This window comes from Sturnira hondurensis, unplaced genomic scaffold, assembly GCF_014824575.4.
Source record: "Sturnira hondurensis isolate 20B ecotype Veracruz unplaced genomic scaffold, ASM1482457v3 Scaffold0021143, whole genome shotgun sequence".
Lineage (NCBI taxonomy): Eukaryota > Metazoa > Chordata > Mammalia > Chiroptera > Phyllostomidae > Sturnira > Sturnira hondurensis.
The window spans coordinates 18,354,835-18,456,502 of NW_028093774.1; the positions used below are offsets into that span (position 1 = coordinate 18,354,835).

A 101,668-nucleotide genomic window follows, 5' to 3' on the forward strand; every position below is an offset into this window, starting at 1 on the left:
GCTTAGGGTCCCAAGGTCCCTTACTCAGCCTTAGCCACAGGGAATTACAGCTTCTGAAAGGGCAGGGCAGGGCAGGGCAGTTCCCAACAGCCACCATTACAAACCAGATGTAAAATTTTACAAGATGAGCCTATCAAGTATGGGGCTGGGACTATAAACTGTATCAACTGCTCTGTTACATGGCTTAGCTTTATCTGAAAATAGGAAGATCTGCATACCCTATGACCCTGCAACCCACTCCTAGTGTTTAGAGAAACTGATGCAGAACTACTCAAAACCATATCATTTATGAGTAATCCCAAATTGGAAACACTTTCAGTTTTCATCAGTAGCATAATAGATAAAGTCTTGGACAAGTTAGCCATTACCCTCTGTGATAAAAATAAGTAAATGATAATATCTAATATTTATAGGGTACTTTCTATGTGCTAACTACTGTTCTAGGGTTTTAAAGATATAAATGATCATTACAAATACTAATATAGAATTTACCATGTGCTGTACTAGGTACTGTTCTAAACAGCCCTCATATATTTAGTCATTTTATCTTCACACTTAACCTATAAAGAGGTACAATTATTACTCCCATTTTTCAAGTAAGAACTTGAGGTCAAGAAATTAACTAATTTGCAAGATCATGCAACAGTTAGTTGTAAAGTCAGGAGCTTGACTCAATGGAGCACGACCACTATTTATTACATGTGGATCTAAGACAGAACCTTAAGAAAAACTGGCTGATAAAGAATTAATAAGCAAAGGAAGGCTGAGGAATTAAAGAACACCAAAAAAAAAAAAGGGGGGGGGGAGAGGCAGAAGTACATGTGGTTTCCAGTCACCTCAGAAGGAGGCTGTGGAAACTTGGAGCAGAGGTTTATTTTTAATAAGAGTTTTATTGAGATATAATTCATACACTAAAATCCACCCTTCTAAAATGTACAATTTAGTGGTTTTTATTACATTTAAAGTTGTACAATCTAGTAATAACAACTAATTTTAAGACCTTTTCAACACTCCAAAAAGAAACCCATACCCATCAGCAGTCAGTTCTCTTTCCCAGTCCCCGCTCCCTATCTCCCCACCCTGGCCCCAGTCCCAGGCAATCACTACGTTGTGTTCTGTATCCATATGCCTCTGTGGGTATGCCTGTTGTGGACATTTCGCAGAAACGGAATCATAATATCTGGCCTTTTATGACGGGCTTCTTTCACTTAGCATTTTCAAATTTTACATATATCATGTATTGATACTTCATTTCTTCATATTGCCAAATAATATTCTATTGTATGGGTATACCACATTTTGTTTACCCAATCATCAGTTGGTGAGGTCCTGGCTGGGTATTTCAGTTGGTTAGTGTTGTCTCCACACACCAAGGTTGTGGGTTCAATCAACAGTCAGAGCACATGCAAGAATCAACCAATGAATGTATAAAGAAGTAGAACAACAAACTGATCTCTCTCTCTCTCTCTCTCGCTCTCTCTCCCCTCCACCTCTTCCTTTCTCTTTCTCTCTAAAAAAAAATCAATAAATTTTAAAATGACAACATCAGTTGATGAATATTTGGGTTTGTGTTGCCACCCTTCAAGGCCAGGCAGGTTCATGGTATTCGTACAGATAGAAACATATTCACAGAACTATTGGGATGTCTGGCATGCCTTTATTCATGGGTGGGCAAGCCATGCATACTGCAAGCTGTGTGTCTATCTGCGTGTTTCATGTTGTGGCCCCTGCTCCTCAGCATGGCACCCTCTGTGGCACCTGTCCCCTTGAGTGTCTCTCATCATCATTGCCCCCAACAGGGAGTCCCTACCTGTTTAAGTACCAGAGGGGAACAAAGCCGACAAGATGCCAGAACATTACATAACATAACATAATTCTGCGCACGTGAGCTTACTTCATATTATGGGAACAGTTTATCAGACCTGGTCTCAAGGCTATGAGAACACTGGTTATCAGGTCCCTCCAAGGCTATGAGAACACTGCCTCCCTTAGCTGCCCAGACACCTGGGTGAGGAAGCCAGCCTGCCTCCACTTACCATGAAGGGTTGTTTCTACTTTTTGCCTATTATGAATAATCCTGCCATGAACATTGTATACAAGTTTTTGTGAACGTATTTTATTTCTCTTAGGTATATACCTAGAACTTCGGGGTCGTATGGTAATTCTATGCTTAACATTTTGAGGAACTGTCAAAACATTTTCCAAAGTGGCTGCACCATTTTACATTCCCACCAGCAATGTACATGGATCCTAAATTCTCTACATTTTCATGAATATATACATATATATATATTTTTTTATTATAGTCACCCTAGTGAGTGTTGAATGGTATTTTACTATGGTTTGGAGTAGAGTTCTTCTCTGTAGGTGGACTTGACCTTGAACTCCACAAAGGAAATCTCTTCCATCCTCAGCCTGCACACAGGCTCTGCTAAATCTCTCAGACCCCTGGTAGGAATGGGCTCCTCCTGTCTGTGAGCAAGAATAGGCTCAAGTATTTCACTTTCACTTGACCTCAGTTCTTCACTTTCAGTTGACTAAACTTGCCAGTTCCTTGAGTGAATGGATGCCCTCAAAAAAAGAAAAGAAGTTCACAGGGTCTACCCACTATGAAGATAGTTACGTTTCCTATGGGCAGAGTCTGGCCCTGCGCATTCAGACGGGCTTCCATTCTCAGGTTGAGAGCAGCTGATTCCTTCTCCCCACTTTTCTGGATTCCTCCCAGAGAAACACTCTCACCTCTGGAGGATTCTCTAATTGCCCTGGGAGGAATTCGATTTGCCTTTGTCAGGAACAGGGATTTAGGGTGGTTTGTTTTATACAGGGGTGTAAACCCCACCCACCACACAGACTCTGACTTCTATCATTGTAACACTAAGATACTCTCAGCCCGTCCTCTGAAGAAGAGCTCTGTATTATTGTTGCTGTGTAACAGGGTAATGGGTGTAAAGACTCTTCTTTCTAGGAGGCTGGGATTTTTATAGGATTTTGAAGGATGGTCTATTGATGGGATTTTTGAAGGATGGTCTCCAAGGATACCCATGTGCCTGGCGAGTCAAGAAGAACCTAGGAATGTGATGCAGCTGGTATATGGAGTGAGGAGGGTTCTGTCATTGAAGGGGTTCAGTCATCTTTTCTTTCCCAGGAATGAGAAAGCAAGAGACACCACTGCCCAAGGAAGACACCTGTGTAGGAAAGTCAAAGGCAGGTCAATAGATCAGAGAAGAGACAGAAGTTAGTGCTGCTACCTCTGAGCCCTTTCCCATGCTGTTCCATCTGTTTACACCGCTCTCCCACTCCACCCACCACCCAAACCTCTGCCCCTGTCCTTCTGGGCCTCACCTACTAATCGCACATGATCTTGGTCAGAAAGTATCCTCTGAAGTTCGAGGCCTGGCCAAGGGCCTCTCCTTGGTACTTCCAAAACATCTTGGGCTTGCCTCCAGCATAGCACTTATCACATTCTGAGGTTATCTTTTTATACCAGGGGCTGAAAACTCACATGCCTACTGAGGCCAAGAATGTAATAAAAATAAATGAAGCAGATCAGACATGAGAATAATCCTGGCTTTTAAACAAAAACAAAACCATCATCCATTTTTCTTAAGTCATGAGGTTCCCTTGACCTGTCTTTTGTTTTCTTATGACAACATCATAGGTACATGAAACATTTTACTTCTATCATAAGAAAAACAGTGCAACTGCAACACTGAATAGCCAGTGACTCCCTTGGTATGGAAGGCAATAGGGAGTGGTGGGGACTGTGGCCCACATTACCACATGGCAAACCACATTCTGTGAGAATGGAGGCCCAGTGTTCCCAACTCTACTGGTTTTCAAAAGAAGCTGAAAACCTAGATTTTTATTAAAACTAAAATCTTTACATCTCCCAATTATTTAAATGTCTGCAACCAGGTCTGGCAGTTTTTGTTTTTGCTGGTAGGAGCCACACTGCTTTCCAGTAGAGGCGTGGAGTTGGTGTCTGCAGCCTCTGGGTTGGGATGAAATGCACTTTCAGTGGAAGCAGGGGAGCCAAGCCGGAGCCCCGGCCAACACAGTGGGAGCAGCTGGACTGACCATGGCTGCTGCAGGATTTGCAGGCCATTAAGTTTTGCAAGCTGTGAAGCATATGGAGCCTCAAGTCAAACAAGTGTTTCAAAGTCTACCAAAATCTGTGAGACTTACTAAACATTTTTGCTAATTCTTTGCTGCCTGCATGTGAAGCCTGGAACTATACTTGAAGAGGGCCTTCAGTGGTGACTATTACAGATGTGACTATTACAAAATGACGAGACAGGAAGCAGCATTAATACCAGCTATCAGCCCTACTGCCAATAAAGGAAGAACCGGAGATGCTTATCAGTGAATTATGCTTTTAAATCACCCATACAAGAGAGCATCTCCTTCGATAGCAGCCAAAATCAATGAAGCTAAAGATTTACTAGAAGGTCAAGCTAAAAAATGAAGTAAATGTGTGATGAATTTCAAGTGCTTATTAGTGTATGTATATGAGCACCAGCTTTTTATAATACCATGCCTCAAAGTTACAAATTTTAAAAAGGAGCCCTGGCTGGCATGGCTCAGTGGATTGAGTGCGGGCCTGCAAACCAGGGGATCGCGGTTAGATTCCTGGTCGGGGCACGTGCCTGGGTTTCAGGCCAGTTACTGGCAGTGGACACATGAGAGGCAACTATGCATTGATGTTTCTCTCCCTCTCTCCTTCTCTTCCCCTCTACAGATAAAGGAATAAAAAATCTTAAAAAATAATAATAAATAAAAATAAAAAATAAAAATGATTGAGCACAGACTAAATGAAAGCCTTGGTATCAGTTTCTTGGTTTAAGTTTGAGGATTTTAAATCAGATTATAGAATACTTTAGAGATCAATGCTCAATAATTATGGGCAAATGCATACCATTTGAATAGAAATTTTGTCCATTGCTCATTTAGCAAATAATTTGGTACTTACTTCAAGGCAAAGTGAACATAGTCTCTGCTCTCAAGGAACCCCCATCTACTGGGAGACCAACAAACTGGTAATTAAACTACATGTTTAATTAATGTGTATTTAAATAAATAAGTAATAAACAAACGTCTGCGACTTATTCAGAAGTTTTCAGGCATGTACAGGACGAATAGAACACTTCTGAAGGCCTGACTCAGGCCACAGACCCCGTGTGTAGCAAGGCCCTGGTCTTTAGAACTTGGGATGTACAGTATTTAACTCTGAGTCCCCCAAATTAGCACAGGGTCCAGTACAGAAAAAGCACTTGATACATTTTTGAAGAATAACAGCTGATATATATTAGTACTCACTGTGCACCAAGCACGTAAGCATTTCACCCGTATTATCTCACCTCATGTCATCACCACAGCCTTATGAAGCAGGAAAACTTGCTGAGGGTTACAGGACTAAGAAATCAGGGAGGCAGGTCTCAGGACTGTCTTCAGGTTTCTTAGAAAGATAGAATCTTGCACTTGGCAGTCAGTGAGGAATAGTGGTTAAGATCATATTCTTTGGGTTTAAGTTCCAGATTAGTCCTTTTCTATTTGTCATCTTGGGATATTATATACCTCTAAGCCTTCATATCTCAATCTGTAAAATGGGGATAATAAGAGCTAACTGTTCATATAGGGCTATTGAAAGGGTTAAATGAGCAACGGAGGAGCTCATCAGCTAACAGTAACTATTCTTATTATCCCAGTATTTTCCCGCTCAGGGTTGTTCAATCATAGCCATCCACACCCACTGTAGCTCCTTTCTCCCCAATCAGGCACATTCTAGTGGAGGATCATGTTACTAGAGAAAAGACGAGGGAGTCCCATAAGCAGTCACTTCAGGCATCAGATGGCTGCCTGTGAGCCAGGGCGCACTTGACAGGAATGAAAATGATCAATCAAAACACAGGACAGTGCTCAGGGCGAGGGGCAAATTGTTCTCCTGCCAGGCTGTTCAATAGAGAAAGGGTGGTTATCTTGGGTCTAAAGGTTGATCCCCACTGGAGCCTTCTGTTTCAAATCCCCTTAAGGTTAGAGCCAACTTCCAGAAAGAATAATTAAATCTGGGGGGAAAATGGGGTCAGCAGGTCTCAGAGTGCTTTCAAACAGGAAGCCTCGGAGCTGGAGGAGGGAAGTAGCTGACCCCAAAGCTGCTTTCCTAGCATCGACCCAGAGAATTGCTCAGTCCCAGGAAAACGATGTAAGAGCACATCTCACCAAATATAACATGACCCTGACTTTAAGTCATTACAGTCAGAAAAATTGAATCTACTCATAAATTGACATTTAAGAACATTTTTGGCTTGCTTCATAAAAATTACTGTTATATTTAGTTATCGTATAAAAACAGAGATTGCATCCATGATAACAAAGAAATGAAATACCTAAGAATCAATATCCTGAGAGATGTGTACAATCTATTTAAAGAAAACTTCAAACTGTTGTTGAAAGATTATTAATAACTCAAAACCTAAACAATGTTCCTGCACATAAAATTGTAAAGATATCAGCTCTCTCTGAGATAATTTATGATCAAGTCAGTGACAATCAATACTTCTACAAACTTTTTAAAAAGAACTGAACAAAATAATTCTAAAGCTCATTTGGGGAAAAAATAATTGAGGGGATACGAGGTCATTTTTTATTCACTTATTTATTCATTTTATAAATTCTGCATTCCCCTTGACTTTGCTTTTATAGCTTTACTAAATATTCCACATTCCATAAAGCTCACCTTTCTGAAGTGCACCAATCACCAGTGTTTCAGTATCTTCTCAGAACTGTACCACCATCAACACTATACAGTTTTCAACATCCAAAAAGCAACCCCATATGCCCCACCAGTCACTCACCTTTCCCATCTCCACCCCCACCCCACCCCTTCCCAGGTAGCTATTTATTCTATTTTTTGTCTCTAAGAATTTGTCTATTCTGAACATTTTATGTAAATGGAATTATACAATATCTGGCCTTTTTTGACCTGTTCCCTTTACTTAGCTTATCCTTTTCAAGGGTTCTGTAGTAAAGAATTTAACCTTGCCCAAACAGAGAACTGGCCTTTGTCCTCAGATTCTTGGAAGTAATCTCTAAACTCTTCAAATGTCAGGTTTAATAGGAGTGTCTTTGTTTGCCTTGGAGCCTTAGGTCATCCGATAGTCTTAAAAAGGGCATTAATCCCATTCCTGAGGGCTCCACCCTCACAATTTAATCGCCCTCTAAGGCCCCTCCTCTCAACATCATCACTTTGGGGGTTAGATTTCAACATATTTGGAAGAGAGAGTTATTCCAAAGCAGCACCCTGATCAAAAATCAGTTGACCCTGGCTGGTGTGGCTCAGTGGATTGAGCGCCAGCCTATGAGCCAAAGGGTTGCGGGTTCAATTCCCAGTCAAGGCACATGCCTAGGTTGTGGGCTGGGTCCCCATTAGGGGGCATGGGAGAGGCAACCACACATTGATGTTTCTCTCCCTCTTTCTCCTTCTTTTCCCCCTCTCTCTCTAAAAATAAATAAATAAATAAATAAAAATCTTTAAGAAACTTGTTTTTAAATCAGTTGAGCACAAACACGAAGGTTTATTTCTGGACTCTCCCTTTTATTCCATTGATCCATACATCTATACTCACACCAGTGCTACACGGTCTTGATTATTAGGAAATGTGAGTCCTCCAACTTTGCTTTTCTTACCTACATTCTTTTAATAAAAATGTTCATACATGTGCCTGAAGAGGTTGAAGCAATAGTTCATTCAACACCTGCATGGTGCCCTCCCCCATCTAGGTTCAACAGTTATAAACATTTTGTTGCATTTGCTTCCTGTCTCCCTCCAACCCCTGCTCTCCCCACCTCTCTGTACACACACACGCACCCCTCTTTATCGTTGTTGAGTTAAACTATTTGAAAGCACGTTGCATACATTTCATCCCCAAACCCTCTGGCATGCATCTAAGAATAACAACTTTATTCTTACTTATTCCTACATAAGCACAATGTCATTAATCCTCCAAATAAAATTAGCCAAAATTTCATAATGTAGTCTCCTGTAACTCCATATTCAAATTAGTCCATATGTCCCAAGAATATCTTTTATAGTTCTCACCAGCTGAACAAAAATCCAATAAGCTTTTTTTTCCTAATAAGCTTTTTATTCATTGCATTTGGTATATCTCATCAGTCTCTTTTCATTTATTCTATTACTTTTTTTCTTTATAATGCTGACATTTCAAAGAGTCTAGGCCACTCATCCTGTAGAATGTTTCACATTCTGGATTTTTTTGATTGTTTCCCTGTGCTATTTATCTCGTTCCTCTAGCTCCTGAGTTTCCTGTAAACTGGAAGTTAGGTCTGGCTGGCCTCATCACGTAATGGAAGCACTGGGAGTCGGACTGCCCCTCTATTAGAAATACCAAAGTGATGACAGCCAGATCTCTCCACTAAAAAGGTACACTTTTCCTTTTGCAGTTACTAAGTAATTTGTAAATCTAACCTTTGAAACTATACTTCAATAGAAACCAACACATTTAAAGTTTTTTTTAAAGATTGTGAAAGCAAATGAAAGACTTCTTCTAATAAGGAGGAACAGTGACGTGGGGCAGGGTCATTTTTCACTAGAGAATCAATTTAAATAAAGCAGCAATAACTAATTAGCATAATGGTATCAAAGCATAAAATACTGGTATTGCAATAAAAACATGCATCATATAGGAGAAAAGAATGTGAGTTGGTAGTTTTGATAGAGAAGAGCCCCTTTTCTGCTAGCCTAAGAACGCCCCGTAGGAGAGTCTAACTTCCGCATTCTGCTTCTGTAACCTGCTTCTGCCGTGCAGCCAATGAGAGGCACAGCACCTCAGATATCCCCAAATAAGGAAATAACCTAACTTCTGCATTCCGCTTCTGTAACCTGCTTCCGCTGTGTAGACAGGAAGGTCCTACAGGTTACAAAAACCCTAGGAGCCCTTTGTTCTGGGCTCAGAATTTGGAGATCACCCTCCTCTGGGCCCGTGCACGTAAATAAAGATCGTGCTCCTCAACCCTCGGTGTCTGGTCGCTTCATTTTTCTGTAACAGTTTACCCTGGAAATAAAATTGAGTTCAATTGTGTCACTTTAATACCAAATCTGAAGTTCAAGAAGCTTAATAAATGTTGTTAAAGCCAATTAAATTAAGGCCAGGAAATAATGATTACTTTTTGACACTTACTCTATGCTGGACATTGTTCTACACACTTTACATGATTAATTCATCTAATTGTCCCAACAACTTTATGAGACTAGATTATACACTTTCCTCATTTTGAGGGGCTGGAGAGGCAGCGAGAAAACTGAGAGAGAAGTGAAGTGATTTGTCGAGTGTTGGGAACTGCACTACCTGGTTTCAGTTGTAACTGTCCCCCATGGCTAAGGCTGAGCGAGCGACCTCCTGATTGAGAGTCACTAAGGAGACAAAGCTTATCTCCCTGGTAGCTTATCTCTCGGCCCTCAATGCTTGGTTGGTTAGTCAGTGACGAGTAAGACCCCTCAGACGGGGGGCAACCTAACCCAGACATGATCCCTTGGAAGGCCCTCAAGGAAGGACTGGGGGGGGCGGGGACGTTGCAGCAAAGAGGGAGTGATGGACCCTCCCCCTCCCCACCCCCATCACTATTCTGTCATAGCCCAAGTCCCCATTTCCGTCTGGGAGAAGCGCTTCCTGGCTCTAATCCACTTAAGCCTAAAAACCTATCACTGGGAAGGCAGTGCAGCCCTTTGCCAGCTAGAGCAGGATCCAAAGTGATGGGGCATAAGAAAGAGTTCACAAAGTCCTGTGAAGCCTGCTTTGCTAAGAGTGCTTTCATTCATATGATAAGGGTCTGAGCAGGAAATGAATATGTCTCCCTAAATTTTTACAATCCCCTTACCTGACAGACACTGATTCAGATTAAGCCCTCAGATTTCTTCGAAATGTTATCTATTGTTTGATCCTTGCCACCTTGACATTGATTGATGAGCTTTACCAGTATTCCTGTGTATTATCCCCTAATAAAAGCCATTGAAGAAGAGGTTCTCGGTCTTTCTCCTGTGAGAGACTGACCACCTCTCCTCCCCAAGCAGATCATGTCTTGGTAGTTTCATTTTCATCCATGGTGGATGGGGGGACTTGTGGGCAAAGTTGCCCCCACAGCCCAGGGTGCACAACTAGCAAATTAGGAAGCTGGGAAAAGAACCCAGGAAAGCTGACTCCAGAATCCACTATTACTAATAATACTTGTGGTTATAGCACCACAGCTAGTTAGGAATCAGCTTAGACCCTAGGTTCCCTGAGGAAAAATTCTAGCCTCCATCTGGAATACCAAGAGTGAGTAGACTGTTCCTTGAAACCTGGAGCAGCATCAATTCTGGCCGGTACTGGGCTATTTATGAGCTAGCCACTGCTAATTATCTGCAATAATGAGGACTGAATGGTGCAAGTAAGATCCAGAACAACTGAACACAAAACCCCTTCCCCCACAAGTGTGAGTAAAGTACTTAGCCTTGGGGTATAATATTGTCTTACTTTTGCAGTAGATTTGCCTTCTTAATCATGTTTTGCTGAGATGACTATTAAAGTCAGTTCCTGTACTCTATCTACCCCAAGGAGAGCAGGGGACCACTGACTGGTAGAAATGCTTCTCATGGACATGCCTCTGTGGAAAATGAGAGTGGATTTTAAAAGCTCTTCCTTACCTCTTTCTTTCAACCCTATATCCCAGGTCTTAGTCTGTGTCTTGCTGATTTCCCATGTTATTTTAACCTTGTTCTCAGTGGCCTTCTTTGTCTCTCATCACCATAGAAACCCATTCTGCCTTAAGAATCATCTTTCCTGCCAGTTTCTTGGACCTGGGCTCTCTCAGTCCTCCATCTCCAAATTACCTGCTGAATTAAAACTAAGCTCCTTGATTTTGGCTTCTGGGACCTTCTCTAATTTGCTCCTTTTATTCTCTTTTTAGAAGTGGTACATTCCTGGAGCAGAAGTTAAAGCAGATCACTGTCAACCAAAATATTAACTGTAATAGTTAATATATTTACATAGTTCATTAGAGTTGAGTTAAACACATTCACCTACATTACCTCAATTAAGTATTATAATCAAGTTATTATATATACACATACACACATAAAGCAGTTAACATGATAAGCATCTTAAGTTTGATAAAATTGAGGCCAGACTTCTGGCCAAGTTTAAAGACAACAAAGTTTTAGTAACAAAAACACAACCAAAACACAGAAAATTGAACTATAAGGAAGTCCAACAACAACGAACCTTTCAGCCAGACCGGTAAGAGAGGCAGAGCCAGCAACTGGCGGAGCAGGGTTGCGCAGGAAAACTCGGCCAGACCCACCCAGGTGTGCAGGCAGTGGTTGGCAGATCCCAGGCGTGGGGTTGCAACGGGTAGATCCAGTGAGGGTGCAAGGTGGCAGGTTGACCTCGGTCACACATTTGCGCACACCTGCACAGATAAACCAGGTGAAGGAGCAAGCAGTGAGACAGATCATGCAGGCCCCAGCCGCAAGAAGCAGCAGAGGGGACCGCCATTACCCCTCTATGACCCCGCTCCCACATACAGCATCACAACTCAGCGACTGAGTTGCCCCACCCTGGTGAACACCTAGGGCTCCGCTCCTCATACGTAACAACTGCAAACAGACCAAAACATTATGGCTCAAGAAGGATTCAAAGCCCCAGAGCCAATAACTCTAAGCAACCAAGAAATAGCCAGCCTATCAGATGCACAGTTCAAAATACTGGTGATCAGGATGCTCACAGAACTGGCTGATTTTAGTCACAAATTACAGGAACAAATGAAGGCTAAACTAATTGAAATGAAGGGAAATATATGGGAAACCAATAGTGATGGAAAGGAAACTGGGACTCAAATCAAAGGAGTGGACCAGAAGGAAGAAAAAAATGACCAAACAAAAGTATGAAGAAACAACAATTCAAAAAAATGAGGTGAGGCTTAGAAACTTTCAGGACATCTTTAAAGGTTCCAACATCCAAATTATAGGGGTACCAGAAGGAGAAGAGGAACAGCAACAAGTGGACAACTTATTTGAACAAATAATAAAGGAGAACTTCCCCAATCTGGCAAAGGAAATAGACTTCCAGAAAATCCATGAATCTCAGAGTCCCAAAGAAGTTGGACCCAAGAAGGAACACACCAAGGCACATCATTGTTACATTAGCCAAGATGAAAATGAAGAAGAGAATCCTAGAAGCAGCAAGAGATAAGGGGACAGTCACCTACAAAGGAGTTCCCATCAGACTGTCAGCGGATTTCTCAAAAGAGACCTTACAGGCAAGAAGGGGCTGGAAAGAAGCATTCCAAGTCATGAAAGCCAAAGACCTACAGCCAAGATTACTCTATCCAGCAAAGCTTTCATTTAGAATGGAAGGACAGATAAACTGCTTCTCAGATAAGATCAAATTCAAGGAGTTCATCATCACCAAGCCCTTATTAAAGGAAATGCTAAAAGGACTTATCTAAGAAAAAGAAGATGAAAAATATGAACAGTGAAAGGACAGCAAACTCACAGTTATTAACAACCACACCTAAAACAAAAGCAAACCAAGAAGACAGCTAGATCAGGAGCAGAACCATAGAAATGGAGATCACATGGAGGATTAGCAACAGGTGAGTCAGAGGAGGAGAAGGGGGGAGAGGGTACAGAGAATAAGTAGCATAGATGGTAGTTACAAAATAGGGGGAGTGCAAGAATAGTATGAGATATATAGAATATAAAGAACTTGAGACACATGGGCGTAAATGAAAGGGGGGAGATGGTGGGGGAGGGGTGTGCACGATGGAGGGGAATGAAGGGCGGGAAGTAGGACAGCTGTAATGGCATAATCAATTAAATATATTTTTTAAAAATTAAAAAGTAAATAAAAGATAACACTTGAAAAAAATTGAGGCCAAAGAAGTTGTGTCTTGACCATGGTAATACAGCTTATTGGTGAGGCTACGGCTTGAATTTATATCTTCAGACTCCCAGATCATGCTTGTTACCCTACACAATGTCATCAACAAACCTGCGTTGACAAACAGAAATAATAATGGCTTTTTTTTTCATTTAGCTTATATCCTGTGGCAGGCAGGATTCTAAGATCTCCCCTAATGTCTTCCCTCACCCCCCGAATCCTGCACATCCCCTGCATAATTCCTGGGGTTGTGCATATGATGGGACATCAGCCCCCCATTACGGCACAGTAGTCTTCCCTAGACCATAGTTTCACATACACAATTATGCCATTAAGTACCAAGATTTGCAGAAGAAATACACATAAAATCAAAGTTAAGTAGAATCTGTTTAAACCTATAGCTGCAGTTTTAGAAATATTGGTATGAAACCATGATGCATTTTCTAAAAAAATGTGCATGGATTTTTTTAGCTCTGCCCACTGAAAAGCCTTCCAAACAATAATCAGCCCCATGAGCACTCCACAGCATCCAGATTTTTTTCTCTCTAAATATCACTTTCTTGCCTAAAGGAGGACTCCTTGGGGAAGTGCCTGATTCCAGGTCTGGAGCAGGAAAAGTATTAGATGAACTGGAATATCTTGTCACACCAGAAATAGAGTCACACTGAGTGTGTGTGTGTGTGGGGGGGGTGCTTCTTATGCTGCTCAAACTGGGGTGTTTGGTTTGGGAAAATTCAAAGAGTGATAGATACACTTGAGTGTATATGCACATTCCTGTATGCATGCTATACTGCAATTGAAAGTTTGTATTTACTTTTTGTCACAGAAAATTTCAAACATATACAAAAGTAGAACACCACCACGAAGATCCATGCCCCTGTTATCCAGCTTCAACAGTGATCAAAGCTCAGGGCTATTCTCATTTCATCTATACTGCACTCACTTTCCTCTTTCCAATATTTTGAAGCAGATGCCATTTATATTATCATCTCAACAATGATTATGTCTAATCCATAATTTATGTAAAACACAATCTATGTAAAACACATACAGTCGGCCAACGGTTGTTGGTGTCAATTCAATATCAGGAGGCATCCCTAATTTGAGGATGCAGTGAAGGAGGAAACTATTCAGTGCAAAGCAGCTCAATTGTGAGACAGCACAGCTATGAGGCACCCACTGAACAGCTCTGTGGGTTCCTTGAAGGCCTGCTTTGCGGTTCTCAGAGACAGACGGGAGCTGGCTGATATGGAGAGAATTCCCCACAACATCTCTGATTGGTCTGTCCTCTTGTATATGAGGACTCCAAATCTTCAGAGTTTGATTGGCCCAAGAGGCACTGTCCTGATTGGTCAGAATGCAGCCACTCCAGTAGGCCAGAGCTGTCCAGCACTGATTGGATTGGGGAAGGTCTTGGGTCCCTTGGTTGGAACAGGATTCCAGAACCTCCTTTATAAGGGCTGGCTCAGTCAGCAGAAGGAGTGCAGGCAGGTACCTCACTGCAGGTTCCTCTCTGAAGTACAGTTTTCTGAGAGGCTTTTGTGTAGAAACGGCTGCAAGGCTGTTTGTTTAATTTGAGCACAGATGTTTTGTTTTTAACTTGAGCCGTTAGCCACCAGAAGCCCCTTTTCACTGGTGTCTTCTTTCTCGGGTTCATAGTTCTAAAAGTAACTTACTAAGGATCATACAATACCTCTCCAGGAGAATGGTTGAGGTTGGGGTCTGCTGGTAAGGGATAGCATTTAAAGAAAAATTTTGCGTGTGAACGTTTTCAGTATCCAAGAACTCTACCTTCGCCAGTCTCACGATTTCCTTTTGTTTTAAAACTCTTCATCTTTTTATTCAATGTAGCTGTCTCAGGAAGTCTCTTATATTTGGGACTCCTGAAAGTGAAATGAGACCGAGTAGGGAATAGAATAAAGCAACTTAAAAGGCCGCTCCGCTTCGTTAACGCCCCGTCATTTTGCAGCGGACGAGTGGTGCATTTGCTATTCTTAACGGAATCGGAATCGCTTATCCCAGCTTGCTCTGGTTAGATGGAAGCGAATTGTGGGATTATTCGAAGAACTACAAGTCCCAGCAGGCCCTACGACTAGGGCGCCTGCGTATTGCGCGTTCCTTCCTTTGCCTAACTAGTCCAGGAAAGACCCGCCTCTCGGTGCTGTCGCTCGCACTGAAAGCAAGCGGAAGAACATGGCGCTCACCAGGTGGGTTGTTAATTCGGGTTCTCGACGCGGAAGGGTCTGGAAGTACCCACTTTTTTCATTTCTATGTCCACACTCTCTGGGCAATGACCAGGCCCGTGGTCCCGTGGGCCGAGACGACCGCTAGGCCCTCCCGCCGGCCGTCGGGGCGACTAGGCCTCGTCGAAGCTGGGGTCTTTTCTGAGTGGCTTCGCGGGTTGAGTTTGCCCCCTCACTAGGGCCGAAAGGAGCGGCGTGGTGAATAGTTCCGTGGCTTCAGCTGCGGGAGAGTCGTACTTGCTTTTCCCTTAAGCTTGTGAGGGTGTGGAGAGCGCTCCCTCGGGTCCGCGGTTCGGTGGATGCGGTGGGGATGGGGAGGGAAGTGGCTTATTGGGGCGGAGTGAGGCGGGCGGGAGGCGACCTTCCGGACTTAACGGCTGTTTGGGAGCTTAAAGGTCTCTCTGGGCTTTGTTCCGAAACAAGGATTCCGGGGTTGGGGCCAGAGGTAGGTTAGGAATGGGACTTTAAGTTAGCCACAGTAGTGGACACTGTCTACTAATTCGCGCCGCTGCTCTGCACTTAAACTTTGGACCTTAGAATTTCTTCCTTAGGACCGCTTCCGATTTTTGTTGTTGCTGGTTGCCTTGGTAACCGCGTGTAAAGTGGTCCTTGCCTTTATGAAAAAAGATGCTGAAGTGGGAGATTCCGAGAACTTACGTAACTCCTACTAGTCCGCGACCTTACTGCCCCATCTAAGTAGAAAAACTTTCCGTGCGAACCCAATAGGGAGAGTTGAGTATCAAAGAGGTGTCGCGAGGAAAGGAATTGATTTAGCACATCCGCCTGAGCTCCCGAAACACACTTCATTCTCACACGCCCCTGTTTCCTGTTCGATGACAATTATGAATCCTAAAACTGTTTGGATCAGAAAATTCTTTTGGGAATAGATTTTTGGTGACTTGCTCTATCCTAGGGCTTGTATGTGTGCAAGAAGGAAATCTGACGGTGTTCTGCTGTAGGAAAGATGGTGAGCCAGGCATACAGATAGGAAACAAAGAACCCAGATGTTTGTGTAGTATTAACCTTAAGTGCAAAAAGAATTAGATGGAATGAGCTGAATAGAGAGTTTCCTTTAGTAAATGATGTGGGTATCAAACATTTGATTGAGTTCCCTCTAGGTTAATGAGGAAAGGTTTTGTGGAAAAGGTGAAATTTGAGGACACACCGGAAAAGTACCAGAGATGATGTGGGTATTGTGTGCCCAAAATTGCAATGGGCGTCTGCAGTCTTTATATAACTTGACTTGGGGACTGCATAGCTTCTGATTTTGCAGAGTTCTAGATGATTTCATTTTTAGAGATGGTCTCAAGTTTCCAGGTGAAGTGTTATTTCCAAAATCTACCAGGGATTAATAGTAGGGACTTAACGTAGCGATGTGTTACAGTCTTGTCACCAATGATTGTTACTAACTAAAGATTTAAAGTCATACTGGTCTGATTGTCTCAATTCAAGTGTATGAGGGGGGACCCCCCCAAAAAAAACAGAATTTAGTTATAAAAATTGTGTGTTCTTACATTTTTAAGTTTCAGTCACCTTCAAAGTACTTTCCACTTGATGCAATACATCTATTAAGGTGGATTTCCCACTACTCACAATAGTTATTGAACTTGTCAGTTTTGATTTTGTGCTTCTGCTGTTTTTTGTTTTACCTCTTCCACATTGGCCTTTGAGAACTTTTTTCATTCTAGTCTTTCTGGGAGAGAGGGTAAATGTGGAGGATGGGGCCCAGGGGGCCCTGTCGTTTTGGGTCAAAAACTGCTGAGCACTCAGCACAGTGTGCGCAGGTGCACTCCTAACTGCCCATCATGGAATGGGCCAATGCATTGAAAGAGCCTTCAGAAATAGTCACTGAACCTGAACACAGCCTCTCACAACAACACCAGCTGGTATACTGATAGAGATCAGTTCCTAGAACACTCATCTAGTGGGGGAATACTGCACTACAAGGGGTCTGCCCTCCAGAAGATAATTCCAGTTTGGGGGAGGTGCCCCCTCATAATTAAAGTTATGTATTCAGTAATATCACTTGCGTGTAATATGTTTTTTTAGTGAAGGGGAAGAAGTACATTAAGAGGTCTCAACAGTGTCACTATTGACATTTGGACTGGATAATTAATTCCTTAATGGAGCTGTCCTGCGCACGTAGTGAGATGTTTAACAGCATCTTTGGCCTCTACCCACTAGATGCCAGATACCCGCTTTCCATCTCAGCCCCCAAATCCTGACAGAATGTCTCTGGACACTATCAAATATCTCCATTGTAGATGTTTTGCCTCCAGTGTCCCTCTGTATGTCTCCTTTCTTCCCCATTCCTCTTTCCCCACCAGGAGTGTGCTTGTTTATGAGAATGTCATCTTTTATAGGGAACAACAAGAGACCCTCTGAAAGGCTAGTGTATGTTCTGACCTTAAACCAGGCCAGTTACCCATTTACTCAATTTCCAAACTGTAAAAGCTGCCTACTTTTTGATCATTTTCATGACTAGTTCTTCCTATAGAAGGTAAAGAAAAGAAAAATGAAACATAGTAAAAATTTGGCTTCTTGGTAGTTGTCTTTTATCCATCCTGTATATTGGGTATATATAATTTATATGGTTATTTATTCTCTGGACTCCATTTATTCATTCATTTCATTATTTATTTAAAGTCTACCATGTGTCAGGCGCTGTTGCAAGTGAAGGTTTTATAGTATTGAACCAAGACTACTCCTTGCTTCACAGAACTTACATTCTAGGAGAGACAAACTATAAATGAGTAAATAAATTAATAATGCAATTAGGTAGTAAGTATTAAGAATAAAGATGTGAGATGGAGTTTTGGACAAAGTGGTCATAAAACAGCTCTAGGGAGTTATAATGGAGCAGAGACATGAATGCCAAGAAGCAAGCACGCAATAAAGGTCTGGGGAAGAGTTTTCTATAATAGCACTATAATGTTCTTCGTACTTAAATAAACTGTTTTATAGCAGAGGGAGTAATAGCAAAAGTAAAGATCCTAAGATGGCCTTAGGAAAGGCAAGAAGGCTATGGTGACATAAGATGTGAAGACTGTGAAGGCTAAGAGTGAATTTATTTCTCCTGCAAACATTTCAGTAGCGTAGCCCCTGCTGCGAACTAGACAATGCCAGAAGAATTAGGGATGAAAGAAGCAGAAGGCTTGATTCCTGTCCTCAAGTTGCTTGCTTACACTTCAGTGGAGGGTGGGGGGAAGGTAAATGAAGAGAGTGTTAAAGTACAGTAAGATAGTGTTGTAGGACACAGAGGGTCTTGTGGAAGTAGGGACGTGGGCAACTAACTCAAGAAGGGAATCAGAACAGCTCCAAATAACCAAATATTTATGGAACAGAGGTTGAATGGGTTTTCGCATTTAAAGTTTATAACAGCCCTGTGATGTAGGTAGTCTTTTGATCTGCCAAAACAGGTTCAGAGAGGTGAACAGCTTATTCAGGTCAGTAAGTGGCATAGGTAGGCTTTGAGCTCTGAGCTCTCAGCCATCGCATTACCTGACATCCTCCCTCCCCACTGGATTAGATCCCAAACAGGCAAAACCTGACTATTTAGTCAGAGACCTGACCTCTTTTTCCCTTCAGGGGTGTCCAACCTTTTGACGTCTGTGTGCCGCACTGGAAGAAGTGTTTTTTTGGTGCACACATTAGATAATTGTAACACATAATCATAAAAAATCTGATAGCATTTTTAGTAAATTTACGATTATGTGTTGGGCTGCATTCACAGTCATCCTGGGCTGCATGTAGCCATGGGCCACAGGTTCCATACCCCTGCGATTGCCAAATTAAAAAAATGACAACATCCAACACAACAGGAGCTTTCTAGTGTGAATGGGTCAAAATTATACATTTTCTTGTCAGATCAACAAAAAATGCCATCTTTTTTGACGTGCCACAGAATTTTAATAACTAGCTTATGTGTGCCATAAGATGAAAAAGGTTAAAAAATGCCTGGTTTAGTAGAAAGGCTGTTTTGGATAAAAGAATGGTAAATTACATCTTTAGGCTTTAAGTCTGACCTCTTAAGTTTTATTTACTTGGGTTTTTAAAAAATATTTATTTATTTTTAGAGAGAGGGGATGGGAGGGAAACATCAACGTGAGTGCGAAACATCAGTGGGTTGCCTCTTGCACACACCCCAGTGAGGACAAACACACAGCCGAGTCATGTGCCCCAACCAGAATCGAATGGGAGATCTTGCATTTTGCGGGAATGACACCCATCCAACTGAGCCACATCGTCCAGGACTGATCTCTTAAGTTTTAAGTTGCCTTCTAAACCAGGTACCCTTGTGAAAGCACACTTAAATACACAATTTGTGTTTCTTTTTTTTTTTTATCAACCTTTTTGTTAGATTCACTTCTAACCTTTGCTGTTTTATATTGCCACTAAAATTGTTAAAAGCATGATGCACAAGAGTAAAATAGTTAAGAATAAGGCATGTGAGCAGAGACACTAAGAAAATCATATGTTGCTAGACTGTTGGCCTCTGGGAAATTGGGAATGTTTACTCCTTACCTAAAAATAAAAGCAGAAGCATAAAAACTCAATGGTTTGTCTAGTATGTGAAATATCTGTTAATTTTTGTTTCTGGGTACCATTTGCCTGCATTCTAGTCAAGTGTTTTTACTCTGTGTCTCTGAGTACTTCTTTTTTTCCAGGCATAACAAAATGACCAATGAATTCTGCCCTGGATCATCAAAAACTGCACTTTTGCTCAAAGGAAAAAGTCTTACAGGAAAACAATCTCTGGTGGCCAAATTGCAATAATCAAATTAAATATAAGAGTTTTTAAAATCTAACTGTTATTATCTTTGCTTATAGCTTTTTACCTGCACCTACTCAGCTGTCTCAGGACCAGCTTGAGGCTGAAGAAAAGGCCAGGTCCCAGAGATCACGACAGACCGCACTGGTGTCCTCCCGCAGGGAGCCTCCCCCATACGGGCACCGGAAGGGCTGGGTACCCCGGTTATTAGAGGTGAGTATGGGCCTTCAGTCTGGATTTATTAGATTGTGCTGAAATATTTTATAGCACCTTTGTAAAATAAATTTAAACCCTAGAATCTTCACAGATGAGTGTCAGTATGATAGAAATTCTGAGTGTGACCTGTCAAGACATATATTTACTTCTCTCAGAAGATTAATCTTCTTCTTAGTTATTATCATCACTGCTTTGTGATCACCAGAGAATTGTACTAGTTTATATCTCTTCTTATGCCAACTATTAAGCATGTACAAGAGAAACCAGTATACCTTTCATAAATCTAGGGATTATAGCATTTGGAAAATAACGGGAAAGTAAGAGGGAAAAAATGAAAGAATGATTTTATGTATGGATACTTTTCCCTCCCTCCTCCTCCCTACATGCACAGTACCATATAACCCTAAAGAGACAACCTTCCTCCCAGGAGAACTCCAGCAGCATTCCTTTTTCTGATTTTTTTCCCCATTGGGTATAGTGCAGAGAGCACCGACAAGGAGTTTAAAAAACAAAACTGGTTTTGCATCACACAGCGTTAGTATTTGTTTGACTCCAAGTCAGTACTAACCTTTGTTCATCCGTTTTCTTGTCTTCATTTTGAGAATGTTAATATATGCCTAATAAACATATTAGATACATTTTTAAGAGGTGTAAGAGGTAGACTCTGATGGTTGATTTGGAGGCATGAGCGGGTAGGAAAGAATCTAGAATGATCTTTTTTTGCATTTAGTTTGTTCGCAAATAACAAACTTCTTTGGCAATGCCCATCCTCCTGACTACTCAGGATCCTGTACGTCAGTTCAATACATATTCCTTTCCCTAATTCCAAGACACACTTTCCCATACTTGCCCCCTTTTTTTATCTAGGGAAAAAAGCAAGCATTTGATATTTAATTCATTTTGCCTCCCCCAAACCTCTTCTGTATCATCAAGCCTTTTTCTTCTCCCAAAATTCATTCTAACTCCTGCAGATTTTCCTCTTCCGTGTCCCAAGGAATAACTGCCCTGTGAAAAGATTTTTAAAATTTTTCATTGCCTATACCATTTATTGTTGCACCCAGTTATTTTCATTTTATCACTTTGTTGTATTCTGTCATGTGGTTATGATTTTTACACATGTGAGGGGTTCATGCCCATAGCTTTTTTTCATATGTCTCCAAGTGTAATCATAGTGAAAGAATTAAGTATTCATTGGATTGAAACTTGTTGCTCAGCATCCTATGAGAAGCCATCTGTATTCTCAGCCCGTCCCCTGTTTCTCATGCCCCCTGCCTACTGGAACTCATGTAAGTCTAGAAGAGGAATACCCAACTAGATCATGCCTTCTAAAATGTTCTGTGGGGTTTTTTTCCTCAGCTGTTCTCTGGTCCTTAGTAATATTGGAGTGTGAAGGCCCTTTTTAAATGATTTTTGTTGTTGCTGATCATGTAATTTGTGAGAAGCAGAGCAAAATAAAAGATCACCAAGGAGGCTAGTGTGGGGTAAAAAGGTAGCAATTGGTATATCTAATAAAGGACTTGAGTGTCTCTTTTTGAGGTATTGTAGATATTCATTTGGCCTCAAAGATTGCAGGTGGCAAGCATTATATTACATACAACAGAAATCTCATCCTTTCTTCCATTTCAGCATTATGATATTCAAGAACTATTAGCTTTTTAAAATCTTAACTTGACTATCAAAGTTTCCATATATCCTGGTGGAACACAACAGTTTATTTGAAAACCATACCAAAATGGCCAGCTAATCTTGAAATACCATGAGTGTTTCTCGAGGGGAATGAATGTTCTGTAGAAGAAAGCATTTTGTTCTAGGTTTCAAAGTAAAAGCTATGATTTTCTGGCAAGCTTGATAATCATATAATGCCTCATCTGCATTTCTAAAGTGCTTGTTATAGTTGAAGGACCCTAGCAAATCGGAACGTGTGAGAGATTGGTGGTCTGGGTACAGGGAGCACCTTTCTTGGAACTGCTTTAACTGTTTCTGACTAATTTGTAAGAAAATGTCCCCATCAGCTTTATTGTTTACTTTTGAAAATGCCAAACCTTTTTTTAAAGCAATTATGCAGTTATGCATATTTTACCTAGGGTATCGTATATCCATGATTTACTGAAATATTTCTTGAAGGATGAGGTCTTATAAAAGTGGTTCTTTTCATAAATTATTTTCATCAAACTCTCTCTAAATGATTCATTTAAATATGTTTTCCTATCATTTCTTAGTAGTGATTTACCCCCTTGTTTTTTGAGCTAAAAGAAAAGTACTTCTATTCAGTAGGAAATACAGAGGCTTTTTTGGGAGTCAAAAGAGCTGGGTTCAAGTTCTTCATATGCTAGCTGTGAGACCTCAGGAAATCCCCTTAGCTTTTCTAAACTTGAATTTTTCCCATATGAAAATAGGAGGTTTTGAAGAATTATAAGAATTAAATGAAGTAATATAAGTATAAATTATATTTTGTAAGTTATAGTTAGTTACTAATCAAATATTACTTTAACAAAATTATATTAACTTTCATGTTTATTTGATGTTAACATAGCTTTTTTGTATATTAAACTTCATTGACAGACTTTACTTTGTTTGTTCTACTTTAGAATCTTAGTTCTCCTAAATAATTGTATATGTAGTCATCATTAGAAACATGATATGCTTATTTCTGGTTTTCCCTGTTTTGTTTGTTTGCTTCTCATGGAATATTGAATACGAATATCATGTTATTAAAACCAGTTCCAAGAAAAAAAGCCCTTAATATTTCTGCCATAACCATAGCTTGACCTGTTCCTCATTAAGAAAATTATTTATGCTAAAACTAAAAATCTTTTCCTCCTCTTAAATATTTTCCTTAATTTTTCTGTGCTACATATATAAAAGCCAGATTCCTTGCCATGGTCAAGAAGCCCTTTTATAATTTGGTGTTTGTATGTCCATGCAGTTCGTCTGTCTTATCACCTATGTGTCTGGCCCTCTGTCCTGAGTAAGCTACCGCCCCACAGGACTCTCGTTTCCTAGAACACGCTCAGCTTATTCTTGCAGCAAGGCACTTCACCCGTGCTGTTTGGTCTGCCTAGAAGATGCTTCCCGCAGGTCCTCCTGTGACTGACTCCTCCTCGTTCAGGCTTTAGTTCACCTTACCTCTTCACGAAGGCAGTCCCAGCCATAGTATCAAAGGTAGCCCCTCTTCCTGTCTCGGTTACTTTCAAGGCATTTATCACAAAGATTATGCTTTTTATATCTTTGCCCAGTAGAATATACACTCCCCAAGATTAGAAAACTTTTATTTATTGCTATCTCTCTAGCTNTTATTCTTGCAGCAAGGCACTTCACACGTGCTGTTTGGTCTGCCTAGAAGGTGCTCCCCGCAGGTCCTCCTGTGACTGACTCCTCCTCGTTCAGGCTTTAGTTCACCTTACCTCTTCACGAAGGCAGTCCCAGCCATAGTATCAAAGGTAGCCCCTCTTCCTGTCTCGGTTACTTTCAAGGCATTTATCACAAAGATTATGCTTTTTATATCTTTGCCCAGTAGAATATACACTCCCCAAGATTAGAAAACTTTTATTTATTGCTATCTCTCTAGCTTCTTGCATAATAAAATCTTTGTCATTATTTGGTGCATGAGTAAGTATAACTTGAATCTCAAATTACTATTAGATTTTTTATTTCTTTTCAATACATAGGATTTTGGAGATGGAGGTGCTTTTCCAGAGATCCACGTGGCCCAGTATCCACTGGATATGGGACGAAAGAAGAAAATGTCAAATGCTCTGGCCATTCAGGTGGATGCGGAAGGAAAAATTAAATACGATGCAATTGCTCGACAAGGACAGTCAAAAGACAAGGTAATTCTCGATTATTTATCCCCACTGATAATTATTTTGTGAAGAATTTTTTAACTGTATTGAAATAATAAATCTCTATTTAGTGTATGTTAAAGGTAGCAATGAAATTTACTTAGGCTCACTGTAGATAGGACTTTCTAACAATATGAACATGACATTATGACTTCATAATACTACTAACCTTTTTTAAATGCTAGCAAATTTTTAAAAATATAAATCCATATCTAATTTTGCCTAAAGTATCTTCTCTCATATACTTACAAAGTACTTACATACATTGATACCTAATTATTTTATAGTTCATTTGGCTATAATAATTACACAGACTTCTTTTTTTCTTGATCAAGTATAAAACTGGTACTTGGTATTCAGATTTAGGATGGCCCTGCTTATAAAGTAATCCAAAGACCAAAAATAAAATGTACTTAAAATAATCTCATCACAGAACGGCTACACTTAAGCAAGAAACTGTTTTTAAGAAGACCTAGTTTTATTTTGTTTTTCCCATAAATAAATGCTCCAAATAGAGGTAAAAGATTTCTTCAGAGTTGAAGGTATTGGGGAAAATACTTAAAGACCTTCAGTACGTTGCTCGATCTCTTTCCTGGTTTCATTTTACCCTCTAAACTGCAGGAATGATAACCCATCCTTTGTTCCTAGTCCTGGCTGATGAGATTCTTGGAAAACAGTTATGCAGTCAATTTATATCTCAGGTTTCAACTGGGCTCCCTTGGTGTTTCTCCAACTTTTAACTCCTACTCCTGTCTGTCCTCTTTCAGCTTAATAAGGCGACTCTCCATCTATTTCCACATTCGTACCATAAGAAAATTGTCAGCTTTCTCTATCTTGTTCTAGTCTTTTAGTCTTGACTTTTCCTTTCATCTCTATAAGAAAATCTCCTCTCCTACCTAAACCTAATCTTGCCACATGTATTTTAGTGTTTTTTGGATCTCATCCCTTCCCCTTCCCTTTATAACTCCACCTTTTCTTTATTCTTCTTAAGGTTGTACTTTTCACTTCTCTTCTGCAGGCTCCTTCCTGTTAGCATTTGACTGTGCTTGCTTTTCTCATCTTTTGAAAGAAAAGTTTGTCTCTGACTACCTTAAGGCTCCCTCCACCTACTGCCAGATTTCCACCTAATTCTCTTCCCCTTCCTTCAAGCTTCTTGCAGTTGTTTTCTGCTCTCATTGCTTCTTCCCTGTGATATGGCTTCACCTTAACCAGTCTGCTGAGATAGGTCTCTGGTGAAGGTCTTTAAGACTTTTCTTCCTTACAGTGCATTCTCTTTGACTAAAGTAATTCATTCCTTGGCTGATATGTCATTCATGTGCTGACAACTGTCAAATCTGTGTCTGCACAGTTTTCTCTCCTGGGCTCTAGGCCCTTGTAATGGCAGATCTATCTAGATTTCCCTAAGTACTATCTCAAATCCAGAACTAAAGGCATAATTTTTCACTTAATCTGCCTTTCTTATTTTTTAACTCAGTGATACCTTTGTAATTGACTGTACTAAAAGCCAGGGGTCGGTTTTTTCCTTTTATTTTATTGATTAAAAAATACATTAATAATACATTCTTATGGTAAAAGATACCAGTACTTCAAAAGTATATATAGTTCTGCCTACTTCTCCCACTTCCCAGAGGTAGACACTATTACTACAATGATATATAGCCTTCCAGACCTTTGTTATGGATTTCGGTATGTACGTATATGTATTCCCACTTTATACACACACACAAATATATATACCTTTTTTTTACATGAATAAGATTTTAATACCCATAACTTCCATAGACTTGCTTTCTTTTACCTAATAGGTTTTGAAGATCTGTGTTAGTATCTATAGGTTCACTTCATTTTTTAAAAAATTTATATAGAATTAGATGGTGCACTTGTCCCCTAATTTTTTTAAGCATTGGTGGTTTCCATTTTCTTAGTTTTATAAACAGTATCTTATTCAAGACACAAATACAAACATCTTTTTGCACATGAATTTTTTTTTTAATATTTTATTTATTTATCTTTAGAGGGGAAGGGAAGCAGAGAGGGAGAGAAATATCAATGTATGGTTGCCTCTGCCGAGGACACACAATGTATCGTGTGTCCCCTGCCGGGAACTGGCCTGCAACCCAAGCATGTGCCCTGACTGGGAATCGAACCGCGATCCTCTGGTTCACAGGCCCGTGCTCAATCCACTGAGCTACACCAGCCAGGGCCCTGCACATGAATATTTTTGTGTAAAATAAATTGGACTTACTGGATCCAAGAATAATTCAGATTTCACGTATGACACATATGCCAGTATATTCTCTAAAAAGCCTTTGCTTACACCCTGGCTTGTGTGGCTCAGTGGACTGAGCACCTACCTGCAAACTGAAAGGTCTCAGGTTCGATTCCCAGTCAGGGCATATGCCTGGGTTGTGGGCCGGGTTCCTGGTTGGGGGGCATGTGAGAGGCAACTGATCTATGTATCTCTCACACATTAATATTTGTTTCCCTCTTTCTCCCTTCCCTCTCTAAAAATGAATAAATAAATAAAATCTTTTTAATAAAAAGCCTTTGCTTAACAATCATTCCATTTTTGTATGTTTCCCTCAGACTTTCCATCTGTTTAGTCACCATGATCCATCTGTCTTATTTTCTTAACACTGCTCAAGTGTATTCCCTCCTCTGCCACTTAGTTCAGCCCCTATCTTTTTTTGCTTGCATTACTGCGGCAAAATCTGAACCCATCTTCTTGGCATTTGTCTTTGCCTATCTGAGAAAACAAATACATCCATGTTTCTCTGTTTATCTTTCTCTCCTTGAGATCTTGCGCACTTGAAACCTTCCCACAGCCCTTAGGGTAAGAACCAGCCAAGCTCCTTATGGTGTACTTGACCCCTTGTTTACCTTTCTACCCTATACCCTAGCCTCAACTCTCGTTATTAGAAAACTGAAATCCCAAAACAAAAAGTCCAGTTTTAGCCATTCTATTTATTTTCAGTACAAAGTAACCACCATTGTAGGAGGTTGTTAAAGAAGAAAGAACTTCCAGGTATTCCCTATATACCATGAGGAACTACTTGCAGTTCTAGTACAGTACATTCTCTCTCGCCTTGGGAACTGCACAGCCCCCTCCTTAAAGCCCTGTGCTGAGAAAAGCCCTCCCCCTATTCTTTGTCTAACTAAACAACTTATTGCTCTCAAATTACAGCTTGCTCGTCACTATTCCAGGATGCCCACCCTGATCTTCCTTGGCTAGATTAGGAATCTTCCTCCCTGTTACCTATATTTACTGTATCATAGCAGTCATCACCTTTTGTTGTAACTATTCATTAACTAGTGGTCTGTCATTGGCTGTAAACTGTTAGAGGTCAGAGATTATATTTCCCTCTTAGGCACCTAACGTAGTGCCTGACGCCTTGACACAGTCATTCCCCGGTGTTCGTTGGAGGAATGATAGCAGTTTTCATTGAGTAATAGAAAACTGCTTCTGAAGCCAGTTAGGAAGCATTGTCTACTCCTGCAACAGGAAAAACAGATCCCTACATATGCTGGACAGACACTGACAATTTACCCTGTGTGATGGAGACCTTCACTCCAGCTGCCTCCGTTTTGGTGCATCTTTCCATCTTGGGAATAATCACTGTTTTCTGATATGCGCTGCCTCTCCTCTCTCATCTGTTAGGAAAAAGCATTTTAGGACAGTAATTTGGCATTGGCAGGTCATATGATTTTTGAGTGAAATACAGTTTTAGTCCATTTTGCATTATATTCCAGGATTGGCAACCACGAATTTTATCTGATTTCCAGAGAATAGCTGAAAGTTTTTTTCTTTCTCTAACAATCATGTATGTTGGTAATTATTTTGTATTAAAAGTCGAGTAGAAATGTTAAAACTGAACTGTTTCAGATTTCAGTCTCTAAAGAGTTGTTCCTTTTACAGTGAAAGCCTTACATGTTTGCCATAATGCAGGCACCAGAAATGAACCCAAAACTAGTAGTTTATAGAGGGTTCACTCTCGGGTTCTGAGGGAATCTATGCATGTGTAGGGATAGGGTATGAAAGCTCTACCTTTTAATTTTGCTGTGAACCCAAAACTGCTTTAAAAACATAGTCTTAAAACCAATGACTGCAAAAGAGCACAATGAAGACTCTTTTAAAAAAATGAATGGAGTATTCAGTGAATGTGAGAAGACAGATCCTGACTAGAGGGACTTTCTGGACTGTTCTAACATTGTTTTGGGCGGATGTAGTTCCTTGCTGGACTCCATGCCCTGGAGTATACACTTAAATTCTTTGTACAGGTTTTATCAGTATGTACTTTAATTTTTTAATTGGATAAATTAACATATGGAATTTTTAATGCATTTAATAATTCTACATTAACTGAGTACCCACTATGCATTGGCATTTGGAGGTCAGGACACTTCTTGATTATTTGGAACTGTCTTGAGCATTGTATAACATTTAACGTAACTGGCACTACCTTTTAAATGCCATTCCTATTGACTTAACCAGACATACCTCTCATATTTGCAAAGGCCTGGAAAGGGGAGTTGGAAGTGCCAGTAATATTCTATTTTAAAATCACTGGTTTTCCTAATTTAGAAGAAGAAATTGGCTACTAAATATACAAAATGAGTTTTTAAAAATCTTATTCAGGAAGCTGATATGCCTAGTTCTTTACATAGGATGAAAATAGTTTGTTGAATTATTGAACTTACAGTATAGTACAGATACTTCTGATTTATATCAGAAGAATCAGTATTCTTCAGAAAACAGAGAGCTCTCAATGAAATATTGATAGAACAAGAATGGAAAATGCTAATGCTGAGTGTAAGAGGTGAAGAACAGGGCAGGTTTCCAAGGGATAATATTCTAGGGCAAGTCTGTTGTACATATAAAGTAAATCCTGTGTGCAAGACTTAACAGTAATACAAAATTGAGAGGGAAACCATTTTTTGAAGTAAATTTTGGTAGAACTATCAAGATACTTTTCAATTGTAACTTGGGTGATAAGTCTTGAAATAAAAAGCCTTGGTGTTTACAATTTTCCTTCCAAAATAGTTCCATAGGAAATTTCCCATGATACTACCTAAAAGATGCCTTGAACCTCTACTGCCTCCCCAAATCCAACAACTTTAATCCCCAAATGATTTTGTATGCTATTTATTACCTTGTTCGTGTGATTTCACAAACCAGCTTAACCTAAAGGTAGTGTTTTCTTTCTATCTCTGAAGTAGGGCTATGCCATGTGGCCCTTATAGTAATAGCCTTAAACATATAACATGCATTATAATGCACATATATGTGCACACGTATAACATATATGCACATGTGTTGATAGCCATCAACATATTCTGTAAACAAGAGTATATTTATAGTCTTGTCCTTTAGTCAGTCCAGTTCTTTGCCAGCTTTCAGTAATTTAAAAAAAAATTTGTTCCACGGATGAGTTACTTACTGGTTTATCTTTTCACAAAGCTCATTTGTGCTCCTGATACCTTCAGGAATTTTTTGTATTTTTCAGATAACCGTCCCCAGCCCCTTTGCCTCCTGGGATATACTGAATTTCTTCAGCACATTCGGTTCTCTGACAGTAAAAATTGGGGTTTATGTTAATTACCATGGAGGAATCTTGCTCTTCGGATGTCCTTCACTTAGCTTTGCGAGCTGCTAGAATCTTACTGACGCTCATTTAAAGGGTTATTAACTTTGGAATACCCAAATAAGACGCAGTAAATGGCTCTTGTATGCTAAATTAGTATTGAAACTTTATGTTGAGCATGTATGACTACCAGGGAGCCATTTACTTAGAAACTCTTCTTATAATGATTGCTCTGTAAAAGTAATTAACTCCTCATAGTCTGGTATTATTTTCTAGAGAATTCCTGTATAACTTTAGATTTTGTCATGTAGATTTTTTTCATCCTGGTGAAAGATGAGACTTTTGGGGTCAGTGACTAGCTGCTTGATCTTCACGCACAGAGCCTCACTCTTCTCGACTGGAGTGCGCCTTAGGGTCCCTTCTGTAGTGCGCACTTGGAGGTTGGTGGCGCTAGCAGCTCACACATAGTACATGTTTTGTCGTAAATCGTCTCTGCTTCTTACCTGCTCCCTTGTCTACTTCCTGAGAAGAACGAGCTAGAGATTTTAGTCTCTCAACATGAGAGTTTTTTTTCTGGGAAATTAACAGCTAATAGAACATTAAATATGTTCTCACCTTCAGTATGAAATACAGCAGCACTAAAGTTCATAAATTCCTTCTTTTGTACAACAAAATATTGACTGAATGCCTCCTGTGGACCAGACATTGTTACAGATACTTTGTGAATAAGCGATTCCCCATCTGTAATGTAGGTATAATCATTGTGCCTATCTCATAGTGTTGCCGTGAAAGTTAAGTTGGTTAATATGTATAAAGCGGAAGAACAGAGACACAAAATAAGTGCTTAATAAACATCAGCTTTTATTATTGTTACTACTTTAATAGGGGACACAGATAAACAGTAAAACAGATAAATACTTTATACTGAGAGCAGAGCTTTGAAGACAGTGAACAGAGTGCTGTGACACTGAATGATTAGCTGTGTTAGTGAGGGTAGCCCGGGGCTGCCTAAACCAGTGCACGTATGACCTTTGAACTGAGACTTGGAAATTGGGAACTCACTTGAAGAACTGGGAACAACACTTTTATAAAGGCCCAGAATTGGGGAACAGCATGTTGTGTTCAAAAAACAGAGGAGCCCATGTGACTGAAGCACAATGAACGAGGGAGTGAGAGGTACAGAGGGAGGTTGAAGCTGTAGGCAGAACCGGAACAGGCTGTATATGGGTCATGAAGTGGTTTTTGTTCTGATTTAGAGTAGGAAATTAAGAATAGCATGCATTTCCTTTAGCAATTTTAAGGCATGTTGTGACAGAAAGCAATTATTGACGTAAGACTTTGACTTATAGTAGTAAATAGGGTTTTTTGCAGAAAAATTTTAAAGATTTCAGGTACCCAGAAATTTGGTCTTACATATTCATAAGTAATCCCTGATTCAAGCAGCAAAATGTAGAAAGCTATTTGTTGAATTTCTAGTACCTCTTTTTTTTTCTATAAAATCTGTCGTGTAAGTTTTTATGAACGTATTTGAGACGTATAGATGGACACAAAAGTAAGATTTCATTTTTTTGTCCAGGGCCTACCTCATCAGTGTCAGCCTGATGGAAACCATGTTGAGTCTACAAGAAATCACATAGCAGTCCTGAATTTGGATAATGGATATAAAATAAGCTGTGTATATAGAATGTATTTTGAGGAGTTTTTTTCATGTCAAAAATCTCATAAGATTTTTAACAATGGTACATGCTCCTTTTCTTACTGTGAATCGATTTAATGCCAGAAACAAACAAACATTGTAAGTAGGGTGAGTCAATGAAATTTTCCAGGCCCAGTGAATTTGGAAGTACTTGGTAACCTGACTTAAATTCTGATGAGCTCGTAATCCAAAATAATGGTGCTATAGGCAGTTTATATCATCATTAATTTCAAGTCCTGGTAAGTCTCAAATATAGGGATCATTGATGCATAAGATTTTGTTGGCACAATTTATTTGGATCTTAAATAATTTAAATGCATGATGTCAAAGGAAAGTTATTAACTTATATAGCCAAGGCAGCAGTTTGTATATTATTTTACATCTCTTTGGTTTTAAAATCTAGACAAAATATTTGTCCTAAATTTATACATTTGCTGAGAGGACATGTTGACTTCTGAAATGACTTAATGAGGTTTTTTGTTTTGTTTTGTTTTTTCATTCTCTGCTTTTCTTAAGTCTGCTTCTGTTTGAACATTTCAGGTCATTTATAGTAAGTACACTGACCTGGTTCCCAAGGAAGTCATGAATGCAGATGACCCAGACCTGCAAAGGCCTGATGAAGAAGCTATTAAAGAGGTAACTGGGAATTGCCATACAGAATTATTTTAGGTGACCTTTTACATCTTTATTAAATTCCAAACCACTCAATATGGTTTTCCATATTTCAGATAACAGAGAAGACACGGGTGGCCTTAGAAAAATCTGTATCGCAGAAAGTTGCTGCGGCCATGCCAGTTCGAGCAGCTGATAAACTGGCTCCCGCTCAGTATATCAGGTGTGAATTGTGTCTGGAAGTCTCAGTTTCATGTCAGACTTGGTTGGACTTGGGGATCCTGGTATTCTTTCACTGTCCTATTTAGTCACAATTGTAAATGCAGTTTTTAAATGATGACTTGAAGCCTGTTGACTCTGTGCAGTTGAAAGAAAAAAATTCAAGGTACCACTTTTAAGATACTAGTTACGCTATTTTCAAAATATTTTGTTTTTAGAAAAGTAAGTTACTTAGCGTATATCATCCAAACCACAATTACTACTTATGGTTTTCCACTTATATAGTAGATATTATATGTTTACATAATATTTATAAGATATATTAATATATTGGCAATGTTATATAATACAGTGCTATTATATAATAATAAAATATATAGTGTTGATAGTATTGTATTAATATTATTTATATAACAGTAAACATCCTTATTATTTTTTCAGATTTTGAGGGGTTTCACTCAATTAAATATGTGGAAAGATGAATCACAAATAGGTGTTAAAGGAAAATTGAGAGTTGGTAGGGCTGCTGCTATTATTCTTTCTCTGCTCACAACCTATAATTAATCAAAAGCTCCAAACTGTAAGTTGCCTGCTAAGAATATTATGGATCATTTTTTTCCTCAAATGCAGACCTAAAAAATAGGTACTATTTTCTAGACCTCTTATTTGTGAAATTGAACACGGTGCCATCCATGGTGGAAAATGGACAGAGATGGGTTACTAGCACTAATATGACTTGAGTTTACATTTTGCTTGTAACTCATAATTGCTGTTAGTTCTCTTATCTGCATTGCTATCTGCTCTACAATTTTCTGATAATACTTTGTGAAAGAATCGATGATGCAGTTTAGCTTAGGATTATAATTGCAGAAAAATACTTAGGGAAAGCTTGATCTAGCTATACCTTTTGTTTCATTTGTATTCCTCAGATACACACCATCTCAGCAAGGAGTGGCTTTTAACTCGGGAGCAAAACAGAGGGTTATTCGGATGGTGGAAATGCAGAAAGATCCAATGGAGCCTCCAAGGTTCAAGTGAGTAGGTGGCTTTATGGGAACAAACCACTATTCTTAAAAAAGATGGCAAAGGAGAAAAATGTACATTAACAGGTAAATGGATAAATAGATTGTAGGACTTCTATACATGGAACACTATTGAGCAGTAAAAGGAATAAATTTTAATACAATAGCATGAATGCATCTCAAAATAATTATGCTGAGTTAAACACCAGACAAAAAGAATTACATGCTGTGTAATTCAATTCTTATAAAACCCTAGAAAATTCAAACTAATCTGTAATGAGAGGAAATAGATCACTGGTTACCTGTGGAGATGGAGGGGAGGACAAAGGAGATGAGAACAAGAGGTTATGCAGACCTCTGACCAGTATGGCTCATTTGGCTGGGCATCGTTCTGCAAAGCAAAAGGTCACTGGTTCAATTCCTGGTTGGGGCACATGCCTGTGTTGCAGTTCAGTCCCCAGTTGGGGCCTTACCAGGAGGCAACTGATCAATCAGTGTTTCTCTCCCTCCCTTCCCCTCTCTTAAAATAAATAAAAATATATATATTTTTTATTTTTAAAAAAAAGGGCATACAGAAACTTCTGGAGATGTTAGGTGTGTTCATTTTGACTAATGATGGTTTCATAGGTAAATACTTGTGTTGAACCTGAATCAAGTTGTATACTTTAAATATGGATCTATAATTAGTTGCATGTCAGTTATATTTTAATAAAGCTGTTTTCTAAATGGGAAAAAGTATACTATTCTATGAAATTATAACAGAATTGTGGAGATAAGCTAGGTAGTGATGATGACAAGGTTGGCCATGTTTTAGTAATTGTTGAAGCTGAGTGATTGGTGTATTATAAGATGGGCATTCATTAAACACTCTGGTTTTGTATACTCTGTTTTTGTATGTGTTTGAGGCTTTACGTAATAAAAAAAATGAGGAGGGGAGACTTGAGACTTAACTAACTAAAAAGCTAAAAGGGAAAAAACTATAACACTCTGTGCTTTCATTTGTACATCAGGATTAATAAGAAAATTCCCCGGGGACCACCTTCTCCTCCTGCACCTGTCATGCATTCTCCTAGCCGAAAGGTAATCTTTGCCATTTGTAAAATCTTATTTTGTATTCATGACTATTAATTCAATAAATAACTTTCCATAGAATAAAGTCTGTATGGCTGTACAGGTACATTTCTCCACATTTACATGTTGGGTTTTTTTTTTTATTTGTTTTTCAAGATCAAATAGGAACCTACTCAAGACTGTAGTGTATAGTTCCAGAGTGCTCATGAAAATCTATGTAAAATATTAGCTGTTTGTTTTATTATTAACCTAACTCCTGCTTTTAATGGAATGAACAAGGCCTGCTGACATGAAGAATGTTATTATAGTTATAGGATGTGAGTACCCGAGATCGTTAGGTCTCTAATTGATAATCTGAGTGGCTTTTCTTTTCTTAGTGTGTTTTATTACCCAACAAAACAAGTACTCATCTGAAAGAAGTCACATCACTTTAAATATGGAAAAATACTAACCAGTATTTATAACTGTCAAACATACTTAGATTATTTTCTGTTTTTTATATTAAAGTTATTACTAGACTCCATGTAAAAAGGAACATAGTATATAGTGCTACTAAATAAATGGAATGAGTCTTTGCCTAAATTAGCCTTTGACTAAATTTATCCTTGTATCTATCTCCCTTTGAAGAAAATGAGTACACCCGGGTTTTTAGCTGAACTATAAATCTAAGAGTGTCTCCTCTTCTGCTCTTTTCTCAACTCAGATGACTGTGAAGGAACAACAAGAGTGGAAGATTCCTCCTTGTATTTCAAACTGGAAAAATGCAAAGGTAATTAAGTTGTTACAAAATCAGTCTCTTAGTATTAGAACCTACTGGAAAACACCCAGGAGGGAGCTTCAGCCTAGGTAACTTCAGGCGAAACCTCAGTGTCTTACTTAGCTGAATGTTTTCATAAAGGGACACCCAGCCCAGTATGCCAGGGACATGGGTACCATAGGCTCTTAGTCATCAGAAGCACATAGAGAAGGAATAGGTAGGATTAAAAAAAACACATCAGTGAAAGATAGTACTTTTTAGAAAACTCAAATTTACATATAAAATTATTTTTTAAAAAATTAAGTCAATTTAAATGATTATGTGACATACAGCGAATACTAGATATATTTAGTGCTTCAATTTTTCAAACTATTTGCTTTGCAAGCGTAAGTTAGCATGCAAGCTAACATCTATAGCATTGCAAACATAAGTTATTTAAATCCTATATATCTATTGTACTAGCTGCCAAAGCTTCCAGAAGTCTATAAAATGATGTGAAATAATCTTCCTAATCATTATTTCCTTATTTCATGATTCTGTTTTGGATGGGTGAAGACCACTTTAACCCATGGATTACATGTACTCATAAATTATTCCCTGGAGGAATTTATATACTTATCCTAAAACAAAAGAATTGTCATGTGGTTTAATTGGGGTGATTAATATGTAGGAACTATGTGGTATTTTGAGCTGATTTTGTAACACATCCTTGTGTCAGAAATAAACACCTTGGATAAGAGGTCAACATTTGGGAGTGTAGTTAGAAATTTGGAAAAACACAGCTAAGTCTGGAAGTTACATGGGTGTTCAAGCATATTCCTTGAATTGTTGAGATAGAACGCAAAATTTCAGAACACAGAATCTCAGTTGTCTAGCAAATTTTATCTTTTTTCCATTTACTAAAACTTACAAGGCTCCAAGAATCTGACAAAATATTTAAACAGTACTGCAGATTATATTACCTATAGATACTATTATTTAGTTATTTTTTCCACCTTTATGTGACTGTTAACATTTACTCAAGGAACAAATATTTAGCTATTTGATAGTGGTTTTCCTTTTGTTACAATTCACAATTATTTACATGAGAATCTATTTTCTCAGAACGTGAGCTCTGAAATCATACTGAGTTTAAATCCTAGCTCATCCACTTATTTAACTGTATGTCCTTAGGAACATTACCCAACCTCTCTATTTTAGTGCCTGTCTCTATGAAATGGAAACAATAAGGTCACCAGTCTTGCAGAGAGTTACTATGGAGGTTAAATGAGACCATAATGTGTCAAGTGCTAAACAACCCTCCACACAAAGCACTCAGTATTAGCCGCTGCAGTTGCATAAGTGTGAAGAAAAGTGTAAGGAAGAGAAGTCCAGCTAAGTGGTTGTCGGAATGGACGTATTTAAGTATAATTTCAAAGACATCATTGTTGTTCCTGTGCAACTGACATTTTCTGCCTGCGTCACACACTAGGGTTATACAATTCCGTTAGACAAACGTCTGGCTGCTGACGGAAGAGGACTGCAGACCGTTCACATCAATGAGAATTTTGCCAAACTGGCTGAAGCCCTCTACATTGCCGATCGGAAGGTTGGTCTGCTATAATTTAATTGTAAATCCTCCTGAGAATTTGTAAATACGTTCTAGGGTACCTTAAGACTCTGTTATTTTAGCTGTGGTACTGAGTACCTAGAGAACCTCAGCTGTGGCATGAGTGCCAGCGAGGGCGGGTGCTGGCTGCAGCTCTGTACCTGGTCTCAGCCTTCGTGGACTCGATTACACCCCCACTGCTGGCAACCCAGCTTCCTCACCACATTTCAGAATGATAGATTGCCTAGTAAAGACTGATACCATTTTGCGAAGATTGCCAGCTACTGTTACTAGGTTTCATAATTTTCCTCTATTTTAGATGTAGATGTCCCCCAGAAGGTCAGTAGCAGGGACTGACAAACTCTTTGACAAGTCTAATGGTAAAGACAGTGGCATTCTAGTATTGGCTGCCAATTAATATTAAGGATTAATTTGTGACTTTGAAAATCACATAAATCATGCATATGTTTAGAATATAGAAAAGTATTACATCGAGCACCCTTATAAAAATTCTGTTGTACATTAAGGTTTTACGTATCTTGAGGTGACTTGATCGATTTTGAAAATATAACCAGTTCCCCTTATGTTATTGATACTGAAAATTACTTTGGATTGTCTTTAATTTCTTTTTTTGGATTGTTTCTAAGAAAGCATTAACGAAGCACTGACTTTCAAGATTTGGGGGGTGTTGGGGGATGGTCTATAGTTTTAACTACTAAGACATTTCTCAGAGTGTAAAATCCAAGTTTGTAGTGCTCTCTAGTCAAGCTGTCTTTTAGTGGGCAAGAATCTTTGTTCTAAGCATCAACAAATCTGAATTCTGTGTAACTGCTTTCTCAAGCTGGATTTCAGTCAGGGAGTTAGATAATAGCTGTAATTTTTCCCTCAGTAGTGTCTTATTAACTTCTGGCTTCACTAACAGGCTCGCGAAGCTGTGGAAATGCGTGCTCAAGTAGAGAGGAAGATGGCTCAGAAAGAAAAAGAGAAACATGAAGAGAAACTCAGAGAAATGGCCCAGAAAGCCAGGGAGAGGAGGGCTGGGATCAAAACCCACGTGGAAAAGGGTATGGCATTCTCATTACCAAATTGAATTTATTTTGTAAGTAATATGTATCTCATTTTAGAAAATCTCTATTGATTTTTACTGCATACAAAAGTAGCATATACATAAAAAGAAAATGGAGTATTTTAGAAATTGTGTAAAAATGAAAGAGTAACTTCTCCCTTATTAAGTTGAGATAGCAAAAAATAAAGTTATATGTTTAAATGTAGGTGTTCAGTGTGGGACTACAGTGGAAGTTTTTAAAGTTCCAATCCATATACTTAAAAAAACTGCACATTACTCAGGTGATAGCCTTGGTTTTCTCTTGTTGAATTTTTCTTGAAAGTTAGAAAGGAAGTCTCCATGTGAATAATTTAGCTCCACCATATGATAAAATAACCCAGAGTTTTTCTGTCTTGTAGGCTAATATATCTCTAATTGTTAAATCTGCCTGGTTTTTTTCTCTTGCTTTGTTTAGTGGTCTGCACTGGAATGTTAATAATGAATTAACATTATTAAATGTAGAATGAGAAGAGTAATTTAATTCAAGAAAATTGTGAGGGTAGTTATTTGTTTCATTAATAAATCCTTAACTAGTACAATTTTATTCATTCGTTCAGTTCATATTGAACACCTACTACATGCAAGGTTATTTTCTAGATACAAGGTATTCACTAGACAGGTGGGGCCTGAGTATAGTAATGAACATTCTAGGGAGTATAAACAGACTCAGAAAAGTTAAGTGTGTAATGTATTAGAAGGTAATGGTCACTATGGAAAAAATAAAACAGCCCTGGCTCAGTGGATTGAGTGCCAGCCTGTGAACCTAAAGACGGCTGGTTTGATTCCTGCACAGGGCACATGCCTGGGTTGTGCCCGGGTACCCAGGTTGGGGGCATGCAAGAAGCAACTGGTGGATGTAACTCTTGCGCATTGATGTTTCTCTCCCTCCCTTCCCCTCTCTTTCAAAATAAATAAATATTAAATAAATAAGTAGATTTTTAAAAAAAAAAAACAGGGAAGGGGGATAAAAGTGCCAGAAGGAGAGGGTAGCCACAATAGGCCTTACTTCTGAGATGGTACCATTAGCTCAGAAAACTTGAAGGATTTAAGGAAGTGAACCATGTGCCTATCTAGAAGAGCATCCCAGATAGAAGAAATAGAAGCGCAAAGGCCCTGACTTGGGAGTATGCCTGGTGTGTTCAAGGAAAAGCAGGGAGGCCAGAATGGCTGGATTGGAGTGAGAAGGGAGAGTAGTAAGAGATGAGGTGCCAGAGTCATTAGGGCAAATAGGAAGAGTAGTGTCCAGATGATTTTAGCCCCTGTAAGAACATGTAGCTAAGTAAAAGTGTGAACTTTTACTTCAAGATGGGAAGCAATGGAAGGGTAGTGAGCAGAGTGATATGATCTGACATGTGTTAGAAGGCTGTGGGATGGGCAGGGAAACCTTTGGAAGGCTAGTGCATTAATCCAGATAAGAGATGGTGAGAGTAGTGAAAACATGGTCAGGTAGTAGATGTGTTTTTGGAGGTAGAGCTGACAAAATTTGCTTATGGATTGGGTAGAAGTATGAGAGAAAAGCAGGCGTCATGGATGACTCCAGAAATTTTGACTTGAACAATTAGGAACAATTGAGTTGCCATTTACTAATATTGGAAAGACTGCACAATGTAGAGGTTTGGGAGGGAGAGATTAGGTGTTTAGACGTTGACATGATAAACTTGAAAGGTAGGTACTGAGCAGGCAATTAGTTAATAGCAGTCTGGAGTTTAACCCTACAGAAGTAACCAGGATTTTAAGTAGTGATCCACTTCATTGAACCATGTATAAATGACTTAATGAAGCAAGATATAAATACCTGCCTGTTGCACATGTAACCACTGAAGGTAATTAGAAGTAAAACTTCCCTGCATCGAAGTTCTCTAAACTAATAAGAAAAAACCCAGCAGGATTCTTCTTGAGAAATGAATTAAATTTTTGAAAAGGCTATTGTTGTATATTAATAAAAACTAACATTTATTGAGAGGTCATCATGGCAGGTATCACTTGAGCACTTTACCTGGATTACCTGGTATAATCCTACAACAGCCAGATGCAGTGGTACCATTTGCATTGCATCGTCACCGTTTTTACAGAGAAGGAGACTAGGGCTCGGAGTGGTTAAGTAATGCACACAAGGTCACGTTGCCAGTCAGTGGCAGAAACAGAATTTGAATCTAGACAGGCTTTCTCCAACAGTCATGCTCTTATCTACACTATACCTTCAGGCTAGAGAGAACAGAGAAAATGAAGATAGACATAAACACAGTAGACAGAGATCATGATGCAGCCAGCCCCTATGGCCACAAGCAAAGCTAGCAGTCTTTGAATATATAAGGGTAAACTTACACATAATTTTTTTTCCTGACAGGTTATTACAAAAATTATAAAACACATTGAAAAGTAGAAAGAATTGTAAAATGAACACCCATATCTCTATCATCTACATTCTACAGTTAATAATTATTTTTAATAATTAATGTAGCTAAATTTGCTTTATCACATATCTACCATCTCTTTATCTTTCAATCCACCTTACTACTTTGGTGAATTTCAGAGTAAGTTAAAAACATCAGTACACTTTACCCCTAAATACTTAAGTTGCATGCATGATTCTGGAATTCACATTAAAAAATTAAACCAGTATACTGTTGGATTTAAATAAATTGCAAGTAAGATAAAAGGGCTGACTGTCACTACAATAAAGTTCATAGAATTTTTGTCTAAGATTAAAGATTATATTCTCTTGTTCAACATATTATTAATGGGTAATATAGTGATGAAGATATTTTCAACTCTTTCCACACAGAGGATGGGGAGGCACGTGAGAGGGATGAAATTAGGCATGACAGGCGGAAAGAGAGACAGCATGACCGGAATCTTTCTAGAGCAGCTCCTGATAAGAGGTAGGTACTGTTTGAGGTAAACAGGAATTACGAAGACTGGCCTTTGTGAATCTTTTAGAGAGGCTTAGTGCACTGATACCAGTGTTGCTTCTCTTTGGTTTGATAGCTTAATAAATTAGCACGTATTTTCTTGCACTTTACCTAACTTGTCTTAACAGAAGAATTGACTATCCATGGAAGTCATCTTTTCTCCCATCACCTTGTAGGGTCAGCTAGACTTGAGAAAGATGAGGATATAGAAAAGGAAATTCAGATCATGTTTATGAAAGGAGGTACTGGGCAGGAGGACTGTTCTGGTCTGTTCTCTTCCAATTTCAAATGATGAGACAGATTTACTATGTGCCTGTTCCTCTCGACGGGAAATAGGCTGTGATGCCTTTATTGAGATCCTTCTACATGCAGAGCACTCCAGGAAATACAGTGGGAGCAAAGCACGTTTCCTAAGAAGTGAAAATTGGTCTTTTCTCATGAGCAATCTCACTTAAAATTCAAAATGGCAGAGCTACTGTATAAAACGATTTGAGGAAATTGACAAAGCACTTTTTTTTAAATCAAGATAGCTGACATAGTTGACATATAGACAAAGCACTCCTAAGAAGCACAGAGTTGTATAGAACAGACTTCAAATAAAGTAGGGATTAGTGAAGTTTGTAGTTCACCAAAGGCTGAAGACTGAAATTGCTGAAAAGTTGAGGAAATGCTATAATATGGAGGTGAAATTCTGAATGAGGGTTAAATGCAAATATAAAACATTTTTCGCCTGGCTGGCGTAGCTCAGTGGATTGGGCGCAGGCCTTCGAAACAGGGTTGCCAGTTTGATTCCCAGTCAGGGCACATGCCTGGGTTGCAGGCCAGTTCCCGGCAGGGGACGCACGAGAGGCAACCATACATTGATATTTCTCTCCCTCTCTCCTTCCCTCCCCCTCTAAAGATAAATAAAATCTTTAAAAAAAAAAAACAAAACACTTTCTAATGATCAGATTTCAAGACTCATCCTATGAGCAGATACAGTCCATTTTTTCAATTCATAAACATGAAGATGATTTTTCTGCTGGTGGTGTTCTTCGTTGTTTAATGGCATATTTCATCTCCCTGGACAAGTGAAGTCATGGGAAAGCAGAAAATTTGAATTTAGAGTTGTGGGTAAATGTACAGTGTAGAAGGAGGAGGAATGAAGTGTGAAAGCACAGTTAATACACTTTTGGTCTGAAATTCGTAAGCCATAAAAATCAAAATAGCTCTGCATAAATTGGGCCCTTAAAACCAGCGAAGTGGCTATGAGAATTGATAACAGAAAAACTGTAAACTGGTAATTGGATGAAAATCAGGGGGTCTATAGAAATCATTTCAAGATCTGAGTTTATAGCAAAATAAATGACAGTTACCATGGTTTCATTGTGATGTAGATTGCATTACATACAGAAACAGCAGAGGAATTAATATGAATGTCAAAAATCATACTGAGTAATTCAGTCATTGATGTGCTTTCCTAAAAATTTTAACAGGATAAAAGTACTAAATGTGTGATTGGCTAAAAAAAAGAACTGATTCTAGCTTATTGAAAATGATTTGTGTGATATACTTAATTTGTATCCAGTCCCCCTCCCATCCCCATCTAATAATAGCAAATATAGACTACCCCAGTTTCATATCTCAGCATGTGTTGGAAGGTGACTGCTTGTATTTTAAAGACTTCCATGTCAAGAATGAGTCTCTTTGCAATTCTTCTCAGCTAATAGGAGGACATAAGTATAAAACCCTACCTCTTTTAATAATCAACTATCTGAAATGCTGTAAAGGCTGCCAGCCCGATTATGCATTATCAGAGAATATGTTCATGAGATGTTAACAGGACATTCATTTCCTTTGCTTCTGAGATTGGTTGTATTTTTAAAATTGAAACTCAGCTTGTCTGTGAAGGCTTCTCCATTAGTGACATTGTATTTCAAAACAGGTCAAAACTGCAGAGAAATGAAAATCGAGATATCAGTGAGGCCATTGCACTTGGTGTACCCAATCCTCGGACTTCCAATGAAGTTCAGTATGACCAAAGGCTGTTCAACCAATCCAAGGTACAGTAGAAATAGTGTCTTAAGTGTTGGTATGAATACCGATCCTTTGGGAAAAGCATATGAGCATAGCATAGATTTAGATAGGTGTGCTAGCATGATGACAGAAAAAATTGGAAGTTGCATGTTGTAAAGAGACAAGAAAGATGAAACACCTCTAATTTTGACCTTTTACAATTACCTAAGAATCGAGACTCTAGTAAAAAATGAAAGAGATTAGGTTATAAAACTTGGTTCTGGTATGTTATTCTTTTATTTCTAAAATAGAGCCAGTGTCCTACAGGAGTATCTCTTCATTTTTGTTGAACTTTGAAAAAAAGTTGTAATGCTACTGGAACACATAAACTTGGGATCTTTAAAAACTGAAATGTTAAAGGGACTTAATAAGAAAAAGAAGATAAAAATATGAACAGTGAAAGGACAGCAAACTCACAATTATTAACAACCACACCTAAAACAAAAGCAAACTAAGAGGACAGCTAGGTCAGGAGCAGAACCATAGAAATGGAGATCACATGGAGGGTTAGCAACAGGGGCGTGGGAGGAGGAGAAGAGGGGAGAAGGTAGAGAATAAGTAGCATAGATGGTGGGGAGAAAATAGACAGGGGGAAGGGCAAGAATAGTAGGGGAAATATAGAATCTAAAGAACTTGTGACACATGGACATGAATGAAAGGGGGAGGGGAATGAAGGGGGGGAATAGGACAACTGTAATGGCATAATCAATAAAACATTTTTAAAAAATAGAATGTAAAAAAAAACCTGAAACTGTGTAAAACTGGATTAAAATTACTCAGGAAACCTTATTTCTAGTACCAGTTGTCATTAACTAGCTAGGACACAGTACGCTGAAGTAGTGTATAGTACCTTTGTGTTTTAATTCATGCAACATTGGTTATTTACTCTGCATGACTAAGATCAAAGATAGGTGTGCCTTTGCCCTCAAAGAACACTTAAGACTACTGGAGAAGATGACATGTGTATATAAATAAAGACGAGGCAGACTGTGTTAAAAATGTAGAAGTATAAAGTTCTACTGGGTGTAGAGGGAGAAAAGTTGATTGTGACTTGGAGGTTTTAGAATCTGAAGGTAGTGCCCAGACCTGTATAGCTCAGTTGGTTGGACATTGTCCTACAAAGTGAAATGTTGCTGGTTTGATTCCCATTCAGGGCAACACACCTAGGTTGCTGGTTCAGTCCCTGGTCAGGGTGCATTGGAGAAGGGCAACTGGTCAATGTTTCTCACATCATTATATCTCTACCTCTCTCCAAAAATAATTAAAATCCTTAAAAAAAAAAAAACTAGAGATAGCATGAGTAAGCTCTTCTACTTATTAAGTTACTGGATGCTTTTTATATTGCAGGTATTGTTCTTTTACTTATATTATCTTACTTAACCTTTACAAAAACCCCATGAGTCACACTGTTATTACCTGTTAAAAGATGAGGAGATTGTGACAAATAAAGGTTTAGCTAGTAACTAATGGAACTCAGATTTCAAACACCGGCAGTCTTGACTCCAAAGCTTGTGTTCTTAAACATGCAATGTCATCATACCAGTCTGTGCAAAGGGGATTAGGAATGAAAGCTCTGCATAAGTAAATATTTGACAGTCACCCCTTACAAGCTTAGGTTTAAATGTTGTGATGAAAAATTTCCTAAATATATGAAACAGGTTTAAGATTTTCATTATAAACTCTATTATCATGCTATAATAGTGATGTTCTCGGGCAGTTAAGAGGTATGTTACTCTACATCAGGGGCCATATTAGCCTCCTCGCAGTTGCCTTCAAAGGGCTGAATGTAATTTCAACTCCTTAACAGTTAAGGAGTAGTTACATTCAGGACTGTATAAATGTAACTATGTAATGTAACTATTCCTTAACTGTTAAGTAGTTACATTTATACAGTCCTGAATGTAACTACTCCTTAACTGTTAAGGAGTTGAAATTACATTCAGCCCTTTGAAGGCAACCACAAGGAAGCTGATGTGGTCCCTGGTGAAAATGAGTTTGACACCCCTGCTCTAAATAGCATTAGATGTTTTAGTTCTTTCGTCTTCTTGCTTCTATACAAATTGAAATTGTCAAATAGTTACTTATACTAGCATCTCCGTTTTGACTACTTCACTACAGTATAAGACCAGTTAATGAGTCCCTTATCTAAGGACACAAAGATGATTGAACAAAGGTTTATGGACATTTTTTAATAAATTATTTTTTTGAGTTCAATTGAAAATGTGAACTATACATGTAGTCAGATTCACATGAAGGTAGTCTTCACGTGTAGTGAGATGGAGCTTTTAATAATAATACATATACTTTTAATGTCCTCTTTTTCCACAGGGTATGGACAGTGGTTTTGCAGGTGGAGAAGATGAGATTTACAATGTTTATGATCAAGCCTGGAGAGGTGGTAAAGACATGGCCCAGAATATTTACAGGCCCAGTAAGAATTTGGATAAGGACATGTACGGTGATGACCTAGAAGCCAGAATAAAGACCAACAGGTATCAAGTAAACAGCTCAGTTCCGGTGTTTGCACCAGTGAGAACAAAGCATTTCATAGTCCTTTCTTTTTCCGCAGATTTGTTCCCGATAAGGAGTTTTCTGGTTCAGACCGTAGTAGGCAAAGAGGTCGAGAAGGACCAGTTCAGTTTGAGGAAGATCCTTTTGGTTTGGACAAGTTTTTGGAAGAAGCCAAACAGCATGGTGGCTCTAAAAGACCCTCAGATAGCAGCCGCCCCAAGGAACATGAGCATGAAGGCAAGAAGAGGAGGAAGGAGTAGACACACCTCTTCATAGTGAATGGACTATTATCCATAACCCTAATGATGCAAGTCATATGGGGGAACACCTTGTAAATGGGCCAGATACAAACCAAATTTGGGTATCATACCCCAGCACTACTTTTTACTACGGGAGAAAGGGCGGATGGAAAATTCTACTTTGAACTATTTAGTTTTTTTAAAGAGTGAGTTGTGTTTGTGTTTCTCCCACCTTTTGGCATTTATAGAACATACTGTCCCACACATGAAATTAAGACCACTTCCTTTTGTTTGATGTTAGAACTTTGGGGTTAATATTTTGTGTAAGAATGACAGCTTATAAGTCACCCCAACCACAGTGAGTAGAAGGATGTTCACATACTGGAACTGTCCTGCCAAATGATGTTTGCCCTGTTGTGCTGTTTTAATCTGGAGTGGGGAAAATTAAGCGCTTGCTTGGTGCACCTATTTGTTTCAAATAAAAACATTTAGACAAAATTTTCAGTTGTGTTACTTTATTTAATAGGCAATAATAGCCTCAAAAATCTTCATCAGATGTTTGATCCCCTTGCAAAACTTTTGGTCTCTGAGCTTGAACATGGAGCTGAAAAAAATCAAATAAGCACTGTAAAGAAAGGCAATGTCTGCAAAAACATTAAAATTGAAAACTGCTGCCCTGACCAGTGTGCTCAATTGGGTTGGATATTGTCCTGCAAAGCAAAAGGTCACCAGTTCAATTCCTGGTCAGAGCACATACCCGGGTTGCAAGTTTGGTCCCCAGCTAGGGCACCCAATCAATGTTTTTCTCCCTCCCTCCCTTCCCCTTCTCTAAAAATAAATAAAATCTTAAAAAAAAAAACCTGAAGACCGCCACCTTAAGGTTGCATTTTTATTAGGAAGTCAGCACCAATAAGAGGATGTTCTTTGCTCCTAAGACTCCCTAAATTTCAGTTAAAAGTCGTAAGTCAGTTTGACCCAAGGTCATATATATAGTACCTGGAAAAGCCAGGATTTCAACTCTTGGCCTATAAGTAGACTGCTATGTCCACTGTTTGGTGTTCTCCATGCTTGCCAACCACTACAGGGTCTTCCTTTATTTCCCTCCCCAGACCTTTTAGAACTGGGCAATCTACCACCACCTCCACCATTCTTAAATCTCCCCAAATTCCAGTCATTTAACATTTCTGACCTATTTCATTGACACCGAAAGCTCATGATATAATAAAAATACTTACTTTTACTCCATCAATAACATGACTGTCCTGTTGTAGTGCATTCTGAAGTTGTTCTTCTGAAGAAAACTGAATCCAACCCATGCCTCTGTGAAAGCCAGTCTCTTTGTCCTAAAAATTCAAAATTTAGGAAAACAATCATGAACTTGAGAGTTTCCATAAACTCCACGTCAAGCTACCAACTTTCTCATTTACCAAAATGGGATAGAACATTTTCATAAAATCAAAAACCTTAATGTATATTCACTCTCCTAGTTACCCAAAGCTTAATCCCTGTGTTACGTTGATCATATCATTTTCTCTGCTTTCCTGCTGCCACTGAAGAAATGTAAGAATGAGTTTTCTGTGCCGATACAAAACACAGGTAACAGCAATAGTCAAGGGAAATTCTGATCATACAAAGTATTCTTGTTTCTAGCTTCCTCACTTCTAGAAAGGAAATTTAGGCTTTAGAAACTTGTTATATCTCAAGTGATTCTGAGACCAATCACCCTCACCACCACATTGTCTCATACTCATAAAAAAAAATAGCTATATATAATATCCTTATTTACCTAGTTCCAGAATTCTGGTTAATTTCAACAATTTTGCTACTTAGTACAAAAGGCAGAGTGATTATCACTCAGCCTACACACCCACAGAAAAGAGATTCTGGTGTGCTTGGATTTACCCTGCCCCCACCCCCATCAGCCCTACTATGTAAAGGACAGATACCAAGATGTCTACCCACTCAATGTACGTAATCAGTCTTGTTACAAAGTCTTACCATGCTCTGCCCCCTCAACACCAAACTTCTAAAAACTGCCCTCATACTTCAAAAATAACCTAGGTGTTAACCTAAAACACAGGGAAAGTCTCTAGTAATGTCCCAGTGATTCACTCCTTCAGGTAAACAGGACAATCTCTAAAGCACTCTCCTCCACCTTTTGGAGACAAGGCCTTAAAACTTATTTGTGTTAAAGCTTAGATACTACATATCTAAAATGGGAACCTGGTTTTCTAGATTGAAGACAAAGAATTTAGTAAGTAATTTTTTTTCCTGTCACATTTTATTTTGGTTTAAACCTTTTGTTTCAATCTAAGATCTGTTAAGTATAGGGCCTAAATTACTTTGTTTCTACTTTTGAGAGGGAAATGGCAACCAAAAAATAGCTGTAACTTTTTTTGGAGAAACTTTAAGAAGCACATTTCATACTCTTTGTAAAACTGTACAATTATTTAAGCTTATAGATTTTTGTGTCCATAATACACACACCTCATTCCTTTAAATCAACAGTATAAAATTCCACTGTATCAATGAATTAATATCTACTTAATCCCACCAATGTACATTTAAGTTTTTTCCTGTTATAATACTATTAGACAACACTGGTTTGAACATTTTTACCACACACTTCTGTAGATTAAATTTCCTAGAACGAGAACTGGTAAAACAAAGCAAATGCAAATCCTTATTTTTGACAGATTTTCCCAAACTATCCTCCCAAAATGAAGGTACCCATTAAACTTGACAGTTTGGGTGCCAGTTTTCCTACACCTTCGCCAGCACTGGATATGTAATCCATTGGATTCTGGAAGGCAATCAACATTAAAGCGAGAGGTGAGTACTTAATCTAGGTTGATACTTGCCATAGCCTTTTCAATGTCATGGGCAAAATAGGGGGTAGTTTTAGTGAGGCATGTGTAAACTCTACTCACATCATACCCTGCCAAAAAGAGTAATTTTGGAAAGCCACAGAAAAATACAGCACAGGATAAAGTAGAACAAATTATAGATTAGTTTCTAAACCCTCATGAGAAAGCAAAGGAAATGTATAATACTGCAGTAGGCAGAATTCTAAGGCAGCCCATGACCTCCACGTGCCCCACCTTGTTACCCCTGTATAATTCCCACCCCTTGAGTGTGTGTGTGTGGGGGGGGAGGACGGGAGAGGGGGAACCCGTGACATTCTAACCAAAAGAATGTATAGCAAAAGTAATGGGATGCTGCTCCCTTGATCAGGTTATATGGCAACAGTGATGGGGTGTCATTCCCATGACGATAAGACTATCTTAGCAGAATGGAGAAACTCCCTTGCTGACTTGAAGGAAGCAAGCTGCCGTGCTGGGGAACAGCCTACCGAGAAGCCAGATAACAAGAAACTGCAGGCGAGCCCTCCGATCTATGAGCTGCCTCCAGCTGAAAGCCAGCAGGAAAGCAGATACCTCAGCCTGACAGTTGAAAGGTGAGTTCTGCCAACAGCGTGCAGGAGCTTGGAACTCAATCCTCCCAGCTGCGCCTCTGATGAGAGCAAAGCCGCAGCTGCCACTCGGACTGCAGTGATCAGACCTGAGCAGACGACCCAGCAAGACTGCACCCAGACTCCTGATTTACAGAAACCATGACAGAGTATATGTATGTTGTTCTGAGCCACTAAGTTGGTGGTAAACAATTAAACAACAATAAATAACTAGCATAAATGCCTACGATAAAGTTTTTTTTTGCTTTTTAATCAGTATCACCCACAATTTTATCAAAAAAGACTGAACAGCTTCACTCCATTAGACATTCAGATAAGTTGATTGCTCTGACCAAAAAAAATAATCATCAGGAATTAAAGGATAACATTACTAGTGAAAAAAAGTAATACTCACAAAAGGTAGAGTGCACTTTCGTACATGGCCAAACTGTGCGAAGTGTTCTCTCAGCTCACCTGTATTAGAAAACGTATTAAAACTAGTTAATACATTTTGTATCCACCATCCTACATTGTAGATAGAAACCAAAGGGGGTCCTAGAACCCCCAAAACTTCTTGTGAACAAGAGCTACTCTGCATTTCCTGTAGCCTTAAGAGTTAAGAGGCAGCTAAGGTTATTGCCCATAAAGCTGTAATGTACGAGATTTGGGGAGGTGATGCGGTGAGGACACGGACAGAGACAAATTGCTGAGCTGACTGTAGCCTTCATACCCCAGGTACTGTGGTAGGTACAATGGATTGTACTCCCATCACATAGGAGACAATTACAATACAGAGCGTCGCTAACTACATTAGAAATTTCCAAATGATATCTGAGTTTATCTGCCTTTCATAATTCAAAGTTTATACCAGCTTAAATAGTGGTTTTCTAAAAGTTGAGTTGGCCCAACCTGCCCTTCCTGCCCTCTTTCCCACTGATGTACAGCAAAAGAAATTCTGCGTATGCGCCCTGTGGATTCCCATTTTGCAGGTCATTCTTTTTCCTTGACATGTCAGTAATCCTATCTCCTCCTGCCTGAACTGTAACTACCCTTCAAGACTGAGGCCAAATACATACACTGAATATTGTTTTATTGGGCTTCTACTGCAATACAAGACAACATACTAGCCCTGTGAGGGCTCAAAGATGAACAGTGGATAATGTTAAAGACCTCCCCCCAAAAAAACTGCGTGATTTCTTTCTCTTCGGAACTACAGTACTTGTACTTTCTGATTTGCATTTATATTATTTGCTTACTTCCCCTAGTTCCTTTAACTTCATTGGTTCAATAACTGCCTACATTTGTTATTTGTAACTCTCCTCACCTCCACCACTACAGTGCAAGCTCCCTAAGCATTGAGTCCACAGTGATTGAGACGCAGCAATCAGGCGATATTTGCTAAATGGATAAACGTCTAGGAATCTTTCAAAAACCCAAAAAGACTTGATTTCTGAAGTGCTCTAATAGTTGGTCAAATCAGTTGGCAAGATCATAATCTCACAGAACATGTTACTGGAGGATAAACAAAACAGTGTTAAATACACATGTTTTAAAGCAGATATTAAAGCTTCAGAAAACAAGCACTTCTAAAACATACTAGCTCTGGAAAATAACCTTTCCCCCAAATTATCTACAATTTTTATGGAAAAACAGCTACAAGCTCCAGGAATAATGCCTACCATAAAATCAATACTCCTTAAATACTTGCTGAATGAAGGAAGGAAAGAACGAACTTAAGAGCAACTGTTTCAAAGTGGAATGTTATACAGAGACTTTTGGAAGGTTTAAAACCAGCCCATTGTGGTCTGGGATCTGGTATTTGCAAGATGCTGAAGAAATCCCTGAACCTTTCCACAGTTCCATAAGGCCTAAACTAGACATATCACTAGGCGTGGTCTACACCCGTAACATACTGAAAAGGTGGGACACAAACCCCATCCTACCTCCCATCCCACAGTCACAAAAACTTACCTGGGTCACAAATACTAAGAGAAGCATAACCCCTGTTCCACTGTTTAACAGAGCTGGTCTGATACATGGATTATCTACCAAAGTGACCACAAGCAAATGTAAAATTTTAAATTGTTAAAAATGCAAATTGTAAAACTGCTTACTTGGTAAGCAAAGGTAAAAACCTTATCTCAAAACAGGAGCTGACAAAAATCAAAGTTGGTGAGGGATTTCAGTGCTGATTATTCCCAACCCTCTATTCTGCAGCCTATGCCTCTCCCATGAGCTTCAATTTTATAAATCGTGAAAACTACCATGTATTTATTCTGTATCTAGCACAAGTCCAGGCAATTTACATATAAACTCACTTAATCCAATCAACAATCTTAGGAGGAAGATACCATTGACTTCATTTTATAGTAACTGATACGCACTGGTGAACCCTTTACCCAAATTAACTCCCGTTAGTCAGGTTACACAACTATGAAATGGCCAAGTTGGAATTCTAGCCCAAGCAGTATGGCTTAAGAGTGCACTTCTCAACCTATGATACACAACATCCTTTGTCCAACTGCCTGACGAAGACCTTAAGGGGTTTTTCAAACTCAGCACATTTAAACTTTACTCATCTCCTTTCGAATTACTTCTACATTCTAACCACGAAATTCACCAACGCTAAAAACCTGGAATTCATTCCTCCGCTTCCTTCCTTCTGTGCTCTACCCGCCTTCAAGCCGGCCCGAGAAGCTGTCGATTTTGTTTTGGAAACATAGATGAACCTGACCTCTCTACCACCACCACCCTAGTTCAGGTCCTCATCTTTCAACTAAACTACTGAAACTGACTTTTAGTTCGTCTCCTCGCCTCTGCTCGTGCCACTTCGAATTCATCCCCTACACGGTAATCAAAGTAATTTCTTCGAAATAGTAAATCTTAAAAGTTTCAGAGTAATACGCCTTTTTCCACCAAAGCACCCCAAAAGGCAGGAGACCGTGAATTCGTGCTCCAAGAGTTCAAGAGACATGCCTAAACGATTAATTGCAAAAATTCTGCTGCTTGGTAGGCTCAAAAGCAACCGCAGCCAGCCTCCTAATTCAGCACGCTGATTTAAACACTCCACAGGAAGGACTCTTGAGGATTGCTCAGACATAAAAATTCTGCCCCCGCTACATCTCCCTCACTCACTCGAGGCTGCGGTCCAGGGAATTTTTCTTACAAAAGCAATGGGCCGACTAGCATTCGTCCGCAGAGCCGAGGCTGTCCTAACCACCGAAGCCGCCATCTTTAGATGGAGGCACGTACACGACCTGTGCTCGTGACCCCGGAAGAACCTGCCAGATTCAGAGCACGGAAATCTGCTTCCGAGTCACAGGACGCCGACCGGCGAGATGGGAAAGATGGCCACGCTTTTAGGCTCTGTGGCTACTTTGGCGACTGAGCCGGGGGAAGACGCCTTTCGGAAGCTTTTCCGCTTCTACCGGCAGAGCCGCCCCGGGACCACAGACCTGGGAGGGGTCATCGACTTCTCGGCGGCCCAAGCAGCCCTCGGCACGGGGCCCGGTGCCCACAAGGTACGGAGGTAGCGCCGCACGCCTGCTCGTGGTCTTGACTCGCTTTCTGGATTTCAGTGTTCTCCTCACCTCTTACCGCGTACAGACTGATTGTTACCAAGCGATCCCAGACCCCGTGGGCACGGAGTTGAACTGCCCACAAAACGCCACATTTTGACGGAAAGAGCTCTGCTACTGGTTCCTCCACGCGGCCACTCGTTGCTATGCTCTCGATCAAAAGTGTCTGGGAATTGGTATCTACTCCTTCCATTAACTTGCATTTCTACTTATGTTTGTGTAAATTACCGAAAGCCGTATGCGTAGACGTTATGGGTAGCGCTCTGCATCTTGAAAGAGCCAAGTACCCGAGTAATTCCAGACCTGGGAGGGATCGATGTTGTCAAGCTATTGCTCGTAAAACTTCTGGTACTTGTCTGAGCCTTCAAGAAAGAAGGCATTGCAAGACTTGGGTAATCTCTCTAAATTGAAAGTAGAGGGCTGCCGAGTCTAAGCATCGTCCGTTGTTTCTACCTTCCGCCATGGAAATTAAGAAAGTATCATGGGGGTCAGGGGCACAGGGAGAATCACAACTGTAGTGTAATGTATATGTATTTTTTTTTAAGATTTATTTATTTATTTATCTTTAGAGGAGAAGGGAAGGAGGCAGGGAGAGAAATATCAATGTGTGATTGCCTCTCCTGCGTCCCCTTGCAGGGAGCTGGCCTGCAACCCAGGCAAGTGCCCTGACTCGGAATCCAACCACATTCCTTTAGTTCCGCAGGCCGGCGCTCAATCCACTGAGCTACACCAGCCAGAGCAAATATTTTGTTTATTATTTCCAGAGAGAGGGGAAGGGAGAGGGATATTTTTTACAATTGCATTAGCACTGAGGATACCCGAGCCCTTAATTTGCCCTTGGTATTGTACCCAGATGTCTGGATGAAGCATTCTTTCCAAGCTTAGTAATAGTTCTCAATAAAATTGGAATGCCATAATACCACCATATTTGTCTAGAGCTCAGCTTCTTAAGAAACCTCATTAGCCAAAATGGTCTTATCAGTATAACATACAGAAAGTCTGCACCCCAAGAATAATACACTCAATTTGTGGGATAGCCCTCAGGTCCTCATTCAGCAACTTTTGCCCATACTTGACTATAATGCTTAGATATTTTTAGAATGTAAGTCACCTGAGAAGGTGACATCCTGTCTAGCATTTATCTAAAATAGTAACTTCTCAATAAATACACTATTGAGTATTCACTCCTCACCCCCCCCCAAAAAAAAAACAGACTGGAAGTAGCAAATTAGAGAAGAATGTTACTATCTAAAGACCTAATGAGAGCAGTGGAGAAAGTGAGGAAGGCAACAGAAAAACTATTAAAAGCTTAGAATTTGGTTCAATTTAGTATATGATAGGTCCACAAGTTTATTTTGAGGGTATTGCTGAATTACAGTGCACTATTAAGTGTGGTCTGTTTAAGAAATCATCACAAAGTATTTAAAATTAAAACATTTTATTAGCCTCTAGGTACCTGGAAAAAGTTAGCTTGGTCAGGACTCTCAGAGAGTTCCAAGTAGCTATTTTATTATACAAACTAGTTATATACCAGCTACATGTTGGTATTTTGCCTGGAAATCTCCACACTTGGTGGAGTTAATAGGGTAAGAGAGCATATCTCTTTGAAAGAGAACATTTGATGTATTCTAAGGCAAGCCAGACCCTAAATTTATTATTCATGAGAAGAGTAAAGCTGTTTGTGTTTTTCTCCTAAATGTCCTTTAATGACTTCGTATTGAATCTCTTAATAATTTAATGAGCCATTTGTAAGATGCTGTACATGCAAATAAACTTCATCAGGCCCTCAAAAACTTAATTCCTAATTCCTAATTAACAAAGGCAAAAAAGGTAGGAATGTCTATTTGAAGTTTTATCTAAAAGAGAGCAAATATTACACTTTTAGCAAACAGGGTTCCCAGTGTTTTATTGATACATTTGTTTCTGTATGGTTAAGAGTGTTCTCTTTCCATTCTGTCACTGTCCCCAGCAGGGTGTTCCTCATAGTTTTGTTTAAACACCAACAGTGTGCAGATGCCTCAGAAGCATCATTTTTAGCCCTAACCAAAGTAAACAGCATAGTGACTCAGAGTATTCCAGTATGCTTTGATGACCAGAGTCCAATAAGACATCACAAACGTGTGGTATCATAAAAAAAAGTAGTCTTAAAGGCCAAAATCAGCCTGCTTCTCATTACTACTTAGTTTTGTATAGCTCTCAAGTATTTGTTAGTATATAGATGAGGAAACTGAGGCTCTAAGAAGTTAAGTGACTTATCTAAGTCTTACCAAGTAAGTAGTGGTACTAAGTTTAGGACCCCAGACTTAGGACTCCTAACTTTGCCCCATACCCAAAATGTCTGTAAAGGTCCGCGGTTCTCGGAGTTGACCTGTAAAATAACTTTAGCCCTCTGACTTGTTTCCTTCCTGCCAGGTGGTCAGATCTCAGCTAAGTGTGTCCTCAGTCAGTGACCACGATGCACACAGAGCAGGACTTCAGCCAGTCAGCAAGTGGCAAGCTTATGGACTCAAAGACTATCCTGGTGAGTGCAGCAGACCTAGAAGGTGGAATCAGTTTGTTTGTCTAATCTGAGAGGAGGCGCTTGTACACCAGTACGTAGACCAAGAAAAAAGTAAATGCATAGAATGTTCCACTACCCAACCCCTCCTAAATTCTGCATCATCTAAGAATTCCATTTATTTAGCACTCCCAAAGAATAGAACAGAAGTCAGCAGCGCTGCTTATATTACAGAAAGTGGCCCACCAGACACAAATCAAAAACTGACACTGACTCTGGGCTCCCTGCTGCAACTCTCTGAAGACCCACCTCCTGTAGCAAAAGAACTGCTTTGAGCAATAGCATAATTCACAGTGGTCATTCCAGACACACAATCGCTATATTCTCAGATGGCATAACAACAACTTAAAAATTGCTGCTATCATCAAAGCCGAGTATTTTTAAAAAGAATTGTAGTTAACGAGGTTAAAAGTACTAATAGACTAACCTAGAATTTTTGTTATTTTAGTAATGTTGGGTAGCTCACTTTACAGATAGATAAAGGTAATAATGAAGACTGGGAAATGTTGCCCTGGGTGGTGTGGCTCAGTGAATTGAGTGCTGACCTACAGACCAAAAGGTGTCCAGTTTGATTTCTAGTAGGAGCGCACACTGGGGTTGTGGGCCAGATACCCAGTTGGGGACGTGGGAGAGGCAACCGATTGATGTTTCCCTCACACTGAGGTTTCTGTCCCTGTCTCTCCCTCCCTTCCTCTCTTTCTAAAAATAAATAAAGTCTTTTTTAAAAGTGGATAATATTATTAATATAAAATAATTTAACATTTAAAATAATGTACTGCTATTTTAATAAGATTGATTATTATGAATTATTCAGAAAATATGGAACTGCCTAATTTGGCCAAATAATCTTCTGTCATCTTGTTTCTTTCTAGAGGAGATAAAGTTAACATTGTACTTGTGATTTTAAATATGTATTAAAGGCAAGAGATGCTCCTAAAAGGAAATAATTAATTTTTTTGTTGTGCTAAGGGCCAGGTCTGTGTTATAGCTCTTAATACAGTATGACCACTGAAGTGTTTGTTAATAACATGGAAGGTAATTTTTATTTATTTATTTTTATTTTAATTGTTGTTCAAGTAGTTTTCTGCCCTTTACCCCCATCCCCATCCACCCTCCCAGCTGGTGTATTTACTTTTGAGTTTTTCTAGGATTTTACACTTAAGCCACATCATTTGAATTGGTACCTCACTGTGTCCCTAGAGACTTTATTGTCTTCCCAGACATTGTAAGCTGCATTAACCAGAAGTACAATATAATGTCCAAAACATGGGAGATAACAGTCTCTTCTTATTTTAATTTGATTGGAGGGATTTTGTTTACTTATAGATTCTGCCTCTTTTTTATTTTTAAGATTGTATTCATTTATTTTTTTAGAGAGAGGGGAAGGGAGGGAGAAAGAGACAGAGAGAAACGTCGGTGTGTGGGTTGTCTCTCAAGTGCCCCTCTACTGGGGACCTGGCCCACAACCAGCTCATGTGTCCTGATTGGGAATCGCACCAGCAACCCTTTGGTTCACAGGCTGGCACTCAGTCCACTGAGCCGCACCATCCAGGGCAGATTATACTTCTTAGGGGAACTGGGGGTGCTGCAACCTGTCCTTAGGAGACTGGGCAGGAAGCTGATGGTCACAAGACCAGAAATTGAGTCTGGGGAAAAGTAGACTTGAGGGGGACATGATAATGTTAGAAATTTGAAAAGTTGTACACGAGAAGGATGGGAAGCAGTGCATACTAATGAGTAAAGCCTTGGCTCTGGTACCAGGCTACCAGGGTTCATGCCCCAGCTCTACCATCTACTAATATGACCTTGGGCAAGTTTCTTAATCTCTCTTGGCCTCAGATACAAAATCTTATGAAGTACCCACTTCATAAGATTATTGTGAGGATGAAATGTGAATATGCATGTGAAGTGCTTAGGTCAGTGACTAGCACCTAGTAAAGGCTTAATAAATGTCAGCTGTAAAGCTGGAAGTACTCATCAAGCAGAATTAAAACCCGATTTGGGCTTGCTCTATGTGTCAGAACCTAAGGCCAATGCATGAACATTTAAAAGAGGCAAATTTTAACTTGGTGAAAGGAAGACAGTTGTCTGAAATGGACTGCCTGAAAAGGTGTTAAATTTCTTGTCACTATGCAAGCTTGCACTAGATCAGAGGTCTTCTTCCTTTAATCTTATACTGTGGGGGTGTTATAAGCTTTTTAAAATAATGCTGATAGCATATGGTAGATTATTGGGGGGTTTCTTTTTTTTTCTTTGAAAATATTGACAGTCCTGTCACTGTCCTAAATTACTTGGGGAATTTTACTGATACATGAAGTGCAAAAGAGGCCTCCACACTTACAAGCAAATTTCCCCATTTTTATTTTCCAGTTTTCCTTCAGTTCAGCCAGTCCCTTCACTTTTTTGATCCTACCTTCTTTCACCTTTTATATTTTTTAAGACCTTGTTCTGTTCCTTTCCTCGCTTTTATTTTTAACCAGTTTTCTGCAGGCTCTTTCTTCACAATCTATAAGCATGCTTTGGTCATTTTAACCCCTAAAGGCTGTAAACTTTCCCATTATTTCTTTATTCTTCTTTGACTCCTCAGTCTGTGTTTCTTTTCACAGCCAGGCTCTTAAAAGGCATCTGGTCACAGGGGAGGGAAGTAGGGGGCTGGGTGAAAAAGGTGAAGGGATTAAGCAAAAAAACCCCTCAGGTACACAGATAACACCTGGTGATTATCAAAGGGAAAGAGGGGTGGGGAGAGGTAGAAGGTGGTCTGAAAACAATACGATACACAGATGATGTGTTGTAGAATTGTACGCCTGAAACCCATATAACTTTATTAAACCCAGCTCTGCCACTAAAAAATAAATAAATAAAAGACATTATCTGTATTACTGTCTCTACTGCCCTATCTCCAGGTACTTCATGAAGGACAAAGTTTTTCTATCTCTTTATCTCTAATTCTTAAGCAAATACATAGTATGTGTTTGTTGAGTGTTTGGTGAATTAATCCTTACCATGCAGATTCCAGTTAACTATTGTTACCCTCTTTCACAAAGGAGAAACCCGAGGTTGGATTACTTTCAAGGTCACAGGGATCTTCTCAGCACACATGCTGTGGGTGCAAGCGTCGTGCCATACTAAGCAGATATACGTACCATATTCCCTCCCTGATGTTTTAGTCGGGAGGCAGAAATCACACCCCTTCTTTTAACTGCGGTAATTTAAAGAGTCTTCAGCCAGAAAACAGAAAGTGGAAAAGGCACAAAGGGAGCGCTGATATACCAAAGATGGTAATTGCCAGAAGCAGCCGACTCCTCTATAAATAATAACACCTGGTGAAAATTTGCGAGGTGACTTTTGGCATTTTCAGTTCTAAAATTCACTTTTAGGTAACACAGTTGATCATTTGTGGAATGTTTATTTCTCTTGAGAATAACCCTAACCCTGAAAGCCGAAGATATTTGCATACTGGTAGATGTCTAGCGTTCATCAAACTTGTATCAACTTGAAGAAACTCCTCTTTCTCTAGAATTAGAGAATAGGAATGAAAACATTTGCTTACAGGTATGGAAACCAATGGAAGCATTAGCAACAGGCAATGGAGGGTAAATGGTAAAGTAGAGGGTATAAGGAAGTCAACAGAAATAAATTATCTGAATAACTGATGAAGAATTTCCTCTTCTCCTTTCTTTCCCACCGATCTCTTGTTGTATAGGATTTATTTTCATCCCGAATCCCTTCCTCCCAGGTTACCAGTGGCACTGGGTGAAGCAGTGTCTTAAGTTATATTCCCAGAAACCTAATGTGTGTAACCTGGACAAACACATGACGAAAGAAGAGACCCGAGATCTTTGGGAACAGAGCAGAGAGTTTCTAAGGTAGGTTTTGTCAATCACAATAAAAGCGTTAGTATTCACTTAAGTTACTGCAGATCTTTAAGGAACTGTTCTGTAACGAAGTGACGGGAACTGACTGCCGCACAGTTCTGTGCCTTCCCGCAGAACATTTGCACAGGGTCCTTTGACGGTTACAGTAAAGTGAATTGAGATCTCTTTTAGAGATTTCCTTATCAGGGCTAAGACATCAAGTACATTCTCATTAATCATCAGATGACTGATGTTCATTTAGCTCCAGCCCTTTTTTCTACTTCGAGTGAGTTCCTTTGAAGACTATTGGTATCCCAGCAAAAAGTAACTGAAAGCTCTTTACTTTTACGTCCTAGATGAAGTCAGTTCCATTAGCTGTTCTGTGGTGGGTCAGTTCTTCCTGAAAACTAATGTTTGTACCTTATTGTTGTTTCAACGTTCATTCATTCCAGAAATACGTGTTGTGGATCAGTTGTGGATCAGGCGCGATGCTTAGCGTTGGCGGTACAAAGTAGGCCACGGTCCCTGCGCTCAGGAGTGGCAGTAATTCAGTATCAACAGGAATAATTATAATAGAGTTCAGTCAGAAAAATGCTGAGAGAGCCAGAGGAAGAAATAATTATTTTGGGCAAGAGGGAGGTGTCAGAGAAGAAAAAGTTACTTTTTAATTGAGTTCATTGTTGTCTTTTTTTTATTCTGTTCATTGGAACTGGGTCTTCAGAAAAGATGGGTTTGGCCAACCTGAAAAGCAAAAACACTGTTTAGGGTAGAGAAAGTAGCCTGAGCAAAGAGGTAATGTTTAAAACAGAGTAAGTTCTGAGATAGGAGCACAGTGTGCCTTCATGTGTTTATTCTACTCAGACAATTTCGAGTTTCTGCTGTGTGTCAGATACTGTGTTTGAGTGTTAGAGATTCAAAGACAGATAAGACATGGTCACTGCCTTCTAGAAATGGGTGGGTTAGTCAAGGACAAAGACATAACCATGTAATTAAATACAATTTGGCAGGTACCAAAATAGAGTTTATAAGATATGGGAATGGTGGTTTAGGTGGCTGTGTTGGAGGTGGATTGTGGAAAGTGCTTCCTAGAAGTCATGGATAGAATTGGTAAGAGGTGAAGCAGGGAATGTTGACCTCTGTCTAGGTTAGGGCCACACTACAGGGTTAAGTGCTGTGTAGAGCACTAGTTTAGAGAGAGATTGCCTGAGTTCAAATCCCAGCTCTGCCACTTAAAAGCTTTGTAAACTTGAGCAAGATTCTTAACCTTTCTATGCATCAGAATAGTCCTTTTCTCATTCAGTAGTCTGAGGATTAAATAAGAGAGTATGTGAGAAATCCTTGGAACAGCCTCTTAAAACCGTCACACCAGCTTTGTGTGTTCTGTTTGAGCTTAGTTGCTCTTAGTTGTGGTTTAAGTGAAATTAGTCAAAGAGAGCTTAAAGTTTGATGTTAAAGCAGACTGTGTTTTCAAGTAATTTTTTCCTTCTGACAGATGACTTGGCAGAAATTTCAGTTGTCGTCTTCTAAGATAGGTCAGACAAATCCTTATCAAAAATAAAAAATGTGATCTTCATACCTTCTCTTGTCAAGGGTTGGAAGAAATTGATATGCCCAGACATTGCTGGCAGCATTGAGAATTGATAAGGGGCCTTCCTGGTGTGGCTCAGTGGATTGAGCACCTGCCTGCGAACCAGATGGTCGCCAGTTCTTTTCCCAGTAGGGTGTGCCCAAGGGGCAGCCACATATTGATGTTTCTGTCCCTCTCTTCTTTCCCTCCCTTCCCCTCTATCTAAAAATAAAATAAAATCTTTTTAAAAAATTGATTAGGGCCTAAGTTCTCCTTCTGTCACTGCCCAATATGTATTTGGTTTCTCATCTGGGAAACAAAGGGATTGGACTGGGTAAGCCATTCAGAGTGGTTAGATCATGGTCAGAGTACATCCAGCTCTCCCCACATTGCCAGTGCATACCAGGAGGAGGGCCTGTTGTTCAGAAAGATCCTCTTGCATATTGCAATTATCTACCATGTCAACCACAGGGAGAGCCATGGAAGTAGAGGACCTCTGAGGATCCTTTTAATTTCAGCTTCCTATGTTTCTGTGGTCGGGGAGGAAGAAAGTTTAAATAGAAAATAGGAAATACTTGAATTTAGAAGCATAAATATGTTTGTTCACAAAATTAGGGCACCTCAATTCTATGTTTTGTTCAAAGTTTATTATCATTGAATAGTAAGTATAGCTAGAGATTCTTGCACAAGAGTGTAATAGGTATAAACATCTTCACTGTAGCTTTGCCTGTAATGGGGGGAAAAAAATGAGAAGCAACTTGTCAGCAGGAGACCAGACAAATCAGTCATGACAAAACCTAGCAGAACACAAGCCACTGTGCAACAATTTAAAAAGTCTTCAATCCTACCCTCTAGCAAATGTAGTAGAGTCTGTAGTTATTATGAATAAAGTCATTTCTCAGCATCTCCATCATCACCCCCTTAATGTGAGCCACCATCACTTACCACAGTAGCCTGACCAGTTTCCCTGTGTGTGTTCTTGTGCCCCTTCGGTCTGTTTCGGGGTGCAGACATGACATCATCTTTTTTAGCTTCTCATCAGTAGTGCTGCGATTCAGTTCTGATGCCAGCCACCCAGAGTCAGCACAGACATCACAAGTTAAGGGTGTGGTCCCCAAACGTACTGCCCCCACCTCAGACACCAGCCACAAGTTTGGGAGGTCCCCCAGCTTATCCACACTTGTGACCACCTGGCACAAATTTAGGGAAGTTCCCATGACTGCCTTAGGTTCAGTAACTCTCCTGAAATGCTCAGAAATCAAGAAAACATTATGCTAATGGTTTCAGGAGGGTCCTGAATGCAAAGCATCCTTCCATATCTTCTTGCCCTGGAATCAGGACGAGTCACTCTCCCAGGCCTTCGTGTTCAGAGTTTTCATTGGGATTTTACTACTTAAGCATGATTGATTGGATCACTAGTTACATAATTGAACTCAATTTCTGAATACCACTTCTGAAAAGACTCAATCCTCTAATTAGATGGTTGGTCTTTCTAGCTTGACAGGCCTACGGGTGTGGTCCTTGGGCCCACAGTGAATAACAAAGACATTTCTGAGGGTTTAAAAGCTTTCTCCGGAGACCCAGAGTCAAAGGTCAGTCAAGTTCTTTGTTATACAACATTTAGAATAAAATCAGAAGTTTTCACCAAGGTCTACAAGGCCTAGATGACCTGGCTCTAAGCCACCACTCCAGTCTCATCTACCATTCCTTTTTATTGATTCTCCAGCCATACTGACCTCCATGCTATTCGTTAAACACATCGGGTATACTCAGATAAATAGATAGATTGATTGATTGATTTAGAGAGAGAGAGAGAAGGAGAGAAACATCTATTTGCTAGAGAAACACCAATTGATTGCCTCTCACATGCCCCCAACTGGGGTCCTGGCCCTCAACACAGGCATGTGCCCTCACTGGGAATCAAACTGGTGACTTTAATTTATTTTTAGAGAGAGGCAGGGAGAAAGGAGGAGAGGGAGAGAAACATCAACAAGATAAATGTCAATTAGCAGCCTCTCGCACACCCCCAGTCAGGGACCTGACCCGCAACCCAGGCCTGTACCCTGACCAAGAATCAAGCTGGAGGCCTCACAGTCTGTGGAGCAGCACCCAGACCACTTCAGGGCCGTGCTCAGGTTCTCTGTGAACGCTGTTCTGCTACTTGGAAGCTTTTTCTTTTAGATAACCAGTGACTTCTCCCCTTAGGTCTTTGTTCTGGTATCTTACTAGAAGTGATACCCCTACCATTTAATCGTCAGTAGTCCTGTTTTCCCTCCCTCTTTATCCCCTTGTCCTGTGTTTTTATTCTTAAGTGCAAAAGGTACTTACCAGATATTTGTGGAATTAATTAGTTAATGGATACTTTTGTGTACCTTTTGAATTTTGTGAATGTATTATTTAATAAAAAATAACTTCAAAGAATAAGTAAGAAATACAAATTTAAATAAAGCAACTTTGTTCCATAAGCTTATGAAATGCCTTGTATTCATTATATATATATATATATATATATATATATATATATAAACTTTTTATTTTTTTAAATATTGTTTATTTATTTATTTTTACAGAGAGGGGAAGGGAAGGAGAAAGAGTGGGAGAGAAACATCAGTGTGTGGTTGCCTCTGATATGTCCCCCACTCGGGACCCGGCCCACAATCTAGGCATGTGCCCTGACTGGGAATCGAACCAGCGACCCTTTGCTTCACAGGCCCGTGCTCAATCCACTGAGCTACACCAGCCAGGGCCTATATATAAACTTTTTAAATTGATATTCTCACCGTGAAAACAAATAATCTTTTCTCCTTTCTGCTCCTTTTAAATTTTGTTACGGTGCTATTAATAGCATTTATTATAGTGACTCCAGAAAAGAAGGCCACCAGCCCTAGGAAGCATCAGCTCTGGGTAAAAAAATAAAACAGTTTTTGAAAAGTACTGTTAGAGGCTGACAGGAAAATGTTTCTAGACTAAGCTAGGATTTGAAGATCACCACTCAAGTGAAACTAAGATACTCGTTTTGGTAGAGAGGTGATAGCAAAAGTCAGGCTGCAGTGAGGATGGCAAATACTGAGTCCTTTTGTAAAGATTTGATTATAAAGAGAAAGAGCAATAGATGCAGGGCAGAGGGAAGCAGGACATGAAATGGAGGCTTGAGGGGGAGGTCAGCTTGGGAAGTTGGCCTTAGTGGAAAGACATGGGAGCACTGCTGAAACGAGGAGGGGAGGACGGGGTAAAGATTTTGAAAGTTTAGGGGAGGGAAATTGAAATCATTCACTGGATCATTGGATTGGCCCCTGTGCTCATTGTCCTAGAAGGGAGTGAGAGAGGGACTGAGCACTTCATGTGAGTGATGGTTCAGAACAGTAGGTAGATTAGATAAGACTAAATATTTGTGAAATTAGCAAAAGGATGTCTGCAATTAAGGTAGAATTTGATGTCCATTTGCAGCGGTTGACAAAGATCCAGGTTGAGAAGGGAGACAAAACTGGAAACACTCATACTGAAGAAAAAAAGTTCTGGGGACAGGAGATGGAACTTTAAGACAGAAAGTTGTGGTTATGCAGAGAAATATTCAGAATTGTGAAAGACAATTCCCAAGCCTTTAAAAATGACTGAAAACAAAACCTGCAATAGCATTTTGAAGTTTTTCTTTTTAAATCATTTTAAATTTGTTTTTAAACAACTTTAGACTCTTTCTTTCCTGAGTATTTTTGCTTTCACAGTGATTGACTAACATCCCTTGAGGCCGGAAAGAAAATACTAATGCTTAATTACAACACCCAGACTACCACTGCACAGAGTTCATTTCCATCTAAGTAGGGGTTTGGTTGAAAGCAGCGCTGTGGAACGTGATTGCTGAGAGAAATGCCAGCACTTACCCAGAGCACTTACCATGACTGAGAGGGAGCAAACTGCTGTGTGGGCACATTCACGGGGGAGAAGGTGACCAGCCCGCCCATCCATCATCCTCCTGCTAGTGCCTGGAGGGGCAGCCAGGACAGGGAGCATGGCGTGCTTCTGTTTGCAGCAAGAACCAATAATTAGGGTCACACTTGCTTGAAAACATTTTTTTTGATAATTGATAAAGATTTAAAGTTGGGTTAGGTGCCAGCATATTCCCTGCATTCCTAAGGGTGGCTATGGTAGGTTTGTTGGCACTGAGCTGCCTTGGTCTCTTTTTAGACGTGTCAGGTTTAAAAAGAGAACAGCCTGCTCATGCCTTTCATTAATTTCTCAGTATTCTGCTTGGAAATTATTTGGGAGTTGTTAAATTCAGTTTTGGCTTTACACTGTTCACAGTGTTCAGGGGTGACTTTTCTGGACACTTTGTTACCCAAGAGGCCCATGGGAACCAGAAGTGTCCCTAAGATGATACTCAGACAAGAAGTGTCTGGTGTTGGCCACTTCTGCTGCACTCACAGCTGAAAGACAAGCGTTAAAACAGTTATTGCTACTTGGCTTCCCGAAATTCTATACAAAGGCAAGAAGTGAAATCAAGTTCTTAGAAGAGAGTGTGAAGTGAGGGATGAAATCTCATACCTACGTGGGTTTAACACATTACACAAGGATATATATTAAATTTTTTAAATGGCTTAGACACTCAGCGATCACAACTTTCACTAATCAAGTCCTTAAGCTTTGTTTTTCCTTTTTGTTAGGAGAACTGGGTTTAATGCTTTTGAAAGTAAGGCTCTGACATCTTTTATATCCTTGGACCAATCCCCTCTTACAAGGCAAACCCAAAGCCTTCCTTATAGTGATAGTTTGTTTCTAAAAAAGGAACTCTATTTAAAAAGGCATATTATAGGGTGGTTTCATTGATTCTTGATTGCTACCGTAATTTTTATAATTTTATTGGTAATATCCTGAATCTATGTTAAGTACAATTATGTGTACCCTTTTGAAGAACATTAGACTGAATCTTTTGATGGAAAGGCAGCTTGCTGGTGCCGTATCAAATGTCTAAAGTACAGTCACCTTCTATATTATTCCCAGGCCTGCGTGTTATTATCTTTCTTTGTTCAGATCAGTCTGATTTTTATGTAATAGTATGGGTTCTAGAAAAAGATGGAAATGTTTTGTCCTGTTTTTTAAATTTTGTCTAGGATAGTGTTTAAATGTGGTCCCAGAGTGTAGCTTGGGAACTTAGAAATGTACATTCTTAGGCACCACCCTAGACCTACTGCACCACAATGTATAGGTGGAGGCCCAGCGTGTGAATGTTAACAAGCCCTCCAGGTGATTCTGAAGAGCATTAAAGTTTGAAAACCACTTGGCAGAAACTAAGTAGGGTACACACAAGCCCTGTAAAAGCTTTCTGTACAGCTCTTCCCTTTGCTACCTCAGGACACCCATCTATTTTGAAATCTAGATTCCATTTATACACTACTGGCTTTAGCATCTTTCTTTTCTTCCTCATTGAAAACACACAGCTTCAATATCCATGAAATCATTGTTCTGTTCTTCAGCAGCATTTTCTCTTGTCTTTGAGATTTTTTTGCTGTTTTGCTTTTTTTTTCAATTATAGTTTACATTCAATATTACTTTCTGTTAGTTTCAGGTGTATGAGATTATCTTTAAATAAGGAATTAGGTTTTAAATAATATCTTGGAAAGAGGAATAAATAGAATGGATCGCCTCTATAGGGTACTTATGTAACTTATATAAATGCCCCATTATATTCCTATTTATATTACTATTAACTGCAAGATTCACATGAGTCCAGAAATAAGAGGTTATACTTATTTCTCTATCTCAATGCTACTAAAGTAGAATATTTTTTATGGGAGCAGTATCAGGAAATCCTTTTATTGTACCTTTAACTGAAGAAACATTGGTAGAACTCAGGTTGTGTTACTATGTTGCTTTTTTGTTGTTTTTACACACAAAATTTAAATAATGAATGGTGGTTATGCATAACTGTCCACATCTGCTAATTGCAGTCACTGTCCACATCTACATATCTTTTTCCCTAAATTGTTAATAGTTGTCTATCCTGTTATGCCAGAGGTCCCCAAGTTTAGTGATTAATCAGGAGAAGTGACAGGGCTCAGCCTATAGTTGGACGTATGAAAAAAGATAATTGTGATGAAAGAATACAGACCAAAATTAGCGAAGGGAAAAGGACATGGAGCAATGTCCAGGCACAACCAGACTGGAGCTGCAGGGTGCTCTCCCAGTGAGGTCACACAAGGTGCAGCTCATTCCCCTAGCAACGAGTTGTGATGTGTGAAGTGTTATCTGCTAGGGAAACTCAGTGCCCAGGTTTTTACTAGCATGGTCGCAGTGGCAGTCTCTGCCTAGTGTACCAAAATTTCACACTCCCAGAAGGAAAGCAGGTATTCAACATTAACTGTATTGTTAGGACCAACAATTTGGGCACAGTGAGCTACAGATTTGGGAATGGTGTGAGCCTCCAAAACCCAATTTTCAGCAGCCTGCCAAGGGCCATCCTTGTAAGCAGGCCTGTCGGGGGATAGCAGTCAGACCTGCTATGCCTCTTTTCTGCATGGCTGTCCTAAATAAATTTGGGTGTGTTTTATTTCTTTTAGCTACTGGTCTTGATGTGTGTATGTATCACAATGTCCTTAGAATGTAAACTCATGAAGACAGGTAGCATCTATTCTGTAAACTCTTGGTCAAGCATCAAGATGAGTGACATTTAGAGCTGAGACTCTAATAAATCCTTTGTTGCTTCTGCTCCTGCCGGATGTCTGTGTTGCCTAGTGCATCGCTCCCTGTTGAAAGGCTGCCCATTCTTCAGTGCTGCGCTCAACTCCCAACTCTGCCATGAAGCCCCAGCTGATTAGACAATGGACTTTGAGCTCTTCTTTTTCTTAATTCTAGTGGCCCACAAAGTCTTGTGCTGTTCATTCAGGAGTAGATTTTCTACTACTACTTAAATTTTCCCATAATTTCTTATGCTTACCTATCATCTCCTGTCAGAATACAAACTCCTTAAAGTAGTCTAATCTTTTTTAAACAGCAATTCTTGAACAACAAAAAAATTTTGATTGATAAATTACATAGAAAAAATAAACTAAGTAAAATGATTAGACCTAGCATTCTTGTATTTTTAGATATTTAGAAGTAAATCAGACCAACAGCCTTCCTCTTTAGAAAAAGTTTATCCCATAGATTTGATCATATAAGCTTTTAATTGCAGAAAGGAAACATCCTCAGTTTGAACAGGACTGTCAGAAACCAGATGACAGTGGTCCTTAGTGGTTCACTAAGCCTCGGTTGTCTAAGCTGTCTAAGAAGTCATGCCAACCCGGTTATTGATTACATTCTGTGTTTTGCCAAACTTGCCCTGACCTGCAGTTCTGGGAAGCCATCATCATTAAAGTCATAGTGATAGCTGTGATTAATCATATACCACTTTTAGCAAACCAAATTGAACATGTTGTGTTGGGCAAATTCCAATTATCCATTGTGCTCTTGGTCCCATTTCCCATGGACAGATAAACATGTTTCTGTTGCCATTCTTGTTTTATCATTGAGATGCTGGACACTTTCCATTTAAAACTGATTCCACTGAGTAGAGGATTTAGAACCAAGGACAAGAAATCAGAAAATGATACCACTTTTTTTACATTCTTGCCCAACTTATCTATTCTGATCTCCCCTATGGAGATCTTGGCTAACGACATATACCATGGAATACCAAATTTAGACTTCAAGGTCTGAACAAACAACTGTTACTGCCATTTAATATCAATAAAACCCTCCGTTGCCTTTAATTTTTGCAGATATAAAGAAGTGAATAAACGGAGACCCCGAAGCTTACTAGAGAGGCTGCGATGGGTGACCCTAGGCTACCATTATAACTGGGACAGCAAGGTATTCGACTTCTCTTGCTAATTCCATTGTTTTCCATTTTTGTGCTTCTTGGGCCTACAGAGAGGGATTTCTTCCTGGTCAAGATTACAATATCATATTATGCATTCACAGAAGGATCTTTTATATTTATTCCCTCCTAAAATCCTGTTGACACACTATCCCAAGAGGCATGGATCATTTATCAAGAGAAAAAATTTTTTCCTCATACTCTCAGGTTATATTATTATATCAGAAGTCATCAGTACTTTCTGTAAGTAGGTGTTAGGGATATCAATTTTTCTATACTGCCTTCAAGTGCAGTGGTCAATTATGACCTTTATTTCCATTATTGTTTAGTGTTTGTCAAGCATTTATTTCCTATATAATATCTTCCTGGAGTAAAAGAAGATCCAGATACTTCTGGTGTTCTCGTTAATCCACAGAAGGACTTGAAGGATCTGGATGCCTCAGCTTTCTGTGTAAAGTTGGAGCAGGAGACAAGTGGGAAGAATATCATAAAATTAACGAAGTTCCATGGGCGTTTTGTTTCATTTTGTTTTTGAAGTATAGTTTCTTTCCTGACTTCTCTGCTTCAGAGAATGTCTCCTTTATCTCTGATGGTGCAGTGTCTCTTGTTTCAATGAGATATTTGCCACCAAGTAAGAGGACTAATTCTGAGAGTGAACTGAATAAAGCAGAGAAATAGACCATCTTGCTTCTAACCAGTTACTCTCTAAAAGCTCTATAGTTTCAGTCACCCCAGCTTATTAGCATGTATATTATCTGATGAAAATAATGAGTTACGTAAAAATATTCATGATATGCCCTGGCTGGTGTAGCTCAGTGGATTGAGCACAGGCCTGCGAACCACACGATCGAGGTTCGATTCCCAGTCAGGGCACATGCCTGGGTTGCAGGCCAGTTCCCAGCAGGGGACTCATGAGAGGCAACCATACATTTGTAGTTCTCTCCTCTCCTCCCCTTCCCCTCTAAAGATAAATAAATAAAATCTTTAAAAAATAAATAAAAGGAAAAAATATTTGTGATATAATTCCTATTTTCAGTGATAGTGATTTAGTGGAAAACTAGCGTCTTCAGATTAGACAGCCTTGCCTTCAACAAGGATGGTACCTGTCTCATAAGGTCATTGGGATGAATACATGACTAATGCCTGTGCGGTGATTACAACAGTGCCTGGCTGTTCTGAGAGTTAAGTGCGTTAATACAAATGTTAGCTGGTTGTTTTTTATGGTGTTATTTTTATTATTGATATTGTTACTCTTTAAAGACCTCAAAGTGAGCTTCATTTCCTAACAAAAATGTGGAGTGAGAATTATCAAAAGCTAAGTAATCAGAGAAAAGTGAAAGAGAATTAAGAAAGCATAGTGCATAGACAGCGTGGAGAGGGTTCAAAGCCCGAAATAGAAATTACCTCATTGTAGCACAGGTGGTATAGTGTTAGAATAGCAGCTCTGAGTGGTTCATCTTCTTTGAGGATTAAAACTGTAAATGGCAGAGAAAACCTGGAAGGTCTCAACTACACCCTTAACGTTGAGGTGTTAAATAGGAACTGTTTTTCTGTGCAGTTCAGGAAAAGAAGAAAAAGAAAACAGGGAGATTCCAACTGAGGAGGTTTGGCCATCCATCAAAGACTTCTCACAAAAGTCTTCCAGAACCTGAAATGAAAGTTTGCTTCCAGCTGAAGTAAATACATTCTCTCAAGAGCCATGACTTTGTTGCTCCAGATAGAATGTGTCGTGTGAGATACAGAGTGAGACAGAAGTGGATTTTCTAATCAGAGTTGTGGTTGTTGAGCAGAAGAAGTGGGAGGAGCACATCCAGACTAAGGAAGAGAGTCGGGCTGCTGCAGCCCCAGAGCCAGGCAACCTCTCCAACTCACCTGTGCAGGAGATTGCTGTCCTTCTCATGGCGCGTATAGACTTTGTACAGAGACTGAGTTTTCTGGCCTTGATTTTTTTTAAGGTTTGTTTATTGATTTTAGAGAGAGAGTAAGATGGAGAGAGAGAGAAACATATGTGCCCTGACCAGGGATCAAACCTGCAACCTTGGTGTATCGTGTGTGCTCTAACCAACTGAGCTAGGTGGCCAGAGCTGGAGTTTCTTTGTTGTCGTTGTTGTTTGGTTTTTTGTTTTTGTTGTTGTTTAAGAAAAGAGGGTATTTGTGATCCTTAGATGCTAAAAATAAAGGAATTTCAGAGTGGTACGTGCTAAAAATGACTTCCATGTTAAGGTCCTGCTGTGAGGCATGGTGTAAGTCAGTTTCAGTTCAGATGTCTTGAGCACGTTGTCCCCTCAGAGTGACCACCAGTGAACCCAACACTAAACCATATGGCAGTCTCAGGGGTCCATAACCAAACTGGCAATAGTATGTGAGTGGCTTCTTTTGTTGTTGTTGTTAAGATTTTATTTAGGGAGAGGTGAGGAAAGGTGATAGGGAGAGAAACATTAAAGTGTGGTTGCCTTTTCTGCACCCCCTACTGGGTACCTGGCCCGCAACCCAGGCATGTGCCCTTACTGGGCATTGAACCAGTTACTTTGGTTTACAGGCCAGCACTCAATCTGAGTTGCCTTTTTATTTTTTTAAAAGATTTTATTTATTTATTTATCTTTAGAGGGGAAGGAGAGAGGGAGAGAAACATCAATCTATGGTTGCCTTTTGTGCGTCCCCTGCTGGTAGTTAGCCTGCAAGGAACCGGCCTGCAACCCAGGCATGTGCCCTGACTGGGAATCGAACCGCAATCCTCTGGTTCGCAGGCCCGCGCTCAGTCCACTGAGCTATGCCAGCCAGGGCCCCTGAGTTGCCTTTTAAAAAAAAAAAAAGAAACTTTGTATTTTAGGATACATTTAGATTTATAGAAAAGATGAAATGTAGTATAGAGAGTTCTATATACCCTGTGCCCAATTCCTCCTATTATTAACACCTGTCTGTATTATTAAAATGGTACCTTTGTCTCAATTAGTAGACCGATAGTAATACATTATTATAAGAGTAAAGTCCATACATACTTCATTCAAATTTTCTTAGTTTTTAACTGTACGTTTTCTGTTCCAGGACACCACATTACATGTAGTCATTATGTCTCTTTAGGCACCTCTTGGCAGTAACTTTTTTTTTAGAAGTTAGGTCATCATTTTTGTTTTTTATTGATTTGAGAGAGAGAGGGACATCGATGTGAGAGAGAATCATCAATCAGTTACCTCCTGCATGCTCCCCAGCAGGGAATCGAACCTGTAATCTAGATATGAACCCTGTAACCTAGGTGTGTGCCCTGACTGGGAATTGAACCTATAACCTTTGGTATGTGGGTTGATGCTCCAACCAAATGAGCCACTCTGCCAGGGCTGCAGTAACAGTACTGATTTACCTTTTAACCATAAAAGAACTATCCTGTTTGGGATTAAAGTATACTAGAGAGAGGTTGTATCATTGCTTAATGTGTAGACTCCCTGCAGGATGAATTTGTCTGGTTTATCTCTGCATAGCAGTGTCTCCTATCCAATAGACACTCAGTATTTTGAGTGGCTTATTGTTAGATTCTGGAATGCCTCAAGGAATGGATGGGTAAATCATGCTATGCTAATATTCATGTAAGCTAGATGATTTTTAAATGCTAATTAACCTTATTTCACAGTTTCCTACTTTCCTGAGATCATTGTTTTTCTTATTTTCCCTGCTTTTGTTAAAGAAATACTCAGCAGATCATTACACACCTTTCCCTTCTGACCTGGCTTTCCTCTCAGAGCAAGTAGCTGCTGCCTGTGGATTTCAGGGTTTCCGAGCCGAAGCAGGTATCCTGAATTACTACCGATTAGATTCTACGCTGGGCATTCACGTAGATAAATCTGAACTTGATCACTCCAAGCCCCTGCTGTCATTCAGGTAAGTTCATTCTGGAGATTTGGGGTTACTTTTTATCACCTCATTTCGTTTCTAAAGCATGTTTAAAATAAAAACATTAAACTTTTACTTTTTAAAGTATATTTTATTGATTATGCTATTACAGTTTTCCCAGTTTTTTCTTCTCTTTATCCCCCCTCCGCCCTGTGCCCCGCAACCCTCCAGCATTCCCCCCTCCTTAGTTCATGTTCATGGGTTGTACATACAAGTTCTTCAGCTTCTCTGTTTCCCATACTGTTCTTAACCTCTGCCCTTCTATTTTATGCCTACCAATTATGCTTCTTACTCCCTGTACCTTCCCCCCCAATATTTCACCTCCTCCTCCCCACTGAACACCCTCCATGTGATCTCCATTTCTCTGATTCTGTTCTTGTTCTAGTTGTTTACTTAGTTTTTGTTCTTCAGGTTCAGTTGTTGATAGTTGTTTGCTGTCATTTTACTATTCATACCTTTTCATTTTCTTCTATTTCTTAGATAAGTTCCTTTAACATTTCATATAATAAGGGCTTGATGGTGATGAATTCCTTTTACTTGACCTTATCTGGGAAGTACTTTATCTGCTCTTCCATTCTGAACGATAATTTTGCTGTATAGAGTAATCTTGGATGTAGGGTCATGCTTTTTATGACTTCAAATACTTCTTTCCAGTCCCTTCTGGCCTGTAAGGATTCTTTTGAGAAATCAGCTGATAGCCTTATGGGCACTCCTTTGTAGGTAACTGTCTCCTTTCCTCTTGCTACTTTTAAGATTCTCTCTTTATCTTTAATCTTGGGTAGCTTAATGATGATGTGCCTTAGTGTTTTCCCCCTTGGATCCAATTTCTTTGGGAGCCTCTGGGCTTCCTGGACTTCCTGGACTTCCTGGAGTCTATTTCCTTCACAAGATTGGAGAAGTTTTTCTTCATTATTTGTTCAAATAAGTTTTCAACTTCTTGCTCTTGTTCTTCTCCTTCTGTCACCCCTATGATTTAGATGTTAGAGTGTTTATAGTTGTCCCAGAGGTTCCTAAGCCTCTCCTCATTTTTTTGAATACTCATTTCTTCATTCTGGTTGGGTGTTTGTTTCTTCCTTTTGTTTCGAATTGTTGATTTGAGTCCAGGTTTCCCTTCCCTTCACTCTTGGTTAGCTGTATATTTTGCTTTATTTCACTTTGCATAGCCTTCACGTCTTCCTCTATTTTGCAACCATACTCGACCATTTCTGTGAGCATCCTGATTACCAGTGTTTTGAACTCTGTATCTGGTAGGTTGGCTATGTCCTCGTCACTAAGTTCTTTTTCTGGAATTTGGTCTTTTCTTTCATTTGGGCCATATTTCTTTGTCTCGGTGTACCTGTTAATATTGTAGGGGAGCAGGGGCTTAGGTATTTGCCAGGGTGAGGAAACCCTCTTTTGCTGTGATGCGGCGCTGTCTGTGGAGGAAGGGTCAGAGAGGGAACAGTGCAGCTCCCTTGCTCTGCTCTGGCCCCTCTTTGCAACAATCTCTCTTATGTGAGACTGGGAGTCCCCCCACCCCCTTGCCGTGACACCGCCCACAGTAGTTTACAGCTAGCTTGAATTTTTTTAAGGATTTTCTTTTTCTTTAAGGTTTTTATTTATTTGTTTGTTTGTTTGTTTTTATAGAGGGGAAGGAAGAGAAACATCAGTGTGTGGTTGCCTCTCACCTGGGGACCTGGCCTACAACCCAGGCATGTGCCCTAGACCAGGAATCAAACCTCTGACCTTTTGGTTCACAGGCTGGTACTCATTCCACTGAGCCACACCAGCCAGGGCAGCTTGAATGTTTAGTTTCCTGGTCAGCCAGCCCTGCCTCTCTCATACAGTCCACCACCTTGAGGAGGCCTCTCAGCCAGCTCCACCTTGCCCATGTAGTCTGTGCCTTGCCGTGTGACCTCTCTGCTGAGCTGCCTTATTTCCCATCTCTGCCCCTCCTACCAGTCTGGGTGAATGTTTCTTTATCTCCTTGGTTGTCAGAGTTCCATGCAGTTTGATTTTTCTGGCACTTCTGGTTGTTTATTGTTTTTAGATTGGTTGTTATCCTTCTTTTGGTTGTGTGAGGAAGTAAAGGGTTTCTACCTATGCCTCCATCTTGATCAGAACCCCTATATGCATCCAAAAACATTCAACTTTTATTAAAAATGACTGGATCTATAATTTTTCACTTCTGGGCATTTTAACCATGTATCATAAGTAAAGCCAGTATAGTCCTTTAAGAATAACTAGATTAAGGCCCTGGCTGGTGTAGCTCAGTGGATTGAGTACAGGCCTGTGAACCAGAGGATTGCGGTTCGATTCCCAGTCAGGGCATATGCCTGGGTTGCAGGCCAGTTCCTAGCAGGGGATGCATGAAAGGCAACCATACATTGATGTTTCTCTCCCTCTCTCTTTCCCCTCTAAAGATAAATAAATAAATAAATAAATAAAATCTTTAAAAAAAAGAATAACCAAATTACAGTTAATATTTCTGTTGAAGTCTATTTCTGCATGGAGTCTGCCTTTTGTAATGAGAGGTATTGTCAGTGTCTGTGGAATAGGCAAGTGGAAGGCCATACAGCAGAGTAAGCATTTCTTTTGGAATAGAGAAGAGCAAAGCACACAAGCCTAAATAGGTCCCTCTTGTCTCCCTAAACATAAGTTGGAATTTATACAGAGTACTGCACCTGTATCTGACAAAGAAAGTGCCTGACAGAATCTTTTATTATTACCTTATCTTTAAAATGAACAGGAATGATAAATACAGTGGAGGCCTTAAATGTAGTACTCCCCTCTTCTCCACAGAGGATATATTCCATGACTCCCAGGAGATACCCGAAACCACAGACAATGCCAAACCCTAGATATGCTGTTTTTTTCTTACATACATAACCTCCGATAAAGCTGAATTTATAAATTAGGCACAGTAAGAGATTAGAGTTACATGAATGTGGTCAGTAGTTTTGAGGGGTCTCTTGCTAAAGTCTTTGGACAAGCTCAGTGCTTCTGGGCAGAGCAGAACGTGCTGCTGTCAGTCAGAACTCATTGCCGGTTCATGTCTTCCACCCACAAACGTGTGCCTGTTCCATCTTCACTGAGCACTCACCACTCACTGTGGCTGTAACTTTTGTACTTTGAGGGCAACAACAAAACTAGCACAGATGCCTTTGTCCCTCATAAGCTCACGGGTAGAAGATTTGTTCTGACTGTATCTTAGCAACCTTAGTAAGAAATTTTTTTCCTTATTTAATCAAGAACTTCTACCTTTTCACTTAAAGGAACCACTTTTTGGCTTCTGTTTGGCATATCTGAATTGCAAGCATCACTACTTTTATGCTTTGGAGCCATTATTAAGTATAATAAGGGTTACTTGAAACAAATACTGCAATACCCAGACAGTTTGATCCAGTAACTGAGTTACTACTAAGTGACTGGACAGGGAGTGTATACCACATGGATTCGCTGGACAAAGGGATAAAAAATCATGTCCAGGCTGGACAGATCAGGGTGCCCACTACAAGATCTCATCACACTACTCAGAACAGGGTACACTTTAAAATTTATGAATTGTTTATTGAGTCGTTTATTTCTATTTAATAATTTTGGACCACAGTTGACAATGTGTTACACACTGCAGAAACCAAAATTGGATAAAGGCGCGGACTACTATAATTTTATTGGAAGACTTAAATCCTAAAGAGGCATCAATAAAACTTACATGGATAATTTTAAAACTAAATTCTTACTTTGCTTTTTTAACTGCTTCAAATTTTATGTCACTGCAGTCCTGTGGACCATGACAAGTTCAAGTAGCAGATTATAGATTGGTCACTCACACAAAAGCCAAAAGAGAAGAGCGTAGCACCCTTTGAAAAGGAAGATTTAGGAGCAATAAGTATTGAGCTGAAATTAGGAAATGCAGTTAGCAGTATCATCACCAACCACGGTTAGTTAACAGAAACTTACTGTTGTGTGTTGTTTTACCTTTTTTTTTTTTTTTTGTAGCTTTGGACAGTCTGCCATCTTTCTCCTTGGTGGCCTCAAAAGAGATGAAGTGCCCACAGCCATGTTTATGCACAGCGGTGACATCATGGTAATGTCAGGTTTCAGTCGCCTGTTGAACCATGCAGTTCCAAAGGTCCTTCCAAGTTCCAACGGGGACAGCCTGCCTTGCTGCCTAGAAACACCTCCCCCAGCTGTCATCCCTGGAGACTCGGTAGTGCAGTGCTGTTCTGTGGAGGACTGGCAGGTGTGTGCCAGCTACTTGAGGACGGCTCGTGTTAACATGACTGTCCGACAGGTACTGGCCCCCGACCAGGACTTCCCTTTGGAACCCACGGAGGAGAATAAAAGAGACATCACTGCTGAAGGTTTCTGCCACCTTGACGACGAGAATAGCCAAGTAAAACGAGCTAGGTTAAACCCTGACAGCTGAGACTGGGGGTGCCCATTCCTTTTACTTAGGCAGATCTTACGGTAAATGACCGTGCCGTTTTGTATTGCCATTGGCTTCAGCACCAAGACGGGCCAAAACAGAGACGGGAGAAATCATTGATCACACTGTTGCCTTGGAACCCCTTCTTGCAGAGTGAACTGACTTGTCACATACACCAGTGCCTAAGCAGGACTGGACCAGACCGGTGTGTGACACAGTGCTGTCCTGCTTAGGCAGCAACGTATGTGAGAAGCCCAAGAAGGTATGACATTCTACAAGAGCCTTCTCAGCCTCTCCATTACCTCTGAGGGAAGTAGAAATGAGTTTCCATGGCTATGGAGTCTTTAAATACCTCAGATTTTATTAATGGGGAATGTGATAGCCCTCCCACCAACCCATCTAGTGATTTTGTGATAAAATTGCGGTTCCATGAACCAACCATTAGTCTCACGTATTCATTCTTCCCGTTAATGTCAAATCTTTTGATCTTGTCTTTCATCTTTTCTGGCCTTCACAGAAGAATCCTATAACCATTAAGACAATGGAAATGGAAATCTCACCCCCTAGAAAAGAAATTAATCACAGCCATCTCGTTCCTAAAATATAAATATTTATAAACTCAAGGAAAGGGAACGGTAGTTTCCCCAGATGTCTTTTAGGTCTCCAAATTGTTGGCTTTTTAAGGCTATTTTAATTGTTGGACTGAAAGAGTTCCGGGAATGTTCTGTACTGTTTTCTCTGTGAATAAACTTACTCGGTTTTAAATTAAAGATCTGTATCTATCTTTGAGGGTTAATGTATCTGGGAGTAGTTTTTTTTCTGCTTCTGCTTACTGTATTATTCTTGCTTTTAAAGTCCTCTGGCCGTTTCTACCCTACACCATCCTGCTCGCCCTAAGTACTCTTTGTGGCTGTCTCGGAGGAGAGAATATTCTTTGATATCCCGGTCACTGCTGTCTTTATTAACTGTAGGCTTGGAAAATACATGAAGCGTCGAGTTTTAATCTTTGTACCTCCACCAACTCAACTCACTACCCTGAATGAAGTTACTGGACGTTTCTCTGGATCTCAGTTTCCTCATTCATAAAGTGAAGATAATATTTACTTCCATCTTCCTAGAGGGAAATGTATATTTCTGATGATAATGGGAATTTAGTGCTCCTTTCTGGAAGCATCCTGTGCCAATATTTTACTTCCATTTGGATGCTTAGGAACATCCCAGCTTCCTTGTATGGGTGACTGGTTGGAAGCCACTGCGATAGCTGCTGCTTGCAGTGTGGCTTGCGGAATTTTCGTTTCTACTCTGTCCTTTTTCTTATGAGCATTGAACATTGAGTTCATATTGTAATTCGTGGTAGGTTTTTGATTGATAAGTTGATTGATTTCAGAGAAACATTGGTCTGTTGTTCTACTTATTGATGCATTCACTGGCTGGTTTTCCTGCATGTGCCCTGACCAGGGAGCAGACCCACAACCTTGACGTATTGGGACAATGTTCTCACCAACTTAGCTACTTGGCCAGGGCATGTAGGGGGTTTTGTTTGTTTGTTTTAAGGACTAAAATATTAATAGACTAATTCTTATATGTAACTAGTTTCTAAAATTAGTCATTATAGCCCCAGCCAGTGTGGCTCAGTTGATTGGAGTATCATCCCATAACAGAAAGCTTCTGGTTTCAGTTCCCAGTCAGGGCACATATTAGGGTTGCAGGTTCGATCCCTAGTTCAGATGTGTACAGGAGGTGGCTAGTCAATACTTCTTGCATTGATGTTTCTCTCTAAAAAAAGCAATGGAAAAAAATGTCTTCAGGTAAGGATAAAACGTAAGTAAAAATAAAATTAGTACATTATTACATTATAGGAAATGTTTATATAATTTAAATTACCACTGGAAAAATTCTTTAAATTTTCCATAATGTAGATTAGATGTGACCCACTGGAAACCAACATACTGGTTTGTAAACCAACAGTCAGCTTATCCTCCAGCATTATAGTATATTGCTCTTTATTCAATTAAATGTCATATATAGGTGTTGACTTGTGTTTAGGGGCAGCTAGGTGTGTGTGTCATGAGAAGCATGTGGAAACTGGTGTCAGCCCAAAGACCAGCAGGTTTCTCCCCCCCCCCGCCCCGCCCCAGCCCAGCTCCCTTTGTTTTAGTCGCCCACCAGACATTTTCTAGGTCAGGTCAGCAAACTGTGGCCCTCTTCTGAGTTTTGTACTGCCCATGCATAAGAATAGATCCTACATTTTTAAGTGCTTAGGGGGCAAGGAAATCAAAACAAGAATAATATTTTGTGACACATGAAAATTATATGAAATTCAAATTTGTGTCCATAAAGTTTTATTGGAACACAACCAGACTATAATTTGTTTCTGGGTTATCTGGGGTTGCTTTCATGCTAGACTGACAAAGTTGAGTCATTGCAACAGAAACCAGGTAGCCTATATAGGGCCTAAAAGATAGCAGTCTAGCCTCTTACAGAGAACACTTGCCAATACCTGAAAGGAAGCTAGACCCCTCTGGAAAGGAACCTGATGCCAGGGGGAGGGACTAAGGTAATGCATTCTTTTTTCTGTATTGTTTTATACCACCAATGCCAGAGTATATTCATTGTGATCTAGTCTGTATGTGACAAGACACCAAGAGTGGAGTCACAGAGGTTGGGAGTGGGGAAGTTGGTGCTCCGCTAGTGGGAATGTACCTGTATTTTGTCATGTATAATGCATACGTTTTTGCTCAAAATTTTGAGGGAAAAATGAGGATGCATATTATATACATGGATAGTACTAATTCCGTATCTATATAAATGTTTTTAATTCTTTTATTTATGCCTATGCATTAAACTCTAGAAAGCAATAATGATATCTATATGCAAAATAATACCCTGGAATACGATGATGAGTTTTGTTTCTAAATGTAAATAAAATACTGAATTAAAAAATTAAACGAAATATTTTTTTCTAAAAGTCGGGGCCAAAATGTGGGTGTGCATTATACACGGGAGCCCGCATTATACCTGGCAAAATATGGTAAATTGCTATAACCTCTCAGACACAGTTTGCAAGTATGTTAACATGTAATTTCTACATTGCAGCATGACCAGAGCAGTTCTAAAGTATGTCCCCTTTTCCTTTCAGAAGTGATTTGGTTTGATGATAAATTACATGGTCATCCTAATTATGGGTTGTTGTTTTTTTTTAAGATTTTTAGAGACAGGAGAAAGGAGGGAGAAAAAGATGGGGAGGGGAAAAGTCATGTTAGAGAAACATTGAAACATCAGTTTCCTCTCTCACGTACCCATCTGGGGACCTGGCCTGCAGCCCAGGCATGTGCCCTCTCACGGAGTCAAACCAGTGACCTTTTGGTTCACAGGCAAGCACTCAAACACACTGAGCCACACCAGCCAGGGCTTCATCCTAATTATGTTTTAAAATGTGTACCATTTGACCAAATAAATTTTACTTCTGGGAGTTTGAGGAAGTAATTAGAGCTGTCCACAAAAGTTTTGTGTAAGTTTGTTGTGACGGTAAAAGTTTGAAATAATATCCAGCAACAAGGAGTTGTTGGTTGATTAAATTCAAGTGTTCTTTGAATAAATGGTTATTGAGCACTGCTCTTTGCAGTGCCTTTGTGGCTCTTACAGCCTAGTAGGTATGACGTGAGCATTCAGTGGAAAACTAGCCATCAAAAGTCATGTTTTTCAAGAACAGATAGAAGTATGACACTGTACAATACTGAATGAGAAACCCAATTATGAAACTGCCTAGTAACTTCATTTGGTATAGAAAGTTTACATATTTTTAAGAAATTGGAAGGATATGTATACCAAAATGTGAATGGTGGTGGGGTTATAAATGATGTTTATTTGTGCTTTTGTATAGTTCTGATTTTTTTACATTGAAAATCTTTTTAATTTTTAAGAATAAAAAAAATTTATTTAAGAATAACTTTTTTGTTTGTTTTAAGAAATAACTGTGACCTGAAATTCTGCCTGTATCTGAAATTTGTTATAATGCAAATCCAGGAACCTAAACATCGTCTAGCAAAGGAGCTTGTTTGATGCAGTTATTTTATGTAATAAAACGCTATATAGCCACTATCAATCATGTTTTAAAGATATATGTAATAACTGGAAGAAAGCTCAATATATTAAGCACCTTAATAGGTGAGAAAAGCACCTTAAAAACAGCATGCACAGCATTTTACCAGTGTTTTTGTGTATGTAGTGTGCACATGCACAGAAAAGGCTGTAGGGTCATAATGTCATTCATTATTCCAAATTTTCCGTAGCGAGCATAGATTGCTCTTGAAAAAGGCCTTTGTGATGTGTTTGAAAGGGGGCGCTGAGGCGCACACTGAGCTCAGCAGCAGCATCTTTGTAAAGTGTCAGCTCGCCTTTCTAAAGTGCGCCCTCATCAGTTGCACACCAGTCTGAGGCCCTTTGAGTCGCTCCGATCTCCTGATTGCTTTAAAATATAACTGGCTGTGATGGATCCTCTCACTGCTCTTCGCTGACTGTTTCAGAGCCCCTTGCCCGTTTCCAGCCCTTTGCGCATTTTTCTTGGGAGGATCCCAGACCCCAGTGAAACGGGGGTGTGTTGCTGAGTACCTAGGATACACTCAGCAGCTCTTGGCTTGCCACGTTCTGATTTTCCCCATTCCTTTCCCACTAAGATAAGCTGGTCTTATCCCTTTTCTCTTTTCCCTTAATCTAAAAGGTTTGTTTATTAGAAGGAGGGGGGGGGGGCTGGCACCTAATACCCTAGGTGGTTTCGACTAAGGCAAATTAGAATGGTAATGAGGCAGAAAAGGAGCCCAGGGAATTATTGATCTCAGTGTGACTGGAGCTGGAGGAGCTGGGCAGGAATGATACCTCACCTATTCTGCTACAAAAGGTTACAGTGGGGGAAAAGCAGTGCACATCTGTTTTCTTGGCCTGGGTAGTAAATATTTATGAACATTCCTTTTGATTAACTATCCTATCCAAATCTGAGCCCTCATGAAGAAAAGTTCCTTGGGCCTCAATTTATTGGTAAAAATAGCTCTTAATAAGATAAAATGATGCTGTAGATGGAAAATTGAAATGGTGGTTGTCAGAAAACCCGAGTTTTAATAACTCCAGCACTTACTGTGTGCCTTGAGTAAGTCACTCAGCTGAGCCTCAACCTTTTGGAGCCACAGCATTTTTAAGCCCCAGTTTGCTCATCTGGAAGGAGGTTTTACTAAGTAATCCTGTGTTACCTATAGCTCTGCAATGCTGTATTTCTGAAATGCTAGATTAATCTCAGTTTGCATAAATAACAAGCAAAGCCATCCCATGGGCAAGATCTTTGGTAAGTAAATCCAGCATTAACCAAAGAGAAGCAAAACAGGAACTTCTCAAGAAAACAGCATGGCCAGTAAGCATGTGAAAAGATGCTAACCTCACTAGTAGTTACAGAAATACAAATTAAAGCAGCAAGGTATAAATCTGTACCCATCCATTGGCAAAATTAAAAAGATTATCATCTCGACTTGCCTCACTTACACCTGACTTCTAATCCCACGGTAATTGTCGGCTCTACCTTTAAAGTATCCAGAATCTGACCACTTCCATCCACCTCACTGTTACTGCACTGGCCCACGCCACTGTGATCTCTCAACCGGATGATGGCCATACCCTCCTAACCAACTCCTTCCACGCTTGTCCCCACCCCTATTCCCATGGCTGATTCTTAGCATAGCTAAAGTGAGGCTGTGACCACGCAAGCAAGATCATGTGACTCATGCTCAGCATGTCATTCCTTGAACTGAGCTAAAGCCAGAGTCATTTCAGTTCCCTGCAAGCCCCTCCTCAATCTGACCCCCATTTTCTCTTGGTTCTCTCACCTGTTCAAGCCACGCTTCCTCCTTGCCGCACCTCCGACGAGACCAAGCACACTCCTACCCTGAGCCTCTTTTCTTGACTTCTTCATTCACTCAGAACACTCCACCCAGATTTGCACTCTCACCCCCTTCAAAGAAGGCTCATGTACCGACTCTATTCCACATCTCAGTCCCACTGGCATTCCTAGTCTTCTGTTCCATGCTGTAATTTTTTCACAGTATTTTTGACAAAATTCTACATAATTGACAACATGAGGAAATAGATAGTGCCTTATAAGAAAGTGTGATAGGTGATCGTTATTGCTTCCCTCAACTGGACCATCAGCGCCACGAGGAAGAGCCGTGCCCTCACTTCCTGGGACAGTGCCTGCCTGGCACGAGTGATTGCTCCATACTTGGGTCGGCCAGATAGTTTGGGTTTTTGTTTGTTTTTTGTGTGTGATGGCACGTGTCTTTAACGTCACTCGAAACAATTTGTTAGGTCGTATTGTGGCAGCTGTCATATCAGCATGTATTTTTTTAAAAACATCAAAATTGATGATTTTTGTGTAGCCATTTTGATACTGAAGATGGATGAAAGCAGGCAACATTTTCAGTGTACTGTGCTCTATTATTTCAAGAAAGGTAAAAATGCAACTGAAACAATAAAAAAAAGATCTGTGCAGTGTATGGAGAAGGTGCTGTGACTGATCAAACCTGTTCAAAGTGGCTTGTGAAGTTCCGTGCTGGAGATTTCTCACTAGCTGGTGCTCCATGGTTGGGTAGATCAGTTGAAGTTGATAGCAATCAAATCAAGACATTAATTTTGAGCAAAATCAACGTTATATCATGGGAGAGAGAGCGGACATCTCATAACATCCAAATCAATAAAGCTACTGGTGAAAATGAAAAACGTGTCCCTTACGGAAAACACCACACAGACGTGTTGGCCAGCCCAGTGTATCTGGTGAACGAAGGGCTGTCTAGTGTCGGTGGAATATGTGAAAAGGGGCCCTCATTCACTGCTGTGGGGACGTAAATTTCTAAAGCCGTTATCAGTGTTTAGCTGAAGTTTGACCCGGCAGTTCTAGGTATCTTCCCTATAGAAATGCCTTTACAGGGACACAGTGATACGAGTGAAAATGCTCGTCATGATGTTGTTCATTGGAGTGGAAACTGGAAACAGCCCCAGTGCTGATCAGTAGCAATGAGCTCTTTGAGGTATGGCCCATTCACACTATGGACGTTAATACCATGCAGCCCTTTGCAGGGATGCACTGTGACAGGAAAAGGCTCTAAGATACATTGGTTATTGCAAAAAATGAAACTGCAAAACTACATGTACAGTGTAAAAACTGTTGTGCATATATATTTTTTAGACTAATGTATAAACTGAATGACTATTTTCTGAATATGCACATACGTATTCGCAAGTACATGGAGGAAATATATCCAAATATTGATAGTGGGGAAGACAGATGAGGAGGGGTTAGAAGGGATCTTTTACTCTTTATGCTTTTGTGTTGTCTGATTTTTTATAAGAACATATTTATGCATTTTACTTACATAATTTTTTTAAATTATGCATGGCAAACCCTATAAAGAATCATGTACTAATAAAAAAGGAGGAAACTCATCTTTCTCCAAACTCTGGAGGTTTCCCATTATAAATATAAGGCCTGGTGCTGTGTTAAGTGATGCAGAAAACAGCCAGTTCAGTCGCTGCTACAGAGGCTTTTGTTGCGTCTGATCTCTGCGTTGGATTCTCAGGGTGCGGGAACTGGCTAGGGAATCATACAGACCTATGCAGATGAGACAACCAGCCTCCGTCGTATTTGTGCATATCCTAGGCTCAGGTAGCTTGCTGTGCCCAGAAACCTTGTTCTACCTTTGCGGTAAAATGCCAGTGGTGGGCTATGGTTGCGAGGGCGATAAACAGTCGACCTTAAGGATGAACCAATCTGTGAAGGCCGTAGGCCACTGAAAAGAATTAACTATATTTCTCTAGGGACATGGCTGAGCAGATAGCGTTGAATTTCACATGGCCCAGAGATTTTTTATTTCTGTAGCTCTGTAGTGAGAGCAAGAGAGAAGAGAGGCAAAATCTGTTTGGGGCTCACTGGCCGGTGTTTATGCGTGTGCACATTTCCTGGGTGCACTGCGTATGCCTTTCTGTTAGGTGGTAACACTCTGTTCCCCACAGTGAGTTGAGGCCTGCAATTGTGCCCAGCATGTGGTTGGCAGCTTCCCTCTGTTCCCCTCAGCAGTAAGCCAGCACTTCCTGAGAGCCACTAGATACAAGCCTTGTAGACTTTGCTGCTGGTTTTTCAAGAGGTGCCCAGTGACAAGGCTCCAGTCTCAACAGCTGGAAAAGAGCTAACAAACCATCTCTTGGGTTTCTGCTAAGCAAGGTTTTCCTCTTATCTCTGAAGACAATCATGCCAAGCCTATACCATTAACCAATTACCCCTGCCTTTACAGGGGTCACAGGATGGAAGGATTGCCTACAAGGGTAAAAGAAATGCCAGCTCAGGCAACAGCCCTTGTTATTCATTCACCCAGCAGGTATTGAGCATCTGTGAAGTATGAGTCACTGTGCTGTATGACTGTGCCAGGCATTATGTCTGCCTGCAGGGCAGGTCCTACAGTGAGTGGGTAGAATACCTACATAAACCGGCACTGAACTCTGCTGTGATGGGCCAAGTACAAGATGCAGTGGGAGGGGCACTTAACCCAGAGCAGGTAGGGAAAGGCTTCCAGTAGGAAGTGACCTAAAATCTGGTCAGGGATGATGAGAATTAGCTTCGCTCCCCTTCTTTTGGGGTAAAGACCATGTATTACCTCTGTTGTTTCATTGGTCTCAGAATGAAAAACATCTGGAAACTTTTGAGGACCTTTTCAAACCTTAGTAGTTTGTGAATCTGTATGATTTATATTAAGAGATTCATTTATTTTGTTCGAAGTCTTAGCCACGTCTCCTATTACATCTTTTGTTCACTCTATTATCCGTAGGCTCCACAGCAGTGATCCCCAACCTTTGTAGCTTCAAGGGCCAGTTTCATGGAAGACCGTTTGTCCACAGAGGAGTGGAGGAGGGGGTCACGGGGGTGGGGACGGGATTCAGGCGGTAATTAGAGCAAAGCTTTGATCGCTCACCCACCACTCACCTCCTGCTATGTGACTCGGTTCCTAACAGGTCACAGAGCAGTAGGGTTGGGGGACCCTGCTCCAAAGGATAAGCTCCCCAAGGGCAGACGTTTTTCTGTCTTATTCACTGCTATTTCCCTGACTTTCCAAGAAAACTGCTTGGTACGTAGTAACTGCTCAATACACGTTGGATGATTGAAGAAAGTTTTCTTTGCCATGCTCTTAATGTGGCATTGTGCATCACAAAAGTTTCTTACAAATAATTGCAGAAAGGTAACAGCATCATTTTGCAAATACACATGTCCAAGCAGCCTTTTCTGAGGGTCTCACTGCTTATCCTGATCGCAAGCTTGGCAAGTAAGGGACTTCAGCACCGTCAGCCCAACCCTGTCCAAGCACTTACTCTTTCTGCCCTAACCAGGGGTCTTTCCATTCCAAGACACATCCCTATGAAGTTACAAGAAGCGACAAGGGCAGGAAGCATGCTCAGCCGCCCTGTAAACTGGAATCAGGAGAGGCATCTGGACCGCCAGGTTTCCCTCTCCACGCCCCTCCCCTGGTCTCCGCTTCCCGCTGCCTGTCAGTTCCTTCTGACTGGACACTCTGCCGATTTCTCTTACACCAGGCTGTTCCCAAGTGTCACCTGCAGTCCCCCACCTTCCGGGTTGGCTGTGCGTAGATAACTGACCCAAATCCAAATTGCCAGAAGACAATCATCAGCTGGTATTGTTCAGGTCCATTGTCTACCCCTGGCCTAGTGGGCTGTGACCAGGGAGGCAGGGGTACTGTGCACTTCAAAACCAAAGGACAGTGGGCAGAAGGAAAGGAAGTGATTAGCATCCCTGTTGACATTTACTGTGCAGTTTTCCTTCTGAAATGAAGTGCTGGAGGACATTAACCCCAGATCACCGGACCAGGAGATAGTATGAGTGGGCCTGTCCATGTCTCTTCCCAACCGCCTTCACCAGAGGTTACTCCCAGACCCTCCCCCAAACAAAATTCATCCGTGTCCCAGTGACGTCTCGCCTTCTTATCACCACTAGGGCATTGTGGAAGGGTTGGAGACGAGGGCGAGGTGTCTGGTGTCCCCACGGTCCCATTGCTTCAGAGACCAGATGCAATTGAGGCGCTGTCAGCCAGAAAAATATAATTTAAGGGCTAGGCATCTGGCTGGGAGCAGAGAGCTGTGTTGCCATGGCAATGCCTCGCTTCATTTAACAGCAGCACATCCCTGAGTTTGGTCACATCCACACTCAGGCACACGCAGCACCCTGTCAGCAGCCCCCACTGCACACACACATGCCCCTGGCAGGTTCCCCCTGCAGGAGCAGAGCTCACCCTGCGCCCCCTCCTACCCAACACAGACATCCACATCCGCACCCTTTCCTGCAGCTCCAACAGCACCCCAGACAGCACACGCAGGGAGCCGGAGTGCTGCGAGTGCAAACCCTGCGACAGGCCCAGGTAGAGGCCTGCAGAGGTCCACGTGCTTTCTAGCGCTCCTAACACAACCACCTCTCCATCTTCCTTTGCAAATCTCCTTGTAGGTCACCTCCAGGCCTTTAAGAATACCCAGGGGGGTAGGAAGGGGTGGGGGAGCAGTGGTGACCCAGCTGCACAGATGCTTCTCTGTTGTCTTGGGAGGACGGGGCTCAGGACAAAACCCTGCAGGTATTTACCCAGAGGCCCCCAGGCACCCACTGACATTCTTTCTGCTTCTGCCCCCCTCTAACGCAAGCAGTAGCGGACAGAGTGGATTAGAGCAGAAGACCCAAAGGCACAGGGATGTTTATTGAAACATTATTCATAACACTGAAAAATCAGAAGTAGCCTAAGTGTCCATTAGCAAGGAACAGCCAAATAAATGGTGGTGCATTCACGACAGGGAGCTCTGCAGAGATTTTAAAGCGTTATGTAATCTGTATATATTCACATGAAACTGTCAAGTGTGATTCCGCTTAAGTGTTTTACCTTTATGTAATTATATACACATGGATATTCATTACCTATGGGAAACTGTCGAAGAAGAGAGGGGTCAAGGGAGGGGGGATAAGCACCATTTCAGTTATCCTTTGCTTCATAACAAGCCCCCCTAAAACTGGGAACTTTTAAAATGATAAACACTATGGTATTATTTCTCCTGAGCCTACGGGTTGACTAGGCGACTCCTCGCCTGGGTTTCCCTGAGCTCACTGACACAGCTGCATTCAGTTGGTGAGGGCTGCCTCAGTCTCCACAACGTCCTGCCCCGGTGGGCTAGACTGGTTCCCTCCATGGCGTCCCAGGCAGCCGTCCAAGGCGATGAAAGCAGAAGCAGCATGACCTCGGCAGGCCGAGGCTCTGGGACCGCGCCACATCACGCCCGCCACGTTCTGTTGGTCAGAGTGAGTCAAAGGTCAGCCCAAAGCGGGGAGGAGGTCGGCTCCACCTGTCCATGAGAGGCCCGGCAGGGCCCCATTGCGCATGGCACATGGACTGGGAGAAGCCGCAGGTACAGCCTGTGAGTAAGCGGCTGTGCTCACCTTCCACTCACGCTCTGTGCAGTCATGCCTCCTCTGTGTTCATGTACCACATGGGTAAACTTTGTAAATAAAGGGCGGAGTGCATCTAAGATGTATGAAGGAATGATGAGGGCTTTGTGGACACCTAGTCCAGGTAGAAAAGTCGAAGATGACCTCAAGGTTACTAGTCTGGAATACTAAATTGTGGCAAACTTTTTGTTTTTAATCAGCTGTGAGGAAATGGAGATTGGAATATCCAAGGCAAGAGATGCGACAATATTAACTAGTGAATCGGTGGGCAAGAAGCAGGAATCTTAGAGAAAGAGCAAAGGAAGGAAGCAGAGCATGGGTTCCCGAGGATGAGAAAGAAACGTGATCAGACTTTGAAATCGCTGGACATATGAAATGGATGTACATGTCAGTGCTGAGCTGTGAAAATGGATGACAGGGTTCTCCACCCTCTTCTGGTTCCCTGCCGTCACTCGCTGGTCCTTAAGTAATTTGCAACCACATGCCCACCCACAAAATGGAATGATTCTGTATGATACGGTCTTTGTGAAAGAGGAGTGATGATTTCACACCTACGTGATTTTCCTGTAAAGACAATGTGATCCATCAGCATCGGTGACTTAACAAAACAGTGCCCCCAAGGGCTAGGAAGAAGACCAACCAGCTAAAGAGAAAATAAAACGTCTGTCTCAAAATGACATGCGTGAAGCATCGAGATTCCCATTCTGTCCCACACAGAAGGGAGGGTCTACTGTGTGCAGAGCACTGGGCAGAGTACCAGGTTAACAGTTCCCAGGACACGTAAGGAGAGAACAAGACTATTAGGAAGATGCTGACCCCATAGGAAGGACAGGCCATGTGACATGTATGAGATGGGACCATAGAGACCATCCCTTTCCTTTTACTCTTTATAAGTAAGCATGCCCCATCCAAAAGGGGAATTAGGCTCCATCTCTTTCAGAAGGGTGTCACAGACCTGTGGATCTGTCTTAAAACCCCAGAGCCACCCTGGCTGGTGTGGCTCAGTTGATTGTGTGTTGACCTGCGAACCAAAGGGTCAGTGGTTCAATTTCCAGTCAGGGCACATGCCTGGGTTTTGAGCCAGGCCACCAGTAGGGGGTGTGTGAGAGGCAACCACACAGTGATGCTTCTCTCCCTTTCTTTCTCCCTCCTTTCCCCTCTCTCTGACAATAAATAAATACAATATTTAAATTAAAAAAAAAAAACAGAGCCCTCAACAAAGGAAAAGTGACTTGGCTCTGTCACACAAGAAGCCAGTCAAGAATCAAAGAAGGACTCGTTTTTTCAAAGAGCTTCTATTAGAAACCCACTCATTGCGAGGCTCTGCGCTGGATGTCACCTATAAAGACGATTAATGCAAGGTCCTTTTGTGCAGGGTCTGTCCTCTGTCCATGTCCCTCTCTCCAAGGCCATTCACCCACAGGACTGAGTAAGCCCTACCCAGAGCCCTTGGCCCCCGTCTACACTGTGCCCTGAGCACCCAGGCCCCCAGAATTTGCTTCCCAATGGCCTAGCCTGCTCCCTGGGCCGGTGGAGTCCCCACCATCAGGTTCCTCTTCCTGCCAGTGTATGCACCACCCCTGGGTCCATAGCAGTTGTTTGTCGGCATGAGGAGAAAGCTTGGCCATAGAGGCTGGGTGTCCACACACCTGGTGTGGGCCAGCGGCAGGGATGGCCAGAGGGGGATGAGGGAAGAGGTCAAGCACAACAGAGCGTTCCTTCCTGACTTGCCAATGCCCTTGTCTACCACCCAGCAAGTTTGTCTCAGCCTGTGTGAGGGGCTGATGGGAGTGGGGATGTGGCTGCCCCTGGCACCCCTTCTCAGCTGTCAGACACTTGCAAGCCCCTCAACAACCTGCAGTGTGGTGCCACTTCTGAGCCCAGACCTCCCTCTAGTGACCAGTTGGGGAATGACAGTCAGAGGCTCCCAGCCACTCTCCCAAATGGACACCTCTTCTGGAACCTACTTGCTAGGACACATATCTGATCCTGTTGTTCTTTCCTTTGGCGGTTAGAAACCGCCAAAACAAAGCCAGCCGACATTTCCAGGGCCACTGAGTGCCGGTTTCTGCCATACACGTACAGCCATCACCTCCTCCCACCACCTGTTCCCCTCCAGAACATACCTGCGCTCAGTCTTGCCAAATAACTTGCTCTTCACCAACACCATACATGTATTTCATGCCTCTCCTTTGCTACCAATAAACCACCCACAGTTTCCAAACAAACTCTTGCTCCTCCACAGAGATCCATTTCATGCATCTTTGTGGCGTTCCTTGGCCCCCTGTGGGAGACTCCATGGCCCCTCCCAGGGTTCCCCTGACCATTTCTGTGCAGAACAATAGCTACACTAACTGCACACTTAACTCTAGTGCCTCAGCTGAGGATTCTAGAGGCATCATCTCATTTAGTCCTCACATGACCCTAAGGCCAGGTGCTATTGTCCCCATTTTACAGATGAGGAAACAGAGGCCATGGTTTAGTCATGTGCCCACAGTCTCATGGACACCAAGCGAAAGAGCGATGTGGTCACATGTGCTCTTTTTTAAAAAAGATTGTTTTCTTTAGATTTTTTTTAGAGAGGGGGAAGGGAGGAAGAGAGACAGGGAAAGAAATTCCAATATGAGAGAGAAACATGGATTGGTTGCCTCTTGCACGCACCCTGACCAGGGATGGAACACAAAACCCAGGCATGTGCCCTGACCTGGAATTGAACCGGTGACCTTTTCCTTTTGGGATGACACTCACCAACTGAGCCACACTGGTCAGGGCCACAAGTGCTCTCTCTTGAACTCTGTTGGGAACCTCCCTGCCTGGTTTAGGAGCCATAAATGCCCCATGACTAAGGCTGATTGAGCGATCTTTAGACCATAAGCCACTAGGAGACAAAGCTTATCTCCCTGGCAGGAGCACTGCTTCTGCTCCTTTTTCCAGAACTGGCCTCCAGTGCTTGGTGGGTTAGCCAATGACAGGTAAGATTCCCCAACGGGGGAATGACCTAAGATAGGCACGATCATGTGGAAGCCCCAGAGAAGGACTTGGGGGGCTATGGAGAAAGGGGGTGATGAACCCTCACCTTTTGGCTTTGACAAAGCCTGACTCCTCTGAGTCGGAGAGAAGTCTCTGAAAATTCCTTGGCTATCTGCCTCCTCTGCCTGACTTAAGCCTGAAACAATGACAGAGAGCAGTGCAGCCCTGTGCTGGAAAGGGTGGATTCCCCAGGTGATCAGGACTGAGAAAGGATATGTAAAATCCTGGGAAGCCTGCTTTGCTAAGAATGCTCTTAGCTAAATGATAAAGGTCCCAGCAGGAAATTAGTTTGTTTCCGAAAGTCTTGTATCGGTTTAGCTGATAGACCCCAACTCAGAATAGGCCCTCATAGTTCTTTGTATGCTATCTACTGTTTGATCCTTACTGCCTGACAATAAATGAGCTGTACCTGTATTCCTGTGCAAATTAAACCCAATAAAAGCCTGTCTAGGCAAGGGTCAGCGCGCTCTCCCCTTGAGAGGGTGGCCAAGCCGCTCTGAGGCGCTCTCCCCTTGAGGGAGTAGCCGTGCAGTCCCTTTTCCTCCATAGGACTCAGTAGTCCGTGTGAATTTGTCTCATCCATCATGCCTCGGGCACTGCAAGCCGGTGTACACCTCAGGGCTCCACATCTCCTCCACTGTGGCTCTCGTTTCCTGCCTAAGAGCTCCTCCAGGGACAATCCTGTTCTCTTGTCTCTGAGCCCCCAGCATGGAACACAGTGACCCCGTGACTTGTGACTGGACAGCCCTCAGTCTATTGCCTGAACTGAATGGCTGGTGGGAAGGGTTGGCTTTGCATGGCACACTTTTTCTCATCCTCTGGGTCTGGACCCTGATCCAAACCTCCTGTCTTAAGCTAAAAATATTGCTCCCAACTGCAGCCAGTCACACACTCTTAACACACGAGGACAGGAGCTGCAAAGTACATACTTTGCAATGCAAAGATTAACTTAGAGTGAGAAATAGGGCATCAGTTTGTGCTGGCGGCCAAAACAACTGATCTCAATTCCCCCATCTCTAACTCACCCCAAACTGGCCAGGGCAGCCAGGGGGCTGCCTTCCCCAACCCAGGCCCACAGCCCCTTCTGTCCTTTCTCCCTTGGTGGGACCAGCCACCAGCCCTTCTCCCTCCTTTTCTCCCCACCTTCCTGCCAGTCTTCTATTCTGTTTTCTCTAACCAAGGCAACAAACATTAAATAGCCCCCTTTTTGTTCATCTGGGGGGCTTAAGCTACTAGACTGCCTTTGTTCCTTTTTTTTCAGAATGGAATGTTATTTTTTTTCTTCCTAAATATGAGAATAATATGTCTTGTAAAAATAATGCAAACACACAAACATTTAAACTAGAGTGTGAGTCATGCCACAAGGCGTCCACTGTTTTGGTTTGGTTTGCAGCATTCCAGACGTGTGTGTACAATTTCAGTGCAAAACATGAACTGCAAAGGAAACACAAACCCAACTCCAATCAGATTCCATCGGTCTCCTCTCTTCCTTACAGCTGCCTGAATTTGAAGGTCAGTTGTTCTTCCTCATCCTTTCTAGCACTTACCTCATCAACCTGGCCCCTCCAGGTATTAGAATTGCCATGCCCTCTGTATCTTCCTTTTTCTCTTTTTTTTTGGCTGGGTGCAGTGAACTTGATTGATGGTGCATGACAAGGCAGGGCTCTCTAAGCCTCTCCCCTCTTCAGGGACACCAAGACACCATAACTAGCCAGCCAGGCTTTACAACAGCCCTTGGGGGGCAGTTTCCCGCCATAATTCTCCTGACCAGTCTGGAAGACTAGTTCTGCACTGGTTCTGACTGGAAATTCCAGGCCAGGCATATTATCCAAGTGGGTGTGCCCCGGGCCACAAGCCCCCTGCACTCAACCGAATGCAGGAGCCGAGGCCAGTGTATCTTCCAGGAACACGTTCTTACCCCAGGGCAATAAAAAATGAGTGTGTAGCATCACATGGCAACAACGACATAGAAAACTTAATGCTTTTTCTAAGTTGGGTGCTGCCAGTCTGACTTTTTTTTAGGAAAGTTTTTTTTTTGTTTTTTTAAATATATTTTATTGATTATACCATTATCGTTGTCCTATTCCCCCCCTTCATTCCCCTCCACCCTGCACACCCCTCCCCCACCATCCCCCCTTTAGTTTATGTCCCTGTGTCACAAGTTCTTTAGATTCTGTATCTCCCCTACTATTCTTGTCCTCTCCCCTGTCTATTTTCTATCTACTATGCATGCTACTTAGTCTCTGTACCTTCTCCCCCCTTTTCCTCCTCCCACTCCCCTGTTGCTAACCCTCCATATGATCTTCATTTCTATGGTTCCGCTCCTGATCTAGCTGTCCTCTGAGATTGCTTTTGTTTTAGGTGTGGTTGTTAGTAACTGTGTGTTTGCTGTCCTTTCACTGTTCATATTTTTATCTCCTTTTCTTAGATAAGTCCCTTTAACATTTCATATAATAAGGGCCTGGTGATGATGAACTCCTTGAACTTGACCTTATCTGAGAAGCACTTTCTCTGCCCTTCCATTCTAAATGAAAACTTTGCTGGATAGAGTAATCTTGGCTGTAGGTCTTTGGATTTCATGACTTAGAATACTTCCTTCCATCCCCTTCTTGCCTGTAAGGTCTCTTTTGAGAAATCAGCTGACAGTCTGATGGGTACTCCTTTGTAGGTGAATGTCCCCTTATCTCTTGCTGCTTCTAGAATTCTCTCCTTCATTTTAATCTTGGCTAATGTAATTATGATGTGCCTTGGTGTGTCCCTTCTTGGGTCCAACTTCTTTGGGACTCTCTGAGCTTGCTGGATTTCCTGGACATCTATTTCCTTTGCCAGACTGGGGAAGTTCTTCTTTATTATTTGTTCAAATAAGTGTTCCACTCATGGCTGTCTCTTTTCCCCTTCTAGTACCCCTATAATTTGGATGTTGGAATGTTTAAAGATGTCCTGGAGGTTCCTAAGCCTCTCCTCGTTTCTTTGAATTATTGTTTCTTCATTCTTTTCTGTTTGGTCATTTTTTTCTTCTTTCTGGTCCACTCCCTTGATTTGAGTCCCAGTTTCCTTTCCATCACTATTGGTTTTCTGTGCATTTCCCTTCATTTCAATTAGTTTAGCCTTCATTTGTTCCTCTAATTTGTGACTAAAATCAAGCAATTCTGTGTGAATCCTGATCACCAGTATTTTGAACTGTGCATCTGAAAGACTGGCTATTTCTTAGTCGCTTAGTTATGGGCTCTGGGGCTTTGAGATGTTCTTGAGCCATATTTTGGTCTGTTCTCACCTGTTATGTATGAGGGGCGGAGCCTTAGTTGTTCACCAGGGCCAGGGGACCCAGTCGCTGGGTTGTGACGCTGTATGTGGGGGCGGGGTCAGAGAGGGGGAAAAATGGTGCTTTGTTCTGCTCTTTCTCAGATTTCTGTTCCCTCTGCAGCTTCCCACAAGCAAATTGGACTCCTCTGGTGCTGGTTCCTGGGTGTGTGGGCCCGTGTACTCTCCAGGGCCCTGTGGGTCTCTCCAACGAACTCTCTGTGAGCCTGGGAGCCTCTCCCAGCACCTCAACTCCAAAAGTCTTTCTAGTTGGTGCTTTCAGGCTCTAATTCCCGTTACTGAGGCCCTAGCCTGAGCGGTCTGTCTCACTGTTTGCTCCTTCGCCTGGTTTATCTGTGCGGAAATGTGTGACCGCAGTCAGCCAGCCGCCCTGTGCCCTCACTGGATCCGCCCATTGCCACCCCACACCTGGGATCCACCAACCACCGACGCCTCTGCTGCTGGGTTGGTCCAACTGAAAGATCTTTCCTGCCTGACCCCACTCCGACGCTGACTGCGCCCCCCTTACCAGTCTGGCTGAGTGGTTAGTTGTCAGACTTCCGTATAGTTAAGTTTTCTGTGTGTTTTTGTTACTAAAACTTCATTGTTTTTAAACTTAGTTGTGCGAGGAGGCACAGTGTTTCCACCTACGCCTCCATCTTGGCCAGAAGTCCAAAAGGGTTTTTTTTTTTAACAGACTTTATTATTTTTATTATCTATCTATCTATCTATCTATCTATCTATCTTTAGAGGAGAAGGGAAGGAGAGAGGGAGAGAAATATCAATGTGTGGTTGTGTCTCATGCATCCCCTGCTGGGAACTGGCCTGCAACCCAGGCATGTGCCCTGTGACTGGGAATCGAACTGCGATTGTGTGGTTCTCAGTCCCGAGCTCAATCAGTCCGGGCTCCAATCTGACTTTTATATTTATGATAAGTAATAAACTTGGTGCTTGGTAATTCAAGCGTAAACCAAGCTTTCACATTTATTTTTTGAGCATGGTTTGATTAAGTTTTATTTACGTGCAGACCCATGCAACATGCCGGGTTTGGCTGATCAGGGCATGGGGAGTCCTGCCTCCCCAGAAGCCTCCCTCATCCCCTTCCAGTTCATAATCCCACCCAAAGAAACCATGTTTCTGACCTCTAACACCAGAGATTGTTTTTGCTGGCTTTTATAAACTTAAGGTGTAGTGTCTAACAGTGATATGGACTCCCCCTAGGTGTACTGTTTGCAGACTATCGTTTGGGTGGTGCGTATGCACCCCTGCGTACCCACCACCCAAATCAAATCATACAACCTTTCCAGCAGCTCTGAGCTTCCTCCTGCCCTTTCCATCAATTCCTCCCCAGAGGCCGCCACTCTTCTGGTCCCTGTCTCCCTGGGCTACTTTTGCCACAGGTTCCTTTACTTTTCCACCAACCCTTTATCTGCCCGCTCACCTGCTCCACGCCGCTGCCCTGCTCCTGCTGAAGCCCCCTTCCCTTCCCCGGGTCAGGGTTCCCACAGCCCTGCACCGCCGCCCCCCCCCCCCCCCGCCCGCTCGCTCTCGCCCTCACGCACCCACGGCCTCCGGTGACTTCCCACGAGTTCCAGGCGGCCCCTCCCCTCCTGATGCCACGGGCTTGTTTGAGTGCGGGTATCCTCTGTCCCCCTCCTCCCCCGCCACCCAGATAAGCCAACAACCACAGTGCATGCAAGCAGCGACTCCCTGGGCAAACCCAGGCTGGAGACAAACTGCCACCCTAAGACATTTGTGTTTGCGGAGAGGCATAAGTCGGACGGTGTCACTGGAAGTGGCCGCAGCTGGGCACACCGTGAATTCACCGGGTGCTGGGCTGCCGCAGGCCCGGTCTTCCTTCCAGTCAAAGGTGGGCCTGCGTTTCAAAGTCTTCTCGGGACTCCGAAGAGCCCTGGTTAAATGCCGACGCGGAGGCTACCAGAGCTGCCGGGTGGCCCGAAGTCCCAGGCCGGCAGGGGCTTCCCTGAGCCTCGCGCTCCCCGGGGGACCCAGAGGAGTGGCTGCGTGGGCCTTGCACCCCGAGATTGGGTCCGCGAAGCGCTCGCGGTCGGGACCCTCTCTGCGCATGCGCTTTCTCATCTTTATTGCAAGCTTGGGGGTTCATTCAGTCAGAGTCCTGGAGATTTTAGCACTTCTGACGATTTTTCGGTTAATCCAGATTTCTGAAGTATTTTGTTCTGGAAGACTGTTTTGAGTATTCACTGCCTCTCCCTAGGATAGGATTATATTTCCTTGCCTTGTTGACCTCGGGCTTGACAACGTGATTTGACAATAAAATGTGAGTGGAAGTGATGTTAGTGAGCAATTAACCTTTGTTACGCACGTGCCACTGAAGTGTGGAAGTCATTTCTTAAAGCAACATAACCCAACCTGTCTGACCAAGACTTGTGCAAACCAGAAATACCAACTCTGATGCTGAGGCTGATAGTGCAGCAATCTGTACTGATCTCAGTGGCTTGAACACGAGCCTGCAAACCAAAGGGTTGCTGGTTCAATTCCCCGTCAGGTCACATGCCTAGGTTGTGGGCCAGGTCCCCAGATGGGAGCTGCGAGAGGCAACCACGCATTGAAGGTTTCTCTTCTTCCCTTCCTCTCTCTCTAAAAAGAAATAAAATCTTTTAAAAAAACTCATAAAATAATTATATATAATATAATGCTCTCTATGTGACACATAAAATTATAAATATATATAACAATAATTGTCATATACATGGAGACTTACATGTGTGCTTTCTGCATCTCATTTTCTAAGCACCCATTGCTGGCTAAACCCTTTCCACCAGCTGTATCCTTCCTTGAGATAGATCAATGGCTTCGATCAGGCTCTTGGTCAAGCTCTGCTAACCTAGAAGACATTCTGCCTCTTTAAGACAGTTGTGTGTGTGTCTCAGCTGAAATCCATTATGAGTGAACTATTTTTAAATTATTGCAGTCACAGCCCTGACCGGTGTGGCTCAGTTGGTTGGAGCATCATCCCGTGCACCAAAAGGTGGCAGATTCAATTCCTAGTCAGGGCACACACTTTAGGTTGCTGGTTCGGTCCCTGGTCAGGGGATGTACCAGAGGCCCCTGACCCATGTTTCTCTCTCACATCGATGTCTGTCTGTCTCTCCCTCCCCCAGCCCCACCTAAAATCAGTGAATGTATCTTCGGGCAAGGATTTAAAAAAACATGATTGCAGTAATACACCCACGTAGCCAAAAATATATATATATTCCTGAGTATAATATGATTAGTAAATTCTCCCTTCGCCCAACCCCGTGGAAGCGATTACTCCACAGCAGTAATCATGCAAGGAGTTCCTTATCAGGGCCAGCTTCATGGCTGTGCTACCTCCGCAGTGACCCAGGCCCCACGCTTAGGGGGCTCTGCACTTGGTATCATGCTCTGCCACTGCCATCCTGAAATTCTTCATCATTTTTTAAACAAGGGATCTAGAGTTTTCATTTTGCACTGGGCTCCCCAATTTTCCACCTGCTCCTGCTCTTATATATCCTCCTAGAAACATTGGTGTGCATATACAAACATATGCTTGCTTATTTTTTTTTTTAACAAAGTGGCTCTGTGCTCACTAACCCCATTTCTTCTTCCTGGGCCAACAGAAAGATTACGTCTCCCAGCCTCCCTTGCAACTAAGTTGGAAATCTGTGGCATGGACTCCGGCCAAAGGAAGGTGGGCAAAGTGAGATGCACCCCTTCCAGAAGAATTCCCTAATTGGACCTGCCCAGTCTTCTGCACAGTCCTATACTCTGTATGGCTTCCTATGTTCGCATGGAGATAAAGGGCTCTGAGGCAGCCTAGCCACGTGACGGGAGGATCCTGGACCCTAAGTCGCCATTTGGAGAGGTACCACTTGGGAGAAGCCCCGGCCCCTTTAGACTGATGTTAGTAAAAAATAATCCACTGATTGGTCAGGCTGTGGAGACTCTGGGGTTATTTATTACAACAGCTAGTGTTAATTACTGCAAGACACACACAGTGGGATCCTACTATACATGCCTTTCGGTACCTTTAAAAGAATGACCTGTTTTAGAAGTGTTTTCATCATATGCATGTTGAGTTTATAGTTTACCTGCTTGTGCATTTTTGGTGGGCCACTCACCACAGCCCTTGAGTAATGACAACCTAATGAGCCCTGTATGTCCAGCGTAGAGCAGGAGAAGGTCTGTGAAACCTCTTAAGCCAGGCCAAGCCCCAGGATCTGTTCTTCTCCTCCTGCTCCGTGTCAATGTGGGACTGACTCCTATAGACTGCATTTTCCAGGACTTCCCGAGTCAGCTTGCTCCTACTGCCTTCACCAGTTGGAAGATAAGAGATCAAAAGGCAGAAGAAAGGGAAAGCCCCCAATATTTTCTCCTGCTCTCTCTATTTTGGGCAGATTCTTCAATGGCTGCTGCATCTTTTCTGGGCTTCTGGCTCCTGCTGCACAGGGCCACCACAGTTCTCCGTAAACCAATGGACCCCCATCCCTGGGCTCTGTAACACGATCTCTATTCTCTACCCTTCATTGTGGGCTCAATGTCTGTGTCCTCCCCAAACCCCTAAGTGGGAGTCCTAACCCTCAATGTGACTGTATTTGGAGATGGGGCCTATTTGTGAAGGGAAGCAATTAAGGTTAAATGTGGTCATCAAAATGGGGTCCTGATCCAACAGGATCAGTGCCCTTATTAGAAGAGGTGCCCTTGCTCGCTCACTCCTGCACAAAGAAGAGGTCATGTGAGATGACGGCCACCTCCGCCAAGAAAAGAGGTCTCAGAATGGAACCTACCTTTCTGGCATCTTGATCTTGGACCTCCCAGCCTCCAGAACTGTGAGAAATAGATTTCTGCTGTTTAAGCCACCCACTCTGTCGTATTTTGTTACAGCAGTCCAAACGGACTAAGACACTTTTGTATCACAAGTTCTTTGCATTAAGCTCCCTCTGTTTCAGGTACTTGGAATGATTTCCCCTTTCTTGACAGGGAAATGAGTTCCTGGATGATTTACTGTGTCATTCTTAGAGACATTACATGGACTAGGCGACATCCATCTTCAGTCTCTGGCAATACAGTGAACTGCGTGAGAAGTGCACCATCAAACCAGACTGACCCGAGTTTGAATCCTGACCCCACCCACTTCCTTATTCAGTCATTAGAGTATGACATTAGTCTCCGTAAGCCTCAGTTTCTGCAATGGGGATAAAAATCCTACCATCTTTTCTGCAGAGAAAATGATGTTTGAAATGTATTTGGCATGGAGCCTGGCACAGAGAAAGTGTTTAGTTAAGTATTAGCTAATATAGTAGGTCTGGAAGGACAGGGTACAGTGGGATTGTCAGCTGTCGCCACCTGAGTGCTGGTATAATTGACTTACAGCAGTAAATGAATAGGTGTGGCTGTGTGCCAGTAAAACTTTATTTATGGATACCAACATTTGAATTTCATATAACTTTCACCTGTCACAAAACATTCTTCCTCTTCTGGTTACTTTTAACCATTTAAAAATTTAAAAAAAGAAAAACACCCTTAGCTCTCAGAAGCAGACAGCAGGCAGAACCTGGCCTGCAGGCTGTACTTTTCTGTTGGCTTTTACTCAGCTCCTGTGCTCTTTCGGTTGTTGTCGCCTTCTTTCTTCCACGCCGAGTGACACCGGAAAAGTCACTTAGCCTTTATGGGCCTCAGGCTATTTTTATAAATTAAATAATTTATTTATTTTCAGTCTTATTGAGAGATAATTGGCACGCAACACTATGGGTTTAAGATATGCAGGCCAAAGACTTGACAGGCATATACTGTGAACTGATTACCATGGTCATTCTTGCTAATGTCCATCTCGGCCTCGAGTCTGCACTGGTAACCCTGGAGGAGCAGTAGGTGACAGTTTTTGAGAACCAGCCCTTCAGTGAGGATGGGGCAGGAGAACACTGTTGGTTTTGTGTTGTTATTGCTTGTGATCCCTTTTATTTGTCTAGGCCTCCAGTAAAATTTTATTTAAACAAAAATTTCCCTGTCTTACAATTCAGTTTCAGAAATTACTAATTGGTCCAGTGGTTCCAAACCTTTTTTTCCTGGTTTCCTTAGCCTTTACTGGCACACCATAAATCCATCAGTAACATTTCAAGGGTAGAGCTGAAATGTTGTACGCATTTCTTTCCTCCCTGAGTACCCCCTTATTAGACAATCAGTGCATTTGTTTATGTCTTGGGCCCTTTCTTCTAATTACAAGTTTCCGTTCGTTCGGGTATTAAAGAAGTATTTGTTGAGTTCCTTCAATGTGCAGAGCACCGAACAGGACGTTCTGCAGAGAAGGACACTGACGCGATCCCTCCGGGAGGAGCACTGCAAGGCTTGTGCGCAGGCGCCCGAGTGCTGTGTGGACGCCCTAATATGTGGGAATGCAGAGAAAGTGGGGGAGGGAGGGTTAGGGTTAGAGCCAAATCAACCCCAGCTTCGGTGTTCCCAGAATTGTCCAACAGTTACTCCAAAGTCCCTGCTATCTTGCCTCCCTGACTTCCTTCCGGTGCTTTCTCTAAACACGTCCTTTAGTTTCTGGGCCTAGCGCCTTTGCCAGCTCATCCTTTCCACCCCTGACTCTTTTTCCCAGCATGCAAGGGAGAGAGAAAAGAGCATGGAAATTACACCCTTCTCCCCTGCACACTCCCAGCCACCTCTTCCCCCCAAAAATTGCCCCCTGCCCCACCCCTGGCCTCCATCAGATCACGGCCCTTATTGGGGGGGGCGGCCTGTGTGGGAACCTAGCGGCCCTCAGGACAATGGGCTGGCCACCACACAATGTCCTTATCTCTTCGGGTCTAAGGCTGACCCCAGTCTGTCTAAGTGAACTTTTCTAAAGAGAAAAGTTGTCTATCATCCACTTGTAAAAACTACAGGGTAAAGTTGCTGCCAGTAATTGTCAGGAAATACACACAAATTCTAAGCACACTCAGTCTCTGGGACTTCAGCCTAAAATAATCACAACTCCTGCCTTTCACGCTTTTATTTTTATTTTTTGGCGTAGTGCCAGGAGGGTTAGTGTGACATCTAACTACACTCTCTGCTTTGTCTGTGACAACTTTTCTCTTTCTAGTGTCACTACTTTTCTTCTTTGTTTTTTTCTCTACCCACTTCTTTTCCACACTCATTCAAGCAAAGTCCTTAGGAGACTGAATTTTCACTTCTTCTCTGAAGAATTTCTCGGCTGCTCCCTGGGAAAATGTTTACATCTCTCAGTTTTTCCATTTGTTGTTGGAACCTGTTCATCTACCCAGGTTATGTGGCCCCTTCCCACC

The 101,668-nt window shown here is 41.3% G+C and overlaps 3 protein-coding genes and 1 pseudogene across 3 annotated transcripts; 3 read left to right on the forward strand and 1 right to left on the reverse strand.

Annotated features, from left to right (window-relative positions):
* Window positions 1-4,006: 4,006 nt before the first annotated feature.
* LOC118976718 (mitochondrial import inner membrane translocase subunit TIM14-like) lies at window positions 4,007-4,506 on the forward strand (annotated as a pseudogene).
* A 10,562-nt stretch (window positions 4,507-15,068) lies between these two features.
* On the forward strand, window positions 15,069-45,865 carry SNW1 (SNW domain containing 1). The gene is made up of 14 exons (XM_037031204.1): window positions 15,069-15,139; window positions 20,006-20,159; window positions 23,831-23,992; window positions 31,823-31,918; window positions 32,011-32,117; window positions 33,043-33,147; window positions 34,146-34,215; window positions 34,910-34,975; window positions 36,435-36,551; window positions 37,474-37,615; window positions 40,442-40,538; window positions 42,493-42,610; window positions 44,952-45,115; window positions 45,193-45,865. Exons 1-14 carry the CDS (start codon window positions 15,126-15,128, stop codon window positions 45,392-45,394), a joined length of 1,614 nt encoding a protein of 537 aa, XP_036887099.1. The 5' UTR covers window positions 15,069-15,125; the 3' UTR covers window positions 45,395-45,865.
* Window positions 45,866-45,871: 6 nt separating this feature from the next.
* SLIRP (SRA stem-loop interacting RNA binding protein) lies at window positions 45,872-52,093 on the reverse strand. Its single transcript, XM_037031205.1, has 4 exons — window positions 51,960-52,093; window positions 49,240-49,298; window positions 46,609-46,716; window positions 45,872-45,977 (listed from the first exon to the last, which is right to left on the reverse strand). The coding sequence occupies exons 1-4, from the start codon at window positions 52,054-52,056 to the stop codon at window positions 45,912-45,914; spliced, it is 330 nt and encodes a 109-aa protein (XP_036887100.1). The 5' UTR covers window positions 52,057-52,093; the 3' UTR covers window positions 45,872-45,911.
* Window positions 52,094-52,154: 61 nt separating this feature from the next.
* On the forward strand, window positions 52,155-77,314 carry ALKBH1 (alkB homolog 1, histone H2A dioxygenase). The gene is made up of 6 exons (XM_037031382.1): window positions 52,155-52,345; window positions 54,815-54,923; window positions 58,663-58,825; window positions 68,132-68,222; window positions 71,909-72,102; window positions 76,096-77,314. Exons 1-6 carry the CDS (start codon window positions 52,163-52,165, stop codon window positions 76,523-76,525), a joined length of 1,170 nt encoding a protein of 389 aa, XP_036887277.1. The 5' UTR covers window positions 52,155-52,162; the 3' UTR covers window positions 76,526-77,314.
* The last annotated feature ends 24,354 nt before the right edge of the window (window positions 77,315-101,668 follow it).

Coding starts and splice junctions, on each gene's coding strand:
- ALKBH1 (XM_037031382.1), top strand. CDS start 52,163: ATGGGAAAGATGGCCACGCTTTTAGGCTCTGTGGCTACTTTGGCGACT. Junction 58,826..68,131: donor CAGAGCAGAGAGTTTCTAAG/GTAGGTTTTGTC, acceptor TAATTTTTGCAG/ATATAAAGAAGTGAATAAAC. Junction 72,103..76,095: donor AAGCCCCTGCTGTCATTCAG/GTAAGTTCATTC, acceptor TTTTTTTTGTAG/CTTTGGACAGTCTGCCATCT.
- SNW1 (XM_037031204.1), top strand. Junction 36,552..37,473: donor TCTACATTGCCGATCGGAAG/GTTGGTCTGCTA, acceptor CTTCACTAACAG/GCTCGCGAAGCTGTGGAAAT. Junction 45,116..45,192: donor GCCAGAATAAAGACCAACAG/GTATCAAGTAAA, acceptor CTTTTTCCGCAG/ATTTGTTCCCGATAAGGAGT.
- SLIRP (XM_037031205.1), bottom strand. CDS start 52,056: ATGGCGGCTTCGGTGGTTAGGACAGCCTCGGCTCTGCGGACGAATGCT. Junction 49,299..51,959: donor TCCCTGGACCGCAGCCTCGA/GTGAGTGAGGGA, acceptor TTTCTAATACAG/GTGAGCTGAGAGAACACTTC. Junction 46,717..49,239: donor GAAAGTGCACTCTACCTTTT/GTGAGTATTACT, acceptor TTGAATTTTTAG/GACAAAGAGACTGGCTTTCA.